Here is a 144179-nt window from a genome sequence, read left to right as displayed (position 1 = left end):
CTAAACCATATAGTGTCAACTGTTTCACTGGGCAAGGAAATCCATCAGTTCACAACACTATGGGTGAAGAAGTTCTTTTTCAACTCAGTCGTAAATCTGCTTTCTCTTCTTTTGAGGCCCATTCCGGTATTTGTAATTTCATGTGACAGTGGAAACAACTTTCTTCCATCTTATGTATCCCCCTCATAATTTTAAACGTTTCGTTCTAAATCTCAATGCTGGAAAAGCACAGCAGGTCATTCAACATCCGAGGAGTAGAAAAATTGACGCTTCGGGCAAAAGCCCTTCATTAGGATCTTCAACTTCAATTTGCCTATTTGACCAACAGATCCACGTCAGCTGCCATATCTCTTGCACACCCTAGAACATCTTGACACCAAGAACAGCGACGTAGGAATTCTACTCTTTGACTACGTTCCAGCCTTCAACGCTATTATCCCCTCGAGACTGATTACTAAACTTAGTGGTCTTGGACTAAGCCTCACTCTCTGCAACTGGATCATCAGTTTCCTGACCCACAGGCTACAGTCAGTGAAGATTGGGGACAATATTTCATCCTCATAACACTCAACACTGGAGCCCCCAGGGGTGCGTACTTATCCCACTACTGTACTCACTTATACTCACTTATGACTGCGTCGTCAAATACCAGACTAATGCTATTTACAAGTTGCTGATGACACCGCCATTGCCGTCGAGTCTCAGATGGCGAAGAATCTCAGATGGGAGATGGAAGACCTGGAAACATGGTGCACTGACAAAAACCCAGCTCTCAATGCGGGCAAATCCAAATAACTCGTTATTGACTTTCAGCGGAACATTAATCATGCCCCCCCCCCCCTCCCCCCTACACATTAACAGCACAGACGTGGAACAAATGGAGTTTGTGAAGCTCCTGGGAGTGATAATTAATAATAAGCTTTCTTGGACTCTTCATGTGGGCGCACTGGTTACAAAGGCCCAACAATATCTCTTCTTCCTCAGGCAGCTGAGGAAATTTGGCATGACGGCGAATATCCTTGCCAATTTTCATAGGTGTGCCATCGAGAGCATTATATCTTGATGTATCATTACCTGTTATGGCAACTGTACCATTCAAGATCGCAGACGGTTACAGAGAGTGATTGTCAGCCCGGACAATCACAAAGTTCAACCTCTCATCTATAGAATCCAACCACCAGATTCACTGTGAAGGAAAGGCAGCTAGCATTCTCAAAGATCTATCCCACCCGGGCAATGTTTTTCTACAACCTTTACCACTAGGGAGAAGGTACAGAAGCCTTCACGCCCCAGTCTCCACGCACCAGCCAGTTCCAAAGCTGTTTCTGTACAACTGTTGTTAGAATACTGAATGGACCAACAAACATTTGCCTGTACCTGTATTTTTGTTTTTGCCACTATTTACCTATTAATTACTTATCTATGCTCATTCACTCTGTGGTCTGCCTGTGTTGCTCGCAAGACAAAGCTTTTCACTGTGCCTCGGTACACGTGACAATCAATTCAATTCACTTCAATTCAATTCACTTCAATTCAATTACTTATTACCGGAAGCACAAAGGTAAATATTGAGAAGATGGCGTCCGTGGTGTAAGGAACCCTTGACCACAGTTGGCAGCTTAAGAGATGTTTTCTGGTACTTTGCGTTCATGAGTAACTGTCAACTCATGAACTTCCCTTGGTTTTATGTTGCATTAGATAATGCTCAGAGCTTTCTACTCTGGATAACGGTCGAGTTTCTTCTCCATTCCCACTGATTTTACACCGCAACACCTTCACAGTCAGGCACATTTTAGTGAGCAGCAAATCCCGCAGACCAGCTTGAATTTCGAGCAGTAAGCAAAGTCACAATGGCGCAGAGGTGGACAGTAAATGGAAATCCATAATTTTACTCATGGCTATTCTGCCAAAATTAACTTGTTATGGTCAACATTAATGATTTATTCTGTCTAGACGTAGATGTATGATTTAGTTTTCCGATCTGTGTAGATCGACGATTATGTTCAGAATTGAGCTCATGCTGAAGTTCCTGAGTTGCTGCACTCACACTTGAGTCCACAAATCGCGACAATGAGTAATTTCAGACAGTAGATGACAAATATGCTGAAGAAACCCTTCATACAAATTTTTCAATGTCGGAAGTGAGGCGAAAAACAAATCAAGGAGAGAATCCAACATAAAACAACAGTTCTTGATAACTATGGATAACCCTAAAATCCTTTACTGTCATTAGAAAAAATAAAAGCACTTTCGAGGTTTTACAGATCATCTTTTGGTAACAGAATAATAACTCGGAGAATTGCAATGTCATTTAGCTCCAGGAATCTGATTCCACCATATTATATGACCAAGGCTGATCTCATTCTGGCCTCAAGTCCACTTTCTTATCAGCCCTCCAGAACCCTTTCGTTCATTACTGATTAAAAATCTATCTATACAAGTCAATTTGTTCAATGTCCCGTCATTTTACATACTCCAGAACAGTGACGTCCACAGATTCATAACACTTTATGAAAATTATAACCACCTTACCTGTCACTTGTACTCAAACTAAGATCTCTCAGTTTAGATTGTCCCTCCTATGGAAATAACTCTTAGACATCTTTTTTGTCAATCATCTTTAGCATCTTGTCCACGTCAATTAGTTCTACTGTCATTCTACAAACTCCATAAAGACTATATGCCAAACTGCTCAATCATTCGTCACAAGACAAGCACTTAAATCTTAATTGACCTGGTGAACTTCCTCTGAATTTCCCCCAAAGAAGTAACATTATTTTTCAAGTAAGATGATGAGAATTGTATGAAGTAGCTCAGGCTCAGTTTCATGAGTATCTATCACAGTTGCGGTAACAATTCCCAGCCCTCATGTTTCAGTCCTTGAACGATAAGTGCCAGCAATGTATTTGTGATTCACATTTCCTGTTTTCCTGAATCTGAAATGTCTGGTTTCATTAAGTGAATATTTGGAATAATTCGTCAGAGGGAAGTGTCGTTTGAAACAACCAAGGAATGATTGCTTCGAAATGAAACATCATGCTTGCATATTTCTGACTCTCAGTGACGCTGATAATTCCGAAATAATATGTGATGAAAACGGCTGTGACTACTTACCAGTCATTTTCCTATTACAGTTGACTCCGCCAGTCGATCCAAAGTCTGTCTCTCTCAGACGGGAAGATAGCGAGTGACCCAGACTCTACTGGCAATGGGAGTGGGGAGCAGAGTGCTGATTGGGCTTGAAAGGATATTGTGGAGAAACACGTTCCAAAACTCCCCTCCTCCAGCAGACGAGCCATCTTTCCATTAACGTTTCAAGTTAGAAAACAGTCTATAAAATATTTTAGTCTCTCGAATATCTTGCCACCTAGCTCTAATCTATGTTTCAATCAGATCATGTCGGAATTGTTTGATCTTCATTGAGCACAAACACAAATGTGTTCACTTTTTGCTCATCAATCAAACGCTACTCATCAGGAATTAAAAATGAACATTTTCCTTTTGAAATGATCTCACCCAAATCTGTCCACAGCCTTCTTGGCAAGATTATTGAAAGAGTTTTCAAAAAATTGCTCTTTTCAAACGCAAGAAGCGTCAACATCGCGTTTATTTTCCCAGTTGCTTCTGTAGGTGAAAATATTTCCAAACTTGGCCAGCTCAGTGTTCCATGCCACACCTCTAGGAGCCGGTGAGACTTGAAATTGCGCCATCCGATCATGAGATCGTGGCATTGCTGCTACATCAAAAGACGCTCTGAGGAATGAAGAAAGTGAGAGAACTCAGCCATGGAGAAGTGAAATTGTAAGTATTTTGAATCAAACTCTTCGGGCGTGTTGTGAGACAAATCCAGTACATGCAGGACTTGAATCCTGGGTTTCTGGTCTGAAGAACAACTACCACTAGACACCCGCTGCCATTTGGTAATTCATGTTAGAGGTTTGTCATGTCACTCAGTAGAATTCTACAGGACCTCTCCAATTACATGACCCTGACTTTTGTTCGACTACTGCGTGTCTGGCTGCGGTTCCTCTTAGACTCCATGGATCGGTTGGATCAGCAGTTTGAAGCGCTTGAGGAGTATACAGATGGCACAGAGATTGATGGATCGGAGATCACAACGGAGATGCAATCAGGTGGATGGGTGACCAGCAGGGAGATGTAGGCAGCTTGTGCCGAATTCTCCTGTGGCTATCCTCGTCTCAAATAAGTATGCTGTTGGGGGAGGGGTATAGCCTCTTAGGAGAAAATAGCAGGAGCATACGGGTCTTTGGCACCACGAAGGCGCTGCTGTAAAGCAGAGTATGGCACCGTTCAAGGCGTCATTTCAGTTAGGTTACTATCTAGTCTGGGCTCAGACAGGCATTTTTGTGCAAACGAGTGAGATACCACGACGATGTGTGCCTCCCTTTTTGCCAGACCAAGTCCGTCTCGAAACAGTTGCAGCAAATTCTCAAAGCAAAGCGCAAGCCGTTGGAGATCGTTGTATACACTGTTATCAATGACAGAGATAGAAAACGGGATGAGGTCCTGCAGTGGTAGGCAGGAGAACAAAAAACATGACATCAAAGGCAGGAGTCTCTGGTGCCACGTGCTCGTGAGCGTAGGAACAGGAGAATCGGAAAGATGCATATAAAACTGATAAACCATTGCAGAGGTCAGGAATTCAGATGTTTCATTGGGGTCGCCGATGAGGCAAAAATCACCTGTGCAAGTGTGACAGATTTCAACTGAACTCAAGGGAGACCAATATCCTGATGGGGGGATTTGCTAAAGCTATTTGAAAAGGTTTAAACTCGTCTATCAGCTGGGTGGGATTCATAACAGCATTGATTATTGATGTGCTAGTGCTGGCTGTGTTGGACTGGGTGGACAAAGTTAGAAGTCACGCAATAATAAGTTATATTCCAACAGGTTTATTTGAAATCACAAGCTTTTGCAGCACTGCTATTTCATCTGCCGAATGAGTGATGTCATAAGAAATAGAGGAAAAGGTTCAACAAAATAACATGCCATTGAAACAGACAAAAGCTCAGCAAGAAAGATCAATCACGATCAATCACCCTGGGACACCAGAACTACTTGAATCAAAAGAGGCTCTGAGGACCACTAAAAAAACACTAACATTTATGCTGGCTGTGTGTTTCAGGTACCAACAAAGGACCACCAGAACTAGGTGGTCTGCAAATAAATTGAATAAGAAGTGCTAAGGCAGATTCCAGTGCTCAAACATCTTCAGCTGCTTTATTAAATATGTTCCCTACATCATAAAATCAGAAGTGGGGACTTTCACTTAACGTACAGCACCATTTTCAACTCGTCAGATACAGAAGCAATGAGTATTTTAACACCACAAGATCTGACAATACTCAAGCTTGGGCTGACAAATGGTAAATAACATTCGCACAACAGACTCGTCAGACAATGATATGCTCCAGTCAGAAACAATATTTGCACAGCCCCTTGACAATCAATGGCAAAACTCTCAGTGAATGCCCAATTATCCTAATGGCTTCCATTGATCAGAAACTGAATAGGAGTAGGCATACCAATAAAGTGGCGACAACAGAAGTGGCAATCCTATGGCGAGTCACTCATATTCTGACTCCCCAATGCCTGGGCTCGTCTGCAAGGCACAAATCAGGATATGTGCAATAGTCGCCTCTTGCCTGGATGGGTGCAAGTAAAAAACGCTCGGATATTTGGTACCATTTAGTTCACCGTGGACAGCTTGATTGACTCCAAATCCACAAATATCCATTTCCTCCACTACCAAAGCTGAGTAGTAGCAGTATTTATTAATTACAAGACGAACTGCAGATATGCACCACTGATCCTTACGTAACAACTTTCAATCCCACAACAACATCCATCTAGAAAGAAAAGGGTAGATACGTGGAAAATCGTATCTTGCAAGTTCCAATCCAAGCCACTCGCAACGCAGCCATGGAAATATATCACCATTTCTTCAGTGTTGTTGGTTCAAAATCTTGCAATTCCCTCATGATCGAATTGTGGGTCTACCGATAGCACAAGGACTGTAGCAGTTCAAAAAGCAGGTGATCAATGCTGCGGACTTAAATTATTGAGGGGTTAGACTAGGGTAAACAAAGTCAAACATCACACTGCACCAGATTGTATTCAAGCAGGTTTAGATTAGATTACTTACAGTGAGGAAGCAGGCCCTTCGGCCCAACAAGTCCACACTGACGCTCAACCCACCCATAACCCTATATTTACCCCTTACCTAACACTACGGGCAATTTAGCACATCTTTGTGACCGTGGGAGGAAACCAAAGCACCCGGAGGAAACCCACGCAGACACGGGGAGAACGTGCAAACTCTACACAACCAGTCGCCTGAGGCGGGAATTGAACCCGGGTCTCTGGCGCTGTGAGGCAGCAGTGCTAACCACTGCGCCACCGTGCCGCCCACAAATTGACACACCAAGCTTGCAATTCGGCTGATGAAAGAACAGCTATTCGAAACTTCTGTTTTCAAATCAACTTGTTGATATGTAACCTGGTGTTGTGTAAATTCTGAATTTAAATTATTAAATTCTATGGCAATGAGTTAAGCAAGCAAAACAAATCTGTTTCCTTGATGTTCTCATGGCTGAATTTTAAGAAGATTCTTAAATGCTGAAAATGTTGCAAGAGTCTGCAAAAAAATCAGACAATTTTAATGAGTAGCACTAAATTGTGGATAGATTACTTTGTGGGGCAACGTGCAGGCATCTGCTTTCATTGTTCTGGATTCCATGGTGTCGCTATGCAAGAAAATAACTAATTGAGAAATTACAGTTTCATCAATTGTTGCTGCAAGGCACTGGAATAACAATATAGGGTTCATGTGCTCTAATATATGCGTATCACTGATGTCATGACATGCAGAGAATTTCAGGCAGATTTTATTGCACAATTTAATGAATTGCTTTACAATGGCGAGAGCAGACTCGCACTGTAATCGTTTGAGTTCAGAAGAATGCGAGGCGATGTTTCTAACATTTAAAACATGACTATTTCCATGGCAACCATTCCTGTGCTGTATTGGTCGTTTGTAAAGCAAACGATGAGCGTGAAGTGTGGCGAGGGGTTTCTGACAGAGCAATTAGTGGGAATCAAATAGATACCAAAGGGAAAGGCGAGTGAACATGAAGGAACAGTTATGAAGGAATAATGACACAGACAAACATTAGCAGACGCGCAATTAGATGATGCGATTCAATGCAAGATGTATCAAACTTGTTAATTCCGGACAGACAGAGATAAAGACAGATTGAAAATTTTGTGTCAAAGCAACAGCCAGACATAGTGTTAAGAAAAAAGAGAAACAGGAAAAAAAGAGAGTGAAAGTGTAAGCGTATGAACAAGTGTGTCAGATATGTGCGCAGAGTGTTGTAATGGGGAGTAAAAAAGGGAAATCTGAAACAGGAACCGAACAAATGCAAGGCATTAACAGAGAGATCCAACTTTCCAAAAGAAAAGGCAGGGTAGTTAAATTGAAAGAAAGAGAAAAACATATAGGAACAAAATAAGTGGAACGAAGACCGTTGGCAGCTGCAAACACCTTTTTAAAGGGTGAGGCTATGTACACGAGGAAACAACAAAAAACACTCGAGGCGTACAAAGATCTGAGGAGACTGAAAACACAGAATTGAATTTCTTGGGTCAAAATGCAAATATAACAAAGGCTTGACCTGCAGTAATAAATCATAAAAATCACGAGGAGTCCATGGCTATAGAAGATTGGAATGTCAATGTAGGTTTGTTTTGAGTGTGAAGGTGGTTGCAGCAATAAGGAGAAAGCAATGCCCTTGAAGGGCATGGAGAGATTGAAGGCTTTCTGCCTGATGGTAGTTAAAATAATAGAGAACATAAAACATAGAACAATACAACGGAGTACTGGCCTTTCAGCCATCGATGTTGTGCCGATCTTTAACCTACTCTAAGATCATCTGACCTACATACCCTTCGTTTTACTACCATCCATGTGCTTATCCAAGTGTTGCTTACATGTCCCTAATATGAGCAGGAACTCAGAAGAAGGGGAGGGACGTTTGTGAGCCTGGAGGCAGTAACCGTCACAAGAAATGAGCAATAAGCGTGCAGATTCTGGGAGAATTGGGAACCTGGAACCCGCCCTCCTCCTCTAACCAAAACAAAAAACAAGGACTTTCGTGTATTTCTAAGGTAAGGCGTTTCAGTTGACATTTCTTGTGTATCGTGTGATTGATTAAAAGTTTGCTATTAATTGATTAATTGAATAAAACGACAGAGAATTACAATAAATTACTGAACTCATTAATTTGCATAAATTAATTAAGTAAGTAGAGATGGCTCGAGAAGTGATGTGCTGGGGCTGTATAGTGTGGGAGTTAACTGATCCCATTGTGAACAGTAGCAGAATTGATGATCTGGAATCTGGGCGGCATGATGGCTCAGTGGTTAGCACTGCTGCCTCGCAGTACTCCGGTTTCCTACCACAATGCAAGGATGTGCAGGTCTGGTGAATTGGCTATGCTAAATTGTGAAGTGTTAGGCGCATTAGTCAGGGATGAATATAGGGTAGGGGAATGAGGTTGGGTGGGTATCTGTTCGGAGGGGCGGTATGGACTTGGTGGGCCGAAAGGCCTGTTTCGAAACAGAAGACAATCTAATCTAATATCTGCTGCACATCCGGGAGGGGGAGAGTTACCTGGACACTTTGTTTCATGAGTCAGTCACACCTAGTAGATTAAGTAATTCAAATTAGTTTGTGATCAGGAACAAAGTGTGTGACTGTAAGTGACGCAGGTAGTGGAATTCTGAGTTAAGGAGTGGAGGAGCCTGAGCCCTTGACCTTGTCCAACAGGTATGAGATTTTTGCTCTCTGTATAGATGAGTCAACTGGCCATGGCACCATGATACAGAAGGTCATTCAACGGTGGGAGGCAAAAAGGCAAGTAGTTGTTATAGGGGTTTCTGTAATTAAGGTGACAGATCCTTTGTGAGCCGGATCAGGAGTCCGGCATGGTGGGGTACCTACCTGGTGCCAGGGTGTCGGACATCTATGACTAGCTTCAAATGATATTGGAGCGGGTGGGAGAGGATCTAGTTGTTGTGGTCTACGTTGGCACAAACAACATAGCTGAAAATGTGTTGCTAGAAAAGCGCACCAAGTCAGGCAGCATCCAAAGAGCAGGAGAATCAACGTTTCGGGCATGAGCCCTTCTTCAGGAATGAGCCCTGCCCGAAACGTCGATTCTCCTGCTCTTTGGATGCTGCCTGACCTGCTGCGCTTTTCCAGCAACACATTTTCAGCTGTGATCTCCAGCATCTGCATTCCTCACTTTCTCCACAAACAACATAGGCAAGGGTAGGAAGGAGGACCTCTTTGGGGAAAATTAAAATCCATTACTCTGACAACCCTCTTGCTCCTGAATGTCTCCTGAAACTCCCTGCAAGTGTTTTGCTCTAATTCCTGTTGACTAATTGAGTCCTTCAGTACAACTTCAATCACATCACCATGCCCTTCTTTTTACTTAGCTGCTCCCACAAAGCTAAACTGGATAATTCTTCAGTTACTTCATTTCTGATTAATGCTGTGAAACTCGCCTAAATCAAAAATGCAACTCCACCTTCCCTTTTTCCGCCACTTCTGTCTTGACAAAAGCATCGATACAATTCTACATTAAGCTGCCAGTCGTGTCCCGTTTTGAGGCAGATTTCTATAATGGCTATAATATTCCACTCCCACTTACCTGTCCACACCCTAAAGTCATCGATCTTCCCCTTCAGCCCACTTGCATTGAGATATATGCATTTTAATACACTGCAGCCTGTAGTGTCCTGGCCTGACCTGACTCTTCACTTTATTGTTTCTGATTAAGGTAGGTTCTTCCAGCCTCCCTGCTGTTGAGAATTCCACCCCCGCCAATCTCATTTATTCAACACTACTGATGCTTCAGACACCTATGGATATGCAGATCGATTTCGCATTGTTCTCCTGCACTTTGCATGTTCCTTCAATTCATAACGTACTCACGCATGTATTTAAAAGAACAAACAGCAAATGAAAAATACAGCACAGGACAGGCCCCACAGTCATCGAAAACTGTGCTGACCATAATTTCCAAACGGGACCTAAGGCACAAGCTCTCTACCCTGATTTTGTCCATACCCCGCTATTTCCTCCTTATTGATGTAACGATCACATCTTAAATGTGGCCAAAGTCTCTGCTTCTACTGACTCTTTTAAGCTCCTATCACTCTCTGCGTGAAAAATGCCCTTTGCACATCTTCTTTAACTTACTGCTCTCAGCTTGAACCTGTGCCCCCTTGTAGTTGAAACTTCAAAACTGGAAAAAAGATACATGACAATCCAGCCTATTTATGCCACTCATGAGTTTGTAGATATCAATCAGGTCTCCTCGCAGCTGCCGTCTTTCCACGGAAATCAATCCGTTTCAAACTTTTATCCTAGGAAATGCTGTCGAGATTAGGCAACATCCTGTTGAATGTTCTCTTCACTCTCTCCAAAGCTTCCACGTGCTTCTGGTCGTGTGGCGACTAGAATAGCCCACAATACGACAAATTCGACCTGACAGGGTTTTATTCAGCTGCAACATGCTTTGTCAGCTCTCATACTCAATGTCCCAGCCTTTGAAGGCAAGCATACCCGAGCACTGCCCGAGCATTTTCTGGAGTATCCCTGCCTCCTTTCTAAAATGTGTGAACAACATTGGCTAATCTCCAGTTCTCTGGACCCTCGCCTGCGCTCAAAGAGGATATGACGATATCTACTAATAATCTAGTTACGTGTTCCCTTCCCCCTCGCAGCAACTTGGGATCAATCCAATCCACACCCGGAACTTATTTATCTTAGTGGAATTTATGATAACCTAAACTTCCTTCTTCAGTCTGTTAAAAACCTTGGCCAGCTGTGTTGCCACTTCTAAGGAAACGTGCACCTGCACATCCAGATCCTGCACATCCATTAATGTTGCTAAGGATTCTGCCATTTTCAGTTCGACTCAGACCAAAATTTGATAGTCCAAGTTGCATCACCTCACATGTGCCTGGAATAAATTCCATCTGACATATCTGTGACCAAGTTAGTAATCTATCTATATTCTGTTGATCTATTTATATCATTTCACAAACATCAGCAATATCAGTAACTAAACCAATCTCTATGCTATTTGCAAACATGCTAATCAGACCTCTAAGATTATCCTCCAGGTTATTTACATATGTTACAAGCAAGAGATTCTAGAAACTGATCTCTGTGGAGCACTACCAGTTACCAGTTGCGTTGCTAAAAATACACTTCCATAACTTACCTCTGTCTTCTGTGACAAAGGCAACAATATATCCTGCTAGCCAACATACCCCGAATCTCATGTGATTTGTCTTTGTGCAAATCTGCATTTACTAAAGTCCACATGGCAGTTTGATGCAAAAAAAACTACTCGATATAAAATACATTCACGGCCGTTCCCTCATCGGTTATCTTTGTTTCCGCTTAACAACATTTCAATCAGATTGGTGAGGCATGACCTTTCCTTTAAAAACAATGCTGTCTGGCATACTATTCCATTTTCTCTGGAAAGATCAGATATCTTGACCCTCAGTAACTTCTGCAAGAGCTTCCCTACCACAGATGTCAAGTTCACTGCCCGAGCATTTTCTGGATTATCCCTGCTTCCTTTCTAAAACATGGGGCAATACTGGCTAATCTCCAGTTCTCTGGACCCTCGCCTGCCGTCAAAGAGGATAAGACTACATCTACTAATAATTTAGTTGCTTTTTCCCTTCCCCCTCGCAGCAACCTGGGATCGATCCAATCTAACCGTGGGACTTGTCTACCTTAGTGGAATTTGTGATAGCCTTCCTTCTTCAGTATATTGACATTAGAGTACTCGCAGACTCATCCCATACTTCAAAATCAGTTCTGTCATTCTTCTTTGTGAATACTCATTCAAAGTACTCATTGAGGATCTCTGCCACCCTCTATGGCTCCATGCAGAATTTCTTTCCTTTTGCCTTAAACGAGCCTTATCTTTCGTTCACTGCCCTCTTTCGTCTAATATATGCGCAAAGGCCTATGGATTCTCCTTGAACCTGTTTGCCAAAGATATTTCATGAACACCTTTAGCCTTACTAATTCCACGTTTACTTTCCTTCCTACGTTCTCCAGACTGCTCAAGAGCTTCGTCAATTTGTAGCTCCGTAGACCTATCGTTTGTTACATTTTCCTTATTGATGAATATTACAATATTCTTTGTTATCTGTGGTTTCTGAATGCTAAACTTCCTATCTTTTAGTTTTACAGCGACAGAATCTATCCTACACTTTAATCAACTGATTTTAAAAGCCGCCCACATGCCAGACACTAATTTTCTAAGAAGAAAAAAGAACTGCTCCCAATCCACATCCCCCAGTTGCTGACTAATTTTGAAGTAATCGGGCCTTGCCTAATTAAGCCCTCATCCTTTCTGGGTTGAATTTATTTCCCACAGGTCTTCTCATTCGAAGAATCCATTGACATTCAACGGTTTTCAGCTGTCCTCCTTTCTATTTGTCGCAATATACATTTTGCTGTTATCCGTAAATTTCTTTGCCGTAGCTCCTACATTTAAATATTCCACAAGCAACAACGGACCCGGTACCAAGCTCCAGAAATCTCCTCTTGTGTAGGTGCAGCTGTACGCATGTTCTGGTCTGTTGATCATCCAAATAGTCAGGAACGCCTCGCATTTTCTGCATAGTGCAGAGTGGAGAAATCGCAACACAGTATAAATGGACACTTGCATGACCCTGCAGTGTTCCTGTCTCTACCTGGATAACTCAGGTAGAGCTTCCTGTTTCTGCAAGCAAACTGACATTTCTCCAATGCAAAATCGATTCAATGAAAACAACGTTAGAACCATTTGCCACTCTCGAATGCTGATAGAATTCCAGACACAAACAGAAGCCTTCTCCAATCATGAATCCAGTTTCACATTACACGATTTAGTTGATATTGTCCTGCTTCAGTCTAACATCTAAAAAGCAGTGACTCATTTTCAGGCTGGATTTCAACTGCAGGAGTCCAAGAGTTGAGTAAAGAGTTCGGTGTGTTATAATCTGCAAACCCGAGATAATGCTCTCACAGCACTTTTTTACACAAAGGGAAAAAAGAGTGGGACTTGGCAATCAGTATCCATTGGAATACAACATAGATTCACCAGAATAATAGCAGGAAAGCAAGAGTTCAAAGACGTGGGATTGGAATGACACAAACGTAGGGTGAATTTTAAATTATCTGGAATGATTAAACATTTTCAATAGAATAATCGAAACTGTTGAAACAGGTAAAGAGAAATGTGTCGTGCTTCTTGGGGATTTAAGACTTGGATGACCATCTAAAAAATTAACAGTACACTGAAAATCTTGCAACTAGAAGAAAGTGAGGGCTGCAGATGCTGGAGATCAGAGTCGAGAGTGAGTTGCTGGAATAAAACAACAGGTCAGGCAGCAGCCGAGGAGTAAGAGAATCGACGTTTCTGGCATAAACCCATTGCTGACGGTGGGAACGTGGGAATGTTCACTGATGACCGAGTAAAGTACGTTCAGATAAATTTCAAATGTTCAGACTGGGCCTGACTGGGCAAATAACTTCACTACACACGTGACAGGCAATCACCAGATCTAGCAATAATGTATGCAACCATCGTTTTCATCCATTCACCAAAGTGAAAATTGATTGATTCACCAAATTGAACATTTGCGATGGTCACGATTAAACTGAAACTAAACTGAATAAGCCATACAAATAGTTCAGCTGCCACAGCAAGATATCAGCACAATATGGATAACTCAGCTGGAAAGAATTTTGGTTCATGAAGATGCAAATTTCAGAAAGTCTTTAAACTCACTCGCCTAAAATAATGAAGTGCTTCAGCAATGCCTTGCGAACAATCCAATTTGAAACATCCAGATTGATAGGGAATTTATGAAAAAGCACATGCCTGTTTAACAGCTCAGTTGGAGTTTGCAGGTCTTTTTTTCAGAACCTATCTGCGTTTTTACTAAGTATCAATCTGATTTATCCCGAATACATTAAGTTATAAAATACCAATTGTGACTTCAAAAGCTGTGTTGTGTAAAAACAAATTAAATTCTTCAACAACTAAAAAAAAATAGTTCCAAGATATACGTATGCTTTGTTGGTACTTGTAAGCAAGTGAGGATGATTGTGAAGGAATGTGTGTGATTTTGAGCCAGTGAGAGTTTGTGGATGAGTTGCATTGAGTGGAGATTGTGTTTGAATATTTTTGAGGTGTATGTGTACAATTGAGAAATGTGGTCACATCGTGAAATTGTCATGCCCTTTCAGTGAGCGCCTGTGTGAGAATGTGTGTGTCTGCAGCGTGTGTGAGCAACTGAAAGCCTACAAAAACATGATAGTATGTTTGCATATGTGGGCGTGTGTGCATGTGAGAGGCTGAGTGTGTGTGTCTTTGTCTATGTATTTCTATGTCTATGTGTGTGAAGGAGGAACTCCAAAGGAACACTAATATATTCTGTGAAATAGTAAATCTGATTGAGAGGGAACCACAACATTTCTTTGCATTTGTAATAAATGTCTCCTAGCTCTGACTGGTCATGCAGCGTTTGTCCTTCGAATTATTGACTATATGGCCATGTTAAATGTCTGACATCATAAAGTCACGGACCAAAACATTGAACAATTTCCCACCATTTAGAACAGAGGCATTCTGTTTCATTTCTTCTATTCTTCCCACGAACGTGAACCACCTTTCACCACGTTAATGTCCAATTGCAATTCTTAAAACAATCATCTATAAGATACAGATAGAAAAGTAAGTGGTATGATGGGATGTAGGAAGCTCCGCTTTCATATTGTTATTATAATTTCTCGTCAGAAAACTGACTTCCACCAGAGACAAATACTGACTGGAACTGAAAGTATAGATTGGAAATAGAGTGTGATTTTAACATGTCACTGAGTTACTTTGCAATTCTCCATTGCAGTCTGACTGCAATCCACGTTATGTTCCGTGTGGTAAATATCTGTCCAAACAGTGAATTCGTCCATATCTGTTTGCATTCGCTTTGATCTTAACCAAAGTCATCTCACACAACGTGGTCTTGTATTTTAAGTTGGAGGCACAACGTTGTTTCCCTTCATCTAAGTTATTGATATGAATGATATATTGCTGCGACTTTATGAGTGACGCTTCTGGCAGCCGACTAGTACTGTCACACCAACCTGCAAAATAGTCTTTTGTGGTCCACAACAAAGTCTTCTATCTTAGCGGGCACAAACAGCACTTTAGACTCATTACACAGTGTATTCAGGCTTTCCAATGTTGTTGTATACTCTCAGTAAATTAGATGACAGGGAAGAGAGTGAGAAGCCACAGGCAAAAAGAAAGGGAACGAGTCAAAAAGGAAAGAGAGGAATAATGGTTGAGATGGAACCGTGAGAAATTATTGAACTGAACCGCTTCCTAAATGATTATATAAATTCCAAAATAAAAATAAAATTCATTTGGGATTGGAATTGAAACTTGTGGCGATCTTTCTTCAGAGCTCGAAAAATCTGCAATATTTATCGAGTAGTACCCTTTTTTTCCCCATAGACCCCAATGTTTTCCATGGGTTAACTAAGAATTCTCATGGATAAATGCAACCTGAATGACAAATCCTCTCTGGTTAGTTCGTTTGACCAAGTTTAAACCAAGGCGTTTGTAAGAAAATAAACTAGGTAGCTGTGGCGAACTCAAATGAGTACCAGTGAGGAGGATGTTTCGTGAGCAAATTGTGCTTGATAGTTCTGTTGATCACACTGAATGTCTTTTTTTATAACTAAGAACAAACTGATGGAGCCGTTGTTAATTGGTTTATACATCTCTAAAATTCATTTGTTGCACTTGGGCGTCGCTGGTTCACCAGCATTATTAGCCAATCCTGTTTACCTTTGACAAGCTGCCTTCTTGAATCACTGCATCTAGTTGTCGTACATTGAACCAAAATGCCGGTAGGTCGTGAATTCCCTGCTTAAAATGCATTGCACGTCACTGGATATTTGTTTTTAATGTATTAGGTAGATGTCATTGTCATTGAACCCAAATTAAACTGATCCCAGCATATGACTTGAACAATTGTAAATAGTGTTAGTAATGAGTGTGTCACAGGAGACTTGAGGTATGTATAAATGGATGATGACTTTCACTGCCTCAACCGTGCATCAGTCCTTCAGCTGTGACACAATTTTCATACTATAACTGAAAATGGAACAGCCAGGAATTCTGTTGATGAAAGAAATTTACTATCCGATTTTGGCAGCCATTGGTGTGCCTGGTGAGTTACTTTATTTTGTATTGCTATCGTACATGAACTGTCTCTCTTCTTTCTCGCTCGAAATGTAGAATAATGCAACATATTTATACAAAGTCACAAATAACAGTTGCCAGCGCAGACATTGCTGGAAAATTGCTGGCAGCAACTGTGAAAAGAAGAACTGAGGTAACGTTTCTGAACTATAGACTCTTTGAAGTAATTTCTGTCTCAGTTTTAGATTTCTACTATCGGCAGCTATTTTTGTTTTATTTGAACTGTTAGTAGATATTTGTATTATTTGGCCAAATCTTATTTTGCAGTTTACTCGTAATTTAATCAGACTGTGTTGCATTGCTTTTGAACGTTTAGTAGAATAAATTAGTCGCATTGCTTGCCACTCAGTTCCTTTTGAAAAGCCAGGTTTGTAATAGACCTTTACTCATGTTTCCAAGGTAATTGCTTTAAAACAAATCATCTTTCTACACGTTAGTTTACATTCACACTGATAGGGTGAACATTTGCTGTGCAATCTTCAACAGATAATGGAACATTACTATCTGTTTCCGTTTCTTACAGCGAACCTGCTGACAATTGTGGTTCTTTTTCGAGGAAACTGCGCTCTTTCGAAGTGTATTACTGTCTATATGGTGGCCATGGCAACAGCAGATCTACTGGTCATGCTCAATAATGTTTTGATATACTATATTTTCAGTTATCACTTTCCAACTTCATTCCTGTCACAGACCTCCGTTTGTAAATTCATTATTTACATGACAGGTGTTACGCTTGATTGTTCTGTTTGGTTCACTGTTTTCTTTACGTTCGACCGATTTGTGGTGATATGCTGTCAGAATTTTAAGACAAAGTACTGTACTGAAAGAACAGCGGTTATAGTTATTACAATTCTCGTTCTCCTGGTCTTTTTGAAAGACATCCCAATTTTGCTTTCATTTGATCCTGAGATAACAATTAATAAAATACAATGGGGATGCCAGGCAAAGGCATCTTTCTTCTCCTCAAATTTTGGTAAAACATTTGTGTGGTTTCACAGCGCTTCCCTCATTTGGTTCCCTTTCATTTTGATTGCCACATTTAACTCTTTAACAATCAGAAAGATTGTGCTGAGCAGTCGATCCAGAAGAAGAATCCACAACCATACCCGTGAGAATCAGATTGATTCTGAGATGCAGAATCGAAAGAAATCCGTTATCTTGCTCTTCGCTATTTCAAGCAGCTTCATATTGTTGTGGTTAACACATGCTGTGACATTAGTAACGACCAAACTGACAAACACTACTTATTACCGAGGCGATCGCACAGACCCAGGCTACATCGCCACTGAAGTTGCAGCTCTCTTGAGGTATTTTAGCTCCTCTCTAAACCCATGGATTTATGCAGCAACCCAGAGGGTATTTAGGGAACAACTGAAAAATGCATTATTATCTCCCTGTACACTATTTATCAGATTAAGTAGCAAATGAGGGACAAAATGACAACTTTGAAACATTTTCTCTGAGTAAAGCTTTTATTTAAACGCATTTCAATTATCGAACTAGCTCCTTTAGAGTTTGGTGTCCATCAGAATGCGACTTTGTGTATCTTTCTTCCAAAGTGCAGAGTATCGTTTATGCAGAATTAATTTTAGGCATGATGCAGGATGTGATCTGTGCAGTGTCAGGCAACTTTCATCTGTAGAAAAAGATACAGAACGGGGGCAGGAAACGAAATACGTAGAATTGGAATGAGAGGGTTTGCAGAACTGAGGTTGAATGAATGGGTGGGAGATGAGAAGAAGTAATATATGTAATAACAAACGAGCCAAGCATGGCGTGGTGCTGAACGGGGTTCATGTGGTAAATGGGGAGTAGTGTGTTGTGGATGGTTAACAGAGTGTGGAATATAAGCAAGTGAAATTGGAGTGCGGATTAAAGGTATTAATGAAAATATATATCAGGTTGTCCTCACACTTGTTAAAAACTGTGTAAGTTTCATTACACGTCTGCCTGAAATATGTCCCCACTGGACTCAATGGGGCATTGGTTCTTTTAATGGACGTGTGACCTCATCATTCAATCAAGGAAAGATATAATTTCATTGGGGTAGCTCAGAGAAATTCACTTGGGTTGTTGCTGGTATGAAGGCACTGTACTGTTAAGAAAATAAACTAAGCAGGTTGAAAGCTTGCTCAGTGGAGTTTACAAAAATGTGTGGTTATCTCAATGAAAGAAAAAATATTCATAAGTGGCGTGACCCTGAAAATATAAAGAGTATTTTCCATTTCATAGGAGAGTCAAAGACAACTGGGCAGCCTCTCGGAACAACGGATTAATAACTGAGGAGGGATTTCTTCCTAGAGTGTTGAGTCTTTGATCTAATTTGAGTTGATGTATTGTCACGTACAGTGAAAACTTTGCTTGAAAACAGTGAAGGCAGACCATTGGAAACAAGGACATGGACATCACAGGTGAAAAAAGTGACAGAATAAGGCGTACAGGTTGCATTACACAGAGCATGCGTGAGGCAAGGAATAGGTGAACGACATCAACATGAATTGAAATTAGAAACTTTTCGTCATCCAAGTAACGGCAGAGAAGGAGCTATTCTTGAAAATGCTGGTACGTGTGTTCAAATTTGAATCTCATTATCATGGAGAGGTTCGGGGGACAGTGCCGTGATGTGACAGATAGATTTCCAATCAGTAAAGATGTCGTGGTTAATGGGAGAATTCAGGCAAGTTGACGTGAGGAAGTTTAGCCTATTTAATATGAGGGCTAGTTTGAAGACCTGAGCAGTCTACCCTCGTTCGTATATCCGCTGGTTGCATGATCTTATAAAGCACAAATTTTCTGTGGTTATGAGTTAGAACCTCACCACAGAAATGCCTAAATTTGAGCTCAATAAATATATGAAAAGAAAGGCTGACACCAATAGCTACAACTTTGCAACCCATCTGGAAATTCCAATGTTTGCGTTTACTCCTCATGTCAGATTCAATAATAGTTCCACTCCGATTACTAAGTGAGATACTATCTTGAGTTGAGATATGTTTTCCTCAGGTGGGTTCATTAATGTTCAACACCGTATCCTACACATTTTGTCCACCATTTCTGTCTAGGATGGTCCTGTTCTGTATGCTTTTCAAAGATGTCTAATTTCATTTGCAACTAGTGATGGAACTTACCTGTTTAACCTTTATCTGAGTTCACTCAATTGCTCATTCAAGCCTGTCTTGGTGTATGTTCTACCTCCATATAGTCCATGGTTGAGGATCGTGTCAGACACCTTGAGCATTTCAAATTCTTGTGAGATGGGCATCATCTGAGCTTTCCCTCAAACAAATTGCTGGCATGGAATGAAGCGGAATTGGGATGTATGATGGAAAAGTGTAAACTTCCAGATGTGTATGATGTTTCTATGGATGATGCACACCATCATCCGTTTGACACATACACTGTTTGAGCGAAACATTGTGTAGTTTTTTTGTGGGGAGTGGAGGCATAGGTGATGTCCAGAACCCATACTTGCATGAAATTGAATCCTCATTCTATTAAATCTCCTTGCATTGGATTTGTGCATTTAATGATCCTCATATTTCACTTAAACCCGGCAGGAGAGATAAGTTATTAGTCATACGCTTTGCATTTGTGCTTGTGATGTCGTTTGGAAGAAAGTTATTTTCCTTCTAAGGAAATTCTTTCAGTTTAATCGAAGACCCTGGCTTTAGATTTGCTGTCAAGCATCTTCAATATTATTCTCTATAAATAATGTTGCTGACTTCATGTTGAGCACTACCGTTTAGACTCTTGATCGGCCTTTCGATACAAAATCATCTACTTTCTCATTAGTCTTAGTGAACAGCGTGACTTTAAACTGAAACTGTCCATTAGGCGTTATGAAAGCCTAAATTGCCTTTGTTCGTTTGGACAAAATTATTTTCGTTTTTCCTCTGAGGAAATCCAACTTACAGATATAACTTTCACTTTTTCAACACAGTCTTCTAGACGCGAAGATGCATATGTGTCAACCTTTGTATTTGAATTGACTGTGCGATAGTCGACACAATGCAATTGGATACTGTCTATTTTGACATCACTAAAATGGCAAAGCTCCATTCACTGCAATTCAATTGGATAATATCGTCTGCCAGCATGCGTTCAGTCTCCTTTTGAACCTGTGCCAAGTTTAGAGTCGTAAGCTGTCAGGATGCTGCTTAATGGGAACAACATGTCCAATATCTGAAGAAATGGATAATTAGACTGGTAGTCCCCAGCTTATTTCGACATATATCCCTACACGAAAGTAATAATGCCTTCAGATATTTCAAATTTCCTCCATAAGTGAATTCCATAATTTATCCCAGTTTTTAACAACTTCCTTATTGTTCAATTTAATCTGAGGAATTTCCAATTTATAATCCACTGAACTTGTTTCTTTATTCTATGTTTTTAAAAAATGCAGTCGCCTTTTCCTTTTCTTCACGAGCAAAATAACTGTTAAATTAATTCGCAAGACACATTCTGTGAGTTTTTCTTTTGCCTGCACTCATTACCAATTCGATCACCTCACTCAAATTTCTTTTGACTTGATAAGATCCACCAAACGTTGCCGTTAAAGGTTCACCTACCACTAAAAGTAACACAAAAAGCTTATCTGTTATAGCAAAATTGTGAGTTTGTTTCATTTCTTGTTTGCTTTTCGTTTCATGATCTGCTGTGATAACTTTCAATGATGACTAGCAAACTCAGACACTCCATTTAATTGTTCCTTAAAATCTGACAAAGAGTCAAAATACGTGGTCTCTGAATTCTGACTTACCGATTTCTCCTTAATGAGTTTTAGTGGTACTCTCACTTGATGCCCAAAACCTAATTTAGTTGGACTGAATTTGGTCGATTCATTTGATGCATCCATAATCGCAAAATGGCGGATAGCGCAATTCCCATATGCAACCATGTTGATAGTCTTAACTCTCAGTCATCAACATGGTCTTTAACGTCTGATGCCATCTTTCTCGTGCTCCCTACGATTCTGGATGATACGCAGTTGGTTTGATTTTTAAAATTCTTACTCTGTTCATAACTTCCTTGAATAATTTTGAAGTACAGTTTGACCCTTAATCTGATTGCACCTCTGTGGGTAGTGCACATCTCGTGAAAAATCTGAGTGAATCCTCCACAATCTTTTTAGCTATTATATTGCGTCTGACATGAACTCTGGAACAATAATGGACACATCCATTCTTTTTAACAAATGAAGAAGCACACTTACTGATTTAGGTACGAGTCTTATACAATAAATGAAAACCCTTGTAAAATGGCCCTGAAATGCTGGAATGGTTATTACTGGTGCAGGTTTCATTACGAGGTGAAAGTGATGCCTGCAGATACTAAATATCAGAGTCAAGATTAGAATGGTGCTGGAAAAGCACAGCAGGTCAGGCAGCATCTGAGGAGCACGAATATCGACGTATTGGGCAAAAACCCTACATCAAGAAGGTGAAGGGCTTTTGCCTGAATCTTCTATTTTCCTGCTCCTCAGATGCTCTCTGAACTGCTGTACTTTCCTAGCACCCCGTCTCAGACTCCTCCCTCCCCTTCCTAGACCTTTCCATTTCTATCCCCCATCACGAAGGACTCAAAGCCCTCCGCTTCTTCTTTTCCCGCCGTACCAACCAGTACCCTTCCACTGACACCCTCCTTCTACTGACTGAACTGGTCCTCACCCTGAACAACTTCTCTTTCCAATTCTCCCACTTCCTCCAAACCAAAGGAGTAGCCATGGGCACGGGCCCCAGCTATGCCTGCCTCTTCATAGGATATGTGGAACAGTCCATCTTCCGCAGCTACATTGGCACCACCCCCCACCTTTTCCTCTGCTACATCGATGACTATATCGGCGCTGCCTCGTGCTCCCGCGAGGAGGTTGAACAGTTCATCCACTTTACCAACACCTTCCACCCGAACTCAAATTTACCTGGACCATCTCAGACTCCTCCCTCCCTTTCCTAGACATTTGCTCTTCTATCTCGGCGACCGAATCAACACGGACGCTGCACACCACTCTAATCGTGACTCAGTTTTCATTAGTGCCTGTGGTTTTCCAATCAAGTGGCACGTATGACTTGTCTGGCAAAATTCAAATACATCCTTGTGTAGTCCCAGCCAGTAAAAGCATGTTTTTGTATTTTAGCTTGATTTCTTTTGGTTCTCGTTGGTAAATGACCCCGACTGGTTATCCATGCGCCACCGGAAAGACCTGCTTACTATAATCCATTGGCAATACGACTTGATTCACCTCTTCCCAGTTCTCATCCGTCTGAATATGTGATGGATTCCATTTCCTCATGAAGACATTATGTTTGTGTTAGTAGCTCACTGAGATACAGCCGGGGTCTTCTTCTATGTATGCTGAAAATGGGTTGCTGGAAAAGTGCAGCAGGTCAGGCAGCATCCAGGAGCAGGAGAATCGACGTTTAGGGCATGAGCCCTTCTTCAGGAACCTGATTCCTGAAGAAGGGCTCATGCCAGAAACGTCAATTCTCCTGCTCCTTGGATGCTGCCTGATCTGCTTTCTTTTCCAGCAACACAATATCAGCTCTGATCTCCAGCATCTGCTGTCCTCACTTTCTTCTTCCATGTATGCCTTTTGACGTATTTCCTTCAATTTCTCATCTTTCTGCTGCAACTCCTTGAATTTCTCTGAACTAAACATGTCTGACTTGTCACTACCTGCTTCTGGTTCGTCTCAACTGTTTCATTACTTCAACTTACTTCTCTATATTGTTTCAACTCTTGTGCTTCAACTAGTGACATTTTGACCACTTTCCCTCACAGTTTGGATACATCCCAGGTTATGCATCTTTTAATAACTCAATTGACAAATTTACAACAATGGAAGGCACCACTCCCACCTGTAAATCAGCTTACAATATAGAAAGTTTTCAAACGCTTTACTGTAGACTATGTGTATGATAACTACTACCCATCCCTAATCAATCAAATTCGTCACGTCAGGAAGGAATTCTACTATGGTGGTAAGAAAGAACCTTCCCTGCACAAAACCATAATGACTATCAATGAAATGTCAATTATCTTCAAAATATTAATGGAACCTATTCCTCAGCATCATCGCCAGTACCTTCTCCAACAGCTTCGCAACCACTGATATCAACCGGTCTATAATTATGGGGATTATTCTTGCGAATCCTTTTAAACAAGTCGACAAAATTAGCAATTCTGCAAACCCCCAGCATCCCACGAGTGTTCAATAATGCTGCAAATATAGATGTTAAGGCTTCTCTCGTTTGCTTCGTTAACACGGGACAGATCCCATCCAGATCTGAGGACTTGCCACCTTAATGCCTTCAGAACATCTAACACAATTCCCCCGTTATGGCGACTTCACGTAAAGTTACCAAGCATCAATCACATAACTCAGCATCCGTCATGTCCCATTCCTTGTGAATGTTGACACAAAGTACTCATTGAGAATATCACCCATTTTCCCTGATTTCACGCATAACTTCCTTCCTTTGTTTTTTCTTCAGTTACTCTCTTGCTCATTATGTTCGCGTGATAGGCTTTTGGATTTTCCTCAACTCTGCTAAAGATATTTCATGACTACTTTTAGCCCTCTTAATTTCTCGTTTCATATTTGACCTGCATTCCCGATATATCTCCCTAAACTTCGTCGAGATCTTATGTAAGACCCTTTTTTTTCTCATAGCTAGTCTGACAAATGTCACCTGTCATCTATGGTTCCCAAATCCATTTAAGGAACCATAGCGAATTCTATCCTTCATATTCACAGGAACATGTCTGTCCTGCACTCTCATCAAGCTCTCTTTGAAAGCCTTGAAAAGGTCAAATGTGGATTTACCCTCCAACAGCTGATCCCAATCGACATTCCTCAGCTTTTGCTGAATTTTGCTATAGTTGCCCTTGCCCAATTTAGCACTCTTCCTTTGGATTATTTTCATGTTTTTTTATGGGTTTTCTAAAACTTATAGAATTGTGACCACTGTTTCTAAATTAATCCCGTGCCGATAATTCAAGCATTGGCCGGGCCCATTCCTAAAGCCAGGTCCAGTATGGTCCCTTCGCGAATTGGATTGTTTGAATACTGCTCTGTAAAACCCTACTGGGTGATCCTTACGCATTCTGCTCCTTTTAAATCTCTAACTACAATGAATCCCAGTCATTGTTGGAAAATTGACATCTCCAATCGCCGCCATCCTGTTGCTCCTACATCTTTCCATAATCTGTCTGTATGTTTGTCCCTCTACCTCACACTCTTCCCTTTAGTCATGCTGCCTTCATAATCTAGTTCTTGACAGGATTTATTTATTACCTCCTTACTGTCACTCACCTCCTCATTTGCTTCTCATCCCCCTGCCACATTGGTTTAAATCCTGACCATCAACGTGAGCAAAAGCACCCCCTAGGACTTTAGTTCCTGTCCTGATGAAGAGCTAATGCCAGAAACGTCGAATTTCCTGTTCCTTGGATGCTGCCTGACCTACTGCGCTTTAACCAGCAACACATTTTCAGCTCAGGTGTAGATCATTCCTATTGTGATAATTCGACATCCCCCAGAACCAGTCAACATCCCAAAACTCTTAACAGGTCCTCCCTGCACCATCTCTCAACTCACACATTCATCCTGCCTCTCGATGCATTTCAATACTGATGAGCACGTGATTACTGGCAGCAATCCCGAGATTACTACCTCTAGAGTCCTACTTGTTTTAAAATTTGGCGCCTAACTCCCTGCATTCTGCTTGCCTCATCTCGTTTATAACCTAAATCATTGGTTCACATGTGCACCACGACAGCTGGTTCTTCCCCCTCCCGGCAGCCCATCTGAGATATCCCTGAGCAGTGCACTTGGAAGCTAAAATATCATTCGGAAGTATTGCTTTCGGCCGCAGCACCACATATTTATTCCTATTATAAATGAATCCCTCGACGACTATCGCCCTTGCACACTTTTTTCCCGTCCTTCTGTCCAGTAGAGCCAGCCACAGTGGAATGAACCTGATTGCAGCCACCTTAATCCAGTGAGCCACTTCCCCCAACCTGTTTTAGTGGGAGATCACCGTAGGGGACACCGACACTGACTTCCTGCTCTTTGTTCTACCTTTTTGTCAAGCATTCCCTTTCTTTCTCAGCAATCCTAATCGACAGTATGGCAAATTCGCTAAATGCGTTATCTACGAACTCTTCAGCATTACAGTTGCTCCAAAATAGTCCACCCACAACTCCAGAACAACCATGTGGTGTTAACACAGCTGCAGCTGGACACACTTCCTGCATCAGCCAGATCTCTGAGCTCCCACATTGAGCAAGTGGGGCGTGACACGGATCTGTATCATCTGCCCTTTTTATTCTTGACTTTAACTTCGCCCAACTATAACATCAAATAATTGACAAATAAAATAATTTTAATAAGTCACATTTCTTATCAGCTCACGATAATAAAAAGAAGAAAAATCTTACCTTACCAAGACAACTTTTGTTTTGGAGTGAAGGTGAGTATGGTAGGGAAACACTACATGTGCAGGGTCTCGGGATTGTCCACTGCCGAAATATATCAGTTCACTCACATTTCCAGAGAGCAATTCGTCTGCTCTCACTCAGCTCCTTGATCTCACGGCTCCCGCTGCTGTGGCAAAAGGGTGGTTGATGATTCTCCAAGGTAAGTATTTAAATGGAAAACTTACATTCTGGCAGCCCCCCTCCTCCTCGCTCTCAGCGCTCTCGTTGCTACTGTAAAATTGACTAGAATATGTTTTTAAATACTTCCCAATAATTACAGAGGAATCATGAGACTAGCTTTTATTTCCAGTTCTTTGTCAAATTCAAATATCACAATGACACCATGGACTGGTGACCACTTTTATGAAGTGACCGCAGGTAATAAGATGGGTGAATGGAGTTTCTGGAATTTATTGCTGATGAAATGTAGTATAAAAATATTGAAATTATGCTTTACCGTTTGGAAATGTTGGTGAAACCTCATCTGGAATATTGAGTCCAGTTTTGCTCCATTTACTTGCACAGGAATTTGATTACAGGTAAGAGGTGATTCACTCAATTACAGAAATGAGGGATTTGCTTCCCGACGTGTTTTTTGTGTGGATTAGGTGCATACTGCCTGGGGTTTAGAAGAATGACAGGATGTCTATTTGACGTTTAGAAAGTTCTAAAGCAGATTGACAAAATACATTTGGAGAGGGTGTCTCCCCTTTTGGCATAATCGAGAATGAGACGTCGTAGTTTTAGACTAAATGGAAACGGATTTTAAAGATCGATGGGAGGACTTCCATCTCACAATAGTTTTGAATCTGTGGAAAGCCGTTCGCCAGAGTGTCGTGGATATCAGGGTACTGACTAAATTTCCGGAGGATAATGACATATCTTTCATGAAAAAATAATCAAAGGAGAAGGGCAGGAAGCTGGAATTGAGACCGAGATGAGGTCAGCAATGATCACATCAAAACGGCAGATCAGACCCAAGGGGCTGAATGGCCCAGTTCAGTTCCAACTTGAAAATATCATTGTGTCGTTCGAGTCCTTGCTTCTTGATCTTAAATTTGGGTTCTGGATTGTACCATTTGTGTCATTGACAACTTACCAGCGCATAACCAAACTGGGAATACTCTTAAATAGAACAAAAACTGAATGTTAAGTCTGTATGAATAGCGATTTTAAGAAAAAGCGCACGAATGTTGTAACTGTGCAACCGATGTGGAAGTTGAGCTTCACAAAAGATGCAGAAGCGACAACGGGAACGTTAACATTGAGGTGCTGTCACTCCGTGAAAGAACGCCGACGATTTAACATAATGCAGGTGCAAGGTGGCATCTGTTACATGAGCATTTGCACTTGCATCTTTGTAACTCGAATTTGACCAGCTGAAAACATGAAGATTTGAGTTTAAATTTACAGTTGCGCAGATGTTGTTTTATAGAGTCTCTGAACTAAGTGACAATTGAGCCTTGGAGAATAAATGAGATTAATGCATTGCAATAATTGCTGTGATCACTGTGTTGATGTTTGAAGAGACACTGCCTCGGGGAGGACTGCTTTCACTGGAGTTAAGAAGAATAATATGGAGGTTGGAAGGATCGGGAGAGATCTCATAGAAATTTCAGAAACAATTCGAACAGGCCTAGACATGGTCAGCACAAGAAGGATGCTCCCGTCACAAACTAAGATGAGGAAGAACAAATTCACCAAGATAGTCATGAACCTACAGAATTCTCTGCCATAGAAAGAGGTTGAGAAAAAAGCTCTGAATGTTTCATGGACCAGTATTTTTAGGTTATTAGGCTGAAGGAATCAAAGAATTTGGGGAGAACACGAAAATGGGAACATGCGTTAGGTGATCATTATGATGATATAAAATGTTGGTAGAGATTGCAATGGCCATTTGACCTATTCTTTATACTATTTCCTCAGTTTGAATATTTAACTTAGAAAACAAGACATGATACAGCTATGTCAACCTCATGCTAAGATAGAGTGCAGTTTGCAGGTAGGCAAACAATGTTGCATCCTGCTCGGAAGCGAACAGCTTTGATCTTCCCAATCCTAACTGGTTAAGGCAAATGCAATGGAGGTTCATAGATTGATGAACAGGCATTGATACATGACATTGGCGCAACCGAATTCAACAATTTCCTCGTTCACTTCGGCAAAGGGGTTCCAATTTCCTGATGTAGGTGAAAGGGGACAGTTCTTTAGGAAATTGGAGAGAGAACAATTGGCAAGCGAGAACAATTTAGCTCATGAATACATACGTAAGTTTCTTTTCGAGTCAATGGTTGGATAGAAAGACTTACCCGAAATTCCAACAAAACCAATGATGGGATAGTAATAACCTTCAATGATGTAAAGTACATATTGGATTCGGGATCGTAAGGAGAGGCGATCATAGGATGTGGACAGTACGAAAAGATACCAAGATAGACTCCTGAAATGCATTGGCGCACTCCAGTGCATTGTTTTCAGATTCTGACCCATTTTGGGTACATTCCAATCGCTTGGACTCAGATTCTGATTCATTGCCATAACATTCAAATTGATTTCTTTAGGTTATGATCACTTATTGTGAAGTTGCAGTTTCTTCCTCTCAGATCTGATTTCAGTCTCTTTCTGTCTCAACCCACGTCTCTCTCTGTTTTTCTGCCTCTGTCTCTGTCTCTCTCTCGATCCAGAATCACTGATGCCTCGAACAACAGAGATGATGCTCCTACAATCACGATGGAACAACCCAGTGAAAATGATGGTTTCTTAAACATAAGATGGGACGTCTCCAGAGACACTGTTTAGTGCTGCAGAGACTGTTGATAATTGGAAAAGTACAGTTTTGCTTAACCCCTTTCGCTCCAGTGCCACTTATACCATAGAAATGAAGATTTACCCTTTCTTGACAGATTACGGGCCACTGATATCGAGGAAATTATAATAAGTTGTTATGATCTGTCATGTTACCTACGCACTGGGGAATCATGCCGGAGATCTGGTGGATCCCAAATGTCCCACGGTGTTCTTGAAAAATGGTATGTACGAGCACAGAACACTTGTAGGGTCAGTAGACGGGTGAACGTGTGGAATTCAGTGCCATACAAGACAGTTGAGGTCAAGGCATTGAATATTTTCAAGAAGCAGTTGTTTATAAGCCTTAGGGTTAAACTCAGCAAAGTTGAGGGGAGATATTGGGAACAGGACATATAGAAGACCATCAGTATGGTCATGAGAGAAGAAACTGCTCACTGCTGCGTCAACTTTTTTTCTTTAGGTACGAGTGATGATCGAACAAAAGGCAGGGTTGTGACGGAGGAGTGTAATTTCAGGATTGAAGCCTGTAAACAATGAAGGGTTCACAGGGATCAGTTCTGGATTAACAATTATTTGTGATGTATATCATATATAAGGTAGATTATGTACAAATAGATAGAAAGGCACGCATTGAGGATGACAGAAATTGTCTGCAGAGAGATTAGAGAAATTCATTGAGTGGAAGAAGCATTGCTATATGAAATCTAATGGGGGCAATGCAAGCTCAAGTAATTTTGCAGGATGTATTGAGGAGATGCATATTATTTAGAATAATAAATACTTCAGGAAGCTACAGAATGAAGATTTGCGAATACTCGTACATGAATTGCAAAAACAAAATCAGTGTTCAAGATTCAGAAGAGAATAGGAAAGGCAAATGTTGTGTTGGCCTGTATTTCAAAGGGAATAGAGTTCAAAAGTAGGGAGGACATTGTAAATCAATACGATGTTCGAATGAGACTGCAACTGGATTACTGTGAACAACTTTGACCCCATTTGTAAGGAAAGAGATACTGTCTTTGAGAAAGTCCAGGGAAATTTCACTTTGCTGATTGCTGGAAAGACTACCTTACGAGGAGACGACAAATATTTTGAACTGTATTTGTTGGGCTGTAGATGAATAAGAGACAGGTTTATGGAAATATATGGTATTACTAACTGATTTCACAGTGTGAATGTGGAGAGGTTGTTTCACATTGTGCGAGATCTTGATGGTGGGGACATCAAAAGGGATGGCCAACTTAAGGCACAAATATGGAAGATATTATTTCTCTCATAGGGTAGTGAACCTGCAGATTTATTTACTACAGAGGGCGATTGAGGCTTGCTCGGTCAGTAAGATCAAAGCTGAGACAAATTGAGTTTTAATCAGCAAGTGGAATGATGTTATTGGAAAACAGCAGGAAACTGCACTTGAGGATCAAGAGATCTGCCAAGGTCTCACTGAAAAGCGAAAATATATTGATAGGCTAAATTGCCTACTTTTACCCATCCCTCTTGCAGCAAAAAACTCAGAAGGAAAATGGCACTTTTATTGTGTTTTTTTGTGCTGCATTCCCAATGCATTCCATTCCATCACGGCGCAGAAGCATTTTCCCTTGTAACACGTGACCATCAGCGCAAAATTATCTGTACCCGTCCCTCTGCTGATTAAACAGAAACACACTCTAAGCCAGTGAACAAGAGTGTTTCGACCTTGGTACTTATAACGTTAAGGAGGAGAAAGTGAGGACTGCAGATGCAGGAGATCAGAGCTGAAAATGTGTTGCTGGAAAAGCGCAGCAGGTCAGCAGCATCCAAAGAGCAGGAGAATCTACGTTTCGGGCATGAGCCCTTCTTCAGGAATGAGGAAAGTCTGTCCAGCAAGCTAAGATAAAAGGTAGGGAGGAGGGATTTGGGGGAGGGGCGTTGGAAATGCGATAGCTGGAAGGAGGTCAAGGTGAGGGTGATAGGCCGGAGTGGGGGTGGGGGTGGAGAGGTCAGGAAGAAGATTTCAGTTTAGGAAGGCGGTGCTGAGTTCGAGAGACAAGGTGGGGGAGGGGAAATGAGGAAACTGGATAAATCTAGGTTCATCCCTTGTGGTTGGAGGGTTAGTTGGCGGAAGATGAGGCACTCTTCCTACAGCCGTCGTGTAACTTATAACGTTAAGGCCGCTGACTGCTGCTCAGGAAGAGGCGTCTGTTGCAAAGGATCCTGCAGGGCAGCGGTACAGAAATTTAGAGCCAGAATTCAGTGCTTCCATTCTCAAATCAACTAACGATGGTCACTGACGCCTGACACGACATTCACAAACAGCTTGACTGAAGTGTAGAAAACGCCTCAGCATTCCTCTGATTCACGATAGGCGCAGGAGTTGATCTGACTGAAGGATATGTTCACCTTTGCTGTACAATAATTGACAACAAAAACTCTGTGCGTGTTCATATAATATGCTCAGATGGTCATGCACAGCGCATTGTGAATAGATGGTGACCATCAAAGGATGACGAAATCATAGATTTACTGGCCACGTCTCTGATGATGACATAGCTCGTCCCTAAAAGTGAATGTGATGAACTCTCGGTGGCAGTGGTAGTTGAGGACCTCATATTAATAGAAAGGTCAACCATGGAGAATGCTAGACAAACTCTTAATTAATCCGGAAGCATCCAGGGTAAGACAGAAATGCTGATCATATTTCGAATTCCATTTCTGAATTCCAATTCTGAAGAAGTGTGAGACTAGACCGGAGAAGTGAACAGCGTTTTTTTTCTCTCTCTCTCTCTCTGTCTCTCAAAAGCTCTGCTCCCAGACTTGTTGAGACTCTTCATCCTGTTTGCTTCAGATTTCCATTGCCAATATATTTACTGTTGACTCTTTACAGATATTCAAGGGATAGGCGGAAGTGGCGTGGGTTGGGGAAACAGAAGAAGCAAGAGGCCACTCAGCCTTCTCAACAGGTTCTGCTCTTCCACAATTGTTTGACTTGATTTGATTTGTGTTGATTCATAGGGTTGCACAGGCTGATCATAGAAAACAAATACGTACTGATGATTGGGTTCTTTCACGGAGTGAAAAAAATGAAGTTTTAACAACGTAGGAAGGGCACGTAGCTAGGTTAACATTAACAAAATCATCATCAGTTGAAGTTAGCGAGTTATCCGTCAGTATTCAAGAGGAAGAAAAAACTCTTCTTGAATCTGTTGCTGTGTGTTCAAGCCTCTGTATCTTCCCTGACAGAAGAAGATATAGGAGAGCATTACCGTGGAGCAATGTGCCATTGATGATGTTGATAACCATTCCGTGGCAATGACAAGAATAAATGGAGTCCGTGGATAGAAGGTGGGTTTCCATGGTTTTCTTAGTTGTTCACACAACTTTTGCTAAGTTTTATACTGTCCATGGGAGAGCAATGCAAAATGCACAGTTGGCATTATATATGGCAGAGAGTTAAACTTCCATCACTGTCTTTCAAAAATTATGGTCAAAAATCAAACGATCACAGCTAATAGTCCAATGAGTTTATTTAAAATTGCAATGGAGCTCTGCTCCTTCCGAAGGGTGGTAGTATACAGAGGTAATGAGACCGTTTTATAAGAAAAGGTTGACATTTTTAAAACTAGCTATCAATGGTTAAAGTGACGTCAATATTTTTAATATGTCAGAAAATAATTTGGAATGAATTAATTCCTGAGCGTGTGTGTGTGTGTTTATGTGTGAATGTGTGTCTGAGTGTGTCTAAGAGAGAATCCATATGAAAGAAATATTCTGTGTGTATCCGTTTCCCTGCCTGTGTGTATGCGTGTGCAAGAGAGAGTGCTTGAGAGTTTAAGAGGTGTGTGCATGTGAGCGTGAGAGAGAGAGTGTGCGAGAGAGAGAGGCACAGTGTGAGTGTGAGTATGCATTTGACAGGGTGTGATTGCGTGCATGTATTTAAGAAAGTGTCCATCTGTGTATGTGCATTTGAGAAAGTGTGAGTCTGCATGCTCATGTGTGTAGATGTGAGTGCGTATTTGTTTGTGTATAGGGGAGGGTCTGTATAAGTGCGCGAGTGTATGCATGTGATTCTGTGCGTGGAAGTACGTAGAGTGGTGGTGTTACCTGCAGTTAGGATTTATAATAATCAAGAAAGGATTAAATTGTTTCGCAAGACTCAACCTGGTTTGTAAGGGTATGTCCCGCTTCACAATCCTGATTCAATTCTTTGAGATGGTGACAAAACAAGTGGACGAGGCAAAAGCGGTTGATGTGGTGTATGTGGATTTCCGTAAGGTGTTTGATAAGTTAGATAAGTTTCCCCACGCTATGACATTGGACAAAATACAGAGGAATTAGATTGAGGGTGATTTAGCATTTTGGATCAGAATTTGACTGGCTGAAAGAAGACTGTGGGCGGTGCCTTATGGGAAATGTTCATTGAGTAGTTCAATTACTCGTGGTGTACAACAAGGGTCCATTTGGGGCCACTCCCGTTTGTCATTTTTATAAATGACCTGGATGAGTGCGTAGAAGGTTGCATTAGTAAATTTTCGGATGACTCAAAGCTCGGAGGAGTTGTGGATGGTGTCAAAGGATATTGCAAGTTATTGAGGTACACAGATAAGCTGCAGAGTGGGCTGAGAAGTGGAAAGTGGAGTTTAATGCAGTAAAGTGTGTGGTCATTCACGTTGGAAGTAAAACAGGCACACAGTGTGCTGGACTAACAGTGAGTGTCTTGGTGGTGTACATCAGCAGAGAATCTCGGTGTCCATGTACATAAATCCCTGAAAGTTGCCACCCATTTTGATAGGGTTGTTATGATGGCATATTTTGTGTTCGCTTTTATTGGCAGGGAATTGATTTTCGGAGCCATGTGATCATATTGCAGCTGTTAAAATGCCTGGTGCTGCTTCACTTGGCGTATTGCGTACGCTTCTGGTGACTGCGTTACAGGAAGGATATGAAAACTTAGGAAAGGGTTCCACAGGGGCATTACAAGGGTGTTGCCTGGTATGGAGGGAAGGTTTTAATGGAAAAGCCTGAGGGACATGAGGCTGTTTTCGTTAGAGAGAAGAAACTTGAGACATATAAGATAATCAGCAGGTTAAATTGGGTCGATAGTGAGATCCTTTTTCCACTTATGGTGAGAGCAAGCACGAAGAGACAGATCTTGAAACAGAGGAGTGATTGTTATAGGATAGATGTCAGAGGGAGTTCCGTTAGTGAGAGAGGACTGGGGCGTAGAACGCCCCGGCTACAACAGTAGTAGACTCGCCAAAAATAAGGAAATTTAAATGTTCTTGGATGAATATATTGATGAAATCTGATTGAAGATTTGTAGCTCGGGTATCCGTTGTTGTGGTTCTGCTCGCCGAGCTGGAAGTTTTTGCTGCAAACGTTTCGTTCCCTGGCTAGGGAACATCATCAGTGCTGTTGGAGCCTCGTGTGAAGCGCTGCTTTGATGTTTCTTCCGGTATTTATATTGGTTTGTTCTTGCCGCTTCCGGGTGTCAGTTTCAGCTGCAGTGATTTGTATGTGGGGTCCAGGTCGATGTGTCTGTTGATGGATGTTCTTGCCGTTTCCGGGTGTCAGTTTCAGCTGTAGTGGTTTGTATATGGTGTCCAGGTCAATGTGCCTGTTGATGGAGTTTGGGGATGAATGCCATGCTTCTCGGAATTCTCTGGCTGTTCTCTGTCTGGCTTGTCCTATGATAGTGGTGTTTTCCCAGTCAAATTCATGTTGCTGGTTGTCTGAGTGTATGGCTACTAGAGATAGCTGGTCGTGTCGTTTTGTGGCTAGCTGATGTTCATGGATGCGGATTGTTAGCTGTTTTCCTGTTTGTCCTATATAGTGTTTTGTGCAGTCCTTGCATGGTATTTTGTAAACTACGTTAGTTTGGCTCATGCTGGGTATTGGGTCCTTTGTTCTAGTGAGTTGTTGTCTGAGCGTGGATGTTGGCTTGTGTGCCGTTATGAGTCCTAAGGGTCGCAGTAGTCTGGCTGTCAGTTCTGAGACGCTCCTGACGTATGGTAGAGTGGCTAGTCCTTTTGGTTGTGGCATGTCCTCGTTCCTCGGTCTATCTCTTAGGCATCTGGTGATAAAGTTGTGTGGGTATCCGTTTTTGGCGAATACCTTGTATAGATGTTCCTCTTCCTCTTTTCGCAGTTCTGGTGTACTGCAGTGTGTTGTGGCCCTTTTGAATAGTGTCCTGATGCAGCTTCGTTTGTGTGTGTTGGGGTGGTTACTTTCATAGTTTAAGACTTGGTCTGTGTGTGTTGGTTTCCTGTTTTTTCTATATCAACATATCAGATATACGAACAAATCAACGGAACACCCATGGGATCACCAATCTCGGGACTCATAGCAGAGGCAGTTATGCAAAGGTTAGAACATAGAGCCATAACACAAATCCAACCCAAACTCTGGATCAGATATGTTGATGACACCTTTGTAATCATCAAAAACACAGATATAGAAAAAACACACCGAATCATCAACGCCACACTCACAGGAATCCGATTCAAACGAGAAGAGGAAAAAGATAGCCAACTCCCATTGCTAGACGTGTTAGTAGAGAGAACACCCAAAGGAGAATTCACCACAAGGGTACACAGGAAACCAACACACACAGACCAAGTCTTAAACTATGAAAGTAACCACCCCAACACACACAAACGAAGCTGCATCAGGACACTATTCAAAAGAGCCACAACACACTGCAGTACACCAGAACTGCGAAAAGAGGAAGAGGAACATCTATACAAGGTATTCGCCAAAAACGGATACCCACACAACTTTATCACCAGATGCCTAAGAGATAGACCGAGGAACGAGGACATGCCACAACCAAAAGGACTAGCCACTCTACCATACGTCAGGAGCATCTCAGAACTGACAGCCAGACTACTGCGACCCTTAGGACTCATAACAGCACACAAGCCAACATCCACGCTCAGACAACAACTCACTAGAACAAAGGACCCAATACCCAGCATGAGCCAAACTAACGTAGTTTACAAAATACCATGCAAGGACTGCACACAAAACGACACGACCAGCTATCTCTAGTAGCCATACACTCAGACAACCAGCAACATGAATTTGACTGGGAAAACACCACTATCATAGGACAAGCCAGACAGAGAACAGCCAGAGAATTCCTAGAAGCATGGCATTCATCCCCAAACTCCATCAACAGACACATTGACCTGGACACCATATACAAACCACTACAGCTGAAACTGACACCCGGAAACGGCAAGAACATCCATCAACAGACACATCGACCTGGACCCCACATACAAATCACTGCAGCTGAAACTGACACCCGGAAGCGGCAAGAACAAACCAATATAAATACCGGAAGAAACATCAAAGCAGCGCTTCACACGAGGCTCCAACAGCACTGATGATGTTCCCTAGCCAGGGAACGAAACGTTTGCAGCGAAAACTTCCAGCTCGGCGAGCAGAACCACAACATATTGAAGAAAATGGAATAATGTAGGTTAGGTGGTCCTCAGATTTATTCCACACTTTGGAGCAATATCGAGGCCGTAGGGCCTGTACTGCACTGAAATGTTCTATGTTCTATATGTCAACATGATCCAGCCAATGAACAATGCCTCAAGGACTTGTTTCCTGCATTGTTTACTGTAGACGAGTTTTATCAGATCACATAAGTATCTGCCATATATTTGGTGGGTGGTGTCCCCATGTGTGACAGGAATGTCCACGTCAATTATCTGATGTGCCCTTCAGCGATTGCCATGATCGATGTTGTTCAGAAGGCTGGGCCTTTTTACTGTGAACAATGATCTGTTTAAGCTTTGGCAGTTTTTTGGAGGTGAGAAGTGACGGCATAGGGAAGGTATTAATTGTGTTTGATGATGTGTTGAAAGCTGCAAACAAACACCGTGTAGTCTCTCTGCTCCAGGGAACTAGAGGACGATGAAAAGTACTCTACCGGTCATTTCCTATGTCTGTCTTCTGAGGAGGTCATTATGGCTTTTCGCTGAGGCATGATGGAAGTGGCAACTGATGAGTGGAGCATCGTATCTTGTTCTTTTGAGGGCATTCTTCAAAATGTCCAGGTGTCCGTGTCGCTTCCCCTCATCTGAGAAGAGCTTATGTATGCATAGGGCTGGGCATAGCGGATTTCTGTTTTAATGTATCAAGGATGAGAGCTCGAGAAGTACAGCATCTTGAAGCTATCCGGTAGAATGTGGTTCCGAGGTGTTCAGATTTGCTGGGAATGAATGTGCCCAATAAGAAGACTGATTCGAAAGAGTAGTGGGTGAGGACTTTTTGTAGGATTTTCATGGTGTCAGGACAGAAGCTTTTTATTTTCTTTTGTACTATATGTGTCAAGATGCCTTCGAAACAGACAGAGAGATCTTTCATAGATTCCAGGACCTGACATAATGCGAAGTCCAGTGGCACTGGCTGTGTGAATCTTTTGAAAGCAGTAAAACTCTCCAATGCGACAAGTATGCGCGATGAGACTGGGTCTGGAACGAAATTGTTGATCATTACGTTTAGTTCACGGATTTGAACTCGGGTCTGACTGATAGGTAGTTTTCACTGGTGTTGCTGGTTGTTCGATTGCTGTTACATATGTTTGTCAACATTCTATTCTATTCTGTGGAATGATAGCTCCTCCTTTGTCTGTTGATTGATGACCATGTTCCAATTGGTCTTGAATGCCTGGACAGCCATACGTTGAAATGAAGGGATGTTTTGCGCCCTTTTGTGGGTGTGTTTCATGTGTATCCTGAAAGCTTCAATAAGTGGACCTCTGTTGGTGTCCAATGCGAACTCCTTCTTTCGGATGTTTCTGTAGACTGTTCTGGTTGAAAATGTGTTTCTTTGGGCTGTTTTTTTCTGGATAAATTCTTCTCTCTTCACCACGAGACCAATGGGGTCCCTTTGATTGTGTGGCAGAAATTCAGCCCTTGGCGAGATATTCAATGTCATCTAGTTGAAGATTGTTGTCAGATAGATGGACGGTGATTTTCACTGTTGTGATACTGTTTTCAAATGTGGTATGGGAGTGGGCGAGGTGGGGGTTGTGGGTCTTATTAGTTGCTTTGGTGATGCCAATTTTCTCCAATTTCTCGAAACATGACTGAGAATTTAGCTCCTGGCAACATAATAAAACAGCTAAAATGCTTAAGTCCTCTTTTAATATTGGTATTTTAATTGTTTCGTTAAAATTATTTACTTTTCTTACATTATGAAGTGTTTGAGAGAGTTCTTTATTACCTTGATGATCTACATTCCGAATATTTTAAAAACTGCTATAAGGAACATGTGCAGCACTCATATGGAGAGAGTTTCACAAATTTTTTACTGCTTTATGTTTAGCTGTAGGATGAGGTCCGAACGTTTTCCAGTATTTTCTACAAGTGTATAATATCTCAGAAATTGTGACAGCTGCCGAGTATTGTGCAACAATTAATTAACATCCCAGATTCTTACTTTATGGTAAGTGTTTTGATGATGCAACGCATGCTGCTTTGACATAACACGCCATCGAAGGACCACCTCGCACGTCACTAGAGGACTGAGGAGAGTAGTATCTCTGCTTTAGCTTTGATTCTCTTTGACAATAACTGCACTTGTACATCTATTTGCTGTGTTCAGTAAAATGCAACCTTGATGCTAAGAGATCTATTCCCACAACGTAAGTGAGGCATTGTTTTGCAGTGAAATGTTAATATTATTTCGTGAACCATGTGGCATTGCCAGAACAGATGAAGAGTATCTGTGTGGAACACTTCACTGCACAGTTGCCATGTAATGGCTCTGCCAATGATATCTTCTATAAACATCTAAACAATCAGAGTGGACAGACTGGCTAGAACAGGCTGCGTGATTTCTCCTGCTTGATGAGAGCAGGACAGAGCTGGCATTTTTCTTTCATATTTGGACTGGATTCCAGGGTTTAGCTGCACTAAATGAAACAGAAAAGCTAAAAGGTTTGCGGTGGTGTAAATGAGAAACAAATATTAACATTTGCTGAAAAAGCTTAGCAGCTCTGACAGCATCTGTGAAGGAAAGTAAGTGTTAAAGTTCTGGTCTGTTGATCCTTCTTTAGAACTGATTGAAACAAGAAAAAACACATCTTTATATGCAGGAGAAGGAATGGTTGCGGCCGAATGCGGAGAAGGAAGAGGAGGATGATATGGGTTTGGTCGTCGTGTCTCACTTGAGGTGGCATCAATGGTGACTGGCAATCTTCTGGATGTGGATGCCGGTGGGACTAAGTAAAAACACGTTAAAACCATCCCTGTTGCGGGTGGGAAGAGATGAAGGGGGGAAAGTGCGAGAGCCAATTTGGACCTATTTGACAATGATGCTGGGGCTTCCTCCGTTGAGAAACAAGGTGGACATGTCAGTTGATCCCTTGTCGAAGGTAGCCGGATCAGCCTATGTGTGATTGAGATGCAAGAACTGGAAGAATGAAATGGAGTCTTCGAACACAGCACTGTTCAAGGCTGCATAGTCCAGGTAGCTATGGCAGTCGGGGGTTCACAATGAATATTCGTGTCCACTCTGTCCCCGTAAATGCAAACAAGGATGTTGAGGAAGTGAACAGAGGAGTCAGAGATGACCAGGAAAACGTAAGGGCGGAGTGGAAATTGAAAGGTCCCTTGTCCGCATTCCTCTAGGACTGTTCCCTCCTCGACACACTGGCCCAGACTTAGTTCACACGAAACATCTCCCAAGATCCTCTCGGCATTTACCTGCAATCTCCTCGGTATCCAACGGCGCAAACATAGCTTCCAGGTGAAGCAGCACTTTAACTGCACGTCATAGAATTTAGTCTACTGCATTCGCTGCTCAAAATGTGGTCTCCTCTAAATTAGAGAAAGGAAGCGCAGACTGGATGAGACTTTGCAGAGCATCCATCTGTTCATAGAAAAGGTCCCTGAGCTTCCTTTAGCAGACCACCCTGTTCACTCGTCAAAATATCTGCCTCAGACTTGCTCCATTTCTCCAGCGATACTGGGAGATAAACACCTCATTTTCTACATCAGGACCGTGCAGTCGTTAGGAGTAAATACCGAGCTGAATAATTTTAGGGCCTGAACTCTCCCATGTTCTAGCACTTCCACCACGCACACCAAGCCATATTACCTCATCATCTTCCATTGCACAGTACCAATTGATAGCCATCAACAGCTATTCACACAGTGATATAAAGATTGTTATCTAAACCTTTTTCAGTCCAAATCTTCCTCTCTCTCCTTAGCTTCTGGCTACACCTATTCTTTACTCCTAACCATCTCCCTTCACCCTTCCTGCTGTATGTAAACAGACATTATCCAAGCTGTAAACAGTTCTGACGAACGTCACAGGACCCGAAATGTTAACACTGACTTCTCTTCCCAGATCCTGCCAGACCTGTTGAGTTTTTGCAGCAACTTCTTTTCTTTAGTTTTAGCTGCACTCAGGCCGTTTGGCTATTCAAATATCTCTTTCTGTATGGCAACATAAGAGTATTATTTGTGGGATTTTTTGACGGGGGATGACTTTGCAAGGGAAAGCAGTGTGGCACCTGCTGCTCAGAAGGGAAGGGGAAGAGGAGCAGAGCAGTAGTCATTAGGGACTCGATAGTTAGGGGGACAGATAGGAGATTCTATGGGGACGAGTGAGACTCACGGTTGGTGTGTTGCGTTACGGGTACCAGGGTCCGTGATGTGTCTGACAGTGTTTTTGGGATCTTTCGCGGGGAGAGAGAGCAGTCCCAAGTCGATGGCGACTTGAGGCAGAAATTCAGGGAGCTAGGATGGAAGCTCAGAGGTAGGACAAACAAAATTGTGTTCTTTGGTTTGCTACCCGCGCCACGTACTGGTGAGGTGAGCAATAGGGAGAAAAAGGAGGTGAACACGTGGCTACAGAAAGGGTGTCGGGTTTTTTGATAATTGGAGCTCTTTCTGGGGTAAGTGGGAACTCAACAAGCATGATGGTTTTCATTTAAACCAGATGGGTATCAATAGCCTGGGTGGGAAATTCACTAAAGCCATTAAGTGGATTTAAACTCATGCAGCAAGGGGATGGGAACCAAAATTGTAGGACAAGTACAGAAGAGGATGAGAGTAAGGAGTTCCCAAATCAAGTATCTAACACTGGCAAGTGAGAACTTGGTTTGAAGTGTGTGTACTTCAACGCGAGGAGCATCCGAAATAAAGTGAGTGAACTGGCAGCGTGAGTTGGTACCTGGGACTTCTATGTTGTGGTTATTACGGAGACATGGAGAGGGCAGAGACAGGAATGGCTGTTGCAGGTTCCGGAATTCAGATGTTTCCGTAAGAACAGAGAAGATGGTAAAAAAAGGTGGAGGTGTGGCATTAGGGACAATCAGGGACAATATTACAGTTGTAGAAAGGATGCTTGGGGACACGTTAACTGAGGTAGTATGGGCTGAGTTAGAAACAGGAAAGGAGAGGCCACCATGTTTGGAGTTATCTATAGGCCTACGATTAGTCCCAGAGGTGTAGAGGAGAGGACAACAAAGATGATTCTCGATATGAGTGGGAGAGGCAGAATAGTTGTCATGGAGGACTTCAACTTTCCAAATATTGACTGGGATCACTGCAGCACGAGTAATATAGATGGGCCAGTTTTTGTCCAGTGTTGCAGGAGGGCTCCCTGACACAGTATGTAGACAGCCCTACAAGGGGTGCAGTCACTTTAAATTTAGTACTGTGTAACGAGCCTGGCCAGGTGTTAGATTTGGAAGTAGGTGAGCACTTTGGACACAGCGATCATAATTCTGTCAGGTTTACTTTAGTGATGGAAAGGGATAGGTGTACTCCATCGCACAAGAGTTATAGCTGGGAGAAGGGAAATTACGATGCAATTAGGAAAGGTTTGGGAAGATTAGAATGTGGAAGGAACTGCAGGGGATTAAAAATGTGGAGCTTATTCAAGGAAAAGCTCCTGTGTGTCCTAGATAAGTCTGTACCTGTCAGGCAGGGAGGAAGATTTGGAACGCGTGAGCCGTGATTTACTAAGGAAGTGGAACCCTGGTCAAGAAGAAGAAGAAGGTTTATGTTATGACAAAACGGGAAAACTCAGTTAGGGCGCTTGTGGGTTAGAAGGAAGTCAGGAAAGACCTAAAAAGAGAGCTCAGAAGAACCAAGAGGAGACATGAGAAGTTGTTGGCGGAAAGGACCAGGTTTAACCCTAAGGCTTTCCATCGGTATGCCAATCAAGGATAATAGTGGGAAGTTGTGTGTGGAGTCAGAGGAGATCGGGGAAGCACTAAATAAATATTTTTCGACAGTGTTCACTATAGAAAATAAAAATGTTCACGAGCAAGATACAGAGGTACTTGCATCTCGTCTAGAAGAGATTGAGGTTCACAAGGAAGAGGTATTAGAAATACTGCAGAATGCGAAAATATACAAGCCCCCTGGGCCGGATGATATCTATCCTAGGATCCTCTGGAAAGCAAGGGAAGGGATTGCTGAACCTTTGGCATTGATCTTCTAATCATCATTGTCTACAGGCATAGTGCCTGAGGACTGGAGGATAGCAAATGTGGTTCCCTTGTTCAAAACGGGTATTAGAGACAACCCTGGTAATTACAGACCAGTGAGTCTCACTTCAGTTGTTGGTAAAGTGTTGGAAAAGGTTTCTCAGAGATAGGATTTATAACCATCTAGAAAAGAATAATCTGATCAGGGACAGTCAGCCCGGTTTTGTGAAAGGTAGGTCGTGCCTAACGAAACTTACTCAGTTTTTTGACAAAGTGACCAAACAGTTAAATGAGAGCAAACTGTTTGTTGTGGTGTATATGGATTTCAGCAAGGCGTTCGATAAGGTTCCCCACAGTAGGTTACTATACAAAATGTGGAGGAATAGGATTGTGGGAGACAAAGCAGGTTGGATCAGTAATTGGCTTGCTGAATGAAAACAGAGGATTGTAGTTGATGGAACATGTTCATCTTGGTGTCCAGTTACTAGCGGCGTACCACAAGGATCGGTATTGGGTTCACCGCTGTTCGTCATATTTATAAATGATCAGGATGAGGGCTTAGAAGGGTGGTTTAGTAAATTTGCGGATGACACTAAGGTCGGTGGAGTTGTGGATAGTGATGAACGATGTAGTAGGTTGCAGAGAGACATAGATAGGATGCAGAGCTTGGCTGAGAGGTGGCAAATGGAGTTTAATGTGGACAAGTGTGAGGTCATACACTTTGGCTGGAGTAGTCGGAATGCAAATTACTGGGCTAATGGTAGGATTCTTAGGAGTGCAGATGAACAGAGAGATCTCGGTGTCCATGTACACAGATCCCTGAAAGTTGCCACCCAGATTAACAGGGTTGTTAAGAAGGCATACAGTGCTTTGGCCTTTATTAATAGAGGGATTGAGTTCCGGAACCAGGAGGTTATGCTGCAGCTTTACAAAGCTCTGGTACGGCCACACTTAGATTATTGTGTCCAGTTCTGGTCACCGCATTATAAAAAGGATGTGGAAGCTTTGGAAAGGGTGCAGAGGAGACTTACTAGGATGTTGCCTGATATGGAAGGAATGTCTTACGAGGAAAGCCTTGGGGCCTTGAGGCTGTTCTCGTTAGGGAGAAGAACGTTGAGAAGTCACTTCATAGAGACACACAAGATAATCAGAGGGTGAGATAGGGTGGACAGGGAGAGCCTTTTACAAAGTATAGGGACGGCAAACACGAGGGGACACACTTTTATAGTGATGGGAGATAGGTATAAGACATATGTCAGAGGTAGTTTCTTTACTCAGAGAGTAGTAAGGTTTTGGAATGCTTTGCCTGCATTGGTAGTAAATTCGCCAAGATTAAGTGCATTTAAGTCGTCAGGCAAAGGCAAAGGGACTTACATGGAATTATGTAGGTGTGATGGGCTTTAGATTAGTATGACAGGGCGGCACAACATCGATGGCTGAAGGGCCTGTACGGCGCTGAAATGTTCTATGTTCTATGTTCTTTTGAGTGTCAAGTCTTTCCAAGACTTTTTCATAGTACACGGATTGAATAAACGTGGAATCAATACTGGCTTGGGCAGTCTATCGTCATCAGATTACGGTCTTATCCCTGTTTTCAATTTAAAAAAAAACTTTCCTGAGTAGGAACGAACACATTTTGATTCCTCCCTGAGAGTATCATTTTAGATCTGACAAAAATAAAATATTAAACTGTATATTAAATCCAATCATCCATTCTGATCATTCATGCATCGTTTACCGTCGCACATTGACTCATATTGATGCATGAATGGGCAGTTCATGAACGCAAGTGCATATTGACGGGGGAAGAATTATAGATGATGGAAAATTGTTGATCTAGATAACAACGTTATCGACAATAAATTAGAAATATGGGTTATAGACATACTAATCATGAGTAGAAGCGTGACATTCAGTCATTCGAGCTTACAAACACCATGCATTGAAATCATGGTTGGTCTGATTGCAAACTCAAACACACATTCCTGTATAACTAGAAAAACAAATGATTTTGCGGTTATGCTGTATAAGAATCTCCGCAGTGGTGTGTTTACAATGCTCAAAAGGACTACTTCAAAACTGTCCATTGACAGACAATTTTCAAGTTTAGCTTCCCCCGTGGAAAAAAATAAACAAAACTCTCTCAAATCCATTGTTTGGCAATTATTGATGTAAAAGAATGACCTTTGATTCGAGATTCTCCGATTAGGGGAAGAGCCTGTCCACATCCATTCTGAAAACGCCTCTCAGGATACATTGTCATTTTAATCAATTAATGATTGATCTTTATTCTCCCCCGCATGCAAACTGATACTGAGCAATCTAGCTTCATATGGTGATACTGATTACATTCTATAGCAATAGCAGTGTTAACAGTTTCTGAACTGTTTGAGTCTCATTTGTATCCACCCTTCAGTCAAAGAGGACAAGGGAACCACATAAATCTGGAGGTAGACATGATTGGAATACTGAAACGTAACTTCGTTGATTCTGCTTTCAGCTCTAGATGATAAATGATAACAATCTATTAGCTTATCAAATCAATTTCTGTTTCGGCACGACAACGCTTGGTTAATGATAAACGAGGCCACACCGTTCCATCTTATTGCACTTCAATTTCTCACCACTTAGAAAGCATGTCGTTTTTGCCCATTCTTTCTGGCAAAATGGCCAATTCCACGTTTTCTTTCACTGTTAAGCTTCATTAGCCGCAAATTGATCCCATTACTTAATATATCAATATATTTCTCCATTCTCGTGTCCTCTTCACAACTCATTTGAAAACTGGTATTTGTATCGACAGTGAAATTTCCAGCCCTTTCTTCCATTAGGAATTTTTAAGGAAATGTCCCAGCATCCTGTCACAGCATCTTTCGCTGTTGCACTCGACTCGTTTTACTTTGCAAACATAAGTCGAATTCATTTATGCTTGTACTGCGTTCTGGTTAGCTGCTCACAATTCAGCAGCATAATGATTGAAAAGTGTTACTTTCAACCATAAATTTCAATGTAACAACGTTTCAGTTGTTTTATGTATAAGCTATGTTTATGTAGAAGCCCCCGTGGAATGTCATATATTTCAGTACCAACCAATTCCAATTTCTTTAAACTTATATCATATTTTCAAGGCATTTCATGCTTTAATTGTAAGCCAAGTTCATCAGTTTCGAAATCGCCCTTGAAAACGTGCTCCAAATTGTTTGTCAGTATATTGCACCCAAAACAAAGCCGAAACTACAAAGAACCGACCTGTGGAATATATTTACTGTGAGAGAAGCTTTTCCATTCTTCAAAGCACACGTGGAGCTCTGTGTTTGGATAGTTTATTCCCTTAAAATTTATTTTCCCTCCTAGCTTTCTTGCTTCCTTAAATTCACACTTCAGCCATGTGATTGTCCAATTTGCATAATGTTTCTTCACTTTCATTGCATTTGTACGATAGTTTCTCTTCATTTACTATTTAGCATTTTGAAAATGATCGACTAAAAGTCATCCTTTTGCTTTTCATTTCTTCGTTATATTAGCTGGTTCTCAATTACTTAAACTTTGCAATTTCATTGAATGTCACACTGGACTTTTCCGATCTTTTCACTAGAATTTGTTTTGATTTTGCTGGTGCAGTTCTCGATACCATCTACATGACGTAATTATATTTCGAATTTCTTTATTTGAAACATAGCATTTTACAATTAAAATCAGTCTGTTCTCATGCTCTGTCAGTTGTTTAACTTAATTTTTTATTGAGGTCCACTTTTCTCATGACATTTTGCAAAACCATAAATTGCTGTAGACATTTGTCTGGAAAAGGTGACACTCGCTTATCCATGTTTCTTATTCTCAATCATTTTCAGGGATCTGACGACAATAATTGATGCCATGAATGTTCACTCGACTCATCCTTGGCATAATTCTTTTAGAACTAATTTTTAATCCGATTTAGCATATGGAACCATGTAGTTGTGTAGTGCGGAAACACACATTGTGATACAGCTCATTATGCTGAGCAGATATCCGAAATTAATCTGGTATAATTTCTCTCTATTTGCCCAGTATTCCTATAGACTATTGTTATTCATGTACACATACAGATTACTTTTAACTTATATCATTGTATTAGACTCTACCGCTTCATCTGGCAACATATGGATTCACAGGTAGACAGAATATTCAAGAACGTGTTTGCCCTGCTTACATTTTTAGGACGATGCATTGAGTATAGTAGTTGTGCTGTCATGTTCAGATTGTACAGGGCATTAATCGGACATTTTTAGATGACTGCATTAAATTCTCGTTTCTCTCTCTATTTGAAAGATGTTGTTAAACTTGAAAGAGTACAGAAAACATTCCGCAAGACGTTGCTGGGATTGGACGGTTTGAGATATAAACGGAGGTTGAACAGGCAGGGGGTCGTTTCCCCATCAGCGGTGGAGGAAGGGTTATAGAGATTTCTCAAATAATTTAAGGTACAGAATAGTGATTGCCCAGGATACTTTTCCAAGTCTAGTGGAATCGAAACGCAAGGTTTAGTGTGAGAGGGATTTCTTTAAAAATGGCCAAAGCGGTAAAGGTTTCACACTGAGCGTAGTATGCAGAAGGAATAATCTGCTAGATAAAGTGGTGGAGGGTGATTGGAAGCACGAAATGTATTAACACAGGTAGCTTGGAGAGATAAATAAAGGAGGAATATCTTTGTGACCGAGGCCAAAGTTAATTTTGGATGAATCACTGATTTCTTCATTCTTTTTCTATAGAAGCACGACAGTCTGGAACAGACGATTCGGCTGATCTTTTCCACACTGACTCTCTGAAGATCAAGCCTACCAGACGCAAACTATGCCTATACTCATTCATTTCCCACAACTAGCCCACATAGTCTGAACATCATGTACAATCTAAGTTCGCCAATCTGCCTATTCTGCAATTCTTTAGACTGTTGGAGCAAACTGGAGTACGTGGAGTTAACCCATGAAGATAAGAGAAGAAACGTGCAAACTCAACACTGGCAGTCGCCACAGATTGGAATCAAACTCTTATTCCTCGCACTGTGAGGCAGCAGTGGTATGCACTAAGCCAAAATGCACTTTGTTCGTTCACCACTTTTCGTTTGGTCCTGTGAGATGGAATTGTAAGCATCAGATGACTGTTTAATGGCGACTAACAGGCTGTGTTAAAAGTGAAGCAGACCAAACAAGCTTGTGGTCGTTCGGGAGGCAAGGCCTGGTTGTTAATTGCAGTTGGATTCCTGACCCAAAGTTTTGGCAGATGCTTCATCACTTGATATGAGGTTTATGTTCAAACGGATTGCAGACGTTAGTCAGAATGGAGGACTTCTCCCCAGAAAATCCAGAAATTGTCTCATGATATAGCAGATGCTAAATCATAACAAGCAACATTGTGAGGGGGCAGTCAGTCTACCATTGAGTGAGCAGGGTTTGAATTGGTTGTTGGACTGCGCTTTCTATAAGATTGAATCTGTTTTTGATTCTGTGTTATGAAGATTTGGAAAAACTCGTCTAACCTCTCATTAGCAGCTCTTTAGAACCTCCGAGAATACAAAGTTGGTCATCATTTGGGTGTATTCAAAGTAGTGAATTTTAAAGTAAATCTTGAACGATGCCATTATGAGAAACAACAGAAATACTTGCACTTGGAAAACACATCGTGAAACCATTTAAGTTATATCCTAGATTTGTTATCTAATTATATTTATCACTTTACTACCTTATTTGATTCCCTCATTTTGTGAACAAACGAAGCTAAAAAAAAGGGTTTTTTTACAATACAGTTTATTTGCGTTTGCATGGGGTGAATAAGCGACAGGTTGGGATGGAGAAAGACAGAGAGAAACAGTTGTACAGATAAAGGAGAGGCTAATAGCTAGCTTGGAGAAAGGATCAGCTGATAATAGAGTATTAGTGGCTAGTTACTGAGTGTAGCAGCCTATGTGATGACAAGCGCTGATGTTATAGGAGTGTCCAAAAGAAAGGAGTTAGCTCCTCCAGCTCTAAAATTGAATTAAACATTTTTTTAGAAGGCGACAGAGTTCCCAAGTAGAAAGTAAGGCGTTCTTCTTCGAGCTTACACTGGGCTTCATTGGAGTACTGTTGCAACCCTGAGACAGAGCTGTTTGCCAGAAAACATGGGGATGTCCTGAAGTGGCAAACAACAGCAAGGTCTCGGTTCTTTGGGAAAGTACACACCTGTTCTGCGAAATGGTCAACAAATCTCCTCTTCATTTCCCCAAAACAGAGGAGACCACGTTGTAAGCGGCAGTTAATTGAAATACAAATAAAAGGCTGATTAACTTGGAAGGCGTGACTGAGTCTGTGGAGAGCCTCGCGGGAGGGAGGAAGTAAAGGGTGGAGCATTACATCATTTTGGAAGGTACCTGTTTGGCTTCGGGAAATTGTGAGGCTTGAAAGAGGATTGGACTACAATGTCCATCAGGAGACAGTCCTTGCTGACAAGGGATAGTATGGCAAAAATGTGTCTGGTGATGGAATCGCGTTGACGTGGCCAAAATGGACGGTGGTGAGATGGTAGTTCAAGACAGAGCCTATTGTTTCTCTGAGTGGGAAAAGAGGTTAAGGGCTGAAGTGCGGGAACAGGTTTGGATTCGGCTGAGGATCCATTAACTATAGCGCAACGGATTCCTTGCTTGATGAAGAAAGTGCACGTTTACAATGTCCCCTTATCATGGTTCGCATCATCAGAAAATAAGCAATAGGAATGGAGACACTGCTGGAATAAAATGTAGTCTTTATAGGAAACATAATAAGAGGATTCCAGTAAATATAACAGTGGAAATCATTGACTTGTGGTAGATATTGATGGCCTCGTAAATGGAAATTGAGATACTGAAGAAGAGAAGAGAGAGGTGATAGATGGAAAAGGTGAAGGTGAAAGCAAAGTGGAAATGGGATGGAAATAGACAAAACTTTTCAATTCAGAAGTAGAAAGGGAAGCAGCATCAATGGTGCTTTCGAGACCAGTAGAACGTTTTGGTAGCCAGACTACACTGGTAAAAAGGAATGGTGTACAAAGAGAAATGCATAACAGGGATTCATAAGAGTACCTATGGCCATTCCTTTTACCTGATCGCAGTGAGTGGAATTAAAAGCCAATTTGTTCATGGTGAAATCACGTTCGGCCTGGTAGACGAACGTGTTTCTCGATGGTGTCACTTCAGACTCTTTTCCCAGGGTGATACACAGAGCAATGTGGCCATCCAAATGTAGTCACTTGTTTTGGTAAAGTGGAGACTTTTGAACCACGTAAACTAGAAATTCTGATGTTGACAAAAAGCCCCTGAGAGATCACGAATGCAAATGGGAAGGGACTGGGCTGGAGAGAATAGAACAGAATCGAGTTTGAAAGAGATGAATTTCAAATGTCAACATCAGGCAGAAAGAGTAGGTGTGCTGAAAATTATTGTCTATAATCTTATGGAGGAGATAATACTGGGCGAACCAGAGTTAGGAGACTACGAACTTGGATGCAGTAATGGGGACATCACCGGATGAAATATGTTTATTGACCGTTGTGGATACATGGCGTTGCGTTCCATGGTAATGTCACGTTCGTTTTGCATAGAATAGACATCTGAACGTTGGTGCCCTTATTTTGCAATGCAGAGGTCAGGACACTAGTTAAAAACAAATGCATACTTCTCAGCAGATTTCATAAATATGAAGCTAGGTTTGGATGTGAGAGCACAGAATACAGTCAGCTCAGAGGCAGATCAGCTTGAATGGAGAACGGGATATGGGTGTGTGTGTGTCAGAGGAAGTGAAGCTTCCAATTTCATACCGACAGTTATCAATGAACAGGTCAAGTGCCCGTAAGAAAAGAAAAATCAGAGGGAGAGTAGCAGGTGGAAGGAGAGTGTTGGAAATGAGTGAAGGTGTCTGTGGGATTGGAAAAGAATTATTGACCAATGAAATGGGACCGAGGTGAACGGGGACATTAAGTTTTCTGGCATTAAATACTGCAACCCTCAACATATCCAATTTTTGACATCTAGTTCAGAAAACAACTGTGGAAAACGAATGATGGAAATGTAGAAACGGAAAGTTGCAAAAGAGATGATAACTCAGCTGCGCAGGTTGAAGAATGATGACTAAAATGGTGTTGAAACAATAGTGTCTGCAAACAAGTACAACCACTCTGGTTCTATTGTAAGCCTCCTACGAGTTCAAGAATGAAAGGTTGTATGAACATTTCAAATTGTGCGATTAATCCAGGATAAAAAGTCCCTGCATTTTCAGAGATGTGATCACAAGATGTTGTCTTCTGCATTACAAGATGTGGTCGAGAGAGAAACATGATTCTGGACGAATTAGATTACTTACAGTGTGGAAACAGGCCCTTCGGCCGAACAAGTCCACACCAACCTGCCGAAGCACAACGAACCCAGACCCATTCCCTTACATTTCACCCCTTCACCTAACACTACGGGCAATTTAGCATGGCCAATTCACCTAACCTGCACATATTTTGACTGTGGGAGGAAACTGGAGCACCCGGTGGAAACCCATGCAGGCACAGGGAGAATGCACAAACTCCACACAGTCAGCCGCCTGAGGTGGGAATTGAACCCGTGTCTCTGGCGCTGTGAGGCAGCAGTGCGAACCACTGTGCCACCGTGCCGCCCAAATTGATAAAGTATAAAGCAGCCACCTAACTTCCTGATAGAAGAGCTAAGTAGTGATTGTTACGTGACAAAAACATGCATTTTTTCGCAATTTAGGCAGCAACTGAAACGCCCTCAGTGTTTTCTTTTTGAGAATGCAATCACACGATCATCGATATGACCCTTCCCCAGATGCCGACCCGATCAAATAGTCTGTGGGTTATCCTAAGCTTTAGTGTCGGCAGGCCGTGCAAAAATTCACTTCATGCAGTCGTGAGATTTTCTGTGAAATACAATCCTCTACGTGAAGTAACATACATTCAATCCTGAAGAAGGGTAACACATGAAACATCGAAACTACCATCTCCTGATTCTGCACGCCCTGTTGTGTTGTCCCAGCCTCGTGCTTGTGTGATGTATGTTCATAAAGCACACATATCAGATAAAATTCTGGAATTACACAGCACCGTGCAATAAGCCACAGCAATCACTAGTTATACGCACTGATGTGATTTTAGAAATGGAGTCTATAAAACTGCATTCAACAGACAAAGTGAGACTGGGAGAGTATGATTATATCGAATATAAATCAAAACATCAGGATTTTTTACTTTTGCCTTCAGTTTGATTGAAGTTATTGGACCTGACCAACTATTCACGCTGATGATTTACCCAGTATCTCAAGCACTCAGTTGTTTATCCTTTGACATGGACAAAATATGTCTGTAAAAGTGTCGGCGAAAATATAGAAAGTGACACCGATGCACAGGAGAAACCAAAAATAACTTTAAAACTACGAGCCTGAAACTCAGCAGTCACAGAGCACAGAGTCACCTGAGCTAGTGAATGCAGCGACCTGACAAGTTTCGGAGGTCAGAAAAAAGGAAGACTAACAACGTAGAAGAGTCTCAACACATAAGAGATGGAAGACCATACATAGCTCAAATGGTTTTAAGCTTGAAGGAGATTACAATTAATAGATTTGCGGATGCAGGAGGCGGCTGTAGATAGGAACTGGCTATTTTGCATAATTTGCTTGACTTCGTAAGTGCCAGCAGTTTTCCCCTTTGAATTTCTTGTTTCTTTCTTATGATGTCTAACACAAAAATATATCTGTTGATTAACAATAACCAACATGAGTAATGAAAGTTTTATTAATTCACGGGATGAGGGTGTCGCCGGCTAAGCCTGCATTTATTGTCCATCCCGTGAGGGCGTTTAAGACACAACCACATTACTGTGTGTCAGGAGTCACATGGAGGCCAGACCAAGTAAAAGCGACAGATTCCATTCTTAAAGGACATGGGTGAGCCAGACGTTTTTCTTCCAACAATCGTCATTTGATTCATGGGTATCATCCGGTTCTTACTAGCAGATTTTACATGATTAATTCCACCACTCGCTGTGGCACGATTGAAACCCACATCCCCACTGCCTTGGTCGCTAGTTTAACAGTGTAGCGATAATACATCTAGGCCATTGCCATCATGAAAATGATTGATTCCGAGAGGACTTGGTGCATGCAAAAGGCAATTTCCTTTTGATTGGCTCTGACATGGCCAGTCAGAGTATTTGAGCTCCCACATGAATCATTTATTGTCACACAAGAAGCGGAAGCCTGCAATTCTCCTGCTGAAAGCAATTTACTATCCAACACTTGGATCCCTTACTGTTCACGATGAGTCAAAACATTTTCTATCAGTTTTCATTCCGAGGCAACCTCTTCAGACACGTTTGACACACCTGTGGAAGACTGGAGGTGATGCATCATGATGCAGCAGAAGGGCAACACCACAACGCCATGGGAGGGTGACATTATAAACTCTCCGTCTGTTGATGCCTGCCATTTCTCTGCGTGTTTATTCAGCGCATTGAGTCATGCAAGCAATTTGCTTGTGTCAACTTTTTGCAATAACTAGTCTTGAGACTTGACTAGTCACGCTTGCGTTCTAAGCTCTGCTTATGCCTTATCACCCTCACGTGATGTGAATACTGCTTAATGATCGTGTGTAATGTTCAAGTGTCTTGTTTTACATTACAGAATGATCTCAGCGCTGGATTACTAAATTTTAATATTGTATATTGTTCATCACATCAAATTTACTTAGCATCATACTTCATTCCAATCACGCTTTGGTATATTATTCACTGTTGTTCCTCTATCCCATAGTAATCAATTTCGATACTTTCACAAGGAAATTGTAAACTACCCAAGTGTATGATGTTTACATTTTGGCCATAGCAACGACAGCGATGGTCCTCATCAACGGTGTAAAACTCTATTACTTCTTGAGTTATCACTTTCCCTTTTCATTACTTCCTTATACTCTTATTTGCTGAATTATCATGAATGCTGTCACTGCGAATTCATCTGTTTGGTGTATTGTCTCCTTCGTACTAGACAGTTTTGTCGTGTTCTATTGCCAGAACATCTAAAGTATTGCGTCAGAATCACTCTGGTAATAAGCATCAATTTGAAGAAAGTACCAGTTTTATTTTCTTATGAAGCTGAGAGAATTATTAATTAATTCCAGCGGTGTTTTTACGTTTTCTTCAAGCAGATGGCATGGATGCTGCGGGTTCTGGGGTTTAGATGTTCCAGTAAATACAGGAAAAGTGATGGGTGTGTGGCATTGTTTGTTAAGGGCTGTATTATGGTGGCAGAAAGGAGATTTGATGAAGACTTATGTACTAAGATAGTGTGGTTTGAGGTAAAGAACAGGAAAGGAAATGTAACCCTGCTACAGTTCCAGTGATGTTGAGGGCAATATTGTAAAGGCATTTCTGTATCGGAGTGGGTAGCTGTTATGGAAAACATTAACTTTGCAAGTATTCACCTAGCTGGGTCACTTTTTGTCCAGTGTGTGCAGGAGAATATCCTGACACAGTATCTTAATAAGCCAGCATGAGACGAGGCCACATTTGGATTTGATGCTGGGTAAGAATCAGGCCAGGTGTTAGATTTGGATGTCAGTGAGCAACTTGATGGTAATCATCACAACTGGAAACGTGAACTTACAGCAGGGCATGCTTTTATGCTGGCAGAAAGGCAACATTTAAGCGATTAGTTGATTTTTAGGATGGATAAGACAGGGAAGGAACCCGCAGGGGATATGCACAACTGAAATATGAGACTCGTTCACGTAACAGCAACTGTGTGTGCTTGATAAGTATATACCTGTCAGGCAGTGAGGAAGTGGTCAAGCGATGGAGCCATGGTTTACTAAAGAAGATAAATCGTTTTTCAAGAAAGATGGAGGCTGATGTGAGGATGAGACGTTGATGGCTCAGTTAGGGCGGTGGAGACTTACAAGTCAGCCAGGAAGGAACTAAAAGCAAAGAGGAGCCAGGATTGGACATGAGAAGTTGGCAGGTGGGATCGAGGAAAAATATGTACGCAGTACATTTCTATAGGTATTTCAGGAACAAACGAATAACTTGAGTAGGTTTAAGGCCAGTCCTGGACAATAGTGGGAAGTTGTGCGTGGAGTTCGAGAGGCTAGGAGAGGCACTATGTGAATATGTTTGGTCAGTATTCACACTGGAAAACGGTAATGTTGTCGACGAGAATACTACGATAAAGTCTATTAGACCAGACTGGATGGAGGCTCATAAGGGGGAGATTTAGTAATTCTGGAGAGTGTGAATATACATAATCCCTGATGGGATTTATACTAGGTTTTTCTGGGAAGCCGAAGAGGAGATTGCACAAAATTTGGCTTTGATATATATGTCGTTATTGTCTAAAGGAATAGTGCTAGAAGACTGGATGATGGTTAATAATGTCCCCTTGTTCAAGAATGGGGCTAGGGTAAAATCTGGTAATTATAGAACCGTGAGCCTTACTTTCTTTGTGGGTAAAGTGATGGAAAGGATCATACTAGATTGGATTTACAAGAATACAAAAATGTATATTATGATTAGAGATAGTCAACACGGTGTTATGAAGGGTGGATCGTGCAACACAAAACTTACTGAGTTCTTTGACATGGTGACCTAACAAATGAATGAGGGCCAATCAGCCGAAGTTGTTTATAAGGGTTTTACTCATGTGTTGATAATGTTTCCCACTGTAGGCAATGACAAAACTACTGAGGTATCGAATTGGGAGGTGATTTAGCAATTTGCATCAAAGTTTGGCGAGTTGAAAGAAGACATAAGGTGGTGTTTGATGGGAAACATTCATCCTGGTGTTCAATTACTGGCGACATATCGCAAGGAATTTATGTGATCACAGCTGTTGTCATTTCCATAAATGACCTGGAAGGGGGATGAGAACGATGTGTTCGTAAATGTGTGGGTGGCATTGAGATAGGTGGAGTTATGGACAGAGACGAAGGATGCTGCAGCTTTCAGAAGGATGTAGATTAGCTGCAGAGCCGGACTGAGAAGTGGCAAAAAAAGGTAAGTGCGGAAATGTCTGATGTGATTCACTTTAGAAGGAGTCAAGGAATACAGAATACTGCGCTATTGTTAAGATGTTAGGCAGTTTGGAAGAGCAGAGAAATTTTGAAGTGCATGTACATAGATTCCAGAAAGTTGCTCTTCAGGTTAATAAGGTTGTAAAGAAGGCATACAGTCTGTTAACGTTTTATTGGTAGAGGTATTCATTTTCGGAGTCATATTGAGCCATAAAAACGTCTGCTGCTGCTGCAGCTGCAGTCGGACTTTGCATACAGTTCGAGTTGCTGCTTTAAAGGAAGGATATGGAAGTATTTGAAATGGTGCGGAGTAGATTTATCAGCATGTTGTCTGGTCTGGAGGGAAAATCCAATCAGTAAATTCGAAAGGAATTTAGGTTCCTTTCTTTGAAGAAAAGACGGTTGACAAGTGACTTAAAAAGACATATTAGATGATCGGAAGATTAGATAGGTAGATAGGCAGGGACGTTTTCCTCAGATGGTGATGGCTAACATGAGGGGACATAAGTTTACATTGTGGCGTGATACATATAGGACACTGGTCAAAGGTAGTTTCCTTTGTCAAAGAATAGTAAGTGCGTGGAACTCCATATCTGCATCAGTCATTGACTCGCCATATTTACGGGCATTTAAATCATCATTGAATAAACATATCTATGATAATGGAATAGTGTAGGTTCGAAGGGCTTCAGATTGGTTTCGCAGGTCATCTCATCTTCGAGGGCCAAAAATCCTGTGGTGTGCTATAATGTTCGATGTGTTGTGTTCTCTATTCTATATCACGTTTTACACCGCCTGGGTCATTTAGATGCCCTTTACTCTGATTGTCTTTTTCATGTCATGAATTGTCCAATGTGTTGCAATGGAGAATTGAACCCTTACTGGACTCCGGAGTCCTAAAACTGTGAGAATTAAACAAAACTGCTGAATACGTGAACTGCAGGAAGTGTAGCATTTTAATATTCTCTCTGTTAGTTTTTTCTCAAGATTTGCTTGACAATTGCTATGAAATTCAGCGTTCGCAAACTAACAAATATATATTATTGCAGAGGTTAGTTCACATACCTTAAATTTATCGCCACAGAAATGAAAAATTCCTTGAAAGTTTTTTTTTAAAACACAAAGGTTTCTGCAGGTATTAACGTTGGAAGTAAGTTCACCATAAGTCCATAAAATGAATCCAGCTGAGCTAATGTTCTTCCCAATAAAGTTTTAGCTTCACATCTTTCTCAGTCAGAAAACATTCTGGGGTTTGGTAAAATCAAATACTACTCATTTCTGCATTGGTACATCTTAGGTTTTCGTAGCACTTTTGATGTGAGTAGGGATTTCGGTTTTCTGATTTTTTTTTGAGTAAATACAAACGACTCCAGCAAATATAGTGCACCCTGCATTCAGAGCCCCAACGTAATGTTATGATAATGGAGTTGAGCACAATCTGAGAAAGAAAGCTTTCCAGCACAGACACTGAGATCCTTTGAAGTATTTGAAACTGGAATTTAAAACCATTAGTCAAGATATTTTCAGTTCTAAACAGCGGTACATTGTCTGTATATGCCTTGCCAATTCTGTTAGACACAGCATCAGATTATTTTATTCATGGGCACATTATGAGAGAAAGCCGATCAATGAGAAGTTTGGTAGGATTCTTTTCAAGCGACTGATGTCCTGTGGAGGGAATAGCCCACACGCAGTCAATTGAGGGCTCTCGTCACTTCTTTTGTCTTAGTCATTTCTTAAAGTTGGAGTTTCACACACATTAAACCTGCACACTATCACCAAATGTGATTTCTGCTACGACGTCTTACGGAACATTATGAAAATGTAAAATCATCGAGGTACTTATCATGAATGGCAGCATTTGTAAATAGTGGAAACAGTTCACGTTTTCAGTGCAGCGTTCCGTCTTTCGAATGGTTGCGTACTTTTACGAAATTTTCTCTGCTTGTGTTGTGAAGTAAATGACGAATAACGCTCTGAGCAAAGGTTGGTAAAGTTCCATTAAGAGCTAAAATAAGTGTTTTTAAGGGATATAAGTAAACAGCAACCCAAGAGGAGCATAACCAGAAACATTGTAAAAACAAATCGAAGTGATGCGAATTATTGTAATGCAAACCGAATGTGCATGAATAAATTCAATTATTTCTTGCACAACCCTTGGAGAGTTAAAAAAAAGCCTTGAGACCAATTACTTCATTTCAATGAATTTCTAATCAACTATTTCCACTCGCTGAGAAAGAAAAAAAGTGTTTTGAGGCTTGTTCTAACTCTGTAAAGTTATAATTAGAAATGGGGTGCAACGTTGATAAAATGTACAATGTGTTTATTGGTTAGCTTGCATTTATCTGCTTTGAACATTGTGAATGGGTTCTCAATTGAAATGAGTTGGATGGCGAGTATGAACAGCGAACAATAAAAGCTGAGAACACTAATCACTGTGTTTTCAAAGAATAACTTCAGTAATGAATCATGTATGTGTTTTTGTAAGAGATCTTTTTGTGGACTATCAGCATGAAAGGTTGATAATGAAACGTCAGAGCACTAATGGTCCCTGGGGAAATCACGGTAAATGTAAATTCGACTGATCAGGTCGAGGTAGATCTGTCTGTATGGAATGGACAAATTGGATGCAAGTACAGAAGAGTGTAAACATTTGTGGAAGAATGAAAAGTGATACTTTTTAATTCAACATTAGTGACTGAATTCTAAAGAATGTACGAATTAAAGGAATTTCAACCGAAAAAAATTCAACAAAATCTACAATGCACAAACGTGCATCTATTGTGAGAATAATCCACCACAAAGTATTTCTCAAAGGGAATTAGAACATGATTTGAAGCATAATATAAAAAATAGGTTTTGGACTGATTTATAAGGCCATTGATTCTTAGAATCATAGAGGTGTACAGCACGGAAAAAGACCCTTCAGTCCACATCCTGCATGCAGACAAGATATCCGAACCTAATCTAGTCCCACCTGCCAAACCGGTGATTTATCTCTCCAAACCGTTCCTATTCATGTACCCATCCAGATGCCTTTTAAATGTTGCAATTGTACGAGCCTCTACCGCTTCATCTGGCAGCCCATTCCATATGCGCACCATCCTCTACATGAAAACATTGCCCTTTCGGTCTCTTTCATTTCTCACCCAGAATCTATACCCTTTAGTCCTGGACGTTATCTATTTACCCTGTCTATGCCCCTCATGATTTTATAAACATTTATAAGATCACCCTCAGCCGCTGACGCTCCAGGGAAAACAATCCGGACCTATTCAACCTCTCCCTTTAACTCAAATCCTTCCACCTTGGCAATATGGTTGGAAATCATTTCTGACACCTTTCAAATTCCGATAGGAAGGAGAACAGAACTGCATACTATATTCCAAAAGTGGCTTAACCAACGTCCTGTACAGCTGCAGTATGACCTCCTCCAGCACCTGTACTCAATACTCTGACCAATGAAGCAAAACATACCAAACGCCTTCTTCTCTATCCTAACGAACTGCAACTCCACTTTCAAGGGCCTGTGAAAGTACACTCCAAGGTCTCTTTGTTCAGCAACACTTCCCAGCACCTTACCATTAAGAGTATTATTCCTGCAAAGATTTGCTTTCTCAAAATGCAGCACTTCGCATTTATCTATACTAAACTCCACCTGCCACTTCTCAGTCCATTGGCTCATCTGATCAAGATCTAGTTGTAATATGAGGTAAGCTTCTTTGCTGTCCACTGTCCTCCAATTTTGGTGTCATCTGCAAACTTACTAACTATACATCTTCAGCTCACATCCAAACCATTTATATAAATGACAAAAAGTAGTGGGCCCAACACCGATGTTTGTGGCACTCCACTAGTCACAGGCCTACAATTTGAAAAGCAACCCTTCATCAGCACCCTCTGTCTTTTACCTTTGAGCCAGTTCTGTACCAAATAGCTAGATCTCCATGCATTCCATGATATCTCATCTTTCTCAACAATCTTCCGTCAGGAACCTGTCAAACGCTTTACTGAAGACAGTCTAGATCACGTCTACCGATCTGCTCTCACCAATCCTCTTCGTTACTTCTTCAAAAAATTCAATCTAGTTTATGAGACATGATTTCCAACGCACAAAGCCATGTTGAGTATCGCTAATCAATCCTTGCCTTTCCAAATACATGTATACCTTATCCCTCAGGATTTACTCCAACTTGCCCGCTACTGACGTCAGGTTCACTGATCTATACTTCCCTGGCTTGTCTTACCACATTTCCTAAACAGTGGCACCACGTTAGCTAACCTCTAGTCTTCTGGCAACTCAACTGTGACTAATGTTAATGCAAATATTTCAGCAAGAGTCCCTGCAATCACTTCCTCGCTTCCCACATAGTTCCAGAGTACACCTGATCTGGTGCTGGTGATTTATCCACTTTGATGCGTTTCAATGACACCCAGCACTTCCTCCTCTGTTATACGCAGATGATTCATCTATTTCCCAACATTCTACATCTTCCATGTCCTTTTCCACAGTAAACATCCAACTCCTGCGGCTTCACACAAAGGCTGCTTTGCTGACCTTTGAGGGGCCCCATTCTCCACCTTGTTACGCCTTTGTACATCATGTATTTGTTTAAAACCCTTTGGATTCTCCCTAACTCTATTTGCAACTGAAGCCATTCATTCATTACGGTGATTAAAGTCCACAGATATTCTTCATCGTGTATTTTTGTTTATCTCGTTACACAGAAGTCTGAAAAAAGAACTCATTCAAAACATGTACGTGTCTAGGCTGGGTGAGCAAAGAACGAAGAAAAATACAGTGCAAGAACAGGCCCTTCGGCGCAATAAGCCTGCGCTAATCCAGATCCTCTATCTAAATCTGTCGTGTTTTTGCCACAGATTTACCCAAATTACTCCAGAGTTATCCTAAGCAATCCACATCCTTCCTATAATGTTGTGACCAGAAGTGCACACAGCACTCCAAGAGTGGTCACACCAGCGTTTTGTAGAGGTGTGATATGACCTCATGGCTCCGAGTTCAGAATTAAATGCATTGCTGTTGGTCTATAATCAAAGAGTGGACATCTGACACCTTTCCTAAAGTGCAAATTGAAACGTTGCTTTTATTTGAAACAGTGCTCATTTTTTCCCGATGTTCCACAATTGTCACAATGAGGCCAAATTCCCCGAACAGAATACTTCTGAAGAAGGTGTACTGGATCTTAACAGCTCTCCACAAATGCTTTCAGGCCTGTTAATTTTCGCAGCATTCTTTGTTTCATTTCGCCATGCAATTCAGAAGTACTAATATTATCACTTGCATGAACAAAGATGTCAATGAATAAAAAGCAAGGTAAAAAAAATCTATAAGCAGTACGATTGTAAGACCATAAAACGTCGAGCATTGAACATGACAGTGCATGACAAGCCCGCGACCTTCGATGATGCGTCGGCCTGTGAAAACAATCTGAAGCCCATCGAATGTAAACTATTCAATTTTCATCCATACGTTTATCCAATGACCATTTAAATACCCGTAATTTTGCCAAGATTCTTTCTGTTGCAGGCTGGGCATTCCACGCCCCTACTACTCTCTGAGTAAATTATCTATGTCTGACATCTGTCCTGTATCTATCACCACTCACTTTAAAACCATGCTCCCTCGTGTGAGCCACAATCATCAGAGGAAAAAGGCTTTCACAGATAACATTACCTAACCCTCTGATTGTCTTATACGTCTCAATTAATTCACCTCTCAACCTTCTTGTGTCCAACGAAAATAGCCTCACGTCTATCAGCCTTTCCTGGTAAGACCATCACTCAAAACCAGGCAACATCCCTGTAAAGCTCCTCTGAACCCTTTCCAAAGCTTCCACATCCTTCCTTCAGTGTTTTATACAGAAATGCGTGCCATACTTCCAGTGCGACCGCACCAGAGCTTTGTAACACCATCGAATGGAGCCAAAACTGAAACCCTCTTCCAGTAAAAACCAATTCACCGTATGCCTTCACAGCAACCCCACCAAACTTGGTGGCAACTTTCAGAGATGTATGCACATTGTCGCCAAGATCTCTCTATTCAACAACGAATCCAAGAATCGAACCATTATCCCAATGCTCTGTATTCCTGTTGCTCCTTCGAATGTGAATCACTTCATACTTTTCCGCTTTAAACTTCATTTGCCACCTCTTAGACCAGCTCTGCAGTCTACCTATGTCCTTTTGTAACCTGCAACATCCTTTGGCAATATCCACAACTCCATCGATCTTAGTGTCGTCTGCATGTTAGCAACTCAACCTTCTCTGTACCTATCCAGGTCATTTATTTAAAACATGGCAAACAGCATTTGTCGTGAAACAGATCCTTGCAGTACACCACTAAAAACTGAACATCACAATGCACATCTCCCATCAATCACCGCGCTCCATCTTCTTTCAGCTCGCCAATATCTGATCCAAACCAGAAAATTACTCTCAATCCCATTCCTCCGTATTTTGTGCAATAGCCTACCGTGGGGAACCCTATCAAACACCTACTGAAATCCATATGCACCATACTAACTACCACGCCTTCATAATATCGCATTGACTACCCATAATAAACGTATTCCTTTCTATATGATTATAAGTAATTTCTCTTGAAACTTTTCCAAGACTTCACATACAAAGAAAGTAACGCTCACTGCTATGAAATTACGAGGGTTGTCTTTACTCCCCTTCTTGACGAAAGCAACAATATTTGCTATCCTCCAAAATTCTAGCACTGCTCGTGTAGACAATAACTACATACAGGTGAAAGAAAAAGGTTCTCCAATCTACTCCCTGACTTCCCAGAGACTCCTAGGATAATTTCCTTCCGGCCTAGGTGACTTATCAATTTTCACAATTTCCAGAATTGCTAACACCTCGTTTTTTTTGTGAAACTCAATCCCATTTAGTCTAGTAGCCTCTCTTTGACCAAAATGTACTTTAGCAGTGTGAATACTGACGAAAGATATTCATTAAGCACTTCTCCTATCTCCTCTGACTCCACGCACAACTTTCCACGATTGTTCCTGATTGCTGCTCGTTGGATGCTGCCTGAACAGCTGTGCTCTTCCAGCACCATTGATCCAGAATCTGGTTTCCAGCATCTGCAGTCATTGTTTTTACCTCTGCACCTAAACTTACTCTAGTCCATCTTGTATTCGTGACATATCGAAAGAAAGCTTTAGAGTTTTCATTGGACGTAGCTGCCATGTCCACTCCTAGCTATTCTTAGTTCTCTCTTCAGGTCCTACCTGGCTAACATATAACTCTCAATTGCCCGAACTGAGCCTTTACGTCTCATCCTTACATAAGCATTCGTATTCCTCATGATATGAGTTTCAACTTGTTTAGTAAACAACGGCTCCCTCGCTCGTACACTTCCAATCTGCCTGACAGGTACATACCTATCAATGACTTGCATTAGCTGTAACGTGTATAAACTTCACAATTAAATGCTGCCCATCCTCTGCAGTTCCCTGCCCCCTTCCTATTCATCCTAAACCTTTCCAAATCATTCATAATTGTATTTCCCCAGCTGTGCGTCTTGCCCTGCATTATGTAACTATCCCTTTCCATCGATAAACTGAACATAACTGAATTGTGGTCTCCAACACCAATGTTCTCACCTAACTCCAAATCTAACACCTGTCCTGATTCATTACCCAGTATCAAATTCACTGAGCAAAGTATTAGTACACGCTGTGAATCGCTATGGTTCCAGCACTGATTCTTGTGGCAAGCCATCAGTTTACTACCTGCCAATTTGAATTCTTACTCTTTGTTTCCTCTCTACAAACTAAATTTCTACACATGTCAATACACTCCCCCAATCCCATGCTCTTTACTCTTGCACCATAAACTCTTGACTTTGTCAAATGTTTTCTGATAGTCCAAATGTACCAGATGGAACTGGCTCCTCCTTGTCAACTCTACTAGTTACATCTTCATAGATTCAAACAGATTTGTCAAGCATGATTTCCCCTTCAGAAACCTGTGCTCACTCTATCCAATCTTGTCACTTCTTTCTAAATCCTGCGCGATCAAGTCCTTGATCATGGATTCGCAAATTCATCCAAGCACCAATATCCGATGTCATTCAGGGATTGTGTCGATTTCAGACTCTTTCTTAATCATTCAAAATGCGCACTAAAACTGATAATGGGAAAGAGGAAAATGCTTCAGAAAAGGCAGATAGAAAAGTAATCAGTCAGAAGAGAGGTAAAAATCACACGTTTGATTCCAGGTTTATATGAAACAACTAGCGTTCGGAGCACAACTCATTCATCAGGTGCTTGTAGAGGGTAAGGTCATGCTCAGTGAATTTATAGACAAAGGAGGCCATTGTCATTGCAATGTGATACAATAATCAGTTTTAGATTAAAGCATTCATCTTTTATCATGGGGTTCATTAAAGCTTTCATCTTTTATCATTGTTTCTGTTCTTTGCTGTTCCAAACATATGTTATTTGCACAAAAATCGAACTTCCCACGTTCTCTGCTATCTCGGGCTGTGGGCATGATTATTGACATGCTCCTGGATGGGGGACTAAACAAACAGGTCTTTTTCTTCCATCGGAAACTGACTGGAGCTCATGGAAGAACAAAAACATACCTGCGTGCTCCGAATTTGCCACTTACAATAGAGCAATTTCTCACTTCTCGAGGATTTAACATTGTATCATTGTTATTCTCCACTCCGACAAAGTTGGGGACTTTGACAGAAAATCTCATTATTCCTCTTGAGATGAATGAACTGGCGGCAGAAAGATGATCTGAACGTAAGGATAGACCTCGATAAATATCTTGCCCCAGTTTACCAAAAAGCATACCATAGCTCAGATTGCATACAATCAGTTTTGGTAGAGCTTAGAAACAGTAAGGACAAGCACAAGTTGTTTGGATTTTTGTACTGAAGTCAAAAATTCCGTCCAGGTTTTGTACACGACATAGACGGGAAACTAGACTTGGAAGGAGAAAAATGTCTCACGGAATTCAGCGAGTCTGATAGCATCTGTTGGAAGAAACCAGCTGATATTTCAATTCTAGAGAATTTGATTAGTCGAGCTTAAGTTCCTGATCTTCAACATGCATAGTTTTTTTAAAATTTTAGATATGCAAGTTTTACACGTAATGCGGTATCAATGCATTATTTATTCAAAAAAGGGGGGAAGGGATGAAGGGAGAAGTGGAGGAGATGTGTAGTCACAGCTGAAGATCCTGTCCAATTATGAATGCAATTCAAAATAGCATGGACATGTGGAAGTGTGGATGCTGTCCGAAATGACAGGGACATGTTGAACCATGTTCATTGTTCAAAACAGCAGTGGCTTTCAGAAGCGGGAACACAGTCTTGTGAAGCTTCCTCTGGCTGAAGAGAATTGATATCGGAGACAGTAATTTCCATAGTTAGAAACTTGGCTTCATGCCCATGACAACCAGGTAAGTTCATAAAGGGCCTCAAGGGAATTCCAGTGGGGAAAAGCAAGTTGTTACTTATTTTACTGCACAAGGAAAATACTGGTCCCGCCATATTCAAATGCTTTTGATTAATTGCCGTTACATATTATAAACGTAAGTGTTTTGATATTGCAAGTGCAACAAATGAATAAACGTTACGGAGCTAGCTGAATTTCTTTCGATCAATAGATATACATAATAGAGAAATGTTTGCAGACCAGCAGCAAAGTATACTGAATGACAAATCATGTATACAAGTATGACTGGAGGACATTTTACTAGTAGTATGAATCAAGGACAGATTGACGAAAAATGGGGGGTATTAGCAGATAACTTCGTGGAAGAACATTAGTGGACAATAGCATTGTAAGGTGACAATATTGTAATATTACATAGTCGTTATCACATCGGGGAAATGATCAAATGCAACCTCACAACAAACTGCACCCACAGTATGATACAGCTGGTAAGTGTTTGGACAGGCGCATAACATATAAAGGAGAAGTGGCAAGAGCTGACGTCAATTTTGCATGTGACATTTGTAACGTGGACTATGTACATATACCGTTCTTCATTGGAAGCGGAAGGGAAGTGTCTTGCAGCCCGTGTACACTGGTCTCTCCCAGAGTGCGTTGGTCAGGAGATCCAAATAAAGTTCAAATTTTGCTGCTGAACACAGCACTTAACATTACTATTGAAAATGCTTCCTAAGCAATAGAATCTAAAATGGACATTTGGAAATCGGAATAATGTCAAGAATAGATGGGAGCACATAGAAGTTTGAATACTGTACGAAATTAAAGCGACAAATTAATGTGTGAGAATTGCAATGGGAATATTATCTAAAATAACAGGAACACGTGGAAGTGTCAGTCTTAAAATGCACGGAACCTGTGGAACTTGGAATACTGTCTGAAATAACAGGTATTATGTGGAATTTGGAATACTTATCAAATTATCAGGAATATGTGGAGGTTGGAAGATTGTCTAAAATAGCAACGACATACTGAAAGTTGAATGCTGCCAAAAAGAAAGTGAGCGTATGAAAATGGAAATAATAGGAAAACGTGGATGTCGTAACGCCATTTAAATTAAAAGGGATATCAGGAAAAAAATTTGAAATGCACTCAGAAACGACTGAAAGACTTCTATGTGGGAAAACGTTCGTAAGTCACAGGAACATATGGAAATTGGAATAGTATCACACATAACACGAAATATGTGGAAGCTTGCTTATCCCCAAAATAGCAGGTGCATGAGGACTTTGGAAATCTGCACAATATTATAGGGACCATTTGGAATTTTGAATACATTCCAAAAGAATAAGGATTATGTGGAAGCTTGAAAACTGTGGGGAGGCTGTGATTTTGAGAAATTATTTTCTTTTTTTAAGGTTGGTTCGAAGACAAGGCGACGTGAATTTGACCACAGCGACACGAGTCAACAGGCTAGGTGGTCTGGAGTTGCTTAATAGTCTGAATAGCTGCTGCTAGCTCTCAAGGACCTGGATTTCTGGGTTTTAGGTTTTTTAGTGTAGCTTTCAAAAGCAAGCCAATAGTTGCCAACAGGACTGGAAGCTTCAGAGAAGATCTCCTGGGTACTACTATTTGAAATTTCAATGAATGTCTTTTTTTCCTCCTAAATGGGCAAAATCAAGTGTGAATCCATTTCTGAATTTTCCTTTTCTGCCGTGGACTGTGTGCAAGGGATTTTATGTATAGTGGAACAGTCTTTTTTTATTATTACAGTTACTGTGTATTGCTTATTCTGCTGAGGTTTCCAAACCTTGTAACTAAATTTTGCTGTCTTTGTTTATACATTAAATATAGCATCTAAATAAATTTTGTTTTGTGTATGTTAACCAGTCGCAAGATATCAGAAATACGCAATTCATATTTGTCTGTAAAAATAAGAATGAAGTTATGATCCAGGTTTTCTTTTTAAAATATATTTAGGGGGTCTGTACTGGTCCATTACAATGTCTTCAAATCAACGGGGAGAGATGAACGTTGGAACTCTGCACATAAAAACAAGTAGATACGGAAGTAGGAATACTGTATGAAATAACAATATGATGCGGATGTTGGAGTGCAGGTGCAGTAATAGCAATATGAGAACGCAGGAAGACTGTTGAATTTTTAAAAATGATTTTGACCTGGGAAAATTATCTAAAAAAAAATGGCAGGGAAAAAGTTAAAGCGGCAATACTATATAATGACGGTGAACATGTGGAAAAGATAATCTCCAAAACAATCGGAAGTACGAATGCTGCCTAAAATAGCACGAACAGAAAAACTGTATTTAATCTGCAACTGCACCGTGTCAGCAGCAAGACAAGTCGATAGTGTAGGACAACTGGCATTTGGACGCTGAGCATTGTTAATGGGGTGCATTGTCCGCAGTCATCCAATGCCTACAATAAAGCAATATCTGCAGTGTGAATTGACGACTATTTCAACAAACACCACTGTACATCCTATGTTAGATTCTATACTAATGCGTCTATATTATTGTAATGTCTATTGAAGTGACAGATAGCTGGATATTAGCAGTTAGCTTCCTCTGTATCCTGTACAGACAAGAAATGGTGACAGCGAAGGGCACCGAATATTGGAGCACTCAGTGTTATGCAAAATTTGTTTAGCTCATTTGGGTGGATGGTTGGTTTAAAAGCAATGTTATGCCAATAGCATGGACTTAATTCCCATCAGCGGGTTAAGGTTACCATGAAGTATTCTCCGTCTCAATCTCTTCCCTCGACAGAAGTCTGGTCACCCTCAGGTTAAATCACCACAAGTCGCTTCTCTCCCGCATGAGGGAAAACAGCCCCTATAATTGAGTAGAACGAAGAACAAAGAACAAAGAGCAAAAAAATTTACAGCCCAGGAACAGGCCCTTCGGCTCTCCAAGCCTGAGCCGATCCAAATGTACTGTCTAAACCTGTCGGTCAACTCCTAAGCGTCTGTAACCCTCTGCTCCCCACATACTCATGCATCTGTCCAGATGCATCTTAAATGAATCTACCTTGTCTGCCTCTACCACCTCTGATGGCAACGCTTTCCAAAGGCCAACCACCCTCTGTGTGAAGTATTTGCCGCGTGCATCCCCCTTTAACTTTACACCTCTCACTTTGAAAGCATGACCTCTCATTATTGAATCCTTAACCCTGGGAAAAAGCTTGTCTCTATCCACCTTGTCTATACCGTTCATGATTTAGTAAACCTCAGTCAGGTCCTCCCTCAATCTCCTTCTTTCCAGTGAAAATATATCTAACCTACTCAACCTCTTTTCATAGTTAGCACCTTCCATAACAGGCAACATCCTCGTAAACCTTCTCTGCACCCTCTCCAAGGCGTTCACATTATTTTGGTAATGTGGCGCCCAGAACTGTAAACAATATCCTAAATGCGGCCGAACCAATGTCTTGTACAATTTTAACATGACTTGCCAGCTCTTATACTCAATACCCCGTCCAATGAATGGAAGCATACTATATGCCTTCTTGACCACTCTACAGTAAGACTATGACGACAGAAAATCAATTATGCAGACTGTAAAAGTTTTAGCGTTACAACATCTACGTTGTGGGATGACTGATTCTTGGATACTCAGCAATGTACATCCAATGTTCTTTCCGCAGCCTGTGCATTGTCTATAGTCATACAATGCCTCCTGCACGGGAGATAAATATTTGGACTTCCAGTAGTGTGTTCGCAGTATATTGAACACACGAGCATATAATGTCATGCTGGATCCTTTCTTTTTTTGTGATTGTACAACAATGCAGTCTTTTGTCAACATTCGGGGAAATTATTCAACCCTTGTGACCCGATAGCTCCGTGTCAGAGGAAAATATTTAGTAGATAGATCAACGGTCCGAAAATTATCACAAAATATTTCCCCTCATATTCCTGAAATGGGACTTTTTTCAATTGAGGTGTTTGGCCTGCTCTTGTGTATCTGAGCAAAGATTATCTCCAGCTGACATTTGCCTACGGAATTATTCTTAAAGACCTCACAGTAACAAGCAATCTTCTGAGAGCTCTTGTGGCAGTGTCACTACCTTTGATCCAAGGGGGCTGGGTTCATCATGTGTGGCATAGTGGCACAGTGGTTAACACTGCTGGCTCACAGCGTTGGAGACCCAGGCTCAATTCCCGCCTCGGGCTACTGGCTGTGTAGAATTTGCACATTCTACCAGTGTCTGTGTGGGTTTCCTCCGGGTGCTCCGGTTTCCTCCCACAGTCCAAAAATGTGCAGGTTAGGTAAATTCGCCACGCTAAATTGCCCGTAGTGATAAGTGAGGGAGGTAAGTGTAGAGGAATGGGTCTGGGTGGGTTGCTCATCGGAGGGTCGGTGTGGACTTGTTTGGCTGAAGGGCCTGCTTCCACACTGTAAGTAGTCTAATCTTCCAGTTGGACCTGGCGTTTGGGAGACTATGCCTGCATCATCGCTTCTTTTTTCCGACTGCTTTTGCTGAGACTTTCCTTTCCGAATGTACATCTACAGAAACGTTGCGTGGCATGACTAAACGAGCTTCCTGCTCACTTTCGCATGCAGGTTACACAACCAATACTGAATGACATTTTCCTCTTTCTCCGTCTCAGCCTTCTCCCATTTCCATTCGATGTATCTCTACTGGTGACTGAACTCCAATTCAGAAGCAGATTTGGAAGCAGATCTCGAGAATTTACCCCCAGTGATCTGGCACCAACACCTACCCAGTGTCCAGAATGGCCACAATTTCATTTATTCTGTCCATGTTGTGCTTCACGTTCTTTCCATTATTAACTGCAGGATACCGTGTTGTCATCTAAAAGCATTCATTCAGCAGGTAGCTCATAGCGCAGCAAAAAAATAGTCAGTGGATGCTGAGAGCTGTACTGTTCTTCATGGTTTTTTGTAATGGTAGAGCCAGGTACTTCAAATGAAGGAATGAAATGTCCCTCTCCTCAAATAACCTCCACACACTTTGTTGTGGAAGAATCACTCAATGTTCTGTAAATAAAAACAAGAGACACAGAAAATCCTTCACGAAATTAAACTGTCATCTTGCAAAATAAAAACTGTGGCAGCCAGAAAAATGTCTTCCCTGACTGCGCACAATTTCTTTGTTATCCTCCAGTTTATACAATTTGTTGGTCCCGCGTCCATCGGCTAATATTAGCATACTCAATCGTGCTGGCTTGCTGTATCTTTCTAAACTAATCATCGTCTGCCACACTGGTTCCCTCCATCACACTTAGCCTATCACATTACAACACCAGCATCTTCCGCAGTAGCTCACGTCCCAGTGATTGAACTCTCCTTCACAATGTACTACCACTATCTGTTACTGGATGCTATAACATGATCCCGGACATACTTTGCAACATTAAGTTAACTATATGACTGCCATAATTACTTCCATACATTCAGAAAGGCAGATTCAGGTTATTCATTCTACTTAGGAACAAGATTCATTCGACTTGCTTCAGAATGATACGTGCTTATAATCAATCCATTCAAATATGCAACAATTGTTCACACAACAAAAGCGGCGCTCGAAAAGTCAGCATTTATTCATGAACCCTAATTATCTGCAGGGCTCTTAAGAGTGAACACATTCCTGTGAGTCTGGACTCAAATATAAACCAGAGTAAGTAAGGATGAGAAGTTTCTTTTCCTGAAGGACATTTTGAAAGTCGATATTCTTTCCATGAAAAATGCTCCAGCCCTGCTACCCACAAACACAATGTTAATCAACAATATTTCATAATTGACATTAGACTGCTTTAATATGATTCAAATGTTATCATCCGCCATGGTGAGATTCAAAGACAGGCCCTCAAATAATGAGCTTGGTGGTACTGGATTTTGTGTCCAGTGATATTCACATCAATCCAACACGTAGTCATAATTTATACAGTGAATCATGATGCCATGTCCCGCGAATGAGCCGTCCAATTCAGTTCTGCATTGCTTGGTGCTGTTTCCTTTAATTTGGAAAAGATGGAGACAGCATCTTGTATCCTTCAGAGCATCAGATTCAATGAATATCCACGAATGACCTATCCTGGACCACAGACAACATTACACATTATAACTCACAATGGCCCTGCCACCGTCCATGTTGTGCCAAACCATGGAACCAATCTGAAGCCTATCTCTCTGACGCTCTTCCATTCTCATCTTTACGTTAATGCAATTACCATTGAAAGTTGGCGAGTCTACTACTGCTGCAGGCAATGTGTTTATGCCCTTACTACTGTCTGAGTGAAGAAACTACCTCTGACATCTGATATCTATTGCTCCTCGTGCTAGCCATCAATATCTGAAGAAAAAGGCTATCACCGCCCACTCTATCTCGCTCTCTGATCATCTTTTATGTTTCAATTCAGTCACCTCTCCACCTTCTTGTCTCGAACGAAAACAGCCTCAGGTCCCTCAGCCTTTCCTCATCATACCTTCCCTCCATACCAGGCAACATCCTAGTAAATCTCCTCTGAACTCTTTCTAAAGCCTCCACAACCTTCCTATAACGTAGTGACCAGAACTATATATAATACTTCAAATTCCGCCTCATCAGAGTTTTGCAAAGCTGCAGAATGACCTCGTGGCTCCGAAACTAAATCCCTCTACCAGTGAAAGCTAACAGACCATACGCCTTTTAAACAATCCTATTAACCTGGGTGGTCACTTTCAGGGATCTACGTACACGGACACCGAGATCTTTTTGCTCATCTAAACTAACAAGAATCATTCCATCAGCCCAGTGCACGTTTTCCCTGTTGCTCTGTTCAAACTGAATCATCTAACATCGTTCTACTTTCAACACCATTTTACGTCTCTCAGCGCAGCTTTGCAGCTTATATATGTTCCTTTATAATCTGAGGCATCCTTCAGCACTATCCACAACTCCACCGACATTATTGTCATCAGGCAATTTACTAACCCGTCTTTCTACGTCCTCATCTCTGTTGCTTATAGAAATGACAAATAGCAGTGGCCCCAAAACAGGTCCTTGCGGGATACCACTAGTAACTGAACTCCAGGATGAACATTTCCCATCAACCACCATCTCCGTCTTCTTTCAGCTCGCGAATTTCTCATCCAAGCCGTTAAATCACCCTTAATTCCTTGCCTCTTTTTTTTCTTGCGATAGCCTACCCTGGGAACCTTATCACATGCCCTACTGCAATCCGGATGTATCAGATCAAATGCTTCACCCTCATCCACCTGTTTGAACATCATTTAAAAGAATTCAACGGTTTGTGAGGCACGACCTACCCTTCACAAAACCATGTTGACTATCCCTAATCAACTTCGTCCTCTCAAAATACGTCCTATCTCATAACCTTTTACAATATTTTGCCCTCGACCAAAGTAAGACTTGCTGGTCTTACTTTGTGGGCGGCACGGTGGCACAGTGGTTAGCATTGCTGTCTCACAGTGCCTGACACCCGGGTCCAATTCCCGACTCAGGCGACTGACCGCGTGGAGTTTGCACATTCTCCCCGTGTCTGCGTGGGTTTCCTCTGGGTGCTCCGGTTTCCTCCCACAATCCAAAGATGTGCGGGACAGGTGAATTGCCCGTACATTGCCCGTAGTGTTAGGTAAGGGGTAAATGTAGGGTATGGGTGGGTTGCGCTTCAGCGGGTCGATGTGGACTTGTTGGGCTGAAGGGCCTATTTCCACACTGTAAGTAAACTAATCTAATCTGGTCTTTAATTAAAATGATTGTCGCTACTCCCCTTCTTACAAAAAGAGACTTGCTTTTGTCAAGTCTTCTGGCACTACTCCCTTATACTGTGACAACAAAAAGATCAAAACCAAAGGCTCTGCAATATCCTCTCTGGCTTCCCAGAGAATCCTAGGATTAATCCCATCGGACTAGGGGACTTACTTATTTTCGCACTTTCCAGAATTGCTAACACTTCCTCCGTGTGAAACTGAATCGCGTCAAGTCTTGTAGCCTGTATGTCCTACAACAACATTGCCTTCCAGCAAGATAAATACTGAGTAAAAATATTCATTCAGCGTTTCCTCATCTCCTCTGAATCCACGCACAACTTCTTACTACTTTCTTTGGTTGTCCTGAATCTTGCGCTTGTCATTCTTTCATTCCTGGAATTGGAAAATTTTAGGGTTTTTCTTGATTCTATTAACCAACGACATCTGATGACCCCTCCTGGCTGTACTGGCTGTCTCTTTATGTCTGTCCCGGCTAAGTTGTAACTCTCCATCATCTCAACTGTGTATTCACGTCTGATTTAATTTTTTTTAGATTACTTACAGTTTTACACAGGCCCTTCGGCCCAACAAGCCCACACCAACCCTCCGAAGAGGCAAAACACCCAGAACCATTCGCCTACACCTCATACTATAGGCAACTTAGCACAGCCAATTCTCCTAAACTGCATATCTTTCGACTGTGGGAGGAAACCAGAGCAAACCCACGCAGACACGAGGAGAATGTACAAACTCCACACAGACAGTTTCTTGTGGTGGAAATTGAACCTGGGTCTCTGGCGCCGTGAAGCAGTCGTGCTAACCACTGTGCCACCGTGTCTGATCGCCACATAAGTCTTCATCTTCCTATTGACAAGAATTTCAACTTCTTTCGAATAAAGCAGCTCCCTCGCTCGACCACTTCATTCCTGCCTGACAAGTAGGTCTAACATATGAGGAACGGCTGAGGATCCTGGGATTGTATTCATTGGAGTGAAGAAGATTAAGGGGAGACTTAATAGAGACGTACATGATAATACATGGCTTGGAAAGGTTGGACGCAAGGAAATTGTTTCCATTAGACGAGGAGACTAGGACACGTGGACACAGCCTTAGAATTAGAGGGGGTCAATTCAGAACAGAAATACGGAAAAATTTCTTCAGCTAGAGAGTGGTGGGCCTGCGGAATTCATTGCCCCGAGGTGCAGTGGAGGCCGGGACGCTAAATGTCTTCAAGGCAGAGATTGATAGATTCTTGTTGTCTCGAGGAATTAAGGGCTATGGGGAGAACGCTGGTAAGTGGAGTTGAAATGGCCATCAGCCATGATTGAATGGCGGAGTGGACTCGATGGGCCGAATGACCTTACTTCCACTCCTATGTCTTATGGTCTTATGGTCTAAGTATGTATCTACCAAGGACACGCAGTAGATGTTCCTTGAATAAACTCCACATTCAAATTATGTCATTCTCTCAGTTTCTTTCTGCATCCTGTGCATCCTAATTCTTAGCTGGTCGCATCACAATTGCCTTTCTCCCAGAAATAATTCGTGCCCTGCGTTACAGTAATGTCCCTATCCATCACAAAAGTAAACATAGTTGAATTGTCATCTCTACCACCAAAGTGCTCACCTAACGTCAATCTAACACAGGGCCCGGTTCATTATCCACTACCAAATTCAATGGGGCCTCACCCCCTTTTGGTTTGTCCACGTACTGTGTCAGAAAACTGCCCTACACACATTGGACAAAAACTGACCCAACTAAAGTACGTGAACTATAGTATTTCCAAATGATATTTAGCAAGTTAAAGTCCTCCCTAATAACTTCTCTGTTACTATCGCTTGTATCGAAAATTTTGTTTGCTATCCTTTCCTCTGCATCTCTGGAACTATTCCGAGGTCTATAGAAAACTCCCACAGGGTGACCACTCTTTCTATCCACAGCCCATTCAATATTCAGAAAGTTGAAGCCCCCATAACAGCTGCACACTTACTCTCGCACCACATCTATCTTCACTGTTGGTTCCTCGATATCTCTGAAAATATTCAAAGGCATTTAGAAAACTCCCAACGTTTCTAACCTCAGTCCATACTACCTCAAGAGACGAGTGATCATCAAACGTCCTTTCTGTCATCGTACTACTGTAACAATGTACAGTACTGAACCTCTGCCTCTTTTACATCTGTTTGTACTGAAACATTTAAATCCAGGAACCTTTAACGATCATTCCTGTCCTTGCTCTACCCATGTCTTTGAAATGTCTCCAACATTGAAGTCCCAGCTACCAACCCACGCTGCAAATTTACCCATCTTATTCTGGATACCCCTGGTGTTGAAGTAGACACCCTTTAAACAATTTTCCTGCTTGCTGCTGAACTCTTGCCACCTTTAAACCTCATTTCTGACGTCAATGCCCTCACACTCTTGTATGTTGGAGTAACAGTATAAGTTCCCATCCCTCTACTGAATTAGTTATAAGCCTCACGAAGGGAATTAGTAAATCCACGGGTGAGAGACACTATCTAAGTAGTGTTTTAGGTAACGCAACCACCCAAATACATGACTTAATTTTTCTCAGCATTCCCGTGATGGCTCATTCTCAGCATGTGCTCCACCTATTCGCAAGTTAAGTATTTAACTCGGTGATTCACCTTCCTGTCAGCCCCCTTGGTCGACCCTAACCCTCCTGCTGAAACAAAAATGGAGGGCCCCCACACTGGACATATTTTTTCAAATCAGTGATTCACCTTCATTTCAGTCCCCTTGATGGAGCTTTCGCTGATGCTGAATGAAAAGTGGAGGACCCCGACGCTGAAGGTAAATTTTGAAGTCAGTGATTCACCTTCCTTTCAGCCCTTGGTCTACGCTACGCCCTTCCTGCTGCTGAAATATCATAGCTGTAATCGAGAGTTTGCAAGCGCCGCAACACCCCCCCACCACCAAAGGAAATATGTTATGTTCATTGTATCAGTGGCTGAGACAAATCTTATCTTCACAATTCGCGTGTTAATCGCGTTTTGTTTGGTGAAATCCGCGGCTCCTGATTGCCAGCATCAATGAGCTTCTCATGTCTCTTGTCGCTGTTGTGCCTTGATTGACAATTAGCAGCAAAGGTATGCACAATTGGAGGAGGTGAAAAAGATGAAATCGAGTTGCTCGATAACCGCATATTGTTTCTCAGTTATTGCCATCATGACATTTCATAAATCCTCCACATAAATATGCATATGAGGCTGGGTCTGAAACGATCTGTAGCTTCTGTCATCTGGGGAAATTTTGGTTGTGCACACCTCAATTGGCCTTAACACATTGCATTAGAATCATGAGTATGGCTGTTCACTTCATTGTTAAAACACTGTGGCATATATCTGATTTCAGATTGTCACCAGTATGAATATATTGCAATTGGGAGGCAATGTTCAGAAATGATCGATGCATAGTTACAGGTATTAGCTCCAAAATTGCCAACTTCATTGAATCACAGTTTTGAGTCCTTACTATATGCACCTCTACCACCTCTCTAAAGTATGACAAAAAGGGCAATCGACAGCACCTTCCAAACACTTGGTCAATTTAATCAAACCATAGTGGAGACATGGGACTCCATTCCACATCAAATTTGTCCTCCAAGACACTCTCCATGTTGACTTGCAAATTTATTGACCATTTCTTCTCTCTCACCGGGTCAGAATCCAGGAATTTCTTCCCTGACGTTTTATTATCAGATTATCTATGGCAGCGGTTCAAGAAGGAACTCACCACCAATCTTCAGCTTCTAAAGAGGACAGCTGTGATAGGAGACAAATGGCAGACTGGCTTCAGACGCCTTCGTCCAATGAACGAACAGGAATGAGAGTTAGTGAAGACAAGAGGACAGTGGTTGCAGACAGACTCAATCTCTGTGATCTCTTTTTCTCTCTCCATCTTCTGCCACCCTCCAGGTCTTGTACCCCACTGAAGAATTATCCTTCCTTTGGCAATATCAGCAAAACACGCCAGCGATCGCTGTCTCTTTGTTTTTTGTCTCTTTACTGTTTCAGGACGCTTCCCCCTTCACGTTTTTTTTTAGTTTCCCTTCTCTCTTCACACACCTCTCTTCCTCGAATAATTACTAATGCTCATATTCCATGCGTGATTTTGCTTGTAAACAATTTGAAATAGACGTTTGAGTGACAATGATAAGCAAGGCGATGGACATTATGAGATAAGTGATAAACTAATAATAATAATAATAATATTGTCATTATTATTATGACTATTGTTACTATTGTTGTTGTTTTACTTCGAAGACTAATAGAGTCTGAGAGCATGGTGGCAAGCACTTTGGCCAAAACTGGTCCATGCCGAGCAAACTGTCCATCCACACTAACCCTATTTCCCTGCCCGTGGCCGAAATACTTCTAATCATTTCCTATTCGTGCATTTCTCTAAATTGCTCTTAAAAATAGCTAATGTACCCAACCAACCACTTCCACTTCCGCAAGCAGCTTATTCCATATGCATACTACATTTGTTTGAAATAAAGCCCCTTAGGTTGTCTTATATTCTTTCCCCTCTAGCCTTAAACTGAAACCCTGTCGAACTCGATTCTCCAATCCCGGGAAAAAGGAAGAGTCCATTCACCCTAAACATGCTACTCATGATCTTATGCGCTAATCTAAGATCCCACCCTCAGTCTCCCATCCTCTAACGGAATGAGTCTCAGCTATTCTAAATTCACACTACAATTCAGATAATGGAATCCTGACAAAATCCTTGTAAAATTCTCCTGCACTCTTTCCAGTTCATGAGCATGCTTCCTTTAGCAACGTGAACAAATCTGAACACAACACTCTAATTCTGGCCTCACTAACGTCCTATAGAACTGCAACATAACTTCACAACTTCTACAGTCAGGGCCCTGAATGATGACTTTTCCAAAAGTCTTCTTCACTGATCTGACGACCTGTGAATCCACTTTCAGAGAACAGTGAAATTGAACTCCAAGAACCCTCTGTTCCACAGCTCCCCTCAGGCCATGATTTGACTGTCGAAAATAGATGACCTCATATTAAATATTAAATTTCACTTCCTATTTCTCCGCCAACGTCTGCAGCTGGCCATGGTGTTTCTATTTGTGATGACTTCCCTCGCAATCCACGACAATGCCTGTTTTAGTGTAATCTGCACGCTTACTTATCATGCCTTGTGTATTCTCATGCAAATAATTGATATAGGTAACTAACAGCCATGGACCTAGCAATGACCTCAGAGTCACTCCACGAGTCACAGTCCTCCAATCCGACGGGGTATCCATCCACTGTTGTCCTCTGCTTCCAACCGTCAAGCTATATGCGTATCCAGTTTACCATATCGCCCGGATTCCATGCACTGTAAGTTTCCAATGCAACCTCCCATGAACAATCGTATCAGTGTTATAAAATACGTTTGCCACCCTTGTCAACGTGCCTAGTCATTTGTGCATTTGTCAGGGAAGATCTCCCACACCTAATGCCATGCTGACGATGCCTATTGCAATCTTGTAGTTTCAAATGCCAGTATATTTCATCTCTTATATCCCTCTTAAGGAAGTAATCTAGCACTGATGTTAGGCTTACTGGTCTACTATTCCGAAGTTTACTTTTCAGCCCTTCCTGAGTGAGAGCACAACATTTGCTATCCTTCAGTCTTCCAGGGCGTCATGCGTGGTCAATGGTGACGCTGCTGGCAGTATTCCTAGATATATCTGGTCAGGATGTAGTTATGATTTTGCACATTCATATATAATACATAGAACAAAATCTCTACTGTGGTAAAAACTGTCGCCAAGATATCACCACTAACTTCCCAAGTTCCCAAGACTTCATGTCTTTCTCCATGGTAAACATAGAAGTGAAATATGTATTGAGGCCCTCTCCCATCCCCTGCGGTTGCACATACACATGTCCACTTTACTCATTAAAGGATGCTATTCTATCTCTCGTTATTCATTTTCTTTTGATATACTGAAAGATGTTATTTCGATTCACCCTAATCTTATCAGCCAAGGCTCTCTCGTGCCCACTTTCCATATTTATTAAACTCTATTTGCCCATATGTGCTTCCACGAATTTCCTCAGTCCAATCTGCCCATACCTGAGTCAAGCCTCGCTTATTTGTCTATTCAAGGTGCCCTATCCCTTCCCAAACTATCCCATAACCTCATACCTTGAACTCTACCTTACCTCACTTTTAAAGGCCTCCCACTTGCCAGTGATTAACTTGCCAGTAAGTAAATTACCATAATCTACGACTGAAAACTCCAGTGTAATACCATCAAAATTTGTCTTGCCCCAGTTCTTTACTTGAAATTTTGTAACAATTTTGTGCATCTCCATAATGATTTCAAAATTAATAGAACTATGGTCACTGGTCCCAAAGTATACCTCAACTGTTAACTTTGCCACTTGTCCAGCTTTGTTTTCCTAACAATAGATCGAGATTTTCCTCTTCCCGAAACACCCCCCTTTCTAATGCTTGAAGAAACTTTCCTGAAAGCACTAAACACATTCAATCCCATTTCAGCCCTTGAACATATGGCAGTCACAGCCTCTGTCAGAAATTTTAAAATCCGAACTATGACAAGTCTATTGCACGTGCCAATCTCCCAATCATCCTTCATATTTGATCACCTAATTCATGGCGACTATTTGGGGTCTGGAGTACAACCCCAGTAACTTTATTATCCCCTTTCGATTTCGTAGTCCCAGCCAGATTGCCTGACTGGATGATCCTTCAGTTATTTCATCGCTGATTACTGCTGTCAGACTCTTATTTATCCAGAAACTCAAGAAATGTTGATTCCTACTTGGGTAGGTGGTGGAAATTGACTGATTTAAAAGAGTCAAATGTATATTTGATCATCTACTGTTTATAAATTCTTGTTTCTGGTCTTCCAGCTTCTTCCCACCTATCTATTTGCTACCATAAAGAAATAATTTACGTTATCTTCCTGTTGTGTTCTGCCAACAGATCATTTCTGCAAAATTATTTGAAAGACAATGGCTGGTGTCCGAGTCAGAATGTTAATAAGACAACTTATTGTAGAATAAAATTGTAAGAGAGAGAGAGCCAAGCCGGCTGAGACCGCCCCCACCGACCTCGGAGCCCCCGCGATCGCCGCCCCTACAACTGCCCCGGTGACCACCACACACACAACCGCTTCCACAATCGCCGACGGACCCGCGACCCACGCGGCCACCGGGAATGACCACCACTCCTCCGTCGCCGCAACCATTTCCGCCCCTCCGGTTGCCGTCGACGCAGCCACTTCCGCCCCCACTGACATCACTAACCTGCAGGAGCACAAATCCTCAGGTTTCCCCGCCCCCACGCCGTCTTTCGTCACTACGCATAACCCCGCCCATAACCCCGCCCCCACGCCATCTCCCGTCGCTTCACGTAACCCCGCCCCCACGCTTATTTCCGTCACGACGCATGACCCCGCCCCCACGTCGAGCAACGTCACCACGTCTAACTCCGCCCCTACTTCGATCTCTGTCCCCGCCCCTAACCCCGCCCCCAGCTCCAGCTCCAGCTCCAGTCCCACACCAGGTCCTAGCTCCCAGCCTTGCCGGATTTTCACCATCCCTCCAGATCTCCCCCTCTCTGAGGATGAAAGATCAGTCCTCAGCAGGGGCCTCACCTTCGTTCCCCTACGCCCTCGGATTAATGAGTTCAACACGCGGCGAGATATTGAACAATTCTTCCGCCGCCTTCGCCTCCGTGCCTACTTTCACAACCAAGACTCCCGCCCACCCTCTGACGACCCCTTCTCCCGCCTCCAACACACCCCATCCACCTGGACACCCCGTGCAGGCCTCCTACCCGCCCTCGACCTCTTTATAGCCAACTGCCGCCGTGACATCAACCGACTCAACCTGTCCACCCCTCTCACCCACTCCAACCTCTCACCCTCAGAACGTGCAGCCCTCCACTCCCTCCGCTCCAATCCCAACCTCACCATCAAACCCGCAGACAAGGGAGGCGCGGTGGTAGTTTGGCGCACTGACCTGTACACCGCTGAAGCCAAACGCCAGCTCGCGGACGCCTCCTCTTATCGCCCCCTTGACCACGACCCCACCTCCCACCACCAAACCATCATCTCACAGACCATCCAGGACCTCATCACCTCAGGGGATCTCCCATCCACCGCCTCCAACCTCATAGTCCCACAACCCCGCACCGCCCGTTTCTACCTCCTGCCCAAAATCCACAAACCTGCCTGCCCCGGCCGACCCATTGTCTCAGCCTGCTCCTGCCCCACCGAACTCATCTCCCAATACCTCGACACGGTCCTGTCCCCTTTAGTCCAAGAACTCCCCACCTACGTTCGGGACACCACCCACGCCCTCCACCTCCTCCAGGATTTTCGCTTCCCCGGTCCCCAACGCCTTATTTTCACTACGGACATCCAGTCCCTGTACACCTCCATCCCCCATCACGAAGGACTCAAAGCCCTCCGCTTCTTCCTTTCCCGCCGCACTAACCAGTACCCTTCCACTGACACCCTCCTTCGACTGACTGAACTGGTCCTCACCCTGAATAACTTCTCTTTTCAATCCTCCCACTTCCTCCAAACTAAAGGAGTTGCCATGGGCACCCGCATGGGCCCCAGCTATGCCTGCCTCTTTGTAGGATATGTGGAACAGTCCATCTTCCGCAACTACACTGGCACCACCCCCCACCTTTTCCTCCGCTACATCGATGACTGTATCGGCGCTGCCTCGTGCTCCCACGAGGAGGTTGAACAGTTCATCAACTTTACTAACACCTTCCATCCCGACCTGAAATTCACCTGGACTGTCTCAGACTCCTCCCTCCCCTTCCTAGACCTTTCCATTTCTATCTCGGGCGACCGACTCAACACAGACATCTATTATAAACCGACTGACTCCCACAGCTACCTGGACTACACCTCCTCCCACCCTGCCCCCTGTAAAAACGCCATCCCATATTCCCAATTCCTTCGTCTCCGCCGCATCTGCTCCCAGGAGGACCAATTCCAACACCGCACAACCCAGATGGCCTCCTTCTTCAAGGACCGCAGATTCCCCCCAGACGTGATCGACGATGCCCTCCACCGCATCTCCTCCACTTCCCGCTCCTCCGCCCTTGAGCCCCGCTCCTCCAACCGCCACCAAGACAGAACCCCACTGGTTCTCACCTACCACCCCACCAACCTGCGCATACAACGTATTATCCGCCGCCATTTCCGCCACCTCCAAACGGACCCCACCACCAAGGATATATTTCCCTCCCCTCCCCTATCAGCGTTCCGCAAGGACCACTCCCTTCGTGACTCCCTTGTCAGATCCACACCCCCCACCAACCCAACCTCCACCCCCGGCACCTTCCCCTGCAACCGCAGGAAATGTAAAACTTGCGCCCACACCTCCACACTCACTTCCCTCCAAGGCCCCAAGGGATCCTTCCATATCCGCCACAAGTTCACCTGTACCTCCACACACATCATCTATTGCATCCGCTGCACCCGATGTGGCCTCCTCTATATTGGTGAGATAGGCCGCTTACTTGCGGAACGCTTCAGAGAACACCTCTGGGCCGCCCGAACCAACCAACCCAATCACCCCGTGGCTCAACACTTTAACTCCCCCTCCCACTCCACCGAGGACATGCAGGTCCTTGGACTCCTCCACCGGCAGAACACAACTACACGACGGCTGGAGGAGGAGCGCCTCATCTTCCGCCTGGGAACCCTCCAACCACAAGGTATGAATTCAGATTTCTCCAGCTTCCTCATTTCCCCTCCCCCCACCTTGTCTCAGTCGGTTCCCTCAACTCAGCACCGCCCTCCTAACCTGCAATCCTCTTCCTGACCTCTCCGCCCCCACCCCACTCCGGCCTATCACCCTCACCTTGACCTCCTTCCACCTATCCCACCTCCATCGCCCCTCCCCCTAGTCCCTCCTCCCTACCTTTTATCTCAGCCGGCTTGGCTCTCTCTCTCTTATTCCTGATGAAGGGCTTATGCTCGAAACGTCGAATTCTCTATTCCTGAGATGCTGCCTAACCTGCTGTGCTTTGACCAGCAACACATTTGCAGCTGTGATCTCCAGCATCTGCAGACCTCATTTTTTACTCGAATAAAATTGTACGAAGGACCACAGAACCACAGGATTCTCACACATCCACCCTGCCTCCAAATTAGTAAAAAAATGTGAAGACTTCCATCGATGTCTTTCCATAATGAACTTATTTCCATGTTTCCATCTTCTCACCGATATGATGGGAGATTGATCCATACCCTGGCTTAGTGACGGATCAATGAGATCAACCTGACAGAGGAATCGGTGCCATATACCCACCGATATGGGTGCTCTATACCCACCGAAAGAGCCTGGTGCGCTGAAGAAACAGAACCGAGTTCGCAGAGCTGTTTACAAAACCACAGTTTTGTTAGGAATGTCTCTGCATGATTGAGGGAAAGCAAGCAGTAGGGTGATAAGAAGACAGGGAGAATGAGAACGAGAAGAAGAACCAATGGAAAGGGAGTAACAGAAATGAAGAGAAGTATAAAAATGCAAAAGAAGGTGTCAGGACTGGAGTGAAATAAGACAGGGGATGGTCGGACAGCAGAAAAGAAATGGAGAGAAAGGAAGAAAGCTGAGACACAACGGACCAAGTGAAAGAGGTGTAGAGAGAGTGCAAACATTTTGAACAGTAGAAAAGCTATAAATACTGAGAGATAGCAGGAGGCAGATAGTGCATCAGAGAAAGTGGCCGCAAAGCGAGTGAAGAAATCGAAAATTCATTGGTGAAGGAGGAGAGAGACAGAAAGAAAGAGATTTTCAGTATGAGTGGGTCAATGCGTGGGAGTACAATATGAAGTGGGAATTTTGTATTTTCAAAGGTGAAATAGAGGACACGTCTGCTATTTCAACGCAACACATTTCCTTGTATCCGTTGCTCTGCCCTTCCCTGAGGACGAACGCTTCGGATGGAATCTGTCTGTCCCGTGTTCAGCATCTTACACAATGATTTAAAAACTTGGCATTTTTTAACAAACACATTTATTGTATACGAAATGAAGAATATGCAGAGTGTTTGAAGTTCTTTCCTTGTCACTAGAGTACAGAAACATTGACCATAACCAGTGTTTTGCAGGTGAACAAGACACTCTCTCTGTTGCCAATGTGACAGGTTTTCTCTTTTAATTGAGCACCTTTGAATTAAAATGAGAAAATCCTCATCGATTGCTTAAGTTGTGAATGTGATTAATTGCTTAGTTTTGGTAAATGGATATTTCAGGACATTCTTCAGTTGCTGCGTCAAATTAATCTGGGACATTGCATATTTAAAGGTGTCTGTGCAGCAAATCAGGATCTGCATCGTGAGACCGATTTTGGCAAAAGCATCTTACGTACATGGACTGATACCCTATACTATACATACAGATAGAATTGAAAATTAACATTCACCGTGACAGGATAAAATTGACTGAGGTCACAAACAAAGAGATGAAGGTTATATTTCTTGGCATTGCATTTCCATGTCTTTCTCATTCTCCCCATTTCAGCGACACCAGAATCTCCTGTAAGCTTCACTGGCCACGAAAGAATGTCAGATATGATGTGGAGTGGATGGTGTTGGACTGGGGTTGACAAAGTTAAACAATACAGTTCACCATATTATACACTAACAGGTTATCTGACGAAGGAGCAACGGTCAAAAAGCTTGTACTTCCAAATACACCAGTTGAACTGTAAACTTACGTTGTGCGATCTTTAAGTAAATCATGTGTGCGATGGTGAAATAATTATGCAGTAAATTCAGGATAAGTGAAAGAATCGGGGTGAAAATGTATTGAAGGAACTGAATTGTGACCTAGACCCAAGAGCAATTAATACTGATTTAGATCTCACATAAGCAAAACAGGTTCGCCACTTGTCCATTCGATTTGGGATACTGAAAGTGAATCCAAACTGTGGCTCATTTTAGGTCTACCAAACTCTCATATGGCATTCTCTAAATAATCATGGAGTAAAAAATGAGGTCTGCAGATGCTGGAGATCACAGCTGCAAATGTGTTGCTGGTCAAAGCACAGCAGGTTAGGCAGCATCTCAGGAATAGAGAATTCGACGTTTCGAGCATAAGCCCTTCATCAGGAATAAGAGGGCTTATGCTCGAAACGTCGAATTCTCTATTCCTGAGATGCTGCCTAACCTGCTGTGCTTTGACCAGCAACACATTTGCAGCTCTAAATAATCATGATCATGTACAATGCTTCTCGGCGTCTATCAGTTCATTCACACATTCACGATTGAAACTTTATTCAACAAATCCAATTCACTGGTGTATGGGTCAGCATCTCCTGACAGAATTATCCATACATGTTTCTCGGTCTGAGAAAATATAGACAATGATATAACAGATCCTAAAAGGTAACAAGAGCGAGCAAGATAGAATTAAAATTAAAACTATGCACTGATGTAATAGCATTTCCGGCTACATATAAATAAATATGAATTTTCCACATGTAACATCTATTCGGAATTGCTGCAGTATTCGTGGTTACCTTGCTTCCAAATGATATGTATAAATGATCTCAATTCAGATGAGGGTAGTTTAGAAACGAACAAACCGAATACCATGTCATTTCTTAGAAACGTACTGCCTGTGAGAAGTTGCTTGCTCGATCTATCCTCAATGACATCTTGGTTATTGTAATTGATAACAGTATATACTTCTGAAGCATATGAATAAGAACGGCTTTCATGACCAGAATAGTAAAGGTGTGCAATTGAACTTACAAGAGTGTGACGCAAGCACAAACATTAATACTAAAAACTGGAACACTGTAAAACAGAGAACCAAATTAAACTTCAACAGGTTTGACAGCATTTGTGGAGATATCTTAACGTTTCAAGTTTACTGACGCTTTTCCAGCACAAGTTGGGGAATTTGAAGAGGAGCAAATGAAGTCTGCAGATGCTGGAGATCAGAGCTGAAAATGTGTTGCTGGAAAAGCGCAGCAGTTCAGGCATCATCCAAGGAACAGGAGATTCGACGTTTCGGGCATAAGCCCTTTTTCAGGAATTTGAAATCAATGAGATAAATGGGGAAATATCAAGAAATAAGACCATTGTTCCACCTGTGATTCACTGTAATCTTTGAGGGAAGGTAAGTGCCATCCTCACTTTGAATCCGGAACCACAGCAACGTGGTTGACTCTTAAATGCCCTCTTTTGAAATGTAAATAAATGTGCTGGTACAGACATTGACACGTGCATTCTGTGAAATGAATTTATGAAATGGAAGATAATGAGATTCGCTGAATGGCACCATGGAGAACATTTGTAGATTTCAATGGCCCTTAATGAACTAATGTCTATAAATCTGTTCAAACCTTCGTTCGCTTTATCATGCTAATATTTTGCAAGCTTTTTTTAAAGATCAGATTACTTACAGAGCCCATCAAGTCCACACCGACCCGCAACCTACCCATACCACAACACCTAACACTGCAGGCAATTCAGCCAGGCCAATTCACCTAACCTGCATATTTTTGGACTGTGGGAGGAAACCCACGCAGACACGGGGAGAACGTGTAAACTCCACACAGTCAGTCGCCTGAGTCGGGAATTGAACCCAAGTCTCCGGAGCTGTGAGGTAGCAGTGCTAACCACTGTGCCACCGTGGTGCAATAGCTTGCAATGCATGAACATTTATGCATTACCGTTTCTGCTGAATTCGATTTTTTCCCAAATTGTTTGATGATTTTCTTTTGTTACTTCGTACACCCGCCAGCATTTTATCACTGAGGTAAGAGAAGAACTAATCACATTTCACTCTTCGAAACTTTTCCAACTTTTAAGAACTGTGTTAGGCCTACACTCAGTTTTAAGTCATTCGTTGCAGAGAGAGCCAGACAAAATTAATACTGATAAATGCAACCTCAAGAACCTCAGTGGTTAGCACTGCTGCCTCACAGCGCCTGAGACCCGAGTTCAATTCCCGACTCAGGCGACAGACTGCGTGGAGTTTGCACGTTGTCTGCGTGGGCTTCCTCCGGGTGCTCCGGTTTCCTCCCACAGTCCAAAGATGTGCTGGTCAGGTGAATTGGCCATGCTAAATTGCCCGTAGTGTTAGGTAAGGGGTAAATGTAGGGGTATGGGTGGGTTTCGCTTCGGCGAGTCGGTGTGGACTTGTTGGGCCGAAGGGCCTGTTTCCACACTGTAAGTAATCTAATCTAATCTAATTTATCTCTCTGCTCGGTAGAATGTGGATTTTTACTTGGTTTTCCCTGTGAGCATTGGGTTCTGATTTCAACGAGTTAGAAAGTGCCTCAATCGACGATAACTATGCTTTCTTTTTTGTTTCGCAGAGCGTGAAAATCTTCCGCTGGAAATCAAGTGAAGGGAAGTAATTTGTCTGAAATCATTATTTGTTTATCTCTCTATCAGTTCTGAAAGATGTAATGAGTTCTCCTTGTACTTTCTGTTTTGTGTTAGCAAATAATTTTAATCGATTTGGTTTTATCAGAATTTCTGCTGATGGTTCTTTTAAATTGCAGTTAACGCACACAAAGCAGACCAGATACTAACATTATGCAAACATTAATTTACAGCATTATTCGTCGTTTATTTCACAACAGATGCAGAGAAAACGTAATACAGTTACTCAACTTTTCGGAAAAAAAGTCACTGTGACTCGAAATGATAACTGTGTTTCTTCTCTTCGCGGATATTGAGGGACATGCCAGATATTATATTTTTGTAAATTAACCGAAAACGCCTCTGTACTATTCATGATTGCAAATAGGCAGCTATTTCAATGGATATGATACTACAATTGTGAGAAATGTAAAACTGAAGAAGTCAGGTGTGACCTCAATGGAATGCGTGTGTTCTATTACTTCCAAAGGAACTGTGTGCAAAGAGTTTTGTGAAACTTCTCATTAATGAGTTCTATCCCATAATATGCCCACATCTTAGAATATTCTTATTCAATGTCGAGAGAGTAAACAAGATATATCCAAATATCGGACCATTGCTAAGAACTATTGTTTAATGATTTCAAATAGATGTTGTCGATCTCTGTGGCTGCAATGGAATCCTTTGTTTTTAATATGAATGCTCAACTCCATAATCATTACGTTATCTAAGTTCTCTAAAGGCAGGATTTGTTGATTTTCGTGGAGAAGGTTGTCTATTCTCAACAAAGAAATGGGGAAACGGAAAACACTACTGCCATAAAAGGTGCTATGAAAAATCCAAGATATGCAAATGCAGAAATGATTTTTTTTATAAATAAAGAGACAGTGATCTTTTCTGTGGGAGAAAGATGTGAAACGAAAACCTTACTGAGCAGCACCATTTGAAGGGGTGAATTCATTTTACAGACTTCTGTTGAACTTATCTCCGAATTAACATGCATGGAGATTTTGCGATATTCTTCAGCTCTGCTCTGAATTTGCTCTGGGTCGCTGCATAAATACAAGGGTTTAGAAAGCAATTCAAAACCTTCAAGGCATCTCCCACTTCAATAGCGATGAACTCAGGGTTTGTGTACTTGCCTTTGTAATAAACGGTGTTTGTTAGTCTGGTAACACCTAAACTGACGCCATTTGTTAACCAGAGCAAGAGAAAACTTACTGATATTGAGAATAATAAAATGATTGACTTTCTGCGGTGCTCCATTTCTGAATCACTTTCATTCTTGGAGCTACGGAGTCCAGTGCGGGTTCTATTTGCCACCACAATACGTTGGATAGTTAATGAATTTAAAAAGACAATCAGAGTAAAGGGGAGCCAAATGACCCACGCGATGTAAAACCAGACATAACCTATGCTACAGAAGACGAGAAAAACGCTGCACTCAACTGGCAGCCCCACTGCACTTTGTTAATCATTTTCTCAGGTTCATAAGCATACAAAACTGATATTTCCTTCAATACGATCACAGCCGTGATGGTTATTATTAAAGTGATTGCAGTTCTTTTAGTGCAATACTTTCTTTGAAAGTTCTGGCAGCAGATCATGACAAATCGGTCAAATGTGAAGGCGACAATGCACCAAACAGATAAATCTGGAGTGACAGCATTCATGTACATGATGATTTTGCAAAGAGGCGTATAGGACAGGAATGACAAAGGAAAGTGATAAATGAAGATGTAATAGAGTATTACATTGTTGAATAGGACCATTAGATCTGTGAATGCCATGGCCAACATATAAGTAGTGATACACTTGGAAAGGCCACACTTTTTTTGTGAAAGAATCCAAACTGTGGCCAAGTTCGCTGAAAGAAAGAAAATCAGCAGTGGTTAATGCAGCAATGTTTGATTCAGATGGAATGTGATACTGTGCATCTATTTCATATGAACAACAATATTAAAAAATTATGCATTCAACTTGCGCTGAGATAGGTGTGTATGAGAAAACAAGGGAGTCCAAAAAATACACGGGATCATTAAAGAACATAACTATCACACCAGCAAGATGAAGCAAAAGCAGAACGTAAAATGCAAGGTTGTTCAACTAGTTATTAAAATTCGTTATTATAAAAAGTTGACACGACAAAAGATTGATTACTTGACTCAATGACTAAACACACAGAGACATAACAGGGATAAACACAAAGTAATTGTAACGACTCTGGAGGCCCTCTTGTCGCATAGTGATCATGTCCCTATCCCTGGCTGTTGACTTAGTTCCTCCAAACGTGTGTAAAACGTGTCTGAACAGGTTTTATTGGGAAAAGACAAGTCATTACAAAATGAATCAACTCACCAGGAATAGCAAAAATTGCAAGTGTCGGGTAGAAAATCTCTTTCAGCAGCAGAATTACAGGCTTCCACATTTTGAGTGACAATTAGTGATTTCTGTAGGAGCGGATATGCACTGAGCTGAAGGAATCTATATTTATACATGCATCAAATCTTCAGGGAATCAATCATTTACATTACTCAAACTGGTGGCTGTTATTTAATAAATATAATCAAAATAGTTGTTGATTTTCTGTGACAGCAGATTGAATGAATGAAGAAATTCAAAGGCAAAAGTCTTCCTTTATACGTAATGAAATTACAGTGGGATTTCATCTCATATGAATTTTCCTGTCACAATTTCTTGCTAACTTGTGGGGCCGCAAATCCAAATTATAGTTTCTCATACCTCTGCAATCTCCATCAAGCTAATGCCCTCTGAGATATCTGAGCTCTTCCATCTCTTGGACCTTCAGAATCTCACAGTTTCTTGATCGCTCTTTCACAGATCTTATAATCTACTCATGTCACTTCAATCAGTCATTCAATCGGATGTCATAGAGTCATAGAGATGTACAGCATAGAAATGGAACCATCCGTCCAACTCGTCCATGCGGACCAGATATCCCAACTCAATGTAGTCCCACCTGCCAGCGCCCAGCCCACATCCCTCCAAACCCTTCCTATTCATATACCCATCCAAATGCCTCTTCAAGGTTGCAATTGTACCAGACTCCACCAGCTCATTCTATACACGTACCACCCTCTGCGTGAAAAAGTTGCCCATTAGGTCTCTTTTACATCATTCCCCTCTCACCATAAATCTAGTCCCTTTAGTTCTGGACTCCCCGACCCCATGGAAAAGAATTTGTCTATTTATCCTATTCATGCCCCTCATAATTTTGTAAACCTCTATGAGGTCACCCCTCAGCCTCCGACGCTCCAGGGAAAACAGCCCCAGACTGTTCAGCCTCCTCCTGTAGCTTAGATCCTCCAACCCTGGCAACATGCTTGTAAATCTTTTCTGAACCCTTTCAAGTTTCTCAACATCTTTCCGATAGGAAGGAGATCTCCTAAGCGATGTCCTGTACAGCCGCAACATGACCTCCCAACTCCTGTACTCAACATTCTGACCAAGAAAGGAAAGCAAACCAAACTCCTTCTTCACTATCCTATCTACCTTCGACTCCACTTTCAAGGAGCTATGAACCTGCACTCCAAGGTCTCTTTGTTCAACAACACTCCCTAGGACCTTACTATTAAGTGCATAAATCCTGATAAGATTTGATTTCCCAAAATGCAGCACCTCGCATTTATCTGAATTAAACTCCATCTGCCACTTCTCTGCCCATTGGCCCATCTGGTCCAGATCCTGTTGTAATCTGAGGTCACCCTGTTCGCTTTCCACTACACTTCCAATTTTGGTGTCATCTGCAATCTTACTAACTTTATCTCTTATGCTCGCATCCAAATCAATTATATAAATGACAATAATTAGAGGGCCCAGCACCGATCCTTGTAGCACTCCACTGGTCACAGGCCTCCAGTCTGAATAACAACCCTCCATCACCACCCTCTGCCACCACCTTTGAGCCAGTTCTGTATCTAAATGGCGAGTGGACTTTAACTTTCCAAACATCGACTGGGATTGCCATAGTGTTAAAGGTTGAGATGGAGAGGAATTTCTTAAATGTGTAGAAGAGAATTTTCTGATTCAGTATGTGGATGTACCTACTAGAAAAGGTGCAAAACTTAACCTACTCTTAGGAAATAAGGCAGAGCAGGTGACTGAGGAGTCAGTGGGGGAGCACTTTGGGGCCAGCGATCATAATTCTATTCGTTTTAAAATAGTGATGGATGTTTTTGTTCACTGAATGCACAGTTTCTGGCAGCTGTTCTTTTGATTTTATCACTTTGCGTATCTTCACTGACCTTTTCACTGATTTATTTTCTCCCTGACAACCGATAATAACTGAGTGTTTGAGATGCAGCATGGGTCGACCCCTCTAATAATTGTTCAAAACCGAAAAGCTTACAATCACTCTTAATGGATTATTGAATGTATCCTGATAGTTTGATTTGCATTTTACCTCAGCTATCACATTGCCTGTTCAATTCAGTTTTCCAGGCTCCATTTTCCCTCGTGTATTTGAATGCACAATAATCACAGTTAGATTAGACTTACAGTGTGGAAACAGGCCCTTCGGCCCAACAAGTCCACACCAACCCGCCGAAGCGCAACCCACCCATACCCCTACATTTACCTCCTACCTAACACTACGGGCAATTTAGCCTATCCAATTCATCTGACCCGCACATCTTTGGACTGTGGGAGGAAACCGGAGCACCTGGAGGAAACCCACGCAGACACGGGGAGAACGTGCAAACTCCACACAGTCAGTCGCCTGAGTCGGGAATTGAACCCAGGTCTACAGGCGCTGTGAGGCAGCAGTGCTAACCACTGTGCCACCGTGTCGCCCGAGTTATTCTGCCTTGTTTTGCAATGCTGTTACACTCTAAGATTTCTCACTGACGCTTCTGCTTTGTGAATGTGTGTCCACCTGCAGTAGGCCATTCTATTCGTCAGAAAATCACACGAATGCATGAAGTACACATTTGGCAAGTTGATGTCATCTCACAGTCTGTTTGGTCGGATAAGAGTCTTGGGAGAATCATATCGATGGTCATGTGGTTTCACCCACAGAAACATACTACTGAGAAAGGTTTCAGCTGTTGCTGTTATTGCTAAAAAAAATGTATATTTTCTCACATAGCAAACACCATCCAGCTTATCTAACAGGGGTTTAGCTGAATGCACCAGTCGGTTCACCATTGCCTTTGTCGCTCATGATTTAATCCGTAATCACGCTTTTTTCTCTCGAAAACGTCTTTGAATCAGATGACACATCTCGTCATCACGGCGATGAAAGGCAATAATAAAATGTTGCTGAACAGATCCCATGTTTTTAAATCATACCACAACATTCTATTCTTAAAATGACAGGAGTTCCAAAAACGAGAGTGGTGCTTCTGTTTGTTTACAAACCCTTTTGTTTCAATGCCCTTTTAGTCAGGCTTTTTTTTTTCCCCATGCTGTTGTGATTGCATTTCTTCTGCATCTTCCCAACTGGTTTATCTCCATCAATTGAATCACCACTGTTAGTTTCTGAAAAAACATTTCAGGATAATTGTATATGTTCAGGGGTTGCTTTCTTCCATGCCATCGTCTTCAATGAATCCTAATGTACCAATTCGCCTCCCTGACCTTTTGTTCAGTGAAGAAACTTTCCCCGTCCCTCAGAAAACTTCCCCTACTCCCGATACTCTCTCTCCACCTGGATCCTTCCTTCGGACATTATCCGAAACTAAACCTGTTTGTTGTGAACTGCCGACATGAAATTGGTCTCCTCAATTTACTACCCCTCCTTACCTATTGAAACCTATCTTCCTCTTAACTGAATATACTCTGTGCTGTCACACACAAATCTGACTTTGTATTTAAGATTGCCGGCCAGGCTGGTGCTGTTATCGTCCCGGGGACGGATCTCTACAATCAACAGCAGCTGTCAGATAACTCATTCCATCTCCACCTGAACCATTGCACTACCATGGAACATCAGGCTATTGAGTCCATGACGATTTCGAACGATTTTTCATTTCTGGATGTCCCTTTTCTTGCCTCCAAACTCATAGTCTCCCACGTCGGCGCCAACTGCTGCTAACTCCTTACAAAGTCTTACAAACATCACTTCCCAGGCTAACATAATGTTTCTGTCTGCTAATGCCCCACAGTATTCATCTTTCTCAATTTCGACACATTTTTGTCTTCCTTGCTCTAGTCCTTTCGCACTCACACTCCAGATTCCACTGACACTTTAAGGCAAGTTTAGATACTTCCTTTCGCGGGCTTCAGTCACGTAGTCATCGTGCCATAGAGTCCTACAGCACGCAGACGGGCCCTTCAGTCCTAACTATATGATCGAGAACAAAATCTCCATTGCGGCTAACCCCATCTTGCTGCATTTGGCCAATATGCTTTGACATCTTTCATGTCCATGCATTTGTTCAAATGACTTTTCATCAGAAACATATAATACCTTTACATGTCCTCGTTTGGTGTGGTCATAGGCTCTCAGCTTTTTTCAGCAAGAAACAATATCTTTCAATATCATGCTCCTCTGTGTAGACAAGATTGTCCTCACACTGAACAAGTCACTTTCTCCAAATCAGAAGGAAGATCATGTGCATCCCTATGTGACCCCATAATGCATGTCGCTTTGTCGGCTCCATAGAGCATTCCTTGTTTCTGTCTACTCTGGCCACCAGTCAATTCTCGGAGATTTGATGACATCATTGCTGCTGCTTCCCTTTCTCTTTCCGAATTACGAAAGTTTCATTACTTCATTTTCAGTTTCCATCTTATTTTCAACCCCATCAGTCCACCTCTGAGTTGTTCCTTCTGCTCTTCATTGTCTCTCTATTTCCCTTTACGCGGAAACGCCAGCTACCAAAATCTAATGCTTTCCCACTGACTCCCACAGCTATTGCGACCAGACATCCTCACACTCTGGTGCCTATAAAGGCTATGTTCCGTTTTACCAGCTCCTCCATCGATTGCATGTGCTAGGGTGATGTCAACCTCGATAAGGGCATCTCCGAAGTGAACACTTTTTTTTCTCAAGCGCGTCATTTCCACTCTGTACTTGACAGAGCCTTCAGCCAGATTCTACCCCAGTTTCCGCAATTCTGCCTTTAACGTCTTATCTTTCATATACGATTGCTCAAGATGTTCTGGGGTTTGAAGATGATTCCCAAATTTGCAAGTAAGTTTTTAAAGACTGAAAAACGCCATAATCTTAAAAGTCGCAAAAAAATTGAATTGGGTCTAACCACGGACAAAGGGAAAGCTGACATAGTCAGGGAGTTAATTGAAGCCCCTCGTAGCGTCAGACAAACAGACAAGTGCAGGGAGTGAGAAGTTGAATCACAGAAGTTGCGAATTAGACAGGAAAGTCAAGCAAAAAGAATAGAAATGTATAGAGAGGATAGTGATGCTCGCAAATTAATTGAAACACTCACATTTTGATGAAAAATCTGTCGAAGGCTTCTTTATTTAATTTGAGGAATTCCCTACGGAGATGAAGTGGTCAGAGAACTTGTGTTTAATGCTCGTTGAGACTGAGTTGGTAGGCAGAGCGAGTGATGCATTTGGAGTGCTGTAAAATGAGAGTACAAGAGATTATGCAGATGTCAAAAAGTCTATTTCATGTGCCTATGGATTTGTACCAGAAGCGAATAAAAAGTGGTTCAGAAACATCAGGAAGGAAACAAGTCAGACTTACGTTGAGTTCTAACTCGTTAAACATTCCAATTTTGGTAGATGGGCGCCGACCTTAAAAATAGATAAGACCTAGGAGGCTCTAAAATAGATTATTCTGCTGGAGGAGCCTAAAAAGTCCCATGCTGACATGGTAAGAATTAATGTGGATGTACAAAAAAATCAACAATTACGAAGAGCGGCAGAGATGGCAAATGAACTTGTAAGAAAAACTTTAGCTTCCAGCAAGCATTTCATCCTGTGAGTGTTAGAGATTGGGAAAAGGGGAGGTCCTGCAACATAAAACAAGCAGTGGAGCACACTGTTTATTGTTTGCCACAGGTGGAAAAAGAAGAGCACGAGAGGGTGGCAAGGCGGTGAAAGGACTGCAGGTGTTTTCGTTGTAATACAAGTGGAAGACAGAAAACTACAACGCCGATGCTTAAAGAAGGGCACAGATAAAAGCTGTTTGAAACGTGAGTCACGTAAAGCCACTTCGCGGGTCGTTGAAAAAAGTCATTGTGGGGAAAAAATGTGGTACAAGAGTCTAAGCCAGTGATATTAATGAAAGTAGTGAAGGGAACCTCAAGAAAAGTGAAAGGAGTGACAAGAGAGTGCACAGCCGAGTGAACGGTTGCGTATAGAGTTACTATCTGATCGGTGACAAGACTTCACCTCTGTGGGTTAAGTTTACTTCAAAAGAATGGGGAGAGAAAGGAAAGAAGTTATAATTTTGAGAGATACGGGATCTAATCAGTGTCCACTGGTAAAAGATTAATGCATTTGCATTAGATTTTACAATTTACTAGAGGGAGTGGTAACTTGTGGAATTGATGGACAGAAATTTAGCTTTCCCCTGTGGTGCGTCAGGTTGGAATGCAAACTCAAGACGAAGGAAGGCATAGTTGGAGTGATTTTGCAGGGTATCAGTTCCAGGAATGCCATTTGTTCATGGGAACAATTTCGGGGGATCGAAGGTGCAAGTGACAGCCCTTGTTTGGAGAAGCCAAAGGAAGAGTAGGGAACTGAGCCGTTAAAAGAAAAAAAACCCACAATGTTTCCAGACTGCGCAGGAACAAGATACCACAGTAATAATACACAGCGAGAAGCAAAATCTAAATAGAAAGACGAAGGATTTGCGGTTCATTTAGCAGACACACTGCTTGATGTAAAGGTGCAGGGAAAGCGTGATCAGCCAGAGGGTTCTGTGTTTAGTACTGAAAGGCCAATGGACTCACAACAGGAAGTCGAGACAATATATTTTATATATTTTGAAGTATACTCAGAAAAGGAATCAGAATGCATTCTGATGTTTTAATATCCTCGAGATAGAATCCTAACATGAAAATGGAGTCCATAGAAGGTTGTTGCAGAGGAGAAATAGACGGAAGAGCACCACATTGTATTGACAGTAGCATACAGACTTCAAGTTTTACGGGTAGCACATGAATTACTATTAGGAGGTCACCTAAATGTAAGGAATACATTAGCCTGCCTGGCACATTCTCCTCATTCCTGATGAAGGGCTCTGGCCCGAAACATCGAATTTCCTGTTCCTTGGATGCTGCCTAACCTGCTGTGCTTTAACCAGCAACACATTTTCAGCTCTGATCTCCAGCATCTGCAGACCTCACTTTTTACCCCAAATGTAAGGAATACTCAGGTCCATGTACAAAATCATTTCTATTGGCCTGGATTGTGTTAGGATGTGCCTTCAATTTGCGGTACATGTCATATATGCCAAATTTTATTTTATGCCACAGTCAGTAATAAAACCTACATCGTGGCAGATAACTCCCACATTCAAATAACATTTCAAGTGGGTTGTGATTGAATGCACAGCTCCTCTCCCAAAACAACTAAAAGTGGGAGCAATATTTGTTAATTAAAATCGATGTGTCTATTAGATTTCCAAAGGCAATTATGTTATGGAGTATTAAGGTGAAAAGGGTGGTTGACGAGTTAGTAGCTTTTTGCAAGCGGTATGGGCTACCCAGAGAGATTCAAGATAGGAACCTGCAGAACATTTCAGGGAACACCTCTGGAAAATATTTGCGGAACGTTTCAGGGAACACCTCAGGGAGTACTTGTGGAACGTTTCAGGGAACACCTCTGGTACAACCGCACCAAACAGCCCAACCGCCACGTGGCTGAACACGTTAACCACCCCCCCACCCCACCCCGCCACTCAAGCAAAACATGCAGGTCCTTGGCCTCCTCCATCGCCAGACCCTGGCCACACAACGCCTGGAGAAAGAGCGCCTCATCTTCTGGCTAGAAACCCTCCAATCACACGCACTGAATGTAGATTTCTCCAGCTTCCTTATTTCCCCTCCCCCCCACCTTATCTCAGTCAAAACCCCCGGATTCAGCACCACCGACTTGACCTGCAATCTTCTTCCCGACCTCTCCACACCCACCCACTCTCTGGCATATCACCATCACCCTCACCTTCTTCCATCTATCGTATTCCCAGTGCCCCTCCCCAAAATGCACTCCCTTTTATTTCAGCTCGCATGGCACACCCGCCTCATTCCTGAAGAAGGGCTTATTCCCGAAACATCTATTCTCCTGCTCCTTTGATGCTGTCTGGCCAACTGTGTTTTTCCAGCACCACACATTTCAACCCAGAGAGATTCATCAAAGCAACGGTCATATTTTACTGATCGGCTGTTTAAGAAAGTCGTGGATAGCTTAGACAGGCAACACCTTAAATAAAAAGCATATCATCCTGTATCTCTGGGAGCTTTGGGAATGTGGCATCAGAACCTGAAGACCATGATAATAGCATAATGTCAGAATTATCTGAATGGTTGTGATAAAGGTATCCCATTTATATTGTTTTGCCTTTAGAGATACTCGCTGTGAATCTACTCAGTTTCCTCCCTTTTGGCTAATATTCGGACAAGAAGTAAGAATCCCTTTGAAATTACTTAAAGATAAATTGACAGATCTGAAGTCGGAAATCTCAAACTTGGATTATGTATCGGTGGTGAGGGAGAGATTAAATTGGTCAGGCGGGTTACCTAAACAGCACATGAAGAGGGAAAATCATAGAACGAAACAGGTGTCAGATAAATACTCTGAAGTTCAGACGTTTTCCTAGTACTGTTACCAGTGGAAGGAGATCGCTTCGAAGCCCAGTTTCGTGGTCCCTATCAAACTGAGAAAAAAAAATCAGGTAAACTATCTGGTAAAAGTGTCAGCTAGGACTATATTTTATTGGGAATGTCGTGTGAATATGTTGAAATTATAAAAGAGGCAGGGTACTGGGGAAACAAGTGTTGCATACTGCCCTGGAGAGCGAGGAATCAAGTGCAACAATGAGAAAGCCATTGAGGGGTGGGATAAGATAGTGAGCTACCTGCCTCTTAGGCAAAAGACTTAGCTGAAAGGTTTATTGCAACAATATGAGGACGTTTGCAGTAAAATGATGGGACGACTCATTCTGTTGTGCATGATGTGGAAGTAGGGAATGTTGTACCGATAAAACAACACCCCAACAAAACTAATCCATTCAAGGCAAGCAGGTGGAGAAGAAAGTGAATGCGATGTTCACAGAATTTTAATCAAAGTGTGTCAGGGTGAGTGGAGTTCCCAGGTCATTTTAGCTCTCAAACCTGACGGGACTTAATGTTTTTGTGTGGATAACCAGAAGATCGAGGCAGTACCAAAATCTGACTCATATACAATACTAAAATTGGAAGAATGCATACCGAAAGTTGGACAAGCCAGTTGCATCGCAAAGTTGGATCATTGCGTGGTCATTGGCACGTGCCTTTATCAGAGAAAGCAGAAAAGGTTTCTGCATTTGTAAGCCAAAACGGCCTATATCATTTCAAATTGATGCGTTTTGGAATGAAAAACGTATTAGTCATGGAAGGCTGACTCCAAAGAACGTGAAGTCGAAGGTCACTAAGGAATTACTAAGACCACCCTCAAAAGAAGAGGGACATCCATTTTTGGAACTAAGCGGATTGTACCAGTCGTTTGTTACAAATTTCAGCAGTGTGGTGGCATGGCTTATAGATTTACTGAAGAAGAACACAAAAGTTCGGCGGACACAACAATGCTAGCAGGCATTTGAGATGGTAAAGTCAGGATTCAATGTAGTACCAGTTTCTGCTACCCAAATTTTTTGAAACTGTTCAAAGTCGCAATTGATTTTAGTGACAACAGATTTGGAACAGTTCTCCTCCAGGAAGATGATGATGTCATTGAATGGTCAATTTATTACTATTCAACGGAATTCAACACTCAGCAAAGAAAGGACTGGACCATCCAGTTTGGTACTGGCCTTAAAACCTTTTAATGTTTTATGTGACGAATAAACTGCCAGAGATAGTTGTGTGAACGACGCACAATCTTCCTACGTTCTTGGAACGATTTAAAGATGGCAATATAAGATTATTTGTTCTGCGGCTTATATTACAGAATTTCAATTTATAAATTCTACATGTTGTGTGAATTAAAAATGTGACAGCAGATGCGTTATCCCGGATTTAATTGGTTCAGTATAGATAACATTGAACAAATGCCAATGTTATGTATATGCGTGCCGAAATTAACATGAACATAGATCACTATTCTATGTATCTCATTGTAATGTAATTAAACTTGAGAAAAAATGAAACCATCTTTCCATTATGCTGTTTTTTTTTCTTCAGGAAGAAATGTTATAAAGTTGAGAATGTGTACTGCAGCTTTAAGAGAGATTGAAGACTGTTCTGAACTGAGAGCTTGCAAGCACCTTTCGTTTGACTAACTGGAAAATTGAAAACATGTAATATTTTGTTGTGAAATCGACGCCTGAATTGGTTATTGTTTTGACAGCAATTCGAGTTTAACTAATCAGTTTAATTTACGCCCATGATACTAAAACCTAATCGAGTCTAAAATTATTGTTTTTTGCAACCTTTGAACCAATGAGACAATCCAATATCGGGGATATTAAAAAAAAAGGCAGTTTGAAATTCAGGCAGAGTAACTACTATCTAGAAAACAGTTACTATTTGAAATGTTCTCTATCAGAAATACCTTTCCATATAACACATCATCACAGGAAAAAGAAAGAAGATAACCCAGGGGATCCTCAGCTGTTAGAAGCAAGATACCGACGACGACAGCCGTTTTTTACTTTTGAAATTAAGTTGATATAATTTTAATACGTGTTTTATTGGAAGTGCACATTGTTAGCCAGTTGGAAGCAGATGATAAAAAAGAATTAAAAGTGGCCTGAGACGTCTGAATAGTTTTTGTTTGATGTTCACTTTTTAAGTAAAGGAATAAATTCATATTATTTTCGTTCAATAGAGCAATTTCAAAGTTCTCTCTCACTCAGATTTAAAGACATTACGAGGCGAGTCGCAGACTGTTTGGCATTAACATACAACATAGAACATAGAACATAGAACAATACAGCACAGAACAGGCCCTTCGGCCCATGATGTTGTGCCGAACATCTATCCTAGGTTAAGCAGCCATCTATGTACCTATCCAATTGCCGCTTAAAGGTCGCCAATGATTCTGACTCTACCACTCCCACGGGCAGCGCATTCCATGCCCCCACCACTCTCTGGGCAAAGATCCCACCCCTGACATCTCCCCTATACATTCCACCCTTCACCTTAAATTTATGTCCCCTTGTAATACTCTGTTGCACCCGGGGAAAAAAGTTTCTGGCTGTCTACTCCATCTATTCCTCTGATCATCTTATAAACCTCTATCAAGTCACCCCTCATCCTTCGCCGTTCCAACGAGAAAAGGCCGAGAACTCTCAACCTATCCTCGTACGACCTATTCTCCATTCCAGGCAACATCCTGGTAAATCTTCTCTGCACCCTCTCCAAAGCTTCCACATCTTTCCTAAAGTGAGGCGACCAGAACTGCACACAGTACTCCAAGTATGGCCTAACCAAAGTCCTGTACAGCTGCAACATCACTTCACGACTCTTGAATTCAATCCCTCTGCTAATAAACGCTAATACACCATAGGCATTCTTACAAGCTCTATCCACCTGAGTGGCAACTTTCAAAGATCTATGTACATAGACACCAAGATCCCTCTGTTCCTCCACCTGACTAAGAACTCTACGGTTAACCCTGTATTCCGCATTCTTATTTGTTCTTCCAAAATGGACAACCTCACACTTGGCAGGGTTGAACTCCATCTGCCACTTCTCAGCCCAGCTCTGCATCATATCTCAGTCCCTTTGCAAACGACAACAGCCCTCCTCACTGTCTACAACTCCACCAATCTTCGTATCGTCTGCAAATTTACTGACACACCCTTCGACTCCCTCATCCAAGTCATTAATAAAAATTACAAACAGCAGAGGACCCAGAACTGATCCCTGCGGAACTCCGCTTGTAACTGGGCTCCAGGCTGAATATTTACCATCTACCAACACACTCTGACTTCGACCGGTTAGCCAGTTTTCAATCCAATTGCCCAAGTTTCCCTCTATCCCATGCCTCCTGACTTTCCGCATAAGCCTACCAAGGGGAACCTTATCAAATGCCTTACTAAAATCCATGTACACTACATCCACTGCTCTACCATCATCCACATGCTTGGTCACCTCCTCAAAGAATTCAATAAGACTTGTAAGGCGAGACCTACCCTTCACAAATCCGTGCTCGCTGTCCCTAATCAAGCAGTGTCTTTCCAGATACTCATAAATCCTATCCCTCAGTACCCTTTCCATTACTTTGCCTACCACAGAAGTAAGACTAACTAGCCTGTAATTCCGGGGTTATCCCTATTCCCTTTTTTGAACAGGGGCACAACATTCGCTCCTCTCCAGTTCCCTGCTACCAGCCCCGTTGACAGTGAAGACGAAAAGATCATTGCCAACTGTACTGCAATTTCCTCTCTTGCTTCCCACATAATCCTAGGATATATCCCGTCAGGCCCGGGGGACTTGTCTATCCTCAAGTTGTTCAAAATGTCCAACACATCTTCCTTCCTAACAAGTATCTCTTCGAGCTTACCAGTCCGTTTCACACTCTCCTCTTCAACAATCCGGTCCCTCTCGTTCGTAAATACTGAAGACTAGCTGCCTAAAATGTTAGACAGAATCGTATCTGTTAATGATTCAACTGCAAACTCCAATTGCGACTTCCACCGAACAGTCTTAAATCTGTAACAATAGACCAGAGCTGGTGACATTTCCAGAAACGCCCAATCATCAACAAATTGCCCATGATCAGTTTAAGCTTTATGGGAAATTCAAACAAAGCTGCTGCCGACAGGGATTCCATGGCTGCTGAAATTGCTTTCTTCAATATGCTCCCAATAAAGTGAAGCACAGAATTCTTACAAAATGTGTCATTTTCAATAATTTCGTGGCAGGAATCATTATTTCCACCTTTCTCCTTCTATAGCAAAATTTAAAATGTTGTTACTGTGACGCATTTTGCAAATTTACTAAAATGAGATTAAATTAGATAGTTGTACCTTAATTATAAACAAGCTTCACCTCACCGTTTCTGAAATATGGATGACATTATTCATTGGGGAAGAGGCTAATAGCTTCTCTAGAGGTTACTCTGCAATAGAATAATTGGTTGTGTTGAATTTAGCATGTTAATTCATCATCTGGCTACAGCCAAGCATATGAGCTTTTTCATACAGATGATGGTTTTCGAATACTCTTTCACGTTCAATCCAATGGACTCGGTTTATGATATTGTTATTATGTCATAGTATCATCCAATAAAATAACCAAAGATGAACGTCCCTTTTATATAATAACATTGCATCGGCTCTTATGCACTTTCACTTTTCAAATCATTGATCCTTTCCAAACAGCATCTGCCTTCTAGAATTCTTCTGGCAAATAAATAGGAAAGCAAATAAAAAGCTGCGAAGGAACTACTGAGTTGAAAGCTGAACTGATCGAATGACAAATACATCTAATGCAATGTAGACTAATAGTTACTTGTTGTCATAATGGCTTTGAAATCACAGTTAATTCTCAACCTCGATTTTAAGGAAGTAGCCTCCGTTTGATTCTGTTTTGCAGCGTGACTATTTTGCTATCTAAAATCCCCTGCTGTTACATCAAAGCATCAATACAGTTCATTCAAAGCAACTCATTTGCCTTGTCTGATATCCTCTTAAATTTTGCGAACTGTAAAGACCATTCAATATCCAGGAAAATCGAAGTTCACTCTTCTGAATTCGAGGATATCAGTTAGAGACCGTATCTGAGAAGGACAGAGTCACAAGAAACATTCCCTTAAGAACGTTCCAAGTCGGTTTTGTGACAACGTCAGCTTTTCAGTTATCACAGTATTGCCAGTATGCACTGCACAATATTTGTATTTTAATTAATTTAATAATATCACTTAAGAATAAAAAAAAGAAAGCTGTTCTTGTCAGTTATGCAGTGACAACATTCCATATTAAAAATGTTCTAATTTATTGCACATGTGTAGATTTTGCTTTAATTGTTCGATTCATTTATGTCTTTTATAATTCATTCAGATTATGATCTCTTTATTTCATTGCCTTTCCATATTATATGATATATTGTGTTGTACTGGGCGAGGGCAATACATATTTCAACTGAAGTACTGAGAAGTCCACTTCTTAAATGTGTTTTGCCACACATTCGTTGAACATTAATTCAATTTCCTCAAGTTAACGTAACGATTGCAGTCCTGAGACGAGGGAAATGCGAGTTTAGATTAGGTTACATTAGATTACAGTGTGGAAACAGACCCTTCGGCCCATCAAGTCCACACCGACCCACCGAAGCACAACCCACCCATACCCCTATGTTTACCCATTACCTAACACTACAGTCAATTCACCTGACCTGCACATCTTTTGGACTGTAGGAGGAAACCGGAGCACCCGGAGAAAAGCCACGCAGACACAGGGAGAACGTGCAAACTCCACACTGTTAGTCGCTTGAGGCGGGTATTGAACCCTGGTCTCAGGCGCTGTGAGGCAGCAGTGTTAACCATTGCGCCACCGTGCCGCCCAGTTCTGGGTCTGTATTACCCAGTACCTGATGGCAATGTCAACAGCAGATCCAGTGCTCATCATTTCTGATGCTGAACTCAATCGATTATATAACATTAATTTTGTAATTGCTTGTGCGTTCATTACTTCTGTGTGTTCACGAAGAGTCATGCTTGTCTGTTGCAGCTCTTGATTATTCTACTGATTCATAGTTGTTTTCAATTCTGACCGATTTGTCGCCGTCTGTTGCCAAAAATTTGAATAAATAGTGCAGTCATAAAGCAAATAGTGGTGATTATAACTGTAGCACTGTTGGCTGTTTGAGATTCTTTACGTTATGCTTTATTGTTGTTCCTTCAACAATCATTGATAATGTTTCATGATTTTTCAAGCTGGACACCACACTATTTCAGTTCAGACTTCCAAGTAGTGTCTCAGTGATTTGACAGAGTCCTCAAGCCTCTGCTTCCAATAGTTTATATTTTTCCGTTCAATGTTAAAAACTTTTAAGCCGACACCCTAATTCGGAGGGGCCTCCATCATCATGGAATAAAGAAAAATGATCTGTCCCCTTAGATGAAGAATCGAAGGAAATTTTACACTTTTCTTTGTCCTCCACTGATGCGACTGTGGACAACATATGTAGCGCTTTCCTTAAACTGGTCAGTTAGAAATTATAATTATACTGGCAAAACTCTGAGTGATCCAGTACTTATTACCGAGAATGGCGTGAAATATACATATTCAACCATTTCAAAATTTCTTAAATGAGAATTAAACAACATGTGTTTGTAATAGTACTAATCAGTCTCCTTTCATATTTCATCCTGTAGTGCCAATGTACATGAGCATGATCAAAATCAATATTTCATATCCAGTCTCTAATAGGTCATTGCAAGTGTTCAAGTTCATCATGCACGACGCACCTCAAATATCTCTGCTCTCATGCCAGGGTTGAATGAGAATCGAAAAGAAAACAAACAACTCCAGATCGTGGAACTGAGTAACAAAACAAGAATTGCTGAAAACAAAGCAGAGCAGATGGCATCTGTTGAACGAAAGCAGAGTTAAAGTGTTGAGACTGAACAGCCTTCATCAGAACATTTGGGATTAAGGACTCATCCGACTATCTTCTTCCCACAGGTGGTGTCAGACCTGCTGATTTATTTTTATATGCTTTCTCTGTGATATTTTCCAAAGATAGTTAATGGACAGAGAAATCCAACAATTGCTTACGTTCATGTGTGTTTATACTCACCCTCCTTCATCCTGAGATTCTTCTAACGGTGGATAATTTAAAACCCCACAATACTTACTTACATCCTGAAAGTGGCTTTCAGTAACAAGTTGTAGGAATTGGCAAATATTCCACATAACTGTAGAATTAGATTGTACATAATATTAAAGATGTTTTACTTTGTAAGAGGTTGTTTGATATTTAAAACTGGAAGTGACACACCCTCCTCCATTTAAGTCTGCTGTGAATACAGTTGTAAGTTTTTAATAATAATACAAAATTCGTTTTGAACCCGCTAATTCTACCGTACATATGGACATTGCTTCGTCATTTCAAAGAATTACTTTGAAATCCTGCATGCTACAGTGTTGGATGCATGTCTTTCATGAGATCGCCATATGATAAATATACCATTCGACCTCCAGAATATAATAGTTTCTGTCTCTGCCTCCATCGTATTTATGCTAAAATTCATTTCTTAATGATGCTTTCTGCAAAATAAAAGACAATTGTCACGCTTTCCCCAGTGATAACATTCTTCCAAATCATTCTAATTTTATTGATTGAGACTATCTTTCAATGTTTGCAAAGCCTCCAATTCTTCTCTCTTACCAGCGTATTTTGGCAACCTCATGGCCTCGTTCTTTTGAAATAAACCTGCAGTGTTTCCTGCCCAGACAAGCTTCGTGTAACACTTTGTTGTTTGTGGTTTGGTCTCATTTCCCTTCCCCACTTTTGTCCTTCTCTTCCGCACACTGACCTGTTTCACCAACAAAGCTGCGTCTTTCGTTCCATCAACCCTTCTCATCTCAGGACGTTTTGGTTACTTTAAGCTGTTCTTCAGCCTCATTTCACTTTACAAGCTCTTCTGTAGTACTCAAAGCTAACTGGGAGAAAGTGGAAAACGGTGGTTACAAAAGACTATCAGCCATGATTGATTGGCAGAGCAGGCTCGATTGGTCTAATGGCCTAAATTTTGTTCCTATTTCTGATAGTCCATAGACATCGCATCTTGCTTTAATTTGGGGTTTATTTCAATTGCATGACGACTCGTTTAAATGTAATAGCATTTTGCTTTCATTTCTTTCTTGATCAAAGACGTGATCTGAATCAATTGTGCCAATGTATCAAGGGAAATACCTCACTCCAATAAAATATTTTATGGCAAACTTCCACCTCTTTTGTGGATACGCACAATTGCACTTGACAGACCAGCTGTCAAGATTTGTGCACCTAACATCAGTATGCTATTCGATTGGAGTTGAATGTAAAAGTCCATTCAGACGTAATGTTTTCCTGTACTTTTTCTTCTGTGTTCTTTCTTATAGCGCCAGGGACGTGCAACACGTTTTTTTTAAAACCCACCAGTAATTAAACTTGATGAACTTGTCCTTGCTTTCCATCCACCTGAACAATTGATTATCTCAATTTCCTCAATAAAACTTCATTTTTCTACGAGAGTAACATTCTGACATACGCTCATTTTCTTCATCTGCTAACGTTGTTTGCTAAAACTGCTAAATTATTTGATCTCACATTTGTGATTAGCCAATTTCTGTGAAATAAAAATGCCCACCTTTTTGTTCACTTGTTCTTGGTTTTCCTTTTTAACTATTTGATCAAACTTACTTTCTGACAAGTGAAAAATAAATTCCTTTGCATTATTTTTTGGTTCCTTCTCCTGTATCCGCATGTGGTTCGGAGAACCTGTTAATAGATATTCAAGAAAAATCCCAGAACATACTTCCTGTAACCTCAGTTTCCTGATTTTATACTGATTTTACAAGCACCATAGGCATCGCTCCCGCCTATGCTACGTCATTACCAAAGTTAAACCGTATGCCAAAATGAAGAAATTCTTTATCAGTCTTAACAATAATTGTTCATTTTTTGCGGGACTCTCAAACCACAGATTTTATAATGGAACTTTGCTCGTTTCGCCTCTTCTGGCAATGCTACTATTGAATTACATGCCTCCACATCTCTCAGTGTTGGGGCTGCCCTTAACTAGGCAGAATTAAATGATTGACGGATGTCCATTGCTAAGGCAGCAGGATATGGCTGAGAGTTGTTAGCTTGGGAAAACGACTCCTTAATAGCACTGTGGACCAAGGGTAACAGAAATGTGATAGAATATGCCGTTACAGCTGCTTATGTCGAAGTAATAGAAAATATCATTTCACTCTACATTTAAATAGCGAATCTCACTATAATTGTTCAATTCATCCGTTAAAATCTTAACTGCAGGTTTAGTTATGGTCCCCCTTCTAAACATAGATATAGATTCTGAAATCGTTACAGATTCATCTACATCCAAATCTTTGCTAAACACATTCGAGGAAAATATTCAAACACTTACGTGAGGAACGACAGGATGGCCAGAGTGAGGGTTGGGATGGTCAAGAATAGTGGAGGAAATTACGCCAAGAGTTGGAGGATGTAGGGGAGGACCTTAATGAATATTTTGCTTTCGTATACACTACTGAGAGGGACCTTGACAATTCTGAGGACCACGTGAAACTGACTTATATGCTCAAATAGATTAATGTTAAGAAGGAGGATTTGCTGAAAAATTTGAAAAATCTGAGAATAGATTTGTCCCCTGGGTCAGATGTGTTATACACAAAGTTGCTACGAGAAGTGAGGGAAGAGATTGCTGCGTCCTTGCGTCCTCACTGTCTACTGGACTCGTGCCTGACGTTTGCAAGGTGGCAAATGTTTTTCCTTTCTTCAATAAAGGGAACAAGGATAATCCTAGGAATTACAGATCACTCAGTCTTATGTCAGTGGTCGGCAAAGTATCAGAGAGGATTCTGAGAGACAAGATATATGATTACTTGGAAAACCGTAGCTTGATTAGAGATAGTCAGCATGGTTTTATGAGAGGCAGGTCATGCCTCATAAACCTTATTCAACTTTTAACGATTTGAATAAACGCATTGATTAAGGTAGAGCAATAGACATCGTGTCGATAGTCACATATATGTACAGCATAGGAAAAAAGGTCATGCCGTAATCTAGTGCAAATCGTCAGCACATGTCCCATATCTCTTAAATCTTTTCTTTTCATATACCCATCCAAATGCTTTTTTAATGCAGCGATTATACCAGACTCCACCAAACATTTGGCAGCTCATTCCATACACATACCACCCTCTGTTTTATACATTTGCCCCTTAGATCCATTTGTATAATTTCCCTTTCACCCTAAAGCTATGCCCTCCCGTTCTGGACTCCCTCACACCAGGGAAAAAATATATTGTCCCTGTCTTATCTCTGCCCCTCATTATTTTCAAGTTTATTTCTCAATGTGTGTTACCGTTCCCAATGGTGGACTCAATCAAAAATTAAGGAAGCACGGGATACAGGGTAATTAGTCTGTGTGAATGCAGATTTGGCTGACCCATAGAAGGTGGTAATTGATGTAAAGTATTCAAACAACAGCTCGGTGGTCAGTCTTGTTCCGCAGGGGTCATTTTGGGATCTCTGCTTTTTGTGATTTTTATAAATGATATGGATGAGGAAGTGGAAGGGTGGGTTAGTAGGTTTGCCAATAAACCAAAGGTTGCTGGAATTATGGACACTGTGCAGAGCTGTTGTCGGTTGCGAAAATACATTGACATGATGCAGAACTGTGCTGAGAAAGGGCAGATGGAGCACAAAATGGAAAAGCGTGAAGAGATTCAGTTTGGAATGTAGAATTTGAATGCAGATTACAGTGTTAAAGGCAAGAGTTTTGGCAGTGTAGAGGAACAGGGGGGTCTTGGGTTCCACGTTCAGCATTCACTCAAAGTTGCCGTCCCGCGTGATGGGTTTGTTAAGAACGTGTACAGTGTGTTGGCTTTCATAAGAGACACGAGGCCATCCTGCAGACCTACAGAACCTTGGTTGGACCACTTGGAACATTTTGCTGTGTTCGGGTGAGTCATCTTAGAGAGGAATTGGAAGCATTAGAAAGGGTGCAGAAGTGATTTCTTGGGATGCTGCCTGGACTAGAGGGCAAGTCTTATGAAGTACATTTGAAGTAAACGTGCATTTAACTGAGGAGAAAAGAAGGATGAGAGACAAATAAATAGAAGTGCATAGGATAATGAGAGGCAGAGATAGACCAGATAACCAGGGTGACTTTTTCCCAGGCTGGAAATGGTTATCACGAGGGGGCATCGTTTTAAGGTGATTGGAGGAAGGTATCAGGGAAATAGCAGAGATACCTTCCTTATGCCGAGAGGTTTGGGTGCATGGAATTCTCTGCCAGGAATGTTAGTAGAGTCAGACACATTAGGGACATTTAAGAGACCCTGGGATAGGCCCACGGGTGATAATAAAATGTATGTTATGTCTCTTAGTTTAATATTAGAGTAGGATTAAAATTCCCAAAACATCGCGGGCCGAATGGCCTGTATTGTGCCGTACTGATCTGTGTTCCATGTTCTGTGTTTTAGTAGAATGGTGTTCTGCTAAGGGATACTGGTTATTATGGGATAGAGACTTTGATTTGTTGATAGTCTTGGTTAGTCTTCACTGTTTAAATAAATAAATTGTTACTTTTCTTTACTCGGTGGATATCATGAATCTTCTTTCATTCACATTACTTTCCTGCTTGTCTTTGGTTTAATTTGCAGAGCGGTTCAAGCCTCGTATCTTAAGAGAATTAATGAAGCCTGCAGTGAGTAGCTCTTACCTTGTCTAAACAAAATCTATCTACTTCCAAGGCATAAGTTAAAGGTATCATGAGAAGTTTTTCCAAGTCTGGATGAGTGCAGCACAGTCAACGCTGAAGAAGATTGCACCAGTCAGCAGAACACAGTTTGCTTAATTGTCACCTCATCCATGCCCATTCACTACATTGGCGCCCAGCTACATTAGTGTGTACACAATGCACTGCAGAAGTTCAATAAGGATCCTTCAATGGCACCATCCAAACACGTTGTGAAAACTATCCAAATAGATAGGGTCAGCCAATTTATGGCTTCAAAACTATCTACAATTTACCCGACAAGTCAGTTAGTCTCCTGACTTTGTAATATATCACTGTTTCCTCGGTGTCACGGAACGCATCCCTCCTTAACACCACTGTGGATCTATATACACAAAATTCAAAAAAGATATCTGTCCATAACTTTCCAATTGGCAACGAATGATGAAAACACCAACAACTTCCACTTCTCATCGGGGAGTAAAAACAGTTCTTTTCTTGAATACCCTGAAAACGAATAAAAAAACGCTGAAGAAGATTTAGGAAGACAAGGCTGCTTTCAAAATGTGGAAATAAGCAGAAAATACGTTGTTGCTATTACTTCTCCTATTCACAATAAATGACAGACAAATGCCACCCAGACTGCCTTAAACACATTCTGCAGACATACACCGCTGCAGAGCCAGTCTTGGAGGCTTGTTGGGTTCTTTCAAATGTGGATGGTGATGAGATCAGCTCCTAGAAGGAGAAATTAAATCCTTAGTGGGGAAAACAGTGATCACAAATGATCAGTTAATGCAGAATTGACTTTTAAATTAATTAATTGACAAGATTTTATTTCCTTCCAGCTATGTATTTGAGTGTTTTCTAAACCCGGGACTCTAGCAGCTTTGTAGGGCCTCACACCCAACCATCTCCTCTAACCTTAAACACCAGGAATACATCAGGTAAGTTCATATTCTTTTATATAACTCTCTGAGGAGACAAGTAACAGGGATGGCAGTGCAGAGAGGGGAATGTTCCTCCTGCATAATGTTTGAATTGAGGGACGCGTTTAGTGTGCAGGAAGTGCACACAACTCTCTCTCCTCCAAGACCGCGTTAGGGAACTGGAGCCGGAGCTGGATGAACTTCGGATCGTTTGAGAGGCAGAGGCTGCTACAGATAAGAGTTTTAGGGAAGTAGTTTCTCCTAGGAACGAAAAAAGCTAGGTAATTGTTCGATGGAGGGAAAACAGTCAGGGCACAGATCCCGTCTGATCGTTCCCCTGAAAAACAAGTATACCGTTTTGGTACTGCTGGGGGCGGGGGGGGGGGGGGGGGGGGGGGGGGGACGCACTGGGGTATGCAGTGGAGCGCAAAGCTCTGGCAAACAGACAGATCCTGATGCACAGATGGGAAGGAATGAAAGGAGGAGAGTGTTAGTCCTTGGGGACTCAATTGTTAGAGGTTCAGATGGAAGGTTTTTTGGGAACGAACGACGCTATGTTGTTTCCCATGTGCCAGGGTACGTGATGAATCGGATCAAGTCTTCAGTGAACTGAAGGATGAGTTGACCAGCCGCAAGTCATGGTCCACATAATCAGAAAGACGGACAGGAATGTCAGGTAGGATTCCAAAGAGCTAGGCTACATGTTGTGAGCTTGAACAGAGTTGTTATCTCTGGTTTGTCACCCGTGCCACGTGATAGCGAGGCAAGGAATAGGGAGAGATATCAGCTGAACACGTGGCTGCAGAGATGGTGCAGAAGGGAGGTTTCAAATGCATGGAAAATTGGGGATCATTTGGGAAAGGTGGGACTCTGCAAGCAGGGCAATCTTCACTTGAACTAGAGGGCACGAATATCTAGGGTGGGAAATTTGCTGGTGCGATTCGGTTGGTTTTAAACTATCTCATCAGTGGGATGGGAACCTGAGGTGTCGTTGCAGTGCACAGGTGAATGAGAGTAGGGAGGGCAAGGACAGGATTTCACCGACACAGGAATGTGATGGCAGACAGCATGCTTGTTTCAAGTGCATCTACTTCAACGCCATAAATATCCGAAAAAAGGTAGGTGAGCTTGCAGCATGTACACGTACCTGGGATTTCGATGTTGTGGCCATTTTGGAGACATGGATATTATAAGGGCAGGAATAGACATTTCAGGTTCCAGGAATAAGATATTTTATGATGAAGAGGGAAAACAGAAACGGAGGGGGCAGTGTGACCTTGTTAGTCAAGGACAGTACAATGATTGCTGAAAGAACTTTTGACGAGGACACGTCGACTGAGGTGGTATGGGCTGAGGCTTGAAGCAGGAGAGGAGAGGTCACGAGGTCGGGAGTTCTTATAGGCCTCTACAGATTTCCAGGAATGTACAGGAAAGGATCAGCAAAATTATTCTGGCTCGGAGAGTAAAGTAACAGGGTGGCATTATGAGGACTTTATCTTTCCCAACGTTGACGAGAAATGCTACAACTCGAGTTCGTCGGAAAAATCACTTCTTGTCCAACCTGTGCTGGAGGGTTTCCTGATGCAGTATGTCGAAGGACTGACAAGAGGGAAGGCCACACTGGATCTGGTGCTTGGTAATGTGCCGGGTCAGGTGTTTGATTTAGTCAGCACTTTAGAGAGAATACCCATAATTTGGTTACGTTTAGTTGATCAATGGAAAGGAATAGGTACTTGCCACAGGGCAAGAGTTGCAGTTGGGAGAAGGGTAATTATAATGCGATTAATCAAGACTTATGATGCATAGAATGGGTGAAGCATAATACAGGGAATGGAGACAATCAAGATGTAGAACTGTTTCAATGAACAGACATTTCGTGTCCTTTATAGGTATGTCCTTGTCAGGCAAGGAGGAAGTGATAACGTAAGGGAACCGTGGTTTATTACAGAAGTTGCATGTCCTGTTAAGCTAAAGAAGGAGGCTCATGTTATCGTGAGACGAGATGGTTCAGATGAGGCGATGAAGAGTTACAGATTAGCTAAGAAGGATTGAAAGAGAGAATCAAGACCAGCGAGGAGATTACATGAGCAGTCTTCAGCAGGCACAATAATGGAGAAGCCTAAACTTTCTATCAGCATGTGATGACTAAAAGGATGACTACGGTAGGAATAGGCCCAGTCAAAGACGCAAGTTGGAAGTTGTGTATGCACCCTGTGGAGATCGGAGAGGGGCTAAACGAATATTTCTCATCGGTTTTCACTCAGGAAAAGGAGAATATTGAAGAGGAGAAGCATGAGATAAGGGATATATTACTAGAAAGGATTAAGGTTAGTAAGGAGAAGGTGTTATCAATTCTAGAAGGATAGAAAGTAGATTAGTCGCCTGGGCGTGATGCTATTTATCCGAGGATTCACTTAAAAGCCAGGGAGGAGATCTCAGCGCCTTTGGCCTTGATCTTTGAAACGTCATTGGCTTCAGGGTTAGTACCAGAGGACTGGAGGGTGGAAAATGTTGTACCCTTGTTCAAGAAGAGCAGTGGGGATGACCCAATTAATTATAGCCCAGTAAGACATATGTGGCAGGAGAAGCTTTGGAAAGGATTATAAGAGAGAGATTTATCATCATCTAGCAAGCAACAACTTGATTGCAGATAGTCAACGTGGTTTCGTCTCAGAAACCTCATTGAGTTTTTTTCAGAAGGTGACTAAGCATGTAGATGAGGGGAGGACAGTTGTCTTGCTGTACATGGGCTTCAGTAAACCGTGTAATAAGTTTCCACATGGTTGACCGCTGGAGAAAATACAGAGTTTTGGGATTGAGGGTGATTTAGCAGTTTGGATTAAAAACTGGCTTTCTGTAAGAAGGCAGCGAGTGTTGGTTGATAGAAAATATTCAGCCTGGAGTCCAGATACATGACATGTGTGACAAGGATCTGTTTTGGAACCACTGCTTTTTATCATTTTTATAAACAACTTGTACGCAGGCATAGGTGAATGGGTTAGTAAGTTCAGAGATGACACTGAAATGGGTAGAGTCGTTGATAGTGTCGAAGAATGTTGCAGGTTGCAGTGGGACTCAGATAAACTGAAGAATTGAGCTCGGAAGTGTCAAATGAAGTTCAATGCAGATAAATGTGAGGTGATTCATTTTGGGAAGAATAACAGGAAGGCAGAATACTGGGTCAATAGAAAGATTCTTGGTCCGGTGACTGGCAGAGGGATCTTGGAGAACATGAACATAGATCACTGAAAGTTGCCACGATGATTAATAGTGCTGTTAAGAAGACATACTGTATGCTAGATTTCATTGGTAGAGGGATTGATTTCCAAAGCCGTAATGTCGTGCTGCTACTATACACAATGCGAGTGCGGCCGCACTTGGAATAGTTTGTCTATTTGCGATTGTCCCATTACAGGAAGGATGTGGAAGCATGAAAAGTTGCTTCGGGGATTTACCAGAATGTTGCCTGGTCTGGAGGGAAGGTCTTATGAGGGAAGGCTGAGAGACTTGGGTCTCTTCTCATGGTGAAGAAGAAGGCTAAGTGGATTTGATTGAAATGTAGAAGATGATCAAACGTCTAGATAGGTTTGGCAGTGAAAGCATTTAACCTTTGATGATGATTAAATCAGCTTGTACAAGGGGACAAATTGTAGGTTGATAGATTTAAGACAGATGTCAGAGGCAGTTTCTCCAGTCATAGAGTTGTAAAGGCGGAGAATGTCCTGCCTGCCAAAGCAGTGAAGTCAGCTAAGTTGGGGCATTTAAACAACCCTTGCATTAGCACAGGGATGATGCGATAGCGTAGTCGGATGGGTTTAGATTAGTTCACAGGCTGGCTCAACAGCAAGGGCCGAAGGATCTGTATTGTTCTATGGTCTATGGTCTAAGGTGTCACTGGATTCATCAACATTTAATACACATTCCAAAAGACAGGTATGAGTCAATAACATTTCTGTGTGTCTGGAATTACAACAGGCTAGATCCGGTAGAGTTTGCAGCTTCCTTCCTGAAAACTCACGAGCGAACAAGAATGACATTTCCGGTTCATCGACCATGGTCATTACTTCATTCCGGATTTTCATTGAATTGGAATCCCACCAACTCTATAGGGGCCATTTCAACCTGGAACAGCAGAACATTATCTTGTTCTATGGATTACCAATCCAAAGATTTGGTCAATATGCAAAAACTGAAAGAACTGTGGAGGCTGTAAATGAGAAACAAAAGCAGAAGTTCCTTGAAAATCTCAGCACTCCTGGCAGCATCTGTGATGTGATATCGGGATTAATGTTTCAGGTCATAGAGTCATAGAAACAGACACATACAGCATGGAAACAGACCCTTCTGTCCAACCCGCCCATGCCGACCAGATATCCTAACTCAATCTAGTCCCACCTGCCAGCACCTGAACCCTTTTAAGTTTCACAACATCTTTCCGATAGGAAGAAGACCATAATTGCACGCAATAATTCCAACAGTGGCCCAACCAAATGTCCTGTACAGGCTTAACATGACCTCCCAACTTCTGTACTCAATACTCTGACCAATAAACGAAACGCCTTCTTCACTATCATATCTACCTGCGACTTCATTTTGAAGGAGCTATGAACCTGCATTCCAAGGTGTCTTTGTTCAGCAACCCTCTCTAGGATTATCCCACTATGTGTATAAGTCCTGCTAAGATTTGCTTTCCCAAAATGCAGCACCTCACATTTACCTGAATTAAACTCCATCTGCCACTTCTCAGCCCATTGTCCCATCTGGTCAAAATCCTGTTGTAATCTGAGGTAATTCGTTTTCCACTACACCTCCAATTTTGGTTTCATCTGCAAACTTACTAACGGTACCTCTGATATTCGCATCCAAATCATTCATATAAATGACAAAAAGGAGAGGTACCAGCATCGATCCTTGTTCACAGGCCTACAACCTGAAAATCAACCCTCCTCCACTACCCTCTGTCTTTTACCTCTGAGCCAGTTCTGTACCCAAATGGCTAGTTCTCCCTGTATTCCGTGAGATCTAAACTTGCTAATCAGTCTCCCATGGGGAACATTGTGGAACGCCTTACTGAAGTCCGTTTGGATCACATCTATCGTTCTGCCTTCATCAATCCTCTGCGTTACTTGTTCAAACTAGTCAATCAAGTTGGTGAGACATGATTTCCCATGCACAAAGCCATACTGACTATCCCGAATCAGTCCTTGCCTTTCCAAATACATACATATCCTGTCTCTCAGGATTCCCACCAACAACGTGCCCCCCACCGTCGTCAGGCTCATTGGTCTATAAATCCCTGGCTTGCCATTACCATCCTTCTTAAACAGTGACAAATCGTTAGCCAACCTCGAGTCTTCCAGCACCTCATCTGTGACTATCAATGATGTAAATATCTCGGCAAGAGGCACAGCAATCACTTCCCTAGCTTTCCACAGAGTTCTCGGGTACACCTGATCAGGTCCTATGGATGTAGCCACCTTTTGCATTTCAAGACATCCAGCACTTCCTCCTCTGCAATACGGACATTTTTCAAGGTGTCACCATCTATTTCCCTACGCTCTATGTCTTCCATATCATTTTCTTCAGTAAATACCGATGCAAAATCTACGATCTCCCGATCTCCTGCGGCTCCACATAAAGGCCGCCTTGCTCATTTTTGAGGGGCCCTATTCTCTCCCCAGTTATCTTTTGTCCTTAATGTATTTGTAAAAATCCTTTAGATTCTCCTGAATTCTATTTGCCAAAGCTATCTCATGTCCCCTTTTTTCCCTCCTGATTTCACTCTTAAGTATGCTCCTACTGCCTTTATACCCTTCGAAGGATTCACTCGATCTATCCTTCCATTGTGTCGATATCGGACAAATGCTTCCTTCTTTTTCTTAACCAAACCCTCAATTTCTTTTGTCATCCAGCATTCCTATACCTTCCCTTCACACGAGCAGGAATATACTTTCTCTGGATTCTCGTTGTCTCATTTCTGAACGCTTCCCATTTTCCAGCCATCTCTTCACCTGCGAATATCAACCACAGATCAACTTTTGAAAGTTCTTGCCTAATACCGACAAAATTGGCATTTCTGTCTACCTATCTATATACAAAACATTGGACAAACACAAATATCATCTAAACTTTATCATTTAAATCTGCGATAATGCATCTGTGAATAAATTCTTACAACCCCCACAACATATATGGTTTTTAAATGAAAAAGTTGCAACATAAGACATCAACGAAATAGTCTTATATTCTTGTCTTCGAAGCGTTCTCCGTACGAAGAGGTTCCGTGTACACAACCGTCTCTGACGCATTGTTCACGACATACACATTGTAAAGTTGCATGGCCAATGTCAAACTCAATAGTGCTTTTTCGATTGTGGCGTGTTTCGTCTGTTGGATGTGGAGTTCTCCGAATAGTAACTAACTAGCAGCTCAATCCCATTCTCATCTTTCTAGTGCAGGATAGCTCCAACTCCTATGTCACTAGCATCTATGGCAACTTCAAAAGGTTTTGAAAAGTTCGGTGTAGCTAAAACTTGTTTGGTGGCTAATATTGCGTAAAAATGGCCGCATGCCTCGAGGCATTGTTCTGTCCAATGAAACTCTGTGTTCTTTTTCAGCAAATTGGTTAACGGTGCCATTACACTTTTTAGTTTGGAACAAACTTCTGATAGAATCCGATATGAGCTAAGAATTGAACCATCCCTTACCTCGTGATTGGTCGTGGATATTCCTTGATGGCCTTCATCTTTGCGATCTTTGGGGTAAACTTTCCATAACCAATGTGAGAGCCCAAGAACATCACATCTGCTTTCAAGAATTCAGTTTTGTTTAAGTTTATTACTAGTTTTGCTCTTGTAGAGGTCCAAAGAGCACTCCCCAACCATGTGATCTGTCTCGGACTTACAAAACATCACGGCAACATTGTCGTCGATTGCACAGTTTGTTAACACAGGCACTGTTCATGAGTCGGCTGTGTTCTTCTTTCCAAAGGGCACCACTTTAAATTGATATAGCCCATTTGCGGTTACAAATACAGGAAAGTCTTTCACCGTCTCTGACACAGTTACCTGCTAGTAACCACGCAGTAAGTTCATCTTGGTTATGTAACTCACTTGTCCGACATTCTCGATACGGTCCTCCTGCCTTGAGAGCTCAGTTGGATTCGAGCCTCATTTGTAATGCAGAGAATTGCCAACAATTAATTTTAATTATTTTAATTCAGCCAAAAGAAATAGCATAAGATAGAGGACGAGCAGCAAATGTTTTTCCCTTCAAAACTGCTCTGCCAATCAACAAAATCATGGCTGATGCAACATTCTATGTATCGACTTTACATTAGATAACCTACAATATGAAAACAGGCCATTCGGCCCAACAAGTCCACAGCATCCCTCCGATGAGGAAACCACCCAGATCAATTCCCACCACCCTATATTTACCCCGGACTAATGCACCTAACATTATGGATAACTTAGCGTGGCCAATTCACCTGACCATCTCTTGGACTGTGGGAGGAAACCAGAGCAAGTGCACGCAGACACGGGGAAAATGCGCAAACTCAACACAGACAGAGGTGGGAAACGAACCCGGGTTCTTTATGCTGTGAAACAGCAGTGCTAACCATTTATCCACCATGCAACCCCAACTTTGATATGCTTTTAATTGTTTTTCATTATTTATTTTTCAACAGTATCTTTGGCAATTTACAACAGTGGGATGGTAGATTGGGGCAGTTGAATGTTTCTCCTGCAGAATGTGGGAGATAAGGCTCACCACAATTGCCTCTGCCGAATTCATCTGCCGGAAGTTCACCTAACCCCAGCTCCTTGAAAACCGAGTAAGTGAAATAGAGCTAGAACTGGATATGCTTCGGATTATTCGGATGGTATAGGTAGTTATTGGGAGGAATTACAGGAAGGCAGTCACACCTCAGGTTACAGTCAGAGAACGGGAAGGATACTGGCAGACAGTGCAAGGATCCCCTGTGGCCACTCCCTTCAATAACAAGTATATTATTTTGAACACTGTTGGTGGGGCGTATCAGGGATAATCTATGAGGTAAGCAATCTGACCCCATTGCTCAGAAGGGAAGAGAGGAAAGGAACACAACATTAGTTATTAGAGAGTGCATAGTTAGGAGAACAGGTCGGAGGTTCAGTAGGCGCGAGAGAGACTCAGATGGTGCGTTGCTTTCCAATGCCAGGGTTTGTGATGTCTCGGATCGTGATTTCGACATTCTGGGGGAGGGGTGCAGGAGCTCCACTTCGTGTTGCACATCGCCACTAACGACACAGTTAGGAGATGGATGAGGATCAATGCAAAAAATCATGGAGCTCGAGTGGAACCTTAGACCTAGAACAAACAGAATTGTTCTCTCTACTTCGTTACCCTACCATGTGCTAGCGAGGTGAGTAATAAGCAGAGAGAAGAGCTACAGGGATTGTGCAGGAGGGTGGGCTCCTGACATATGCATAATTGGGGCTCTTTCTGGTGTAGGCGGGGTCTCTACAAACTGCATGGCCTACACCTGAACCAATATCCTGGGGGCATTTGCTAATGCTCTATGGGAGGGTGTACAACAGGAGACTGAGAACCAAAATTACAGTTCTAATGTCCAGTAGGTTAAGAGAAGAGAATTCAGAATGCACAGGCAAGCCAGAAGCTGATTTGACTCTCGGAGCATCCGGAATAAGGTGAACTTGCAACATGGGTTGTTTCCTAGGACTTTAATTCTGTAGCCATTTCAGAGACAGGAAAGGTTGTTGCAGGTTCCGTAATTGATGTGTCAGTAAGAACAGAGAAGATTGAAAAAGAGGGGTAGATATGTCATTGTTGGTCAAGAACAGTACTAAAATGGCAGAATGGAAGTCTACTAAGTTAGCATGGGCACAGGTTAGAAACAGAACAGAAGCGGTCACACTGTTGGAAGTATTCTATAAGCTTACGAATAGTTCCACAGATGTAGAGGGAAGAATAGCAAAGAATATCCTGGAATGTAGCGAAAGCAACATGGTAGTTGTGAGGCTATCTTTAACTTTCCAAATATTGACTATTGTTCGAGTATTTTGAATGGGTAAGTTTTTGTGCAATGTGTATAGGATGGTTTCCTGACAAAGTATGCAGACAGGCCAACAAGGAGAGAAACCACATTCGATTTGACAGTGGCTAATGAACAAGGGCAGGTCTTTGATTTGGAGGCGGGTGAGCAGTTTAGTGACAGTGACCATATTTCGGTTATGTTTACTTTAGAGCTGGAAAGGGCAAGGTATATACCGCAGGGAGAGTTTTATAGTTGAGGGAAAGGCGATTAAGAGAGAGTGAGGACTGCAGATGCTGGAGATCAGAGCTGAAAATGCGTTACTGGAAAAGCGCAGCAGGTCAGGCAGCATCGTAGGAGCAGGAGAATCTCCGGCTCCTTGGATGCTGCCTGACCTGCTGCGCTTTTCCAGCACAACACTTTCAGCTCAAATACGATGCGATTAGGCAATATTTAGGGTTCATCGGGCGTGGTAGGAAAGCGCAGAGGATGGGCATAATTCAAATGTGGAGCTAAGTTAAGGACCAGCTATTGCGTGTTTTTCAAAAGTATGCACCTGTCAGGCAGGGAGGAAATGATCGTGCGAGGGAGCCCTGGTGTCCGAAACAAGTTGAAACTCTTGTAGAGAGAAAGCAAAAAGCTTATGTGAGGATGAGAAGTTTAGGCTGAGCTCCGGCATTGAAGAGTTACAAGTTCTCCAGGAAGTACTGGAAGATAGAGCTAACAAGAACGAGGAGGGGGCATGAAAATTCGTTGGTCAGCAGGATCACGGAAAATCCAAAGTTTTATGTCGGCGTGTCAGGAATAATACAGTGAATGGAGTAAGATTAGGGCCAAATATGGACAGTAGTGCGCATTTGTGCGTGGTGTCTGATGAGATAGGAGAACTGCTAAATGAATATTATTTGTCAGCACTCACACTGGAAAAAGGCAATGTTGCCGAGGAGAATACTGAAATAGAGGCAAATAGATTACTGGATTGTGGGTAATAAGAAGGAGGTGTTCGCAATTCTGGAAACTGTGAAAATAGGTGAGTCCCCTGGGCCAAATGGGATCGATCCTCATATTCTCCGGGAATCCAGAGAGGAGGTTGCTGAGACTTTGGCTTTGATCGTTATGTCGTCATTGTCGACAGAAATAGACCGGATAGCAAGTGTTGTCCCCTTGTTCAAGAATGATGGCACAGTCACTTAGTGGATAGCACTGCTGCCTCACAGCGCCAGCAACCCGGGTTTGTTTCCCGCCTCGTGCGACTGTCTGTGTGGAATTTGTACATTCTCACCATGTTTGTGTGGTCTTCCTCTGGGTGTTCCGGTTTTCTCCCACAATCCAAAGATGCGCAGGTCAGGAGAATTAGTCTTTCTAAAATGTCCATAGTGCTTGGTGCATTAGTCAGGGTACCAGAATGGGTCTGTCTGGGTGACTCTTTGGAGAGTCGGTGTGATCTTGTTGGGCCGAAGTGCCCGAATCAATTCTGTAGGGAATCTAATCTAAAATAAGGGGACTAGAGACAATCATATTCATTACAGACGTTGGAAAAGGTTTTATAAGACAGGGTATATCATCATGTCAAAGGATTATGTTAATTAGCGACTGTCAACATGTCTTTTTACGGGTAGAAACTTAACGAGTTATTTTAGAATGTGACCAAAACGTGTGCGAGTGTAAAGCGGTTGACGTGCTGTACATGGATGTCAGTGCGATGTCTGAGAAAGTTCCCCACGGGAGGCTATTGCACAAAATGCGGAGGCATTGGATTGACGGTGATTGAGCAGTTTTGATCAGATGTTGGCTCGGTGAAAGAAGACAGAGGGTGCTGGTTGATGGGAAACATGTAGACAATGACAACTCAGATATCAAAGCCAAAGATTCCAAAGTCTCATCGCTAGCTTCCCTGAGAATCCTCAGATAAATCACATCTGGCCTAGGGTACTTATCTACTTGCACATTCTAGAATTGGCTGCACCTCTTCCTTTTTAACCTCGATCTGTTCAATCTATTATCTCTTATTGCTTCTCCTCTCCTTTTCCTGAGTGAAAACCGATGAGAAATATTCGTGTAGCACACCAACTTTCCCACTTACATCTTTGACTGGCCATATTCCAACCCTTGTCATACTTTTATTCCTCACTACCGATAGAAAGCTTTAAGGTTTTCCTTTATTCTCCACGAATATTTTCCACAATCTCTCCTTTTCTGTTTTTCAATTATCTTACCGTAGTCCGATGTTTCACCATCTGTGAACAGTCTTTCAATTTTTCACATTCATGTCATTGTTGTGTGGTTGCTGTTGGGTTTGGTTTGTTCAGTTGGCTGAGTGTCGGGTTGTGATGCAGAATGTTCTAAAGAATGCAGGCTCAATTCCCATGCCAGTCGAGATAAACAAAATAAGACATGGGATGAAAAGAAGTTTGGTAAGCCTCTCAACGCAGATCTGCAAGATCTTGGTTATGCTGACATTCTTCGCTTGCAACTTTCTGCGCTCTCAATGTAACCCTTGATCCCTTGACTGGTCAAGAATCTATCTATTTCAGCCTTGAACATACTCAAGGATTCTGGCACCCACGATTCTCCAAAGCAAGTAGTTACAAAAATATGCAATTCTCTGAGAGGATAAATTTCTGCTCCTCATCTCTGTCTGAATTTGACACCCTTTTTTCTGAGACGCTGAGACTCCCCCACGAGATGAAACATCCAGTCAGTGTTTACTCTGTCAAGTGCCCTTGATGAGCCTGCATGTGTTTTGTGAAGTCACCTCTAAATCTTCGAAACTCCAGTGAGAAGAACACAGAACATAGAACAGTGCAGCAAAGTCGGCCCTCGACGTTGATCTGAAGTTTTATCCGATTCTAAGTTCAAAGTAACCTACATATCTTTCATTTTACAATCATTCATGTGCCCATTCAGAAGTAGCTGAATTGTCCCAAGTGGCCCGAGACTCTGAACCACTTTAGACTTTGGTCACGAGAGAATCCTTTTATTTCCAAGAATCATGCCAATGTAACTTATCGGTACGGCCTTACTAGAAATGACATATTTCCTTCAATAAGGGCAGCAACATTCCAAAAGCTTCTCGATTATCAGTTATCTTTCTGTATTGTGTGCACGAGATTAGTCAAGCTATTTTGTGCTCGAAACCTGCCTTTCCACCACTACTTATTTCATTTGCAAAATTAGCGATAGAATGTTCCCTTCCTTGGTGTAGGCATTAATACCGTGCATGCCACACCTTCTCAAACCTCCTCCCATCTGAATTCTGGCGATCCTCCGGTTAGTCTCTGGACAGTTGACTTCCAATGGTTTAACATTTCTTCAGAGCCACTGTTGTTTCCTTCAGTATTTACCTTTGCGGTGGAATCAGTCGTCATGTGCTTTGCCCGAATTATAAACTGTAAGCTTTCATAATGAACTAACATTTACTTACTACATGATAGCAACTCGCCTTGAGGAAAGCAATTGAAATTTCGGAATTCTTTGCACGAGGATCGCAGTTCAGATTTATGGTTGTCTCACTGAAGTTATTGGGGGCCCTGCTGAGATCACACTTGAAGCATTGTATGCAGTATTCACCTCCCCACCTGAAATACGATATTCTCGCCAGACATGGTGTGCTCATCGCGTTCGCCATTCAATGAGTCATGCCTGAATCTGCTCATCTACAACTCCAGTTTCCTGCCATTTTCCCGGAAACCTCGATTCCATTATTGTTTAGAAATCTCTATATGTCGGCCTTCAATGTACACCAACCGCCATAATATTCTACAATAAGGAATTCTTTAGATTCTTCAGAGGGATGAAATTATTCCTCGTTGCTGCTTTAAACTGGCGATCTCTTACTCAGAGATGCTGTCATCTGGGCATAGCTCTGCTGCAGGGAAAATAACCTTCCTGAATCTAATCTGTCAAGTCCTTCGAGAATTTTATATCTTTGAATAAAGTTAGCACATCTACCCCTAAACTGGCAATAATTCCAGGCCCAATCTTTTCAACCTGTACTGCTAAGGCAACTTATTCCATACCTGGGATTAGCCTCATGAACATTCCCATAACAGGATGGGCAAGTTGGCTGAGTGTCGATTGGTAAATTCGGGAATGTGATAAATCCCTCAGCTAATGGCAGGCTGTACCATAACCAGGTCAACAATGGAAAGAGCAATGTTTTGCAGACCTCCTGCTTAACTGCACATCCCGGCATATTTCTTCTGAAATGTGTCTAACTTCGTAACACATTTTAATGTAAGTGGGCGAGCATAACTGAACACAATGTTTCAACAGAGGCCTCACCAATGCCCTGTACAACTTCAACAGGATTTCTCTACTCAAATACTCAAAATACAGTGGTATGAAGACAAGCATGCTTAACACTTTGGACATATTGGGATTTTGTTCATTGCAGCCTTTCAGCTGAGTGGCGACATGGACGATAGAACAATACGAATTTATAAGAGGCATGGATAAGATGGATAATTGGGAGTGTTTATTTTAAATTGGAGCTGTCAAATGCTAGGGGCAAATATTTTGGATGGGGGGGAATACTTGAAGAATATCTGCGAAGAACGATTGTTTTATTACGAAGAGAGAGGGAGCTGCCTGGAACATGTTACAAGAATAGATCGCCAAAGCACATGCAGTCGCAAAATTTAAAGGGTATTTAGACAGACACGTGAACAGACATTAAAAGAAGGATGAGTCCTTGAGTAGATGATTTAGAATGCACTAGAATTTCTTCATGTCCGGCATAGAAGTAGTGGGCCGAATGGCCTTCTCCCCTGCTGTAATGTTCTATGTTGTGCACTTGCGATAAGACAGCATGCAAGGCTGTGGTCTAAGCGATGAAAAATGAGAGGGAAAATGTTACTAAATTATTGGGTAGGTGATGGTTTAGTAGCATTATTGCTGGACCACCCATCTCGAATGCAAGTCGCATTCTGGCGACCTATGTTCAAATATGGTCACGTCAGCAGGTGGAATTTGAATTCAGTTTAGAAATTAGCAATGAGAAGTCTGATGATGACTATGTTGTCGACTATTGTGGTACATGCCCAATTGATGAATACTTACGGTTTTTTCTTCTGTTCTCCATGAGTTTGTACTTGATGATGGGTCATTCGTCATTCTGTGTCTCAGTGTGCCTCTTCACACTGAGTACAACATCATGTGATCGGCACGGAGATGTGTTGACTTGAATCTCTACCGAATAATTCACTTTTCTGTGTTTGAACTGTACGTCACAGGTCGAACCTGAAATCAATGTCAGAGTCTTTCCGGGCACATCGTCACTCAGAATGCTGTCAGCTTTCTGTCCCGCAGTGGGATAAGACCACCCCCATGAACGTTGACAGACCAACCTGGGCCATTAGTTCTGCAAGGCATTCGTTACGTCAGCAATGGCCCTGCCATGTTCCAAGGTCCACTCTGTCACCGTCAACGCGGCACACCACACCTGCAAGATAATTTAAATCGTTTCTGGAAAGTCTCTGTCTCCATAATTAGGAGTGGTTAATGGAGACAGTGTAGATGGAGTTTCCCCTTTGGATCTAAACCCGTGATGTTCCTGTCCTACGAGTGCTCGAGGCAGATTTACCTCTTTGTCCGAACTGCAGTGGTTGCAACGGGATGAGCTAGGCAGACCACATTGAACATAGGTTCACTGGTAGGAGAATTAATTGGATGGCACGGTAGCTCAGTGGTTAGCACTGCTGCCTCCCAACACCAGGGACTCGGGGTTAATTCCAACCTCGGGCTGCTGTCTGTGTGGAGCTTGAACGTTTTCCACATGTCTGCATGGGTTTCCTCCGGGTGCCACGGTTTCCCCCTACATCCAGAGATGTGCAGGTTCGGTGAACTGTACATTGGAGGCTACACATAGTTCAGATTTTGTCCATTAGCCAAGGATTTAAATGGTAGGGTCATTGACCCCAAAACCTGATCCTTCACCAACCTGGTCAAAATCCTAGAATTCCGCATATGGGTCCACTTCCAGCACATGGATTACAGCATTCATACCTCACCACCACCACCTACTGAAGGGTCAACTAGGAAGGGCAACAAATGCTGGACAATCAGCGATATTGATGTGTGATGAGTGAAATGAAAACAATTCTAAATCACTACCTTGTCTGCATATTGAAACTGATTTCTGGTAAACCTTTGCGATGCTATTCGAATGGCAGAAAAACATAAGCACCACACACACACACACAAAATCACACGCATATACGTTTATGTACATTCAAAATCTACGACCTTGTATGAGATTTAAAGAGAGTTGTTTCTTCCTGTTGTGTAAATTCTTCTTCTCTTCTGTGTGTTTCTCAGAGGGTAACACATTCAGTGCAAATAACTCTGTCCTTGTCCACGTTTGGTCGAATATTGCGGGAATTTGCCGATTTCGGGCGTCATCTTGATCTAGTGGGAACACATTCTGTAGGGTCACTCTGTAGGGTGCATTCTGTAGTCTCAGACCGGCGGTTGGCAGACATGTAGAGTGTCGTGTTCAACGATTGAAATTGTATGCATGACGTCTCACTGGGTCGATGAACTTGTCTGTGGGACAGTTCTCTCAGGTTTTACGGGAGGCCACATATATCGCAAAGGAGGCCCTCACAGAGTCAGTTTATTGTTTCTTGTTCATTTTTCAACTCCCAACAGCGTGAAAGTTCTCCAGTTATATATTTTTGTTGACAAAGCTAACTTTCTTTGACTGTGGACTATCACGAATTCAGTCACGGGATGTGGGCTTTACTGCCTGAACAAACACCTATTGGCCATCCTTACTTAAGCAGTAACAATCTTAGAGGTCACTTACAGTATTGTGGACGGGAGCTACACATAGAGCAAACCACTTAAGGACAGCATTTTCCTTCGCTGAGGAAAATTTTGAATTTTTTTTTCCAACTGTCCACGGTTTTTTCGTGTTAATCACTAAAAACCTGAAACGAAATTGCTTTTATTAAATACAAATTCCAGTATTTCCCAAAGAAGGATTCGAACCCGAATCCCAAAGCCATTGCTTACGTTACTGGAACACGAGCAGCTTGCCGGCATCCTTGAACAATGCTTTAACCCCAACGAAAATGTACAACAGTGGAGATCTGAAACAAAGACAAACTGTGTTGGAGAAGCTCAGCCTGTCCGGCAGCTTCTGTCGAGAGAGATACACAGTTTACATTTCCAGTTCAGTGTGACCCTTATTTAGACAGAATATCAGCAAGTCTAGCAGTGCCTGTGGTGGAAGAATATGAAGACAATGTATAACTAATACGCATCGAGTTCACATGTTGATTGCCAATGAACCACTGTGATGGTGCCCAAACCTGGTCATTTGTAAATTGTTCTACAGATTGGCCGTCAAGAAGGCTATTGTCCATCAGTGTCAGGAGTCACTTCTGCACAATATAAGGTGGAAACATCAGCAAAAATCAAATTAATCTGTGCAATCGTCCCATCATCTCGAAATAACGCTTGAATACCTGGAGGTCAATATGACAGAGCAAGACTTTCTCAAATTTATGTTTTCAATTCTCTCATGTTTGCCCCACACGAACTCACCACCACACAGCACTTTTCTGACTGACCGTGTGGCAGTGCAAATTACTTTAGGATGGATTCCAACAGTGGAGTGCCCGTCAGATTTCTATTTCCAGTAGTGAGTGTCTACATAATTGTTGCACTCAGAGTGGTTGGTGCTCAATCGGTACTGACCCTCTGACATTGTAGCCATCAGTGAAAAGTTAGTTGACGGCAACTTAGCACTCCTCATCACTTCCCCCGGCTTTCACCCATGTTACACTGAACCTCCAAAAGTACAGTACTCACTCAATGTTAACCGTTCGAAAATGATGACTTTCCTCAGTGTGTGGTCGTCGACACTACGGCACTACCTCTGTGTTGAACTTCGAAAAACTCCCTTTATTTATCATAAATCGCTGACAAGGTAGAAAGACAGCAGTGGCGAAAGTCTGCCGATATAGACATTAGGGACAACAACAACTCGATTGCCCCATTCCATCAGATTATCAGATCATGAAAAAGGGGGCAGAACAATGCCATTAGCTCCACTGCATATGCTACAACATTAATGCATTAGATCATCATATTTCTCAACTCCATTAAACTGCCTTCTCCATGTAGCCATTAATCCTTTCGTTATCCATCTCTGCCCGAAAAAAGACAAATACTCAATGACATCGGCTGCATAGCCTCCTGTGTCAAAGTTTTCCACAGATTCACAAACACTGCCTGAAGAAAATACTGTGCACTTCAGTTTGACAGGGTCATCCCTTCAAATCTGAGTCCGTGTCTTTTGATCATAGTCTCTCTGACCAACGGAAACAGCTTATTCACTTAACATATATCCAGGCCTCTCAGAAGTTTGTAAATCCCTATGAGATTATCTCTCATCATTGATCGGATTCCAACCTCTTCACTGTGCATTCACGATAATCATTCAACCTGTGGTTCATCAAAAAATTCTCTCTCTCTCTCTCTGTCTGTCTGTCTCTCTCTCTGTCTCTCCCCTCTCTCTATCTCTGTCTCCACAGACAATGCAAGTCCTGTTGGGGATTCCCCAGTACTCTCGGAGTTTGTGATGACAAATGTGATATATCAAAACTTTGTTAACAATACAGTAAATTTATTTCATATGTCTTGGGGAACAGCGATTTTCGGTATCACACACCCTCGAAATCAAGAAATCCTCCAAATTAAGTAACCGTGCACGATGTCACGGAAAACTGATGCCTACGAGATCGCCGATTCTTATAACAGTGTTGTCAGTAGAGAGGATGGATTTCATTTGAAGTGTTAGGTAACTACAGAGTTAGCACAACCCATCAACATTTTCGCATACAATTCTGTACCCTGCGAGGAAGAAACGAAATGTTTATTTCTCTACTCTGTTTCGTGGAGGCATGCATTTATAGGGGATGAAGTAGAACTTCAAGGTCATGGAATCCTATTGTGAAAATTCTGTTCCGCCATATCATAACATGCCCATCCGTTTCCCTGCATCTCATTTCAATTCCAATAAGCATTCAATGCTTCTTGTGAATATATTATATGAACATCTCTGCACTACATTTGCAGAGTTTATTCACTCGCTGAATTAAAACAATTATTTTCGAACAGCAGGAAAGTGTGAAATTAAACAGGACTTTCGTCGTGTTGTTCTCGACAGTTAGGGCGCAAGGATTTTCTGTGACTGCAAACGGGACTCCAGCATGATTTGTCACCTCCTGGATGCCAGGGTCAACGATGTCTCTGAGCGGCTGAAGAGCATTCTCAAGGGGATGGTGATAACTCCGAAGTTATTATGCACTTTGGCACAAATGACATAGGTAGAAAGAGCGATGAGGTCCTGTGGAGTGATTGTCGACAACGAGGAAAAAGGTCAATAACTAGGACTTCGTCGGTGTTAATTCCTGGATTAATTCCAGTGCTACATTCTAGTGAGGGTAAAAACAGGCGAGAGTCAGAAATGACTGAAGCAGGGCACGTTACATTCCTGCCATCTTTATTTTTAAAGATTCGAACGGGAAAAGAGGACATTCTTCAGTTAACAAAACTGCACCAATTTGATTCCAAGAGGCATTCTGTACTTTTCATTCCCACTATTGTTTTGCATTTTGTTTTGTTTTTTTAAACACTTACATAAAATATTTAAATCCCATTGTGCAAGGTTATTTCTATTTCTACTTGCAATGTCCATTTACAAAGGACATTCCAGATCACAACAAACTGTAGCACCAGATTCCCAAGCTTCTAACATACTTATCAATCGTATGAATGCCCCCTGGGCAAATGGTTTTACCCAACAAAAAACAAGTCATTCAGTTTATTAATGAAAGCTTGTTATGTAAAATTTGGCTGCTTCCTTTCCAACATTCTGTCCTGAATGGCACATCAGTTGTGGCACTCTTAAAGATATTGACGCAAGTTTTGATTTTTTAGCACCTTCCCTTCTATTTACCCCGCCAAATCTGTTTAGTTGCACTCAGCCTTCCCTTTCTCCGTCTGAATCACTTTTGAACAGTTTTGACCACTTTATTTGAGGAAAAATGTCCCAGCTGCATAAAGAACGCAAAGGTGATTGACAAGGGTGATGCCAGCAATGTCGCGTTTCGATACAAGGAACCATTAGTGATACTGTGCAGATTATCCTCGGACCGGAAAGGATTTAGAGATGATCTTAGTGATGTATTGAAAGTTATGAACGATTTTAGCAGGTACAGAACTATGTCTTCACGATTCTGTTTATAAGGAACTAGGTGTCACAGTATTAAGATAGCCAGCATGAGAGTGAGGGGTAAGATGAGGAGAAAATTCTTAACTCAGTGAGTTGTTGGCATTTAGAATGCGCTGCCTTGGCAGAATGGTGGAGGCGAGTTTTATCAGAGATTTTGAACGATAGCTGGAGGTACATTTGAAAGTAATGAACTTAGGTGGTAATGGAATAGGGCTGGAGAATTCGATGAACGGAGACAATCTTCCTGTAGCCACAAAGACAAAATGGTTCCAGTGATCTTCTGTACTGTAAAATGTTATGAATATATTATTCTGTAACTGGAAAGACGTTCAGGACCTAAGAACATCACATTTCAGGGCTTCAGAACTAGAAAGGGTTACAGTACTAAAGGGCTTCGGGAACGGTTTTATGGATATCAGATCAAAATGAGCAATTGGTACGGCTTCAGAGTTCAAAACTGGAAAGAAATCAGGTGTCAAAACTTGGAGGTCAGTACAGTCGGAGAACACATTAGTGTTCACATTCATGATTCTCTAAAGGTTGCCAGGCAAACTGAAACCGTCATTTAGAATGCTTGAAGGACCCTTGGTTATCTAAATAAGGACTTGTTAGTAAGTTTTAAACAAATGTTATCTCGGGTGATCTATCCAATCAGATAGAAAATGGCTTAACAGTGGGAGAACGAGTCTGATGGTAGCGGATTGCTGTTCAGACTGGAGAACTGTGACCAGTATGCACTGCAAGCATCTGTGTTGTGACAAGTTAGAACATAGAGCATAGAGCAGTACAGCACTGTACAGGCCCTTCAGCCCACGATGTTGTGCCGACCATTGATCTTCATGTAAGGTAAACCTAATGTACGAACCCTCAAATTTCTGTGACCATACGCATGTCCCCCAGTCTCTTAAATATCCCCAACTGCTACTGGAAATGCATTCCATCCTGTCACAACTCTCTGCGTAAAGAACCCGCCTCTGACATCCCCTCCATACTTTCCACCAAACATCTTAAAACTATGACCCCTCGTGTTAGAGCTTTCTGCCTTCGGAAAAAGTCTCTGGCTATGCCTTTCATTTATCTTGTATACCTCAATTAGGTCCCCTCTCTTCCTTCTTTTTTCCAATGAAAAAAGCTCGAGCTCAGTCAACCTCTGTTCGTAAGATAAGCCCTCCATTCCATCCTGGTAAACCTCCTCCGAACTCTCTCCAAATCATCCACATCTTTCGTATAATAGGCCGACCAGAACTGGACACAGTTTTCTAAGTGCGGGCTAAGCAAAGTTTTATAGAGCTGTAACAAGATCCCAGGGCCTTTACTCAATCCCCCTGTAAATGAAAACGAAACCACCAAATGCTTTCTTAACAACCCTGTCCACTTGGGTGGCAAATTTAAGGGATCTATGTACCTGCATACCAAGATCCTGCTGTTCCCCCACACTGCCAAGAATCCTTACTTCAAACCTGTACTCAACTTTCAACTTCCACCTTTCATAATGCATCTCTTCTCATTTATCCAGGTTGAACTCCATCTGCCACCGCTCAACCCATATCTGCATCGTGACAAAGTCCCGCTGAAGCCCACAACATTCCTCTATGCTGTCAACGACACCTCCAATCTTTAAGTCGTCTGCAAACTTGCTAACCTGTCCCAGAATCTCTTCATCCAAGTAATTCATAAAAATTACAAGAAGTAGAGGCCCAAGAACATAGCCTTGTGGAACAACACTCACCATTAACTTCCAGGCAGAATACTAACACTCATTGTCTTCTGTTGACCAGCCACTACTGTATCCAGACAGTACATTTCCCTGTATCCCATTCCTCCTGACCTTCTGAACGAGCCTACCATGGGGAACCGTATCAAATGCCTTCCTGAAGTCCACATGCACCACATCCACCTCCCTACCCTCATCAATTCGTCCAGTAACATCCTCAAAGAACTCAATAAGATTCGTGAGGCATGACCTGCCCCTCACAAAGCCATGTTGATTGCCTTTAATCAAGCCATGCTCTTCCAGATGGTCATAAATCCTATCCCTCAGATTCCTTTCGAACACCCTGCAGACGACAGACGTGAGGCTGACTGGTCTGTAATTGCTGGGGCTTTCCCTATTTCCTTTCTTGAAGAGAGGAATTACATTTGCCTCCCTCCAGTCCTCAGGTCCGACTCTGGTGGAGAGCGAGGATACAAAGATCTTTGCAAGTGGCGAAGTAATCACATTTCTTCCTTCCTAAAGCAGTGGAGGAAAAATCTGGTGGCACTGGCGACTTGTCAACCTTAATGTTTGTCAAAATGTTCAGCACATCGGCTTCCTCAACCTCTATCCGTTCCAGCATGCTTACCTGCTCTTCAATGGTTTCATTCACGACAAGGTCTTTTTCTTCATAAAAACAGAAGCAAAAGAACTCATTTACGGCTTCCCCTACCTCCTCAGACTTTATACACAAGTTCCGTATGCTTTCCCTGATCGCCCTACTCTTTCTTTGATCATTGTCTTCTTCCTCACACACATATAAAATGCCTTTGGATTGTCCCTAATCCTTCTTGCCAAGCCTTTTTCGTGCTCCCTCCAGGCTCTCCTCAGACCATTTTTGAGCTCCTTTCTCGCCTGCCTGTAATTCTCTAGAGCTGAGAAAGAACCATGCACGGGCCGAGCAGTCGCGGCCTAGTGGTGGAACATTAGCTGGCAAGACAACGATGTCAGTGAGGCCTCCGACTTGGAAACGTTTAATTAAATGTAAATGCACTACAGGAGTAAAGAGCGAATGGGTTTGCAGAATGTAGAAGAAACATGAGAATAGTACAAGCAAAAATTTGGAAATAATGATGGAAAATGAAACTTTACCCGATGATACAATTGTATTTTTAGCAAAGTGAGAAGTGGATGTCATGTAATATTCTGTGGAGCGGGGAGTATCTGACAAAATGCATATTATCTTATCTGTTGCTTGTTTTTCATTTCAGCAATTTGCATGAGAATATAGAAGGCCTGGTCTCTAAATTCGCAAATTATATCAAAATTGCTGGTAATGAGAGCAATGAGGAAGGCTATGTAAGAGTACAACGCGATTTTGAACAACTGGAATTGTGAACCAAGAAATAGCAGATATAGTTTAATTTAGATAATTGCAAGGGGGTGCATTTTAGTAAGATAAATCAGGACAGGCCTAACACAGTCAATGTTAGGTCCCTGTAAAGTGTTGTCTGACAAAGTGTTGCGATGTCAGTTGCAATGATATTAGTAAGGTTGTATTTTGAGTACAGCATACAGTCCTGTTCGCCCTTTAACAGGTAGGATGTCACTAAACCAGAAAAGGTGCAATCAAGATTTACAAAGATGCTACCGAGACCGGAAGAATTTTATTATAAACAGAGGCTGAATAGGCTGCTGTGTTTCTCTGTGGGGAGATGGAGACTGAAAGAAGACCTAAAAGAAGTTTATAACTCATGGAAGGTTTAGATAAGCTGATTAGTGAAGGTTTTGATTCTTCATGTGAAAGCACTGGTTACAAAGGCCCAACAGCGTGTGTTTTTCCTCAGGTAGCTGAGGAAATTTGGCATGACGGCCAATACGCTTGACAAATTTTATAGGTGCGCCACTGAGAGCTTTCTGTCTGGATGTATCACTACTTGTTATGGCAACTGTACCATTCAAGATCTGAGACGGTTAAAGGGAGTGGAGAACTCGGCCCAGATAATCACAAAGGCCAACCTCCCATCTATAGAATCCATCTACCAGGCCCCCGCTGTCAAGGAAAGACCGCCAGTATTCTCAAAGATTCATCTCACGCTGCAACCACTACCATCGGGGAGAAGGTACAGAAGCCTGAACACACATACCAGCCAGTCTTGAAACAGTTTATAGCCTATTGTTGTTAGAATACTGAATTGCCTCACAAACTATTAACATTCGCCTACACCCGTGTTTTTGCGATTGTTTTGCCACTTCTTACCTATTATTTACTTATACGTGCTAATTAATTCTGTGACCTGCCTGTATTGCTCGTAAGGCAAAGCTTTTCACTGTGCCTCGATACACGTGACAATTAATTCAATTCAATTCAATTCAAAACTTGTCTATACACGTTTAAAGTGAGACTGGAACAAATCAAAACGTAATTGAGAGACAACTTTTTTCACACAGCCGGTGGCACGTGTATATAACAAGGTGTCAGAGGAAGTAGTCGAGTCGAGTACAATTACACTATTTAAAGCACGGTTAGACAATTACATCGATACTAAATGTCTCGAGAGATAAGATGGATAATAAAGGAAAAACTTACAAGCATGTTACCGGGGTTGGAGAGTTTGAGTGACATGGAGACAATGAATAAGCTGGGTCAGTTTTCCCAGGAGAGTCAAAAGCTGAAGGATGACCTTATAGAAGTTTATAAAATCATGAGGAGAGTGCATAAGGTAAATGGACATGGTCTTTTTTTTCCTGGGCTTGGAGGAGTCCAGAATCTGAGAGAAGAGGGTTCGGGTGGAAAGGGAAAGATTTAACGCACAACTATTTAAACGAAGTTTTGTGCGTGTCACAAAGAGATGCCAAAGGAAGTTGTGGAGGCTGGTACAATTACATCATTTAAAAGGTATCTGGATGGGCACATAAATTGGAAGGATTCAGAAGGATACGGGTCAAATGTTGGCAAATGGGATCAATTAATTTAGAATATCTGGTCAGCATTGTCGAAATGAATCAAATGATTTGTTTCGATGCTGTAGATGTGTATGACTCTATGACCAGTGGCAAGAAAATACGAGTAATTTAGTTTAAGAAAGCTACGTAACAGGTTGTGCCAGATGGTCTGCTTCCGTACCATATGACTCTCTGAATCTACATTACTACGAATTATTTGCCAGACCACCTTTAGCGTCTTGTGATCAGTTCTCGGAACGCTATTTTAAGAATGATGTGAAAACCACGGAGACTATGCAAAGAAAATTAAACAGAAAGATACCAGGAATGTTGTATTTAAGGTACAAAGAAGGATGAGTGAAATTGGACTTATTCCCTTTTGATCAGAGAAAATTCACAGATAACATTATTGTGGTCAAAGTATTTGGCAGTGAGCTCATTATCAGAACCAAAAACCCAGGGAAAGGACAAGTCAATCTTAAATGTTCAATTTTATACATAACGACACCTTTGTCCTTTACGTTCTTTGAATGCTACACAAGTGTAAAAAATGTTGACAGTTCTGTACCCCTGAAGCCCTTCTGACCCGCTGCAAATATAAAATCTCTTTAACTTCATGAGAGGACGTTCGATCCATCAAGTCTGTATTGATAATTTTACGGTGTCTAAATTGTCCAGTGTTGTCAGTACCAGTTAACATGAGTTATTATTCACTGTTGGAGGGTGGGAGCGATATGACTGCTCTGTCTGAACTAACAGTAGGTGAATTGTGATGTGGAGAATGAGGAATGAATTCATCCTAACGCCTGCTGAGAACACAGTTACTAGATTATGTCTACAGAAGGAACCTTCGATTGACCGTTTTCTACTGACTCCAAAAAGATGTCCTATGGAAAGTCAACTGCAGAGAATACATCATCTGCTGGACTGGTACCATAGTACATAGCTTAATCATTTCATTAATTTAATAATTAAAGTGAATGGCTGATTCACCACATACTTCAATTGATCTCTTATTTTATTATGAGTTAAAGCATAACTAATATCATTTGCACAGTAAGTGAAGAGTTGAAGCACGATCCCCAATTGGATTAGATAAGTACCTGAAGATGCTTACTAAAATTGTCTGAGATAAATGGCAAAGCGATGATCAATCTATTTCTACGCTCCGTCTCTGAGGAACTTATCCCAGTGCTGAATACCTACAGTCTCCTGCAAGTGATACTGGTCGCGATCACGTATCTGATGGTTCGCTATCACGTTCAAATTAAATGACGTTTCAGGATTGGAAATGGTGTGAAATAATATAGATTGCATCAGAGTGGGCAGTATGGTTCTGAAAACACACAGCAGGTCAGCCAACATCGAAGTGTAGTAGAATCGACGTTTCAGGCATAAAAACTTCATCAGTATCCCAAAACATCGACTCTCCAATTCCTCGGATGCTGGCTGACTTGCTGTGTCTTTCCAGCACCACTCTTTCGATTCTCGTCTCCAGGATCTACAGCCGTCAAATACTCCTGTGGATTGTGTCAGATTGTAATGAACACAACAAGCTCAAGCAGAATTCCTGATGCAATATCAATTTTACATAGAACATAGAACGTAGAATTTAACATAGCAGTACAAGCCCTTCGACCCTCGATGTTGCGCCGAGTAGAAACAATCCGAAACCTATCTATGGAACACTGTATGATCCATATGTTTAACCAATGATCATTTAAATGTCCCTAAAGTTGTTGGGTCTACGACAATTGCAGGCTGTGAATTCCATGCCCTTACTATTCCCTAAGTAAATAAACTACCTCTTCGTTTGTCCTACATCTATCACCTTTCAATTTAAATCTCTGCTCGCCCCGTGTTCGCAATCAACATTCGAGGAAAGCAAATTCTCACTGCTCTCCCTATGTAACTCTCAATTAGGTCACCAAATAACCTTTTTGTCTCTGATAGAAACGGTCTCAAGTTCTCAGCCTTTTGTCAATTCCAGAAAATCTTCTCTTAACCTTTTCCAGATCTTTTACATCCTTCCAATAATGCAGTGATCAGAACTGCACGCTATCCTCCAAGTGGAGCCACACTAAAGTTTTGTACAACTGCATCATGACCTCAAGGCTCCGAAACTCAATCCCCTTACCATAACACACAGTATTCCTTCCTGACAACCCAATAAATCTGGCTGGCACGTTTCATGTACATGGACACCGAGATATATCTGCTCACCTACACGACCGACAATCTTACAATTAGTCCAGTACTTTTATTCCTGTTGCTCCTTCCGAAGTGAATCACCTCATACTTTTCCGTATTCAATACCTTTTGCCTTCTCCCAGCCGCGGTCTGCAGCTTATCTATGTCCTTCTGTACCCTGCAACATAGACAGAGGATCTGCATTGAAACAAGCTTGGAGATCCAAAGGGCCTGTTCCTGAATTGTAATTTTCTTTGTTCTTATTCTCTTCGTTTTTTTGGAATTGCAGACGTTATGGGGAACTTTGACCTGTCGACTGACTGGCCAAATCATGTCGGTAGAGGCAGTCTTGAAAAGTAGTTAATAAAAGTCATCAATGATAACTTTCTTGAAAAGCATGTTGCTGAACGTACAAGGGTGAGTGTAACCCTAAATATATGCCAGTGTAACGAGACAAGTAAATTTAAAAATATAATGACAGTTAAGGATCCTCTCAGAAAGATGGATCACGATATGATTAAATTTCAGATACAAGTGGCATGTGACATTGTATCATATAAAGCGAGGACGTTATGCTTAAAAAAGGGAGGCTTTCATGGGATGAGGAAGGATTTGGTAAATTAGGCTAGGATGATATGTTTTGAGGTGCAACAATTGAGGAACTGTGGAGGACTTTCAACGACGGTTTTCACAGTGCTCAAGGAAAATATGTTCATACCAAAAACAAGGTGACCACTGATATTGTGCGCCCGTTTGGAATAACCACTGAAATAAAGGAAGGCATCCAATTAAAACCTCAGGCTTACAAAGTAGCCAAGTGTAGTGGAATCAAGATGACTGGGACATCTTTATAAAGCAACAAAGAACCACGTCGAAAGACAGGGAGAGAGCTAAGATAGATGATAAATGTAAGCAGCATAGAATAAAGAAGCAGGTCGTATAGGTCTCTATGAAAATATAAAATGGAAACGTGCAGCTAAAGTTGACGCAAGTCTCTTGCAGGATGAAAGGGGGAATTAATGTTGGATAATTCTGAAACGACTGGGGCCTTGAATAACGTTTGCATGTGAGTTCTCACAGTGCGTCAAACATGGCAAAAATGATGCGAATGATGCGATGGTGGATTAAGATCTTAATTCACTTTTAAATTTATTGAGCAACCGGATGCCCTTTGGATCTGATGCAGTACATCCCAGGGTGGTGAAAGGGCTGGTAGAAGTTACAGTAGTCGTAAATTTCTAAAATTCACTGAACTCCAGGCGGACTGAGGGATAGCAAATCGCTCTTTAATGAAGGTAAAGTCAGAGGGCAGGTAATTATAGGACGGTTGGGTTTACTTCTATAGTCGGGAAAGTGCTGGAAGTTATCTTTGAATTAAAAATATGATACATCTGAATGAAAATGATTCCATTATGCAGACACAGCTTGAATTCAGGAAGGGAAGATTGTTTTGACAAACTAACTGGAGTTTTTTGAGGACATAACTGGTGCAAGTGCATGGAGGGTAAAAGGCGGATGTTGTATACTTGGATTTACAGCAGGCGATTAGTAAGGTGCCGAAAAAATGCATGCATAAGATGAGACTTCAGGGAATTGTGGATAATGTGCTAGCATTCAAAGCGAACTGGTTAACCCATGGAATACAGAGAGTTGTGATAAATGGGTGTTTCTCAGGTTGGAGATCAGTAATGAGTGAGGTGCCACTGGATTTGGTAATGGCCCGCCAATGTTGATGATAAATATGAATGATTTGGAAGAAGACACTGAGTGCAACATATTCAAGTTTGCTCATTAATCTAAATTGAGTAGAAAGGCGAGGTGTACAGCGGATGTGGAAAGCTTGCAGAGAAATTTAAAGAGGTTAAGTGAGTGGGCAAAAATCTGGCAGATGGAGTAAAATGTTGATACATATGAGGTTATTCTCTTTGGAAGTAAATGTAATGGGTCAGAATATTATTTAAATGGTGGAAGTTTGCAGCATGCCATTGTGCAGAGAGGCTTAGGAGTGTTCAGGCACGAATCGCTGAAAGTTGATTTGCAAGTGGAAAAGGTGATCAGGAAGGCAAAAGGAATATCATCTTTCATTGCTAGAGAGTTTGAATTTAAGAACAGGGAGGTTGTGCTTTAGAGGCCGTGCAGACGAGGTTTAAGAAGTTCATTGCGGAGATGAGGGTTTCCCCCATGAAGAGACGTTGAGCCGCCTAGGACTGCACTCACAACAATTTACGAGATTGAGAAGAAATTTTATAGATACATATATAGTCATGACAGAGATACATAGGATAGAGGCAGGCAAATTGTTTCTACTTACGATTGGGGGTGTACATTTAATACAGAGATGAGGAAGATCTGCTTTTCCTAGAGCGTATAAAATGTAACGAATTCTGTGTTCAAGGGAGCAGTCGAGGGAGTTTCATTAAATTTATTCAAGACACGGCTGGATGGGCTTTTGCTTCATGGGAGAATTAATAGTTATGGGGACAATGCAGGTTGGAGGAGCTGAGACAATGGATAGTTCAGCTGGAATCTTAATGAATATTGGAGTGGCTCAAAGGGGCCGAATGGCCATTCGTACTTCTGTTACTGCGATTCTCAACATGCAGCGACTTGCTAAAATCAGACCAGAAGAGGAGGAGCAGAAGAAGGCCACTCAGCACATCAAATCTGCTCGGCCATTCAACGAGATCGTGGCTGATCACATCACCCTCAACTCCACTTTCCTGCCTTTTCCTGACAACTACTTTATTTTCGTCCTGATAAAAATTATTTTTGTGCCACATTTCAGTGAACCTTCTCTGGATTGCCTCCAATGGCAGTATATCTTTCCTCAGGTGATGCAAATAAACTGTTCTGTTTTCCAGCTCGGCTCCGACTTGAATCTTGCAGAGTTTTGACTTTTATGCATCTTTCTCTTTGAAATTGTGGCTGGAAGGTAGAACTTGACTACACTTCTTACTGACTCGGACGTAGGAATACTATCACTGCATCACAAGACCTTACATGCACAGACTTATAATGCTGATTGGTAGCATTCTGGTTGGAATTTCTTTTATGTATTCCAAGACGACATAACAGGATGAGCTGATGGAATAATAACACGTGATCAATAGTTCGGCAGCACACTTTAGGTGCTGAAGTGCACATTGTAACTTCCGAAATGTAATTCACCTGTTTGACGATTGGATATATACAAATTTCTGAGAACAAGATTAACACATGCACTTTCAAGTTGTGGCGGCTTCAACTAACACCAGAACTTTGAATGGTGTTCACCCATGATCACCCATGTCACCGCTGCGATAAGAACAGAGAGGTTGTGCTTTGGAGGCAGTGCAGACGAGGTTTAACAAGTTCATTACGGAGAAAGGAGAATGATAAGATTGCAACACGGATCTTCTTTTCATGGGGTCACAGTATATACTGGTGGTATAACTCAATGACACAATGGTGGCTGGCTCCACTTCAGATCGTATTAAGACGCAGATAACTAACTGAGACGGACAGTAACTGAAAATAAAGGTTGAATTATCTCATAGACGTTTTCATCATAAGCCAGACAGAAGTACCAGTCTTATGAATGACTGATTATTAAAGTTAGCAATTGATTCTACAGAGGAGGACATTCAGCTTCCTCGAGCTAGCCTAGACACTCAATCATAAAATGCTGGTCTGTGGGGATAACTCCATATGCCTGCCTTGGGCCAATATCATTAATACTGAACGTTGCCACCCAGGTGGACAATGCTGTTAAGAAGGCATGCGGTGTGCTAGGTTTCATTCGTAGACGGATTGAGTTCCAGAGCCACAATATTATGCTGCACCTACACAAAACCCTGGTGCAGCCACACTTGGAATATTGTGTACAGTTCTGGTCCCGGTATTTCGGGAAGGATGTGGAAACATTGGAAAATGTGCAGAGGAGATTTACCAGAATGTTGCCTGTTCTGGAGGGAAGGTCTTATGAGGAAAGGCTGAGAGACTTGAACCTGTTCTCATTGGCAAGGAGAAGGCTACGAGGGGATTTTATAAAGACATGCAAGATGATCAGAGGATTGGATAGGGTAGACAGTGAAAGTCTTTTTCCGAGGATGATGATGTCAGTGTGTACTGGGGCATAACTACAAATTGAGTTGTGATAGATTTAAGACAGATGTCAGAGGCATGTTCTTTACACAGAGAGTGGTAAGACCAGGAATGCATTACCTGCTAATGTAGTTAACTCAGTCACATTATGGAGATTCAAACAATCCTTAGATAAGCACATGGATGATTTTGAATAGTGTAGGGGGACGAGCTGAGAATAGTTCAAAAGGTCGTTGCAACATTGAGGGGCGAAGGCCCTGTTCTGAGGCAGACAATTGCAGGTTTTCATCATAGCCGATTGTTGATTTCAAATTCAACAAATGCAAATAGTGCATTTTTAATCGAACCTGAAGTTCTCCCTGTTAATATCGAGAAGATCTCAGTTATATCATCCCTTGGCTTTCTAAATGCGAGAGAATAAAGTCCTATATTTTCTCAACTATCCTCAGAATGTAATTCCCGAATGTGCACTGAAATCCCTCCTGGACCATTGCCTCCTTTCTGAGGTATAGTCCCCAGGTCTGCTGTTAGCACATTCAAGAAGCTATCAACGTGGACACTAATTTCCATCTGTAAAATTTCACCGAAAAATTTGTTCATGTTATGAAGATTTCAGTCTTCACTATCCTTTCAAGCAACAAGTTCTAGAATCCATGACCCTCGATTGAAACAAAAATCCTCGCCCCCGCCAAATTCTCCACCCTTGTTGTAAATATCCTGTTCAATCACCCGCCTATGAAGTGGAATATCTTCTTTCTCTCTATCTTATCTATTTATCTCACTCTTTACATCATAATTGATGTCTCCCCTCAGCTTCTTCTGTTCTGAGCAAAACAACTCCAATCTGTCAAATCTCTATTCGTAAATGAATCTATTCAGCACAGGCCACGTGCTGGTCAATCTCCTACGTCTCCCCGTTTTCCCGCCTCTCTTGTCACGTAGATTCAGAAGTGCACACAATACTGACGCTGTGGCCTGGGTAAAATAAGTTCGATTTCGAGCAGAATTGCTCTCAGCTGAAGTTTCAGATCTTTTGTCAAGCCCGGAAATGCGAAATGAGCGTGGGACAGTGTCGGAAGCAGCTGAGCAGCAGCTCTGTAAAATATTGTTCTAAAGCCTTGGAGACCTGTTTCATGTGCAGCGTTTCAATGGATGAGTGTTGGGCAACAGTTCATCGATTGTCCTTGATTCCACTTTCCAACCTTGCTTATGAGAATATTCACTAGGCTGATCCGAAATAAGGAGTGACTTCTGTATAAGGAGAGATTGAGTAGATAGGGCCTGATATCATTGAAGTCGAGAAGAATCGGGGAAACTTGACTGAAATACGCAATTTCTTTTCGTTCACAGAATAAGGACATCTCTGGCCAGATCAGAATTTGTTCCTCACCCCTAAATGCCCCTAAAGGAGTGTGAGATCCGCACCCCTGTCATAGTTGTCTGTCCATAGTAATCATTGGTGATGTTGGTCAAATTGCATGGTAGCCATGTTGACTAGACAGGGCAGTTTTCTATGTATTAAGCCCTGGCTGTTTGACTTTATCGTTCCTGTACCCTGTGATTCTTCCACTGGTACTCAATGGCGCCCCCAGTGGAGGCATTTTCAACAGTTTGATCTGTTTCACTCACAATTATATATACTGCCTTATTGACCTTTCTGGTGCCCTTCCTCTAGGCTTCCATGGTTTGTCATCAGGTTGAGTCTGGGTGGCAGCATCTTCGAGAGTCTTTGGGCTACCAGTCCAAGTAACCAGTCGTACTCTGTAGCAACGTTCGAGTTGTTGGACAGTTTGAAACTTGAGTATTACAGACGGCGTGGCTTTGTTTTGGTGTGCTGCTTTGGGGTTCTTTTGTGCACTAGTCCAGGGGATCTTTTACTTGGGCGATGGGAATTTATAGAAGGAGCTTAATGAGAATGTGGGGTCGAGCCATCAGCTTTTTGTCTGGTTGGATCTTATTTTGGGTGGATGGGTGGCTTTGTTCGTTAACATTAGGATTGTTGGGATTGTGTTGCTTGTCTTTGTATTTGACATTTGCTGTGGTCTACCTCTAGGTTGTTTTTGTGTCTTGTTGTGCGAAAATTCCCTGTTGGTCGAGTGAATTCTAGCATAACCGCCTCTTCTGTTGTGGTTTCGCCACTCTACTATTACAATCTGATGTCTGCTTCAGTACTGAAGCAGGTACTGTGGACGGACTTTTGGCCTGTGCATCCAGGTCCGGAGCAGGAATCCTTTGAGATCTGGGCCCTGGAAATTTTTGTTGCCCGTTATCTGTCGATCGATTTGGCTATTTGCATTCAGCCTCCTTGTATTCTTTCTCTGTGTGAGACATGCTGATCTCAAAGGGGGGAAATGTACGAAAGTTCATTTGTCATTTATGTAGCTAAAGTAAGGCATGCACATGATCATGTTACAGAGAAACTGTGACAGATAATGGTAGTGCACAGTGATAGGCCAGTTAAATCAGTGATAGATGTCCCAATACTGAAGGTAGTGGTGTTGTAATGTGACAAGTTAAGCGTAAAAAAGTGAATCCATGTGCAGAAGATGATTAGGTTAATGAGACAAAACAAGCCAGTATGATTGAGTATGCTAATACTATCAGATAAGCACGGGAACCTCTGACTGTATATACTCTAGAGAAGCAAATGTCTCGTAGGCAGACATTTTCTGGATGTCACAGCTTTGATTTTGCAAGATTAAAGATTAATTTCATGAAGGATTTCCTGTATCTCCTGGTAATTGCTTATACAGAATATTGAGTGATACTTCTGCTACAAGAGACCGACGTCTGTGGTAGGGAAACTGCTGGAGAGTATGGAAGGGATAGGATCTATTTCTATTTGGAAGGAAATGGGTTTATCATTTAATAGGAAGCATGGGTTTAGTAGGAAACATAATTTCTTATCAACCTGAAAGAATTCGTTGAGGCTGCAGCAAATTTGATTGATGACAGAAGTGCTGTGGATGTCGTACACTTGGACTTCAGCACGGCGTTGATTAGTTACCCTTGGAAACGCTGTTCGTGAAAATGAAGTCGCATGTGTTCCAGAATGTATGAGCTAGGTGTATAAAGAACTGGCTGCGCAGCAGTAGACACAGCTCAAGAACTAAATGTACAGTGAGTGGCAAATTCCTGGGGAAAATTGATGTACAGAACGATCTGGGTGTTCAGGTCGATTGTATTCTGAGGGCAGCAATGCAGGTCGATAGGCTGGTCAATAAGGCATACGACACGCTTTCCTTAATCAACGTGGTATTGAGAACAAACGTTGGCAGGTCATTTTACACTTGAACAAGACTTTGATTCGGTCACGGTCGGAAAACGGCATAGAGTACTGATCACCACATTGATAAACGAATGTGGATGCTTTGGAGAGGGTGCAGAAAAGGTTCACAAGAAGTTGCCTGGTATGAAGGACACCACCTATGAAGCGAGGTTGAGTAGATTCGGATAATTTTCATTTGAAAGACGGAGACTCAAGTGGACGTGACAGGTTTACACAATCATGAGAGGTGTAGACAGGGTGGATAGCAAGAAACTATTTTTCCCTCACTGTGGTATTCAATTACTTGGGGTCACAATTCAAACGTGAGAGGGTATATGTGGAATGGAGATATGCATTGAAAGTTATTTTCCAGAGCGTGGTGGGTGCCTGAAACGCGTTGCCACAGGTCGTAGTAGACGGTGGCATGATAGGGTAATTTAAGATGTATCGAAATCACAGCTTTACA

Source organism: Hemiscyllium ocellatum, chromosome 41, assembly GCF_020745735.1.
Source record: "Hemiscyllium ocellatum isolate sHemOce1 chromosome 41, sHemOce1.pat.X.cur, whole genome shotgun sequence".
Classification (NCBI taxonomy): domain Eukaryota; kingdom Metazoa; phylum Chordata; class Chondrichthyes; order Orectolobiformes; family Hemiscylliidae; genus Hemiscyllium; species Hemiscyllium ocellatum.
Note: the sequence above shows the minus strand (reverse complement) of the source record.